The sequence below is a fragment of the Bombyx mandarina genome, chromosome 13, assembly GCF_030267445.1.
Source record: "Bombyx mandarina strain Sakado chromosome 13, ASM3026744v2".
NCBI classification, from domain to species: Eukaryota; Metazoa; Arthropoda; class Insecta; order Lepidoptera; family Bombycidae; genus Bombyx; species Bombyx mandarina.
In genome coordinates, this window is record NC_143220.1 from 13,047,442 (window position 1) to 13,191,620 (window position 144,179).

The 144,179-nt window shown below is 36.2% G+C and overlaps 6 protein-coding genes and 2 long non-coding RNA genes across 9 annotated transcripts; 6 read left to right on the forward strand and 2 right to left on the reverse strand.

Moving 5' to 3' along the window:
• The first annotated feature begins 7,419 nt into the window (after positions 1–7,419).
• On the forward strand, positions 7,420–12,663 carry LOC114241815 (lipopolysaccharide-induced tumor necrosis factor-alpha factor homolog). Its single transcript, XM_028172794.2, has 3 exons — positions 7,420–7,556; positions 10,190–10,454; positions 10,970–12,663. The coding sequence occupies exons 1-3, from the start codon at positions 7,541–7,543 to the stop codon at positions 11,070–11,072; spliced, it is 384 nt and encodes a 127-aa protein (XP_028028595.2). The 5' UTR covers positions 7,420–7,540; the 3' UTR covers positions 11,073–12,663.
• A 3,051-nt stretch (positions 12,664–15,714) lies between these two features.
• Positions 15,715–20,676, forward strand: LOC114241791 (lipopolysaccharide-induced tumor necrosis factor-alpha factor homolog). Its single transcript, XM_028172759.2, has 3 exons — positions 15,715–15,874; positions 16,704–16,962; positions 18,624–20,676. Exons 1-3 carry the CDS (start codon positions 15,853–15,855, stop codon positions 18,724–18,726), a joined length of 384 nt encoding a protein of 127 aa, XP_028028560.2. The 5' UTR covers positions 15,715–15,852; the 3' UTR covers positions 18,727–20,676.
• A 2,757-nt stretch (positions 20,677–23,433) lies between these two features.
• LOC149501661 (uncharacterized) lies at positions 23,434–25,268 on the reverse strand. The gene is made up of 2 exons (XR_016324049.1): positions 24,672–25,268; positions 23,434–24,309 (listed from the first exon to the last, which is right to left on the reverse strand). It is a non-coding gene; the product is annotated as an uncharacterized LOC149501661 (long non-coding RNA).
• A 38-nt stretch (positions 25,269–25,306) lies between these two features.
• LOC114241764 (lipopolysaccharide-induced tumor necrosis factor-alpha factor homolog) lies at positions 25,307–34,617 on the forward strand. Its single transcript, XM_028172721.2, has 3 exons — positions 25,307–25,463; positions 27,336–27,606; positions 28,866–34,617. The coding sequence occupies exons 1-3, from the start codon at positions 25,448–25,450 to the stop codon at positions 28,966–28,968; spliced, it is 390 nt and encodes a 129-aa protein (XP_028028522.2). The 5' UTR covers positions 25,307–25,447; the 3' UTR covers positions 28,969–34,617.
• LOC114241736 (lipopolysaccharide-induced tumor necrosis factor-alpha factor homolog) lies at positions 34,480–39,819 on the forward strand. Its single transcript, XM_028172671.2, has 3 exons — positions 34,480–34,617; positions 37,600–37,870; positions 39,288–39,819. The coding sequence occupies exons 1-3, from the start codon at positions 34,602–34,604 to the stop codon at positions 39,388–39,390; spliced, it is 390 nt and encodes a 129-aa protein (XP_028028472.2). The 5' UTR covers positions 34,480–34,601; the 3' UTR covers positions 39,391–39,819.
• A 5,215-nt stretch (positions 39,820–45,034) lies between these two features.
• Positions 45,035–50,188, forward strand: LOC149501662 (lipopolysaccharide-induced tumor necrosis factor-alpha factor homolog). 2 transcript variants are annotated; one of them, XM_089732209.1, is made up of 3 exons: positions 45,035–45,120; positions 46,224–46,369; positions 49,485–50,188. In XM_089732209.1, exons 2-3 carry the CDS (start codon positions 46,233–46,235, stop codon positions 49,585–49,587), a joined length of 240 nt encoding a protein of 79 aa, XP_089588335.1. In that variant the 5' UTR covers positions 45,035–45,120; positions 46,224–46,232; the 3' UTR covers positions 49,588–50,188. The 2 variants fall into 2 exon arrangements, with proteins under 2 accessions (XP_089588335.1, XP_089588336.1); XM_089732210.1 differs by lacking the exon at positions 45,035–45,120 and adding an exon at positions 45,147–45,491.
• A 12,898-nt stretch (positions 50,189–63,086) lies between these two features.
• Positions 63,087–74,645, forward strand: LOC114241739 (uncharacterized). Its single transcript, XM_028172675.2, has 3 exons — positions 63,087–63,279; positions 70,607–70,740; positions 73,643–74,645. The coding sequence occupies exons 2-3, from the start codon at positions 70,613–70,615 to the stop codon at positions 73,743–73,745; spliced, it is 231 nt and encodes a 76-aa protein (XP_028028476.1). The 5' UTR covers positions 63,087–63,279; positions 70,607–70,612; the 3' UTR covers positions 73,746–74,645.
• A 7,567-nt stretch (positions 74,646–82,212) lies between these two features.
• On the reverse strand, positions 82,213–85,864 carry LOC114241714 (uncharacterized). The gene is made up of 3 exons (XR_016324111.1): positions 85,525–85,864; positions 84,393–84,530; positions 82,213–83,543 (listed from the first exon to the last, which is right to left on the reverse strand). It is a non-coding gene; the product is annotated as an uncharacterized LOC114241714 (long non-coding RNA).
• Positions 85,865–144,179: the final 58,315 nt, after the last annotated feature.

A 144,179-nucleotide genomic window follows, 5' to 3' on the forward strand; every position in this document is an offset into this window, starting at 1 on the left:
ATCGCGTAGGATACCGGGTGTTTCGACGAGAATGAAGTCTGATTGTGTTGATTCATGAATTTTGCATTTCTACTATAAAATAATGACAGTCTTTTAATAATAACGGACTGCAAACTATATTTGATGAAGCAATTTCGAAAAGGGTACATGTCGCATATTTTGTTAAATACGTTTTTTCATATACATGTAGTTTTGCGGCTTATCTACACCCATTTTATAATAATTCCAGTAATTTTCAATTGCTAATTAACACTAAAATATATCTCAAAAGTTAATATTTTAAATTTTACACTGCTTTAGAAAATAATCAGTTTTTTTCATTTCCTGAACATTTTACATTTTCAGAGATGTGCCCTTTTCGAAATTGCATATTCATTTTAATATTTAAATTTTAAGAAAATAAAACATGGTTTCACTAAAATTAAAATCGCAGTAATATTCAGCATACTGATCTACGAATAAATAGATTTATTATTTATTCGTAGATACTGATAATGATATTGACAGTGAATATTTAAAAAGATTGTTAAATGTCCAATTTTTCACATATTTTCCTTAGCCAAGTCGTAAAATTAAGAACAGTACAAATCTTAATTTCAATATTGTCTTATGACAAAATTGATTTATTATTAAGTCAATTTTGTAATATTACGTAGGTACCTATGTAATCGATTTTTAAAGACGACGAAGACAATGCTTTTTTAAATGATATTAAAATGTTGACAACCGCATGGAGTTCGGACACGCATTTGCATAATGAAATTGAATTTCCGGCAATTAAGCAACTATTGAAGTACTGGGGTTAGGATACGTTTGATCAAAAAACGGGGTTTATACAGGACACTGATTATATATAATATATGCATACTCTTTTACTTTGTAAATAATCCGAAAATAATGAGGTAGCAATTTAACGAGACTTCGGAGACATGGACAGGGGCTTCGATCAAAGGAAGAGAGCACGTGTTTTAAATTATAAGTTCGTTTGGATAAGTATTTTACGTTTGTGTTACCTTCCTACTAATGTTGGACAATTACCATGGAAGTATTTTCAAAATATAAAATTTCATACATTTAGAAGAGATTTTCTGAGAGAAGAATCTAAGCTGTTGAGAATCTAATCTATCTAAGCTATTGAGATTTAAACTTTAAGTTTACTGCTATAAGTCAATTGTGACTGCCTTCTGAGATTTGAAACTGTGATGAAAACGTTAAGGTACTTCAGGTCTCAATACTATATACATTAGGCGTTTATGGGCTTTCCTAATCACCTCTTTTGGCGTAGTGGTCGTCTTTACTACAAATAAACGTGCCCGGCACAAGCTTAACCCATGTATTTAATTCAAAAGGATTTGTTCTGTTAACGGTACAAGAAATTCCACAAACCGTTTCAATGCAGGATTTCACAGAGCACGGATCACTAAGCTTACAAATCTACCGGTCGGTAACTGGCAGAACAATTACTTGCTTAGACACTTTAAAATCCCGCAACATTCGGGAAATGGAAACGTCTGGCCCGATCCGGCTCGGGACGGTGCCGGCGCCGTGATCTAGCTTGTTTTACTGCAACATAAACAAAAAGAATAAGGGACGTAACAATGACGTTCTTTCGCAAGGGTTCCGTGGGTCGGGTTATTTTTGAGACTCTTGAGAATATGTGTCGTGATTTTCAAAGGCAGCAACTAATGAATATAGAAGAGAAGAAAATTGGCAAAAAAATTTGAATCACGCTAACAATATTTTGTTTTTTAAGTATTTCACATCGGCGTAGATTGTTTTGCTTTCGCATAGGCCCAAATCCTGCCATAAGTCCCGGTCGTGGCAATTCCTCTTCCACGTAGAGCCTGCAACGGCCTTTCTGTCGTCTACTCACGCTTGGAACGGTCTTCCATTTAATCTTTAAAAATAAAAAAAACAAAATGTGTGCAATTCACACGTGGTAGAAGTGAAACCTTCCAAAATTAAAATACAATTATCCTAAACGTCTTAAGTATATGTAAAATTTTGTTATTAGTAAATAATTGTAAGGTAGCGCCCTCTGTGAATTGATATTTTAATTTCACGTATAATCCTAAATTAAAATTCACTACAAGAGCTTTCATATACACGTTTGTATTAAAAAATCACACAGATGGCGCTGTATTAAATAGTATGTATATTTATGTTTCATTCTTTGCTGGCTTCATCCTACACATTTTTGTATTTGTGTCTCTTACCTGTCGTTTTTTCCGTTGCATCCGATTTGAAATCACAACGATACTAAAGAAGTTTTCACTTCAAAAAAATCGGTTGTCTGTAAAGTCGGTTATAGTTGAACGTGACAACGTCATAAGAAAATACTGATGGAATGGTTTCATTTTTCAAAAGAAAATTTAAATTTTTTTTTTTTTTTTATTTTTTTTTATTGCGTAGATGGGTGGACGAGCTCACAGCCCACCTGATGTTAAGTGGTTACTGGAGCCCATAGACATCTACAACGTAGACGCGCCACCCACCTTGAGATACAAGTTCTAAAATCTCAGTATAGTTACAACGGCTACCCCACCCTTCAAACCGAAACGCATTACTGCTTCACGGCAGAAATAAGCAGGGCGGTGGTACCTATCCGCGCGGACTCACAAGAGGTCCTACCACCAGTAATTACGCAAATTATAATTTTGCGGGTTTGATTTTTATTACACGATGTTATTCCTTCACCGTGGAAGTCAATCGTGAACATTTGTTGAGTACATATTTCATTAGAAAAATTGGTACCCGCCTGCGGGATTCGAACACCGGTGCATCGCTTCAACACGAATGCACCGGACGTCTTATCCTTTAGGCCACGACGACTTCGACTTATTTGATAGATATTTTGTATGGACAATTGACACCACATTCACTTTTCACTGAACTTCATACTTGACGAAAACATGAAAATGTATTATTGTATAGCAGCTGTCCACGCGGATGCATCGCTCACTCAAGTAGGACAGAGACAGACGTCGAACGCTGCCGAACGCGGAGGCCGATTGTGCCTCTTTGTCTCTCGTTGCGCGCTCTCGCGTGCACTTCAAGCCTAAAATGGAACGCCTCAATGAGTCATGTTTTTTCGTGCGTGCCGGCTTCATCGAATTATAAGACGTTGTCACGTCAAAAGAAAAATTTATAGTATGTACCTAATTATAAATTAAAGTCGTTATTAAAGGCTTCTTTATCTTTATCTTTATAACAATATTTACAAGTAAAAGTTGCATGAAGAGAAATAAAAAAAATAACATTATGACCTTCGGCAAACGTCACTCCAAAGTATAATGATAATCCTTACATGGATGATTTAAGATGTGTACTAATAGGAAATATAGAGAATAAAGAACCATGCCCCTTTGTCTGTTAAGTCAATCGTTGTCTTATGCAATTCAAGTTGGGTGTTTCAACGTAGACGGCCAATAATACATTTCGATGCATGAAATGTAAAACTGATGTAGGTAACATTTTACGGAACCCAAATACGCCAGGTTGGTAATAGTGGACGATTTCTGCAAGGAAAGTAAAAATTTTAAGTCATATGTGGGTAATAATTCATATTTACGAGATAACGGTGCCAAGTTGCGAACTCTCTGTGCGGCTGTATAAGAAATACAGAGCTTTTACTGGACACCGCAAAATAAGTTATTTCCACGGTTTTTTGTATTCAAAGGATACAGTGAATTTTTCGTTGTTCTATTGTGGAGCATTTTAAATCGTAATGTGATGCTTAGTTTTGCATTTGTTTTAACAGCTGTAGATCTTTTTCAAGGCTTATCTGATGTTAAAGAGTTATCGTAGGTCAATGACCACAATATGAAGCTGTCCTTTAAATCGGAACACATGACAGAAATAGACCATTTAGGATCATAATGTACTCAAATGTCTCACTCACTACAGGGACTAGGACAAAATACAAAAAAAATCTCATATTAGTAAGGAAATCACCATCAATTTCACTTGAAGCGCTAATTGTTACCATACCATTCAACCATAGTGTTATGTCGGTACGGGCATCGCCATCTGTTGTCAAATAGCAAAAACGGATATCGAAATAATTGGAACATCTATTGCATGTTCTGGAACATTTCTTAAGCGTTATTCTTGTACGCGTAGGTGTAGGTGCTTAGTTTTCAATTTTCCTCCTTGCAAATCTGCAGACAATGAAAACTGAATTGGCACTTGGCCAGGAACTTTTCAACCATGTACCCCTAAGTCTTTCTGCACTTAGAATGAGACCTATGCTACGAACTACCAAGTCACTTAGTCTGTTAATAATAACTAGAGGTCCCGCGCAGTAGTCGAAATTCGACTATAATTAATTGGAATTGTAAGTTTGTACACTATTATGATTGTATTTTATACTTCTATAATCACAAATTTCGCCAAGACTACACTATAAAAATATTAACAAAGACAAACAATATTTAATCTTAATTTAACAACAGACGTCAAGAACAAAAGTTTGACAATAAAATAATATGCATGCGTGTGTGCGTCAAATACATGGTATGTAGTGTGTGTAATGTTTTCTTTATTGATTTAATGTATCTTTTATGCATTATTTTAAAAAAATATTAGCAATGTGCACTTCTTCTCTATATTCTCTATAAGTGTGGAAAATTTCATACTCCTCCGTCCACGCAGTTTTCGTAAAAAGGGATACAAAGTTTTTGCTTCACGTATTCATATATAGATTATCCAATCAACTGAGGCAAATCCGAATCCACTGAAGACAACTACAGTGGCGGCATCTACGTTGTAGATGTCTATGGGTTCCGGTAACTATTTAACACCGGGTGGGCCGTGACTTTGTCCACTCATCTAAGTTATAAAAAATATATTTTTAATAGTTTTGTTAATAAAAAAATGTCCTTATAGTGAACAAATGTCGCAAAATAGTGAATATAAGATCTAAACAACACACGTACACACACAAACACACATCACAGTGTTACTATCAGAGCCAATCAAGCTATTAATCTTTCCATTCGTTTATTGCAATTTATCTGCGACATGGTTAGTTATTGGAAGCATTTCATTTATTAGGAAAGTGCGCAAAACCGTTTCAATTATTTAAATTAGTACATGTGAACTTATTATCTATTCGTCTTTTATTTAAATCGTGTACAGCGAGCATACATCATTCGCCGATAAAATATTTATCATTGTCACTGAAAACCAGAGATAAAAATGTTTTCGATACGTGGCGTAAGTATGAGTCATGGGGCGGAAATTAAGAAGTTGTGGTCAAAGCCAGTTCATGGTCTAATTCTAATATGAATAATTTCAATGTGTATTTAATATTACTATAGGTCCCGCAGTAGTCGAAATCCGACTATAATTAATTGGAATTGTAAGTTTGTACACTATTATGATTGTATTTTATAATTCTATAATCACAAATTTCGCCAAGGCTACACTATAAAAAAATATTAATAAAGACAAACAATATTTAAATTATTCTCAATTTGACCACAGACATAAAGAATAAAATTTTGACAATAAATAAATAGTATGCATGCGTGTGTGCGTCAAATACATGGTATGTAATGTGTCGAATGTTTTCTTTACTGATTTAATGTATATTTTATGCATTGTTTTAAAAAAATATTAGCATTGTGCACTTCTTCTCCATATTCTCTATAAGTGTGGAAAATTTCATACTCCTCCGTCCGCGCAATTTACGTAAAAAGGGATACAAAGTTTTTGCTTCACGTATTAATATATAGATGCGTCGAGAACGTTTTTGATTACGTTTATTAGGTCTCAATATTTTGCGCGATTTCAAAGTGATCTAACTGCGGTTACAAATTAGGGTTCATGCCTATTTCTGTGCGAAGTGGTAGTATGTTTGACGGGAACAGCCGTTCGCACATTGTCTTTGGTCAAATCATCATCATGTCTAACGCTGAGAGGTGGCATGTACGCTGTGACGTCAATGTACTTCGTCTAGAAAAAAAAAATTGAGTTGTATGTTTTTTTTTTTTTTATTGCCTTTGTAGGCAGACGAGCATACGGCCCACCTGATGGTAAGTGGTTACCGTCGCCCATGGACTTCAGCAATGCCAAGGGCAGAGCCAAGCCGCTGCCTACCGCTTAATACTCTCCACAAGCCTCGTTTGAAGAAGGTGTCATTTGGGTGTGTGGTCTTTAGGTCGTGTTATAGTCCATTATCCGTCTCTAGTAGTATTTTTTTCTAACCTTATAATTGGCTAGTAGTGGTAGGACATTATGAGACCACACTAATACTGTGCCACCTTGCCTATTTTTAGGTCCAAGTTATCGTTCAAATTGTTGTAATTACTGCCAGTTGCTATCCAAGTAAATATGCCATTAATCTTCTTACGATTATTACTATTACATTCATTATTATTACATGATTATTATTACATTCAAAGAGAACGTAAGAGAAGATACCATACTTCGATAATGATATACGAGTATGTACACATACATAGACATAATTTACTCGTTAGGCTGCGAATGCTTCGGCCTAACTCTAAATCTGTTAATATATTCCGGGTATTCCACTTAAATGTTTTCTTGCTTTGAAATTCCCCATGTACCTATATATAAACCAGACGTGCGTCACAATTACAATTTGTCCTATCAACATCGAAAACGTTATCTAGATATTTTATCTGTGACATATGTTTAGCTCGCGACTTTATTTTCGTTTTTATTATTATTATCAGGAGATATTATTATGAGTATTAACTATGCTTTTGTAAGCCAATATAATCTCAAGCTCTCGTAATAGACTTTAAGATGTACAAAAATTCAAAGCACTATGCGTAATTTAATAGTTAAAAGACAATTTACTTATGTATCACAATATTCACACTTTAATTTATGGTTATTTTATTTTTATTACTTAGTTGGGTGGACGAGCTCACAGCCCACCTGGTGTTAAGTGGTTACTGGAGCCCATATACATCCACAGCGTAAATGCGCCACCCACCTTGAAATATAAGTTCTAAGGTCTCAGTATAGTTACAACGGCTGCCCCACCGTTCAAACCGAAACGCATTACTGCTTCACGGTGGAAATAGGCGGTATGGTGGTACCTACCCGCGCAGACTCACTATGCTCTCAAATTTGGAAGGTAAGCTTACCGTTGCCACAAGATAATTAGGAGTGCAATCTCATGTATAGCTGAGAAGTAGCAAACATCTAAGGGTACAGCGTGTTTAGTGCGAGTTTTTTAACTTCTCGATCACGTAACAGTTAACTCAAATTTGTGTGGACTTGAACTACGTTTGACGCTAGACGTTAAAAAAACTCGCACTAAGTAAAAAGAGCAAATAGCAAAAAAATCATCGTGATGACTACTGCGTACTATATTAACAAACAAACAAACATACCGGAACAGAGCGTAACTAGATAATTTGTTATCAGATAAAAAAATATCGTTATATTCAGCCGATACATTTTCTTTGCAGTAGATCATTTGAACAGACAGTCGATTGTGGTGTTCGTATAATCGTATAACTGGGAATTTAGTTCGTGATTTGTGTCTAACTAAACTAAAATGGCCAATGTTGAATGTGAGTAGACTTTTCTCAATCGTACTGTTGTAAATTTGTGTTCGATACATATCTATAGAATCGCAACATGTAATCCTCAAGGTTTATCGGAACGGTTCTTGGAAACAAAAATCCGTAGTAGAACGGTAATGGTGGTAGTAATAGTGGTAAAGTTTCTTAATTCGATAATACTACGGTTTGAAGGGTAGGGCAGCCGTTGTAACTGCACTGAGACCTTAGAACTTATATCTTAAGGTGGGTGGCGCATTTACGTTGTGGATGTCTATGGGCTCCAGTAACCACCTAACACTAGGTGGGCTGTGAGTTCGTCCACCCTTCTAAGCAATAATTTTTTTTTACTAAAAATCATGTTTAATTCTTTTCAATTGTTCTAATGAAAACCGGCTGAAGTACGAAATTAATAATACGCTCCTTCCTACGCGACTTCACGAATTATGAAACTGTCAATAAGATATTCCATTTATGTGTAGTATTTTAAAACAATATATTGATTCATTATGTATATATGTAATATGTTTGTTGTAATATCTATTCATTATGGTTGTGTATTTTTCAATGTAGTATCACTCTTGTCAGAGCGGTTGTGGTCGTCATTGAGTATCATTGGTGTGGGAAAATGTTATTCGCCTCCCGAGTAATCACCACTTGTACCGGTTTGTGGTGAGCCTGGTACACTCATTGACTTGGCCAGTCTTACTGGTGCTAGGACCTCTTATGAGTCCGCACGCGTAGGTACCACCACCCTGCCTCTTTCTGTCAGCAGTAATGCATTTCGGTTTGAAAGGTGGGGCAATCGTTGTAACTATACTGAGACCTTAGAACTCATATCTCAAGGTGGGTGGCGGTATTTACGTTGGCTATGGGTTCCGGTTGTCACTTCCAATGAAAAAAAAAACAAAATTATAAAATATGTCAAATGTAACCTTATTTAGTATTTTCTTCGGTCACCGCGAATGGTGGTCACAATTAAAACTGCTTTCAGTTTATTTAATCTCGTGTTTTTTTTGTTTTCATTGTATTATTTTCAACGCTTCGTGTGCTATTCACTTTTCGTGGTCACGAACGACTAACAAGGGCAAGATTAAACTAGTTATAACTATGAAAAATTATTATACCAAAGCTGTTTGTTTTATTGTCAGCCCATTGGTTACTTTGTGATCGGTACTAAAACAGTTCAAATTTTCTGTCTAAATTTATAGATGACTAGCGACCCGCTCCGGCTCCGCTCGGGTCCTTAACAAAAATTTCAACAATATTTGACATAAATAAAAGAACACTTATTGCGAGATTAACTATAATAGTTAGACATATGCTGTCGCGACACTTTTTGTAAATAATAACGTGTTCTACAAAGTCGTAGTACATTATTTTATTCTATCATCAATAGTTATCGCAGGGCACGTGATGTAAAGAATACTTTAGGTAATTTTTTTAAACCTCGGGTTACATTATTGGAGTTTTAGTAAGGATCCCTAATTTTTTTCAAAAAAAGGGAATCCTCACCCGGGAATAGTGTAGTTTCCAAACAGTGAAAGAATTTTTCAAATCGGTTCAGTAGTTTCGGAGCCTATTTAATACAAACAAATATTTCCTCTTTATAATATTATTATAGTACTAGCGACCCGCCCTCGCTTCGCTTCGGAAACATTAAAACACACATAAAACCAAAAATAAAATAAAATAAAAAGTAGCCTATGTTCATCAGGGACAATGTCGGCTTCTAATGGTAAAAGAATTTTTCAAATCGGTCCAGTAGTTTCGGAGCCTATTCGAAACAAACAAACAAACAAATCTTTCCTCTTTATAATATTAGTATAGATAGAAAACTTTACACAATATGGTTGATTTAGTGCTAAATGCGTATAGAAACACACAGCCACGTACATATGTACGTAGCCGCGTATTGATACTAAGTTCGCTGAATTGCCCTATCTCTTAACGTTATCAGAGCAACGAGTTATGAACACGTAAAAGCTCGAGAATTTAATTAGACTGACTAAAATAGCAATTTCGATCGATTTATCGTAAAGTATGTTGCCGCTGTTGAGCTATTTTTTATTTTAAACTAACCGTAATCGCCCGCTTTGCTGGACATTTAAAATTAACATCATTATTTATTGTGATTATCATTAGGCAGTCCAATACTCCTATAAATATTAGTCCTTCCATTAAGTGCATGTATTTTCTACATGGATACCAAGTTTCGAGTCAATCGGATGCATGGTTCAGTAGTTATAACGGAACATCCGTGAAAACCACTGTAGATTTATATATTAGAATAGATACACAAAGCAGCAAAATAAGAATCTTTTATAAGACCACATGTAAAATCACGTATTATTGCGTAATATTATTTCCATAAAATTGTTTAAATGATTATATCAGTTGTATAGTTTTGATTTCTAAGGATTCATAATTTTTTTATCTGATCTAGGAGCGTGACAGCTATTGAGGTTTTGCTGATTGTTTACTATGAATCTACGCTATGAGACAACTGTGCTATATTCTAAAGACAGTTTTGTAATGATAAAATCAATCAATGAAATCAATGAAGTCTGTGCTAGGCGCTCTCGTCTTTAACAGTTTTGAAGGCTTACCGCTCACCCAAGGTACTAATTTTACAATTTTTTTAGATAAATCAGATTTGTCTAGCACACACTTCGTACCGCCGCATCAGAACCCGCCACCGTACGTCACCCAACCACAGCCAGGAATATATCCTGCATATCCTGCCGTACCTCCTCAACAGGTCGTGGCAGTCGTACCAGTAGTAAGGCAAATGGGACCTGATCCTTCACATTATACATGTCCGTCTTGTAATACGGCCATCGTCACTAGAGTAGAACGTGTTTCCACGACAAAGACACATCTGTTTGCTGCTCTTCTTTGCTTAATAGGGTAAGCGATTTTTTCAATTAATAGAAATAATTAAAAAATATTCTTACAATACAAAGAAAAAATACATACATACATACATAGAACCTCTTGTGGAGTCCGCGCGGGTAGGTACCACCACCCTGCCTATTTCTGCCGTGAAGCAGTAATGCGTTTCGGTTTGAAGGGTGGGGCAGCCGTTGTAACTATACTTCAGACCTTAGAACTTATATCTCAAAGTAGGTGGCGCATTTACGTTGTAGATGTCAATGGGCTCCAGTAACCACTTAACACCAGCTCACAGCCAATCTAAGCAATAAAGAAAAAAAAAACAGCTTTTTTGTTTTAGAATTTCATTGTCATATGACATGTCAAACTTGAAACTAACTGTTTTGTTTTTTAAATAGTAAAATACTCTAGAATTGAGCTACCGAATACGTAATCTAGGCACATTTAGTTTCGCCAAACAAAAAGCTTGAATAAAAATCTTAATTTATCCGTTAATAGTAATAAATAAATTTATTATTTTTTTTTTTCAGTTGTTGGCCATGCGTTTGCATTCCTTACTGCACGAATAGCTGCCAAAATGCTGAGCATTATTGCCCGAACTGCAGCGCGTACATCGGAAACTACAGCAGTTAATGCTCTCAACAAAATAGTAAAAATGCGAACTGTGTTTAGTTCATACATAAATATATGCCTGTGTCTTCGTGGGATCATATGGTATTGTCGCCATGCTCTTAGTTTTTATATATTAACTAACAAAGTTTTATTTATGTAGCTTCCATAATTCGTAACCATTTTATATAAAATAAAAATATTCAAACAATTCTAGCTCTTAGAAAGAGAAACAGGAGAATATGGAATGATGAATTCGACTTTTTACAATGTTATTTTCACTGTAACTTGAGTTGTCAATTTGGCGGTTTTTTTTTGGGGCAGCCTACGGTAGCAAAAATCAATGGAATTTTGAAAAATCTACATTACAATTTTCTCGGCACCCGAATTTTCCCTTAATAATGTTTATAGTGTTTCGTGAATAAATCTTAAACTATTTTGAGCTATGGATTGAACATAGTACAAAAATAGTTGTTAATTTCATTCTTGGGAAGCGAAAAAATTTACACTGTGAAACTAAAAATAGATCGAGTTTTAATAGGTCTTTTGTATGTGTTTTAAATTTATTATATGCGTTTTATATAGTCCGGTAAACGACTAGAATGACACTTTCCTATAGTACATGTCGGGAGTTACGCCAAGATTTTCACACATAAGATCTATTATAATGAAAATACAATACAATTCTATAAGACGTTAACATTATTTGTTTATTATAAAAAGCCACATTTTAGTTTTTACAAAATTAGCCATTTTGTGATGGTTATAGCAACTATAACTTCTTTTATATAAACAAATGGAATTACTGTGAAACAATTCATAAAATATAGCTTAAAATTCACAATAAATATTTTAGTGATTTTTACATGACTCTATTAATTTATTTTACATAAATTATTTTTATCTAATATAAACTAACATTATTATTATCCAGCCTAATAATAGATGGCGCCAACAACGTGATTTGCATAACAATTGTGATACTTAATCAAATTATTAATAATCAAGTTAATTATAACATAATTTATTGTTAATATTTATGCTTTATTAATATTTGATTATTTTAACAATAATTTGTGTTTTTAAGCAATAAAATAAACATTAAAGTTATTCTGTACATTTTCACATCAAAACAAATGGTAGTATAGCAGTTTTATCTTACTAATAATAAGTAAATAATAACATAGAATAAACTAAACTATAAATCATGTTAATTATTGTAAATAGTGGCTTTTGCGCCCATATTCACATAGAGGTCAATAAATATACAGCTCAGTTTATATCTTAATCACCATGGCCAGTGTTTGATAATCTGTATATAAGTAATTCATTATTAGAGATTTACGTAAACTAATGAAAAATTATGAGTTTTTTTTGCATCATGAGATACATATGCCTAACGAAATATCAGTCTCATGGAATGCGATGTTTCGAAGCACAGTTATTTGTAAAAAAGCTCTTTTTTGTAATCTAAAACACATATTTTATCAGATTTTGTATAATTCGATTTAGATAAAGGTTCGTGTTTCAATAAAAAGTATTCGAATCGACAATACTGCGTTCGGTTCAATATTGTCGACGTTTTTATACTAAATTATATTTTTGAAGATTTAAATCTTTGTTTTTTATTTATCTTTGTTGGTGCTGGCTTAGGATAAACTGGACTCTGACAGACATTTTATCGCTTTTTCCTATTCTATGGCTATTCCAGCTACGTAGGGGGGTGTTCCGCTTTGGGGGTTATTGCAGACGGGTAGGTGAGCTCACAGCTCAACTTGAGAGTTTCATTACAGTGTGTATGCCACCACTCGTCTTGCTACATAAGCCAATAGTCTCAACTGTATTCTGTAATGGTTAACCCATCCTTCATACCGGAACAGCAGTGGCAGAAACAGGCAGTGTAGTGGTACCCAACAGTGGGAGTTCACCAGACACCGTATTATCAGTAAATTCTATTTGATAATCGCAGTACGGTGGTGAATTGTTCAGAGAGTATTGCGACCCATTCTCCGTTGGATTTCTTTATCTCCTTTAGGACACCTACGGAAGAAGGTCTTACTCTAGATCTAGAAATTTCGACCTCATATCTCATGAGACAAGCGACAAAGCACATATTGGCCTTTACTAACCACTTAATTTTAAGTGCGCCGGATGTTTCTTTTCCTGTCTACGTCATTTAAAAGAGGAATTGAACTAATTATTTTATCAAACTAGTTTTTAAATATGTCATCACACATTAAAAAATCAATCCATTTATCAACCCCTGAAAATAGCAAAGAAAAAATGCCAATATTAAATAAAGCGGTGGTCATATCATACAAAGACCGATAGATTAGATTATATTAGATTAGATAGCTGTAGATAATACGAATTGAAATATTAATTACGAATTGTAAAAACTATTTTTTTTGTATTCTATTGATTGGAAATTGTTGATCAATATATATTTTTTTTATATATTTTGATTATGCCTTTGCTCTTTAATATAAAAGAGATACTTTTTCCATAAAAAAATTTCATAAAAACAGCTTATGACAATGATTAAAATGTAGGCTTAATAGGAAAGTCAACGTGCAACGGGACATCAGCATTTTTCACTGATCTAGATCTGTAAAAAAATTTGCTTGTTGTATAACATGTATTAGTATTTTCATCCCTATTTGGTCCTTCAAACTAGATGAACGATAAAAAAATTATGTAACTACTCAGTTGCCTTCGCCAGTAACATTATCGTATGATTTTGTCGAATTAGCCAAGCGTAATAAACACAAATAATATACCATTTCAAATGTGACCGAAGTATGAATCACTGAAAGGAAACTACAATCAAAATCCGGTCAAAGGCATCACTGACGCGAATGCTATGAATTCATGTACCTAATGTTTTATTAAAAAATATTCATTTTATTAAGATAAAAGAGTTGCAAAATTTCAGTCTATGTATCATTTATGTATTATACTAATCATCTAAATTACAATTTTTTTGGGTTCGATTTTTATTAAATGATTCCTTTGTTTTGAAAATGAGATAAATACGTATTTAATAATTGAATAGTTGGTACCTGTCTGCGGGATATAAGCATATATATATATGGTCGTATCACTAGCTACGAATGCACTATGTTTCTTATCCTTTAAGACACGATGTGATTGTGATTTTGAAGGGCAAAGTAGAAGGAAAGAGACCCCGCGGCCGATTATCTAGCCCATGGTGTGATCAAATAACCACCCTAACTGGGCTGCCAGTTGCAACCGCCATTCGAGAATCTGAGGACCGGACGAGACAGGCCACGGTCAAGTTTCAAAGACACGACCTTCAGTAATGAAGAAAGCGACGAAGAAAAAGAAGGGCACGATGACTTTCATTTGGGCCATTGCCCGGGTGCTGAAGCAGGGCCTAACCAACATAACTACTACTTACAGTTTTATCAAAAAGAATCCATTTTTCAGCACAAGTGACAATGCTGTTCAAAATCCCTTCGTTATTATGCCTGTTAAGCAAGCTAAGGCGTACATCAACGTGTTGCATCAGATTTTCTTATCTTGCCTTTAATTTGACGCAAATGGATCTGTATTGATTTGATGCTGACGTTGAGAGCTTTTTCTAACTTAGCGGTAGATTGAGTATCGTCAGCTTCCATTACCGTCTTTAAATCGTCGTTATTGACTTTCGTTTTCAAGCGACCACGGGGTTCATATCTATATATATATATATATATAGATATGAACCCCGTGTATTTATATATATATATATATATATATAAATGAATTACTGTTCGTTAGTCTCGCTAAAACTCGAGAATGGCTGGACCGATTTGGCTAATTTTGGTCTGGAATTATTTGTGGATGTCCAGAGAAGGCTTCAAAGGTACATAAATATGAAAATGCTCGGAATTAAATAAAAATGACAACTTTGTTTTTCCTTTGATGTGTCCTCCCGTCGGACGAATTCCTTTTGTTTGTTTTAAGTCTATTTTATACAAAAGTTTAGGTCTTTTATTATAGATTGAGGTACTACGAAGTCTGCCGGGTCAGTTAGTTTTAAATAAAAAAATTCATATCGGAAGCGTGTATATTAATAATGATCGATTGTAATGTTCATTCCGTCCACGTCAATGATGTTTTTAGCTGTTTTCGTAATTTATGTACGGCTGGCAATTAATTGTAGTATCAAACGATTTTTTTAAAATATATGGGGTTTTATTTTTAAATTCAGTCATTGCTGCTTTATCTTGGACGGCGCGTATTGCAACATAAAATATGTATTGCGACAGTATTACTGGTACGAATTTGGTCAAACCTGTACATGAGAACGACTCCTCAAACTTTTGCGCTTGACTTTAAACCACCCTCCGACTCTTTACAAAACAATTCTATCTTACACTTCTAATAGGTCTGAACAAATTCTGCTTGGGATCAATTCGAAAAAAATATCATACGATATTAATGTTCAGAGCATTCAAGGTTCAGGATTCCTTAGGCAAGTCTTACGATTTACCTAGTTCCAAAATAGAATCGGAAACAGAAACCTAGAAATCGATATTATTCTCTTTTATGAAGCTGTCAAACTAATTTCACGATATTAACTTCAATTGACATTTGTGGTCCGTTGTATTTTATTAGGTGTCTTTGGTTTATGTATAAGCTATTGAAAAATACATTTTTTTTGTTTTTGAAATACATGTCTGTTCTACGTACTTCTTAAACAATGGTTAATTGTTTACGCATTCACATACAGTGAATCGTCTGAGACGGACGTGGTTACATATAGATAGTGTTCGGTAAAACAGTGTGGTAGAATAAAATGAAAATGCCTCTGGTGCAGCGTGAGTTTTTTTTATTACGTACTTATTTAAGTTTATCAGTATTACTAATACTTCGTAAATGCAACGGAGGTACTAAAAGTCTGAGCCCAAACGGGTCTGTACTGATATATTATTTATAATGACCTAATTCTTCCGAGAAGCAGCCATTAGTAAATCGAGACTTCATTTTAGTGTTTCAAGCTGGGTGTTGGCATTGTTGTGTCTATGGGATTCGGTAACCGTTTAAAATCATATGCGCTGTGAGCTCGTTTATGCGTATGCCGTAAAGATCTTATATAAAAAAATTGTCGAACCAAAAATAAATTAAAAAAAATGTCTTTTTTTATTGCTTCGATGATTGTATGAGCTTACCTACACTATTTTTAATTCAAACTTATTAAAATTTATTTTCTATCTTTTTAGTTGGATTTTCTATAAAAGCGTATTTTGTTAGTTTTTTTTAAACTATTATTTATTTTTCATTTTTTTGTTGACTTTCAATTTTTTCAATATGTTTTTAATATTGAATTGTCATCGGTTCTTAATAAGTATACCAAATTTCGAGTTAATCCGACGTTTTGAAGGGGGTCAAAATCATGTTCAAAGATTCCGTTACATACCATAACATTCATACGCCTGAAGCTAATAAAAGCGTATTCAAAATTGATGTCTGCCTGCGGGATTCGAACACCGTTGCTTCGCTAGATACGAATGCACCGGGCGTCTTATCCTTTAGGCCACGACGACGAATTGAAAAAAAAAAAAGATATTGTTCTGAACGATTTTGTAGATAATTTTAGATCAGTCCAACGGTTAACAGAATTCTCAAATTAAAAATGCTATATTTCAGATCAAGCCGATTTGTCTGGCGTAGACATAGCAGAAACTACTCAAAACCCGCCGCCATACAATAACCAGATGCAAACAGATTTATATCATGTCGTTCCCACTGTGCCGACTCAACAGTTCATCACAGTTCAAGCGCCGCAAATGGGCCCTAAGCCTGCACGCTATACCTGCCCAAGCTGCAAAGCGTCCATCACGACCAGAGTAGAATATGTATCGGCGACGAAAACCCACCTGTGTGCTTTACTGCTTTGCTGTCTATGGTATGTATTTTTTTCGAAGTTATAATAGAATAATTGAGACAGGTATTGCTTTATTATGCAAAAAACTTTACCATATTTCGTATTCCATATTTAAGGCATGATAATCTGTGGATTTTATTTTAATAAAAAATTTAAAAAAAAATGTTCTAAAAATATCAAGTGTGAAATTCAGTGAACTTAAATATTAGAAGAATGTCTAAGCTTTTTTTAAATTAAAATTTACAATTTGTTAACCAGAAACAAACCGAAATAGGAATTAATTCATACACGTACATTTTTTATAAGTAATAAATATTTATGCTCTATACATACAGCTACAATTTAGAGACTTCGAAAGATTAAGAGTAACATTGAATGTCTGAATTACGTACAATTGCATACAAACTTATGACTGAAATTAAGTTGGGCAGATGATCTCACTGCTCACGTGGTTTTAAACAGTCGCAGTTCGAAAATACTATACAGCATTAATGTCATTATCGACAACGAGTCATAAGATTGTAGTCTGCATTACAATTGGACGTTCAAATCGGACGTGAAGCAGTAATGCGTTTCGGTTTGAAGGGTGTGGCAGCCGTTGTAACTATACTTTTTTCTTCTTCTTTTTTTTTATTGCCCTTGTAGGCAGACGAGCATACGGCCCACCTGATGGTGAGTGGTTACCGTCGCCCATCGACTTCAGCAATGCCAGGGCAGAGCCAAGCCGCTGCCTACCTTGAGACCTTAGATATTATATCTCAAGGTGGGTTATTTGGTGGCTACAAGGTGGCGCATTTACGTCGTAGATGTCTATGGGCTCCACTTACCACTTAACACCAGGTGGGCTGTGAGCTAGTTCGCCCACCTAAGCAATAAAAAAAAAAAAAATCGTAACGCTTGATTGCTTCGCGGGTGAAATACTGAAGATGGATGTACCCGCCTATGCGAAATTGGGCATTAAGGAGTTGTGCAGGAAAATAGTGGTCAGGTTGCTGTTGTAAAACTAGATGCGGATTCTATTAAAAGTAGGTGATAATTTAAATTTTGTCTATTTTATTGGAAAAAATTCTAGCTTAAGATCGTTGGGTGTTTCACATTCAACGTTTCTTCTTATTAGGATCTTCTTATTATTTTATATACCTATATATAGGGAAGTCCCAGGATGTGCCTTATTATATGTATGATATTGGGGTTCGGGATAAATAAAAAGTTCCACGAAAGTACAACTAAAAACTGTATTCAACACTTAGAACACTTAAAATACTTCACAAACACTTTAAAATTCTCAATTCACTTCTTCCGCTTCGCTTCAGGTGATCCGTTCGCTGTTTCGGTTCGAGTAGTTCCGATTACTAACTGACTGCGTGCCATCTCTGCAACACTTTTATAGCCGATACCACATCCCTAGAATTATCGAGAATATTCCACACATTTCGAGTATAATTATTGTGTTTCCGCTATCTGACAATAGATGCCGTTGTACTTCTCGAGCGTTCTAGGTGCTACTAGATCCTTCGATATTCGTTCGACTATTCGGCGATAGATGGCATTACTCTTACCGGCGTAACAATATATACAGGGAAGTAGCAGAAGTGGCTTAAGGAGGCTGAGACCCGTTCCTTCTGCTAACAGGAAGGTCGGCTTGAGAAATAATTGAGATTTTTTTATTTCTTTTTTTTCAGTTGCTGGCCCTGTGCTTGCATTCCTTACTGCGGCAAAAGCTGCCGAAACGCCACACACTACTGTCCGAACTGCAGCGCGTATATCGGGAGCTACATCGGTTAATTAACTTAATTTTTGTACGTTTACGATTGTTCGTGGCAGCCTACATGGCGTTTTGTATTCTGACTAATCATTGTGGCTAAAAGTTACGTAGAGTAGGTATATGTTACTAAGTACCTACATACTGTGCGTTCATAAAATTAATAGAATTGACGTCATAATTATTATTGTCTTGATTCGAAATTTAAATGTTTCTAATGAATCATTATTTTTCAGTCATTGCGTAGGTACCTATTTAAAACACAAAAACAAATGTTTTTGTTTTTGATTTTTATGTTCTATTCAATTGATGAGCAGGTTCGTAAAATTTGTATTTCTACAAAACTTTTGTTTAAATCGTACTTCTAATGATATTTTGTTTTTGATTTTTATGTTCTCTTCAATTACTAAGCAGTTTCGTAAAAATTGTATTTCTTTAAAACTTTCATTTCAATCGTACTTTTAATGATCTAAAGTAATATATTTTGACGGTCAGAGGTTGGTTTATTATAATTTTAACGAGTAAACATTGATTGATAGTTTAATTATGTGTGGTATTTTTAAGCAGAATTTTTGAAATGTCCTGAACTTTGATTATATATACGTGTTTATAATCAAAGGTCCTGAACGCATATTACGTGATACATCCACGCTAGTCCTACTTATTAACACTCTATATTATATTATTTTATATTATTCTCTATATTACTATATAAAATTATTAACCGTGCAAAATTCAAACAGACTCAAATCTATATATATAAAAATGAATTGCTGTTCGTTAGTCTCGCTAAAACTCGAGAACGGCTGGACCGATTTGGCTAATTTTGGTCTTGAATTATTCGTGGAAGTCCATAGAAGGTTTAAAAGGTGAATAAATATGAAAATGCTTGGAGTTATATAAAAACAAACAATTTTGTTTTTCCTTTGATATGTCCCCCGTCGGACGGATTCGTTTTGTTTGTTTTAAACAAAAGTTTAAGTCTTTTATTTATCGATTGAGTCATTACGAAGTCTGCCGGGTCAGCTAGTTAAGAATAAAAACGACCTCATATTAGTCGAAAATTACCTACGGTTTTTGGGGTCTACTTCAAAGTATACCTGCAGAATGTTTTCCGAGACGGCTATTCGGGCGGATAAGTGCCTGTGAGTAATATAATTTCAAATTAAAGGGATGCTTGGTTCTATTGATTCTCGATTTTCATTGTTAAGTTTTCTTAATTATTTTAACATTACATATAGGTACCGTTTAAGTTATTTTATGATGCGTCATGAGAGTGATTTTTGTTTTTGTGCTTAACCAATAAACCAACCATGATATGTAGATTGTTTGTATTTGTTGTTTACTGGAAGTCTATAGACATCCTAAAGTAAATACCGGCGTCCTTTTCTTATTTTTATAACCCTTCAGAGGTGAACTGAAGGATGCTTTAGAAATAGGTAGAATATTAACACCTACTAGTTTTCTAATGCGAATAGTTAATATACGCTTCACTCCTCGTAAAGTTAGAGATGGGGGGCAGAAGGAACTCGGGAAGAAGAGTGTGATCGAGAAGAGGTAAATTGCGCATGCTTTCACGGAATACAGAAAACGTATCCTATAGTAAACTGAGCTAAAGATATTCGGGGTTCTGTACAAGTAAACGCAAACAAGTAATTATTAGAAACGAAAAAAAAAATACTATTGCGAACACTTATCCTTTATGTATTGTTTTTATGTCGTCAAAACTGAATCAGTTACGAGATAGAATTGATGTAGACGAAGACGATGTTTTGTTTGTACGTTAAGGCGCATTTAGCTTAAAATGAATTAAGTTTCAAGTAAAGTTCGCAATGGAAAGCTATTTTTTTTCGTTTAGCGATTCTTTTTTATATAGACATGAAAAAGAAATATGTTTAAATGCTTAAGTTCTGTTTAAAAAAATGTTAAATTTATGGATTAAATCCGAGATGTGTAGTAAAATTATAAAATAGCTTGTTTCATTTTATTAAAAAAAAAAACAATGTGTTTGCTGTCCTTACTCCCTTCACGAGTATGCATTTACATGAAACATTATTTTTCTAATTTGGCAACTGTACCGCGTTCGTTTGTGTTCGGTATTCAACTTTCAGAAATGCGGAACCTTTTTAATAAACTAGTTAAGTACTGTGTTATTAGAAATAATGAAAACCATGCGTATGGTTAAAATAATGGGTGTAAAAAACGAGTTTTATTCATTTACCGAGTGAATACTATACAGTCATACAAACTGCCAGACTTCAAGATACTGTAAGGCCGTTTTGTGTGAAATGAAACGTAAAAGTCTAGAAATATAGAAAAGATAGACGGACAGTACACAATATTAAAATCTCACTCCTTATTTCCTCCCGCATTAGAAGGAGAAATATCACACCCGTTCACCCTCTTCGGCCAACCTATACCCTGGGCCAGGAAGGTCAAGTACCTGGGAGTCTATGCCCTATGCCCTACAAGGGCAACAAAAAAAAAAAAAAGAAAGTCACCCTGGATGCATCCTGATCACGCAGGAGCCAGTCACCGTCGACGCTCTAGACACGTTCTTACGAATCCATCAGATCCAATAATCTTTGCATTAGACGTCTTCAGCTCTAACACTAGTAGTAGGCTTAGGAACCCCGGTAACCGTACTTGTCGAACTCGACAAAGAGGTCGACGTGCAACCTAACCCATGCATCAGCCCGCTGAGTTTCTGACCCACTGAGAAGATCCGGCGAGAAACTCAGTGGGCTGTGTTTATGGGTTAATTCGCTCGTCGAGCCCTTCGTCGCAAGCGACGGGTTCGACGAGGACCGTGACTGGTAGACAACGAAAGTACAGCATCAAAACAATGACTAAAAATTTAAAAATAACTTTAAAAGTAAACAACAATAAAGCAGTAATTCTTCGAACAGCAAAAACAAAACAACTTCTCTAATTAAATTACACATCACTTGATAATGTGTAAAACATGAATCTTATTTTGTTTTAAAGACTGAATTACAATCGCTTAGCATCTACACAACAAAACCCTACTTTGTATTTCTTCTTGATAAAGTGGCTCATAGACATTGGCAATGCCATGTCGTTATTCACCAAGTTCTTAATCTTTGAGCCTTATTTAATGAAGAATGTGTGCGTAGAATTGCAAAGAAAGTTTCTTTATCTTAGTTTAGTTAGTTCCTTTAGTTTGCGCCTGGTTAATAAAACCGAATCACGATTGTGTGACTTGAATGTGTGTATTTATGTAGCGGCTATTTCCTTAATCAGGAACTGTCTTTATTTAGGAGTTAAAAGATCTAAAACTAGGCATCTTGTCCCTGTACCCGAACACAATAACGATAAAGATCCGTTTTATTATTATTATTGCATAGATGCTTGAACGAGCTCACAGCCCTCCTGGTGCTAAGTGGTTACCAGATATCATAGACATCTACAACGTTAATGCGCCACTCACCTTGAGATATAAGTTCTAAGGTCTCAAGTATGTTACAACGGCTGTCCCACTCTTCAAGCCGAAACGCATTACTGCTTCACGGCAGAAATAGGCAGGGTGGTGGTACCTACCCGCGCGGACTCTAGAGGTCCTACCACCAGTAGGTAATTACGCAAATTATAATTTTGCGGGTTTCATTTTTATTACACGATGTTATTCCTTCACCGTGGAAGTCAATCGTGAACATTTTTGAGTATGTATTTCATTTAAGAAATTGGTACCCGCCTGGGATTCGAACACCGGTGCATCGCTCAACACGAATGCACCGGACCTCTTGTCCCTTAGGCCACGACGACTACAAATACTAACATAAAATTTCAATAGCCGAATTTATATGAAATGCAGGGCTACCAGAGCCCATGGATAGCAATGGCGCCCACCTTAAATGAAGAAACAGAAGTCTTGTTGAGGCCTTACTCTCAAAAAATTAACCCATGATTGCTTAACGACATAAATACATAGGTAGGATTGGGATACCCATCATGGCGGGCCTGCATTATTCTTAACTAGATAATGACCAAACTTTGCACGGATTTTTTTTTTGATAAATTGTGTTTTTTAGAAATTATATTTAAATACGAATTACATATTGAAAAAATGATGAAATATTAATAATATTTTTCGATCTTACCGACAGAATAATAAAAAATACGAACTGGTTATTTAAAGAAAAAATCAAAATTATCGATAAAGTTGATTATTGAAAACACGAATGAAACAACATTTTCTGAAAATAAATCGTAGTTAGATTCGTTTATCGCCCCCGAAATCCCCTGTATACTAAATTTTATGAAAATCGTTGGAGCCGTTTCCGAGATTCAGATTATATACTACTACTACTGAGTTGGCGCTATGACCCCGAAGTGGGTCTTGGCCTCGGACAATAAACTTTGCCATTCATCCCGCCGCTGCGCAACACCTTGCCAGTCCGACACTTGGAGCTCATGTAAATTTCCTTCCATAGCGTCAGACCAGCGGTACTTGGGCCTCCCTGCGGGGCGGCGTCCCTCCGGTACATCCGCGTACACCCGTTTCACAGCCCGATCCTAATCCATACGTACTACATGCCCGAGCCATCTGAGCCTCCGTGCCTTCATCTCCCCCAGAATATTTGGCTCACCAAAAAGCCTCTCCACATCCTTATTTTTCCGGACGTGCCAAGAACCGTCTTCTTTCTGAACTGGTCCTAGTATTTTTCTCAATACCTTTCGCTCCGTTATGAGAAGTTTTGCCTCTTCTTTCTGTGTAAGCGTCCATGCTTTGCATCCATACAATAAGATAGGTCTGACTACAGTCTTGTATATCCGAATCTTGGTGCGCCTGCTCAGTAGATTCGAAGAGAGAACCGGGTGTAGGGCTGCACTGCATCGTAGGGTATTTTGTACACGTATTTCGATCTCATCTTCCCCGTCATTGGTGTCTGTTACAGTGCAGCCAAGGTACCGGAATTTGGCCACTCCTTTGTACCTCGTATTTCCTACAACTAGGTCTTCTCGCTTCCGTCTTATGTTTTTGTATCGACGCATGTGAAGATACTATGTCTTCTCGTGGCTCACACGAAGGCCAATCCGAGAGGCTTCTTGTTGGAGGCAGTTGAGTGCGTCTATAACGTGCTGCTTTCTTTCTCCAAGTAGAGCGAGGTCATCGGCATAAACTATCACCCTATGCTGTCCATTGGTCCACACTCCGACATTAAGTATGTTCACTTTCCGTATGGCGTGTTCAAGTGCCAGTTTGAAGTACATTGGTGACAGAGCGTCCCCTTGCCTGAGTCCAGTCACAACGTCAAACTCATCAATGAGAGAAGCGCCAACTCGTACCGTCATTCTACTTTCCCTAGTAGTAGATTATATATATATAATTGTTATTTTACGGTAAAAGTAGATATTGCGGCAAATGTACACATTTTCCGGTAAATGTGCACATTTGCCTCCTCGTTTGGGTAATGTGCATTCAACTAACATTTACAATTTCAAAGAAGGAAAATGTACATTGAATGACCATGTGGTTTTGGACCATGAATTGAATGACCATGTCTTTTTGGTGAATGTGAGAATGGCATACAAAATACGAAATCGCAAGTGCTAGTAATGTGGTGCGCATGCGCCACTACAACCTAACCTTTTTTTTTTTTTTCTCGGGCCGGGGGCCGAACCTCCTACGAGGTCCCCGCGCCTAGGGGGCGCGCGGGGTATGTGAGACTCAACGATCTGCATGTGTTGAGAGCAGATCGCGGGCCCAAGGATTTTAGGGTCCACCCACTAAACGACTCCCCTGCACTCTTACACCCGACGTCCGATCTCCGTCCGGGGTCAGAACCTGTTCAGAGTAGGGGGGTTCCCGCGGTCAACACTACAACCAGACACGCGGCGCCACCCCGAGGACGCCCGACCGACGGGTCGTCGAGGCGATAGTCGACGACCAACGACGTCAGTCTCCGCGGTACGGCGGCCCTACCAGGCCGCCCGGGACTACAACCTAACCTAACTTAACCTACGACATATTATATAATATGCAAAGAAAAGTATGTTTTGTTTGTCATTTATATTTTTTAATTATAATAGTTTTCGTTATTAAAGCCTTTTGTATTATGTTTATTTAAATAAAAAAATGTTTACTGCAACAACATTATTAATTTATTTGTATTTACTGTAACTTTCCTTAAAACATAAAGGTAAGAGTATACATTTACCAAAACGCAAAGACAAGAAAAAGAAGACAAAGACAAAGAAGAGTACACATTTGCCGGGAAATGTACATATACATTATATGAGTCGTCTATTATCAAAGGCGGCAATCTGTACATTTGGACAAAAATTTTTTATTGATATGTCAATACAGATTTATTTGAATATAATCGTCTCCTTCAAAGAATACGGTTCAAAACCTGCATTAAATAAAGGTTAATAGTTAACCTGTTATTTATCTAAGATGTCGTTCCGAAGAGTTTTGTGACTGCCAAGGGAATACAAAGTCAATAATTCGTTTTTCTGATTTACCAATCATTGTCCAAAAGTCAGATTGCCGCCTTTGATAATAGTCGACTCATATACAAGAATTGCTCGTTTAAAGATATCAAAGATATCAATATTATCAATGCTTAAAAGAACGAATATGAATGAACGAAAAATGCTCTCGAGCTGCCAATCGAATGCACGATTACACATTCAAAAACAGCGGATCGTCGGACGCGGACGTACGGAATTGTGTTCGTGTCGACATTATATATTGCGTGTCGTGAAATAACAACTAAAATGGCCAACTTTGAACGTGAGTACATTATATGATTACTGTTAATTCATTGTGCGTGTTCTGTATAAGTTTAACTGTGTCGTTGCTGACATCCTGTGTGTAATCTATGGGCGAATATTTGGCGCTTGGCGCGTCGTAAACACAACGCGATGGAAATGATATACCTACATACCACGGATACTAAGGAGTTTTAAAGACGAAGTTCTCCTAAATTGAGTTAAGATACATTTTAGGACAGCGCCTGTAGAACTTCGACCAGCAAGTTCGTTCACCTTTGCCATCAATAACAAAATAAACATGTGAAATGTTTTCTTATTTAGGGCATATTTTCGCGAGCATTGTGCTTGACATATTTACATTTGAAATGAGCGAAAGCCCGTATTTTGGCATGTGATTTCACAAAACGAACACTAAATCACCTAAATCTAATACAACATTACTATAGCACACCTAAGCTATTGTGTTTAACGATATATACTTATATATATTTATTGTATGTATGTATTTTCTTTAATAATGTGTTGTTAATAGTACACCGCAACATATATACCTGCTGTATCTTTATCTGTCCAGAATTTCGGATAATTAAACGGCTGTCTGGAAGAAATCGCTTTTAGCGATAAGATCGCCTATTGTACAGATGTAACGTTTCTGCTTGTTGACTGTTTTCTGATGTTAATTATGTTTTGGTGTGCAATAAAGTATGTTCTCTCTCTTTCTCTCTCTTTCTCTCTCTCTCTCTAAGCTATGTACTATATATTATTATATATACGCCACGTGCACCTATCAATGTCTGCAGTAACCAGACCTATTCTTCTACGCAATTCCTTAATTCATTATCTTTAGTTTCTGCATAAGAACAACAAAGATAGTGCATGTTCCAAGGCCGCATGGCTTTGTCGTCGCTTTATTCTTTATTCGTAACGCTGAAAAACAATTAAACTACTACACACCACAAGTTTTCTATCAATAAAACCAGAATTTTACTTCATTGGGGGTGGCGATATCTGTGTTTTCGTTCATTATGGGCTCTCATCGCATAGGCAATGTGTTTAGCTATTACACAAATAATGTTATATAAACATAAATCTTATCGTATCAAATACTTTTACAATATTTCGGTAGCATTTTATTAAATTTAATATAAAGTCGTGCAAAACTGAAGTCACGTATGGTTTGAGATGATAGGTATCTAAATAATTTTGCATTTTTTCCTGTTCGAAAAAACGTGAGCGTCAATAAGGAAATTTCAATATATAAATCTTTGCATCGTGTAATAACAATCAAAACCGGAAAATAATTAATTTGCGTAAATACTGGTACGGCTATTGTACGACCAAATGGTTGGGCACCACCGTCCCGCCTATTTCGGCCTCAAACCAAACATGCATTCCAATTTGAAGGGTAAGACAGGAATTACGGAATATAAATGAGATTCGACCTCATGTCTCAAGGAGAGCGGCGGCACTCAGGTTGTGATGTCCATTCGTTCCAATAGCTATCATCAGGGGCTTTAGGTGGGCTTTAATGAGCTCTTCCACTCATCTGCACAAAACAACAACAATAATAATAATATTAGTTTGATTTGATAGAAAAAAATCACTGGTGGTAGGACCTCTTGCGAGTCCGCGCGGGTGGGTACCACCACCCTGCCTATTTCTGCCGTGAAGTAGTAATGCGTTTCGCTTTGAAGGGTGGGGCAGCCGTTGTAACTATACTTGAGAACTTGAACTTATATCTCAAGGTGGGTGGCGCATTTGTAAATATCTATAGGCCGCAGTAACCACTTAACATCAGGTGGGCTGTGAGTTCGTTCACCTATCAAAGCATAAGCAAAAAATATATTAATATCTTTTCCTTATTAAATGTAGGTACAAACTCATGTTTCAGATAAAGGAAATCTGTCTGGCGCGAACTATGGGCCTCCTCCACAAAATCCACCTCCTTACAACTATCAGCCCCAGCAAGTTCCATATGCTAATGTTCCTATCGTTCCCGTCGTGGCTCCTCAACAATTCGTGACGGTTGTGCAAGCGCGACCAATGGGCCCTGAACCATCAAGTTTAACATGCCCCTCCTGTCATGCGGTCATCGTAACTAGGGTTCAACACGATGCTTCGAGCAAGACTCATCTTTTTGCGTTACTCCTTTGTTTGATAGGGTAAGTAGATTTTTAATTTTTACTGGTGTTAGGACGGCTTGTGAGTCCGCGCGGGTAGGTACCACCGCCCTGTCTTTGTCCGCCGTGAAACAGTAATGCGTTTCGGCTTGAAGGGTGGGGTAGCCGTTGTAACTATACTTGAGACCTTAGAACTTATATCTCAATGTGAGCGGCGGCATTTACGCTGTAGATGTCTATGGGCTCCAGTAACCACTTAACACCAGGTGGGCTGTGAGCTCGTCCACCCATCTAAGCAATAAATAATAATTACAAAGAACAAAAGCGACATTTAACTATGACCCTATTGTGTTATTGGGTGTTTGTGGTCCGCTGTCTTTGCGACAACGTCAATGAATAATTACGGAGACAAAAAAAAAACGATGAATTAGATTATTTAGGATTTAAAGGAGACTCGATTATGATATCAAACACACAGAAAAAATACGCGTTAGAGCAATTAAAACACCTTAATTTCAAGTCAAATAAAGTGTTGTCCGATGACTTGAACATTCAGTAGAATAGGATTTATGATTCACTATAATTTACTATAAGCGAATATCTTTTTTTTTTAAGAACAAAAAGTATCAAGGTCTATAGATACTATTGCCTATTATTTGCACCAAACTACGCGTCTTTCCTTCTTTGTATGGATTACAGACCAAATAAATCTATATATATAAAAATGAATTGCTGTTTATTAGTCTTACTAAAACTCGAGAACGGCTGGACCGATTTGGCTAATGTTGGTCTTGAATTATTAGTGGAAGTCTAGAGAAGGTTTAAAAAGTGGATAAATATGAAAATGCTCGGAATTAAATAAAATAACAATTTTGTTTTTCCTTTGATGTGTCCCCCGTCGGACGGATACCTTTTGTTTTTTAGGTTTATTTTATACAAAAGTTTAGGTCTTTTATTTATCGATTGAGGCACTACGAAGTCTGCCGGGTCAGCTAGTTTAAAATAAAATCTGAAATCAAGAGTTTTTGATCAACACGACAGGAAATCACGTTATTTCCAGAGAAGGCAGTGAACGTCTAATATTTAAATAATTGTGAGCCTATGAAGTAAAATGTATAAAATATAACAGATAGAGTCTGAATAGTTAACACTAATTGATCAGCTTCAAAAGCGGCCCGTGATATGTAATACGTGTTATTATTATAGTCCCAATTGATTGATATGATAGTTCTAATTAATTGATTGATATGATTTCCTACTTGTGTCTTCTTAATTATCATTAATCAATCTTATATTTTCAGATGTTGGCCATGTGCTTGCATCCCTTACTGCATGGAAAGCTGTCAAAATGCTACTCATTACTGCCCGAATTGCAACGCCTACATTGGAACCTATACAAATTGATGAGTTTGTGATAAATGCAAATAAAAAAAACATTATTTCAGTTGGGCGCACATATATCTCTCTTCAACTGTTTATTCTCTTGTGAACTTTATATTAAATATGTCACAATATATCCTTCCCTAATTTGAAAAAAATCAATAGGTATTGTTGTCAAGAACATTTTATTTATGTTTTTACGGCCGTCTGGCCGTCTGGTGTAGTGGTAAGTGACATGGTCACTACACAAGGGGGTCGCGGGTTCGAATCCCGCCAAGGGAAGATATTTATATGATAAACATAAATGTCTTTTCCAAGGTTATGGATGTATATTAAATATATGTATGTGTATAATAAAAATCTTACATTTATTTCCGTTATCTGGTACCTGTAACACAAGCTCTTCACGAACTTATCACGGGACCAATTAACGTGGCGTGATTGTTAGTAAATATTTATTTATTTATTTATTTGTTATATTTATAATAAACTATTTTGCGACAAGTTTTCCAATACTGGGATGAGTTATTATAGCACAAATATGTATAAAAAAAGACCTATACGGTCATAATTAAATTGTAAAGATTTAATCTCGCTTTTTTTAAATTGTGTATATATTATTTGTGACGTTTTGAATACTTTACAGCCTTCCCGGTCACAGATGATTAAGGTGAATTATTCATCGACTGGAATATTGTTTTACTACTGGCCTACTGCCATTTATACTGCCTACCTATAGCTATACTACTAATGGTAGCTCAACTAATGGTGTCTCATATCATTTTGATTATTAAATAAATGATGCTAGGACATGTCCTTCTTCAAACGAGGCTTGTGGAGAGTAAAAAAGGCAGCGGCTTGGCTTTGGCCTTGAGGTTGCTGACGTCCATTAGCGACGGTAATCACTCACCATCAGACTTATGCTCGTCTGCCTACACGGGCAATAAAAAAGTTACAAAGTTATTTGAACTAGAGGTCCCGCAGTAGTCGAAATTCGACTACAAATAATTGGAATTGTAAGTTTGTACACTATTATTATGGTATTATGATTGTATTTTATACTTCTATAATCACAAATTTCGCCAAAACTACACTATAAAAAATATTTACTAAGACAAACAATATTTAATCTATTCTCAATTTGACAACAGACGTCAAGAACAAAAGTTTCACAATAAACATTATGCATGCGTGTGTGCGTCAAATACATGGTATGTAGTGTGTGTGATGTTTTCTTTATTGATTTAATGTATCTTATATGCATTATTTAAAAAAAAATATTAGCTTTGTGCACTTCTTCTCTATATTCTCTATAAGTGTGGAAAATTTCATACCCCCCGTCCGCGCAATTTTCGTAAAAAGGGATACAAAGTTTTTGCTTCACGTATTAATATATAGATATATTATTATCTCAATAGTGTGCTTTTCAAGATCACCAAGTGCGATTAAACGGTCGATAAGATAAAACGTCTTGTGCGAATCTATGTACATTTCTGGAAAACAGATAAGAGGGGTTACAACATGTTGCATGTGATTGTCGAACATCGGTTAATTCAGATTTCATGATCTTCACTTCTAATTGCGCGGAATTGAGCATTTCATGAAACATGTTGGAACCTTTCATTTAGTATTGTATGCATTTACAATAATATATTTAATATATAAATAAATAAATAAAATATTTTATTTATCAATAATGCATTTCATCCCATGTATCCATAGCTTGTTGGGTTCTTGGCATACTACTACCGGTGATCCGGCGCAGCCTTTTGCTGGACGAGATGATGAATTCTATGTTCTATCTTAAACCATATCTCATCGTCCCCTTAATGGTTTTTTATAAGCTCCTCGCTGCGCCTGGGCCGTGAACAGCGAAATACCCATCCCGTCCATTAATATCCCAAATTTTTATCTTGCTGAGATATACCCAAAAAGGAAGCTTAAGTTGGCGGGGATTGAAACCTTAGCGGCCTGGAGCTTGTTTATAGGAATCACATGCGTCTGCACAACTACGGAGCTGCTATACGGCTAGCAATGCCTAAGTTAGCGAATATATTGTCGCTAACATAGAACAACATAATATTCTTATATTTCGATGAAGTTGATTAACATTTTTTGAAGTACTTCTAAACCTTTAATCGTTTCAAGCTAACAGAGAAGCAATAGACAAAGTTGAGTGATGTTTTAATAGATTGATTTTATACAACATTTCTTACCTAATTCATTCAAACAGTTGAACACTCTTGTCTAGAGAAAGATAACCTTTTATGGCGCTTCGCGAGATGATAAGATACGTATTGTAGTTTCATTTGTAAGAACAGCGCTCTTCTTGTTAATTCATTTATATCATGTTTTATGGTATAATTCTAACGTAAAATTTAAGTCTAACGTTTCTGTGAAAAAAATTACGTACTTGCGTATATAATGGGAATATATTAGCGACTACCGGATTCGCTGGGTCCATCTTGTTGCTGACGGAGGAACTGAAGAATGTCAGCGGACTAGCGATCCTGGTGTAGGCTTAAGGGGTCCCTATCAATGCGCATTACATTCAACTCCATTCTCCGCATTCCTCTACCTGTCTAGCTAATTATGTCAGAATTCCCGACCCATAATTCCCAAAACTGGAATGCACGAAACTTTCAAAGTCGTGTTAAGCTTAACGTTACCGAAATTCTGGCACTTACCACTTCCGCAGATCGTATATGAAGTTAATGTAGAGATAATGCAATGCTTCGAGTTTTCAAAGATGAATATCAAAAGTAGACTTCTCAGTAATCAAAATGACGAAGGAGAAGCGTTGAAGTAAGTATATTATGTATGTACATTTTCGTGCCAAAAGATAGAGATTTACTTTCGAGATATAAAGAATCCTGCTGATATAATAAATAATCATAATAACTAAAAGCTGAGAGAAATGTGGAAAAGGACTGATATATTTAAGAATACAATGGAAAAATTAGTTAAAAAATCTGCGCAAATCCTTAAATAAAAAATCTGATACTAGTATTATACACAAAGCTATTGAAAAATTAGACGATAAATATATCCCCCCAAATCTGAAACAAAAAGACATAGAATACAAATTTGCAAAAGTTCTTGAAACAGAAAAAAAAGAGAGATGGCGTAAGAAGGAACTTCACGGTAGGCACATACATGATCTAGAACAAAATCACATTAAATTAGGATATTTATTTCCAGAAAAGGAGGGCTTTATGGCCGCGATTCAGGATCAAGTGATAAATACAAAAAAAAAAAATAGAAAATTCAATGTGTAATCAAAGACTCTCATTTACGAAATGATAAATGCAGAAGATGTAATCGTCAATCCGAAACCATACAACATATAACACGTGCTTGCCTGACACCCACACAAACCGATTACACACATAGGCACAATCAGGTATCTCACATAGTTCACCAAAAGTTAGCTCTGAAATAGCAGTTTCTAATACCCATAATATGCAGAAAACAATAACTGAAAAAACACATAAATATACAGAATTAAAGGAAGAAATTACTAGAGTTTGGAAATGAGTCATACCAAAGCACCTTCACCACTCCATCAAGCTATTAGATTTACCCAAAAATATATTTTTTATCTTGTATAAAGCCACAATTTTAAATACGTGCCGGATTGTTCGGAAGTTTTTGCAGGATGAAACATCAGACGAAATTAAAACTGCTCCACTTGGCTTCGGTCCGTGGTTTGCAGTATTTACCGAAATTCATCAAAATTCGAGAATAAAAACTTTGTACGTAATAATAATAACATTAACTTAATAAAAATTAATAGTCAACTAAAAAAAAGGATGACGTCCGATTGGACTGTGGTTTTTTATGTGTATCACCTAAAAACTTTTTTCTTGTAGATGAGCCGATTTTGTTTTTTTTAGTTATTTGAAGGATGGTGCTTATTTTGTGGTCCCTTATGAATTTTCTCAAGATCTGATCAGAACGTTTTGAGTTATCCTTCTAACTAATGGATAGTTTATTAACAACTAATACATTAATACTGTCACTTTATTTTGCTGAAGTCCGTTTTAATTTTTGATAAAATTTTGTTATGCGTTTTGTACATTCAATAGTACCTATCAAATTATGTCAAATTGTTTTGATTACTTCGAAATTCCCCTTAGTATAATTCAAACGAGAAAAATGTGTTAACTATTTATTTATTTTGTAGATAGGTAAACAAACGGGCACCTTAAGAAATGAGGTGGAAGTTTAAAATGTTTTATATATATATAGCGGCAGTCTCATCGGCAGAAATAGGGTGCTTCTAGGTACCACAAGCACCGGTCACCGTCCTCGTCGAACCCGTTGCGACGAAGGGCTCGACGAGTGAATTAACCCACAGACACGGCCCACTAAGTTTCTCGCCGGATTTTTTCAGTGGGTCGCGTTTCCGATCCGGTGGTAGATTCTGCAAAGCACTGCTCTTGTAAGGGCTAGTGTTAGCAACACTTCCGGTTTGAGCCCCGTGAGCTCACCTACATGTTAGGTTGAAGCTGAAATAGCCTCTCAAGGCTAATCAGCATAGGTAGGGAAAAAAGGCAGAAATAGGCAGGGTGATAGGTATCTCCCATGCGGAAGTACAAAAGGCTCTAGAACCATTAAATGTCAGTTGGCGATCGCAGTACGTACTTATAATACTCATAATTCACTGCCCATTTTCCTATGAATACATTTCCCCTTTTACGAAACCCACCAAAAGAGATAGGGTAGTACTATTGTGGGCCAACACTAGCGCTTTAGCAGTACCATAAAGCAACGTTATCGTTATAACGCTTGCTGCTAAATTAGTTTTCACAAGCTAATTATTAAGCATATGACTTTTTTTTTTCGTTTACCTAATTTCTTCAATGATATATAAACGGTCCATTATAACAGGTTCAAGTGCTCGCGATAACTTATTCAAAAATTTAATAATATCGGTAAGAGTTGAATTTAAGGTCAAGAAGATTCGTGTATTCGACCAAACCGCTCGACTAATTAAGATAAAAAATAAAAAATAAACTATCATATACCACAAAGCATACGATTCAAAAAGATATCCTTCTGTTACTATAGATTGCCATAAATAAATCTTTGATTTTTTTTTAATTACGTATAAAAATAAATTGTAATACCAGTTTAATTTTAGAACACAATTTCTAGACTATCTATATAAAATATATATAAAAATGAATTACTGTTCGTTATCTTGCTAAAACTCGAGAACGGCTAGACCGATTTGGCTAATTTTGGTCTTGAATTATTTGTAGAAGTCCAGAGAAGGTTTAAAAGGTAGATAAATATGAAAATTCCTTTTGTTTGTTTTAAGTTTATTTTATACAAAAGTTTAGGTCTTTTATTTATCGACTGAGGCACTACGAAGTCTGCCGGGTCAGTTAGTGTACAATAAATAAATAAAACTCGAATAGTGACTTTGATAAAATAATAATAATAGTACTTATTACTAGAAGAAAAGGAGCTATGTAGGCCTACGATTCGACTCAGTCAGCCGAAATGTTTTTTTTGTTTACAGTTCGACGTTCACATTACACATTCAGATACCGTGGATCGTCCGAGGCGGACGTGGACGCCATTCATTTTTATAGTTCGTTAAATAGCTCTGGTATAATACATTTTGTGATTCGTGAAACTAAATCGAAATGGCCCATAATGAACGTGAGTACTTGCAAATTTTTTTTAGGGACACGGTTCAAATGTTATTCCGTGAATTGGGCATCATCACTGTTATTTAATGCTCCGAGTTAGTGCCATGGTAAAAAAAACATTACAATGAGTCATTTTTGAAAGTTAAATGAAGATGAGTATCTATTAATGTTTTTTTCGCGTGTCATAATATGCTGTAGTAATAGTCGTTATAGTAAACACGTGCTTGTAAAATATTGTGATAAATAATCAAATTTATTCAACAACAGTTCACTGTGCGGTTCCAAGGGCGCGCTTGTCAGCTAGTTGTTTTTCTAAATTATCTCAAGACATAGTTTCGCGATTGCCGAGATATTATCATAGGGCGGGGTTAAAATTTAAAATAGTTTACACTAGAATCATGGTCACATACGCGATCATCACGTGTTCGTATGGAATTCTTAGTCTTATCCGGTGTGTATTATCTGAATAATAGTCGTTGGGTAAATTGTGACCCTCTCAAACCATGCCTAGCCAAAGGCCTTGCTGTCCAGTTTTGTTGTGAAACAATCGGTCAGTTGAAGAGTGGGGAGCTGTATTCCACATCTGAGGGCGGGCCGCGATATTTACGATATGGTGTGCCCACTTAATACCATATGGGCCGAGAACTCGTTCACTCACCTAGGGCAATAAAAAAGTCACCGTGAATAAGTTGTCAAAATATGCAAATTAAGTTTGTCGTGTCCTCTGGTCTTATTGATTAAACTAGAATCGATATCTACCACTATAATCGATTTCTCGCAAAATTTGTTTTCTTCAATTAGAATTCTTACTATCGAAAATCATGAGATCTTGAAGGTTTCGAAGTAAGTCATCGTGAAAGAACCTTATAGTTAAAAGAATCTATCAAATATCAATGATCTGTGGTAGTAAAATGGGTCACGTGATCAAAATCGATACCTATAGGTTAACTTTACTCTGCGGTGACGTCACAGTTTAATAAGCACACTTTGATTAATTACGATGTTGTTCCAATTGCATTAATCTTTTATGTCACGTTGTAATACTATAATATCAATAAGCCCAAGTGTCGTGATCTATAAATATATAAATATTGTAAACACACTTTTAAAGTCTTAAAAGTATGGACCGTACCGTACTATAATAATATTACGAATTGGGCGGGATGTAAAGTAGTTACGATAGTTAAAAAAAATTGTTGGGATACTGTGACATAATTATAAATGTGGCGGCCTGGCTGTCCAACTACTGATGTTACACCACTTGACATCAGATGGGCTTAAAGTGCACCTATATGGCCAATTAACACATCTCTACTTGACATCAGATGGGCTTAAAGTGCACCTATATGGCCAATTAACACATCTCTATAATAGCTTCTTCTTTGACTCCACCTTATCCCACTAGGTGGGCTCGGCACAGGGATTTTTTTCTATTCCATTCTCTTCTATCAGCCGTCATCTCAATACTCACTTCTCTCTCTCGCTCTCTCTCTCTCTCTCTCTCTCTCTCTCTGTCTCATATCGTCATTCACACATTCTATCCATGTCTTCTTCGGTCGACCTCTTCCCCCTCCACCTTGCACTACCATTTTCATACCACCATCTCTATAATAGCTTATCTGAAAGCAATCAATCGGCGCAGGTCAAGGTCGTAGCGCGACCACAGATAGGCAACTTTATAACTGGTGGTAGATTGTCTAATGACCCTGCCTATTTCTGCCACGAAGCAGTAATGGGTTCTGCTTTCAATGGGACTGTTATTATGCTATGCAATTGACACTTGGGCTTTATATCTCAAGGTGGGTGATAATGCATTGCCCGTCTTAGCCCAGTAATGAAAAGAAGATTCTTTTGTAAGTTCGAACGACGGCTGATTTCTAATAGGTTTTATATGAATTAAATTGATCACTCGTCAACGGCAGGGAGTGGCCGCACAAGTTTCTTTAGTCGGTTCGGCAAGACAATAAAATATTAGTAAGCTATATATCAGTCGAAGACGAGTACTTAGTTTTATATACCGAGCCATATAGGTAGTGCGAAGCGGAAGTTCCGCAATGTATTGTTAATGTGAACTGTCGTGCGTTATTGTTTTTTGGTACCAAAGTTAAATCAATGGACATTGCTCTGTGTCTATCTATGTAAAGGATGTTAAACACTAACAATCAAAACATTAGGTTCATTGTAACAAAATCTTCCATCCATCTTCAAGCCATTCTTGAAAGTATATTGAACGAGAACTTTTGAAATTTTGAATTTAGTATAAACTGTCCTTTTCGAACTAACTCGGTTTGAAGTAAAAGGTTTTATTTGTTTCTCACTCGCACGTTGGGATAGCTCATATGTGCTTTTCGCTCGCGCTCCCGATTTCAATATCAATTTCCCAATTTTCAATTTTCCATACTGGCACAATCACATATCGCGTTTAGTGCTGTATTTGTTTTTTCTTATAATGTTACGGATCCAGCGCTGAAGCGATGTTAATGATAAAATTAAAGTAACGTGATAGTGTCGTAAACGAATAATATTTCCTTTTTCTGTTTAGATTTAAAAAGTATTCATAAAATTCTAGTATTTAAATTATAAAACTTTATTTAAGCGGGTCATTTATTTAAAAGCCCAGAGAGCATTGATTTTTATGCGATTTGGGAAACTTTTAATACTTAGAAAAACATTCGGCTTAAAATAAAATAAAAAACCTAATTTTGTTTATTGCCCTTGTAGGCAGACGAGCATGCGGCCCGTCTGATGGTATGTGTGGTTACCGTCGCTCATGGATGTCAACAACGCCAGGAGCAAAGCAAAGCCGCTTTCTAAAAAAAAAAAATTATTTTATTTTAAAATTAATTTAATTTGATATTTATTTTAATATTTTAATTTTGTCTATAAATAATTCTATTATTAAATTGCCTTTAAAAAAAATAAGGAAATAACTTACCTTAGTGAAACGAATGCAAAATTTAACGAACCAAACTATGTATTTATTATATTTCAGAAAAAACCGATTTGTCTGGCGTGGGCTACGCACCGCCTCCACAAAATCCGCCTCCGTACAATAACCAGACACAGCCAGGTCTATACCCGGCCGTTCCTTCCGTCGCCCCCGCGCCCCCCCAGCAGTTCGTTACAGTTGTCCCGGCACAGCGAATGGGCCCTGAGCCCACGAACACAAGCTGCCCTTCATGCAGTGCGGCAATCGTCACCAGAGTTGATCACGTGCCAGTGACTAAAACCCACCTGTTTGCTTTGCTTCTTTGCCTAATAGGGTAAGTTATCAACACAATAAATTGACGTTTGATATCGTGGTCCGTGTTTCACTAGTATCAAGATTTCCGATCTTGAGTATTTGTCGGTGTAATAGAATGAAGCTCAGGCTGTTTGTTGCTCTTTAGCCCACTGAGTTTCTCACCGGATCTTCTGAGTGGGTCGCGTTTCCGATCCGGTGGTTGATTCTTCGAAGCACTGCTCTTGCTAGGGCTGGTGTTAGCAAATTCTTTCAGGTTAGAGCCCCGTGAGCTCTCAACTACTCGCTCTGTTACGCTGGCATAATCGCTAAAGGCTACCAGTTAGGTAGGAAAAAAAAAGTATGAAGTGATGCGACTATATCGCAAATCTCGCATGAAAGCATCAAATGTTCTAAGAAAACAACTTGACAGTCTTCACGGACGACTTCGACGATGTAGGGAATAGCATTGTGAAGTAATTAGGTACCATCAATTGCCTATTTCTGCCGCGATGCAGTCACGCGTTCCAGTATGAATCGTGGAGCAATACGTTATGCAATACTATGGGAGCTTCGACCTCATGTCTCAATGAGCGTGGCAGTTTGTGGTTCAGATCTACGCCGCGGGCTCCTGTAACCACTCAATACCAGATCCACCAGGTAAATGCAGTAAAATAAAAAAAACCGTAAAGTTATATTTTAATATTCACATAGTTTTGTCGCCACGTAATCATTCAAATTAATAAATTTACATCAAATGACCGCAATGATCGTTGCTTGTTGTGTTGCTGTTTCCAAAATAATCAACTTTACCTTGTTTACAAGATAAACAAGGAAATTAGCTGTACCCGTCCGCTTTGCTGGGCATTTAAAATTAACATTATTATTTCTCACCCCCACAAAGATTCTCATCATTAACGCCCCCGCAACTGGTGTAGGGAGTCCAACACTCATATAAATATTAGCCTATCCATTTAGTACATATACATGGATACCAAGTTTCAAGTCAATCGGATGAATGGTTCAGTAGTTATAACGGAACATCCGTATAAACCAGTGTAGATTTATATATAATATTAGTATAGATAACTTCGACTTTAATTGTAGTGTCGACCTGGTGAAGATCAAGAAAGTAGGGAGAATTCGTCAATACTTTTACAAGCATGCAAAATTTTTGATGAACGAGCTCACGCTCGCTTGATGTGAAATTGTTACTGAAGCCTTAAGGTCTATATTTCAATTGTTTAGTAACAAATTACAACTTTTGCGGGTCTGATTTTTATTACACGATGTCATTCCTTCATCGTAAAAACAATAGAAAAAATGGTATTTGCGGAATTTGAACATTCACACAGTCGCTTCGCTTGATACGAGTGCACCAGGCCTCTTATCCTATAGACCACGACGACATGCAAATATTATGTTTACTTTTGAATATGAATGTATTTAATTTTTTTCAGTTGTTGCCCATGTGCTTGTATCCCTTACTGCACGGACTCCTGCAAAGATGCAAACCATTACTGTCCGAATTGCAACGCGTACATTGGAAGCTACAATCGCTAAATATTTCAGTTGGTTCAATAGATCATTAACTGTAAAAATAACATGTTAGTTCTGTTATTTAATTCTATTTTGAGCTATGAACTGAGCATAGCACTAAATAGATATCGCTTTTTACCTTGAAGAACAAATAGGTCTAAATGTGTTTGAGGATACATATAAAAACAGAGTTTTATTTACAGTATAATGTATAAATTCAGTCATTAGTTGCCTAAGTGTTGGCTGCAACTATACGATTCTGAATGTTGGTATTTTCAAAACAAAACATTATCAGTGTTGATTGTCAATAAATTAAATATGTTAAAAAATCTACACTATTTTTGATGGAAAACAATTTTTGTTATATTTTTTAAAGAACAAACTTTAATGTACCTACCTTTTAGACCATACTTTGTAGTTTAAGATACTTAAATATTACGCCTGTAAGCTGCATTTTCGTGTATTTCTTGATCACATTTATTTAGTTAATGTATTTTATTACATTATGTAAAAGAATAAAAAAATTGTTTTATTTATGTTACCTAAAACCTTCGTCAAACAGAACGCGTACTTAGCGTCGCGTACTTAACGTCGCGCTCTTTTCATGTCACACAAATTGACTAGATGAGCCCAACGCTCCTTGACGCAACGCATTCGCCAAATCTTAGTGCCTTTTGATAGCAATGTGAACATTTAAAAGTATTAAGAAATCGAGTGATTCCGATGTGGCATTGTATAAGCGTGGATATTTTCTAACTATTTATATCATTTTTTCGGGTATTATCTAGTATTTTAATACACATTCACTCCGACGCTAAAATAAAATTTGTAAAAAATTACAACGCCTGACGTCAAAGCGTCCTAACGCCGCGACAGAGCGCTGCGTACTTATAGCGCTGGGGCTCTGTTTGACGGTATGTTATAGTAACCGGCAAACATCTTGAGCAAATGACCTTGACTGCGCAGAACCGAATTTTAGATCACTTTGGTGAGGGTGAGGCGCGACGGCAGGGGAAATCGTATCGAACGCGTTATTGGTAGATCAGTCGAACCTTGCGTCCCGCACCGCACCCTCTTTCCGCTTGCTCCCAAAAGTACGCTTGCGTTCAGTGATAAGTCTATCGTTATTAATCGTTAAGTTATTTGTTATAAATGCTTGTTGACTTTGTTGCCATTGCTATTTGTTGAGTGTTTGTTGATTTTTTATAAAAAATACACTATGCTGCGACAAACTGGTGTAGTATTCAAAAGAAAGGGTAGAAAAATTGTGTACGACGTATATTGCTTCATTACAAAACAGGGGAAGAATGATATGGAAAAAGTAAAACAGACTTCGGAAGCAACAAAAACATCAGTGAGTACTGTTAGGTGCATTATTAACGAAGCTAAAGGCTCTGGCTTGCTCGCCGTGTTTGGGACTCCGGGTAAGAAAAGATCAGGGAAGAAGAAAGTTACCGGAATGGATAGTTTCCTTCAATCTGTAATAAAAAGATGTAATCATAATAACTACATAACAAGCAGCGAAACTCCGTACCGTAGAAAGGCTTCGAAAAATTTAAAGAAGATATACATTTTAATGGCTCGGAATGAAGTTTACTACGAATTATGAAAGAGCTAGGCTTCAGATGGAAAAAAAACAGAATATAATCGGAAGCTGGTAATTGAAAAAAGTTACATTCGATTACTACGAATCGAATATCTTCAAAAAATAATTAATTATAGACAAAAAAGAAGATCGAACCGACCGAGTTGTAAACTACACCGATGAGCCCTATGTCGACTCATCACGATGATGGCGACTCGGGTGATGAAAACAGTGATGATGATGATGGTCAAGATTATGATAACGAAAAAAAATTACAAATACCAGCTTCGCTTCAACTGAACGAAGACCTGGCAACAGCTCTAGTTTTGACTTAATAGAAGGAATATCTATTTTACCCCAAGATTAAATTATTACAATTATTAACCTATATTTTTTGTTGATGTTCTAATAAATATATAAATAAATACATATGTTGATTTTAATAATTTAATTGCATTATGACGCAGAGTAAATAATGTTTTTGCACGTGAGTGTACCATGCGCAAACTTACCCCCACTACGTCAACAAATGCTCAAGAAGTTTGCCGGCTATTATACCATAGTAGTATAACACATCTCGGCGGCATAGCGCGGCGTTAGTTTAGCGCTCTGACGCGCGCTAATTACGCGTTCTGTTTGACAAAGCCTTTAATCTCTGGACCGGCATGAATAGTGTTGGATGAAACAAGGACGTAGGATTCGACAGACAATACTGAGACGTCGCGATTATCCTGAAATATTCTGATAACAATTTCGCTGGATTCGCTCTTCGTATTACTTGATAATATGTTCGTTTTTAAAAAAAAAAGAGTTCTAGAATTAAATGGCCCGACAGACATGCAGTCATTTGGTTTTAAATGATTACTGCCAACAGCGTTCTTTTCAGACCGTAATTCAGTAATGTCTCGAGGTTTATAGATAGCTTGTAGACACTGATGCGGGCTGGTGGTTCAATAGGAAAGGTAGTATTTTTCAAAAATCTATATCTCATTCGAATTCAAAAAAGTATTATGCAATACTGGTTAATTAGTAATTACTGGTGGTAGGACCTCTTGTGAGTGCGCACGGATCGGTACCACCACCCTGCTTATTTCTGCCGTGAAGCAGTAATGCGTTTCGGTTTGAAGGGTGGGGCAGCCGTCGTAACTATACTGAGACCTTAGAACTTATATCTCAAGGTGGGTGGCGCATTTACGTTGTAGATGTCTATAGGCTCCAGTAACCACTTAACACCAGGTGGGCTGTGAGCTCGCCCACCCATCTAAGCAATAAAAAAAAAGAAACAATAAAATATATTAGGTATGTTTAATTTCATTGCGTGATTACTGGGGCCCTTACCGTCCGGAGTCGCTGGATCTTCTCAGCTGGTCGCGATTCCGATCCGGTCGTAGATTCAGCGAAGCACTGCTTTTATTAGGGCAGATGTTAGCAAATTCTTATTGGCTAAGCCCCGTGAGCTCGCCCGTCAGTTAAGGTAAAGTCAGAAACCCCCGAGGCCACTGGTAGGTAAGTAGGAAAAATATATCACCATTCTATTTCTACTATAATCAATTGCTCCGATTTATTTAGAGATTCCTTTTTGAGTTGATAATCCTCAATGCTGAGCGTCGTGGCCTCTCTGAACGACTTCCTCGTTGACTATCTTGAGCTAGCTCAGTTTATCTGTAGCTGCGTGGATGGCATTGTGTGAAGTGTTGTGGGTAGAGCGTATCTAGTTCGACCAGCCCATTAGACTTCTGCCTCTGCTTTCTGCTTCTGCATTTATTGCTTAGATGGGTGGACGAGCTCACAGCCCACCTAGTGTTAGGTGGTTACTGGAGCCCATAGACATCTACAACGTAAATACGCCACTCACCTTGAGTTATAAGTTCTAAGGTCTCAGTATAGTTACAACGGCTGTCCGCCCTTCAAACCGAAATTACTGCTTCACGGCAGAAATAGGCAGGGTGCTGGTACCTACCCGTGCGGACTCACAAAAGGTCCTACCACCAGTAAACTTCTCACAGCTTCTCACAGAGCCCGTTACTAGCTATGACAGAGCCTAGACATATGAAATTAATCTTCTATTATTTCAAAATTTCACTTGTTTGGCATAGTGAGTGGCAAGCTGCAATCGTCCAACATAATTATGGTGTTTTGCTCTGTATATTAGAAGCTCAATTTTTCTGCTAGTTCGTTCCAGTTTACCCAGTAAGTTGCACTTTTTCACTACGTTGGACGCGAAAATTGTTGTATCGGTGGCATAACACTGATTTGTGGGCTTCGTCACACCAATGGAAATTCTACGATCTCACACACTCCTCGCTATAGTCCCCAAAGATGGGAAAGATAAAGATGAGATGAGACACATTTCACTGAAATTGAGTCTACGATCTCACGTTTTCAATTTAGTGTCGTCGTCATAGGTTATGATGCCCCTGGTCTTCGAAACTTCCTACATATAGTCTATTGTTTTCTGGACATACAATCAACTAACCTATCGTTTCTAGATATGTGAAAAATCATACACGGCTTTATGTTTTGTGCTAAAATGAAATTCTTTCAAACTCCATTCAGTGAATAAAATTTGAAGAGCCGTTCACGATAAGGATAACGTAATATTTTATCTATTTGTTTATCGAGTTATCGCGGTGAGGCATTAGTTAAGGATTCCTTCACACTGGATCTTAAATGAATTGAATAGCTTAAAATCTGAATTAGAAGTATTTTACCCAATAACATAATTCGACGCTTGAAAGGCAAACGTGACTAAGCGACAATAACTGCTTTGTACATAAACGATAGGCAATAACCATATTCGATGCGCAAAAAAATATATTTCTAGGTCTATTAAAATCATTTCAATCCTACAGCTAGATTCGTTAAAATAGAATTTTTTTCAGGTATTTCATCTTTAAATTAGTCTACTGTAAATTTCACGCATTGTCGCTTAGTCACGTTTGCCTTTCAAGCGTCGAATTATGCTACATAATATTAACAATAAGGAAAATCGACTTTGACAAAATAAAATGAAAATAACATCACTGCATTATTTAGGTTGACTAAAGAACTACATGAGCCACACCAGTCTTCAAATTATTAAAAAAATACAAATAAATAAACAAAAAAATCGGTTCACCTAAAAAAGTTTAAGTTTTTAAAAAAAGTTTCTACTTAACACACATAAAAGACAAATAAAGTCCAATTAAATATCTCTTCCTGTTTTGAAGTCGGTTAATTACTAGGGTGTGGAAGGTTGCAAATTAATTAGGTACATCCAGATCCCTACCACAGTAGAATGTTGATTGTTCTATAATCACGAGCCCAAGTTGTTTTCATTTGAGAATAAAGTACTTTTTCTTTTTTTTTATTACTTAGATTGGTGGATGAGCTCACAGTTAAGTAGTTACTAGAGCCCATAGACATGTACAACGAAAATGCGCCACCCATCTTGAGATAAGCTCTAAGAACTCAGTATAGTTACAACGGCTGCCCCACCCTTCAAGCCGAAACGCATTTTTGCTTCACGGCAGAAATAGGCAGGGTGGTGGTACCTACCTGTGCGGACTCCCAAGAGGTCCTACCACCAGTTAAAGTGAAGCGTTTGTTAGTTGTTAGCTGGCACTCTGTTAGTAATGTATTGTTAATGTCAATACCATAATTATTGACTCAGTTTTAATTGGTTGATTTGGCCATTGCTGCTTAAATTTAAATCAATTGATTCCAGCATTATCTATGAATGAGTTTAGAATACCGGTTTCCTCAAAGACAGATGTCACAGAAGCCCTAACACATCACTAGATAACGATATTTTATTTCATTGTCTTCGCTTTTCATTCCGGATTGACAGTTTAGTGAATTTAAATTTATGTTCAATACAGTTGAATACAGTTTTACATTTAAGTTGATGTACTTTGAAAACATATAAGCATATCTGCATTGGATGAAATGCCTAACATCTAGATAAATACAATTCGATATTTACACTCCATATGTTGCGTGGTGAATAGAACAATAAATCATTAATATTCATAATCTTAACCAAAAAATATTGACTCGTCTAGATGTACACGCCTTAACTTGTTTTCATTACAAAAGCAGTGTATTTTAAACATATAGCATTCTCCAGTGACATTCTGATCGAAGTTACGATAGCAATTTTTATTTAATTTCAAAGTGTGCTCTATCTAGTAAGTTATGAAATATACGTGAATTCTCTATTAAAATAAATATTCAACGTCAGTGGTTCTTTGAAATGTTGATATTTGGTTTTGTCATTAAACGTTGTATCAAAAATGAGACTTTTGTAGTGTTTGAGTTTAGCATCTGATTACCGGTTTTAAATAACGTAAAATTGAAAATCGGATACCATGTGTGATTTTAAATCTATTCGACGCCAGAGCTGGTATTTGTTTATAGGGTTTTTAATTTAAAAAGAAAAATGGTAAAACATGGATTTGATTTAAAAGCTCAGTAATCAAATCAGAAAAACAACCAAAATCTGGAGTACTCCGACGCTGAAGTAACCGAAGCATTCCGTTTTTTTCATCTACCTTTATTTGTGAGACTTTTTAATTTCAATTGTTTTTTGAAAGTATGTTTATTTTCGAAATAACATTTATTATCACATATGTATCTGTGAATTTAACATTATCCAGATGAATAACAATGTAGAGTATTATTAAAATGAAACATATACATTTATAGTACCTATTTACACGCGTTTTGTTTTTATAATGGCTGATGGGCACGCCCTGACTTTATGATTCGTTAGTTTTAATGCGTTTTCTATGTTGCCAAAAGACTCACTTCCAGCAACGTTTACTTTTCAAAATTGAATTCGAAATGGATTAGAATCCCAAAATAAATTGACAAAAAAATAGCTTATTTTAAATTCGATCTATAGGTTTCCGGCTTAAAAAAAACTTTTTGAAGTTATACTTCTTTAGGCGCGTTATGAAAAATTTATGAGAGTGAAATTTTACGATGCGCGCGCACCGTGACACAAAATTAACAGAAATGAAGTTGCCCACTAAATCGCTAAGTACACGCACCCTTTTTTCCATATTGTTACAATGAAAAAACTTCGACGTTTCTGTTTCGCTGCTAAAATAGAGGTAAATAAATGAATCCAATCCTGCTTCAAAGGGAGGACAAGCAATATATGTAATTTATTTAGGTTTTATTTTTATTACATATATGCTATAAATAGGCATCCGACTATTACAATATACAAGAAAACCCAATAGTATGGACATAAACGATCTGTGTTTGTTAAACTGTTACTTTACAGAATCAGAACATGAACGTCCATACAAATGTTGGACCCACACCGGTCTCCATGGTTTGTCCATCATGTAACATCGACATCCAGACCAGGATTGAGCGTAAAGCGACCACAAGGACTCATATAATTGCGATATTGCTATGCGTATTTTTGTAAGTATACCCACAATTTGATGAGATAATTGAATATAATTATGTGCTAGTTTTTTCTTGAGTAGACAGATCAATAGCCTCATGGCCCATATAGACACCACAACGTGAACGCCGCTACCTTGTCTTAGTCTTGTCTTGTCTTAGTCTCAACTACATTTGACATTGCATTATCATTATTCGTTAGTCTTAATTTAACGGCTCTCAAAGTATTCAAACCGGAACTAATTTAGTAATTTTTTGGGCAGTAATCGTCAAGACTGGTGGTATGTATCGAGCGGACGCATAGCACGTCCTACCATCAGTAATTAGACTAATCATAATATTCTTTAGACTATAAATCTCATGACACGATATTTTTCATTCGTCGTTGAAATAAATCGCGTACGTGTGCTAATTAAGTAGGTATTTAATAATAAAAAAGACGTGTGGCACTCGGGAACTGCCGCAGTAAAGCTATTGCAAAGAATTTTTTATCAACTTATTCAATTACAATTAGATAATAATAATTTAATATTAAAACAATAATAAAAATAAGACCACGCTATATTTATACACATTAACAAAAGCAAAACATTAACTGTCCCCTTCACACTCATAAGCTAGACCGCGTGAGAGAGAGATGGGCAGATTTTTCATGATGCTCATGCAGTGCGACGTCACGCCACGCGCTTATTCACAAACACTACACCAGCGCAACGTGTGAATGTGTTGAACGCGAGCTACATAGTAGGTGTAGTGCGGGTGTCAGGTTATTTTCGTTACGGAATTTCTTGATTCAGTCGCCGCGCTCAAGGTCTGCGATAGAAGCTATGCAATAGCTTAAAAATGGTAAATGCTCGTCGGATTTGAACACGACTGTACCAGAAAGTCATATCGCTCATAGAAGTACAGCGGGATTCTTATCCTTCAGGCCGCGACGTTTAGAATAGAGATTTTTTGAATCAATTTAAAATTGTACTTAAGCCTTGTTCTTGTTTGGAATGTGTGCCGGGCCGGTATCGGCGCGCAGGAGGATCGTAACTTGGGGCACGCATGAACGTCCAAACCGGTTTTACGAATTATAACATTATTTCGATGGTATTCTCACTACGTATGTGTATATTAGCATTCAAATACTTTACGTGTATTGTCGTGTCGGTCTTTCGTTTGTCTGGTTAAATTAAGTTAAAGTAATGATTTAATTTTTGTAGAATTTTAATACATTTAATGCATTAATTTTAATGAATTTTATCAATTGAATTAACGGCCAGATCAACACGATCTATTTGTTTATTATTTTAATTAGTTGACACTGATATGTTGTGAACTCTCATGTGTGTGAAATAGGGCTGCCACACTTTTCTGGAGCATTTGTTTATTGTTTAGTGGGTGGATGAGATCACGGCCCACCTGGTGTTAAGTGGTAACCGGAGCCCATCAACAATTTAAATCTTGACACTCATCATGAGACATGATTTCTAGGTTTCAGTTTTAAATTATTAGAGCATTAAATTATTGAGGTATAGTTACCACGGCTGCTCCACCCTTCCAACCGAAAAACATTCCTGCTTCACGGCAGAAATAGGCAGGGTGGTGGTACCTACCAGTGTAAATAGTATCTACCTATACTTTATTTGTTTGTTTTATTCAGAAAAAATACTATCGACTTAATCGAAGAAAGCCTTGATGTTAGACTGATTCTTTAAACTGGTAAAAAAATAAACAAAAAATAATAAGTCGCTTTAGTAAAATTGTGTTAGAAACAAGTGTAAATGGTAAGCTATTTTAAAACTTTGCCTAAATGAGTCGTCTATTATCAAAGGTGGCAATCTGTGCATTTGAACAAAAAAATGTTATTGATATGTCAATACAGATTGATTTGAATATAATCGTCTCCTTCAAAGAATACGGTTCAAGACCTGCATTAAATAAAGGTTAATACTTAACCTGTTATTTATCTAAGATGTCGTTCAGAAGAGTTTTGTGACTGCCAATGGAATACAAAGTCAATAATTCGTTTTTCTGATTTACCAATAATTGTCCAAAAGTCACATTGCCGGCTTTGATAATAGTCGACTCAAATATAACGTGAATTGAGAACAAAAAATTATAATAATCTGTGTAGGGCTGCCTCATGCTAAGTATGAGGCAGCCCTACACAGATTAGATATAAGTCTTAATAAAAATAAATTTTGTTGTTTTTCGCCACGAGGTACGAATTTAATATTTTAATAAAATGGGTTTACGAGCGAAGCTCCGATCCTATGAAACGGACAATTAGTTGAATTGATCCCAATTGACCGCAAAATATTTTTGGCGTGAAGTGTAACGTTTCGAGGTCATTACTGTGTTATATTAATCAGTGGATTGCGATTCCGATTTGGTAGTTGGTTCTACGAAGCAGTGCTATTGCTAGGGCTAGTGTTAGCAAATTCTCTCAGGTTGAGCCCGTGAACTCACCTACCCGTCCGCCCTTATCTGGAATTACTTATTACTAGTGGTAGGACCTCTTGTGAGTCCGCACGGGTAGGTACCACCACGCAGTAATGCGTTTCGGTTTGAAGAGTGGGGCAGCCGTTGTAACTGTACTTGAGACCTTAGAACTTATATCTCAAGGTGGGTGTCGCATTTACGTTGTAGATGTCTATGGGCTGCAGTAACCACTTAACACCATGTGGGCTGTGAGCTCGTCCACCCATCTAAGCAATAAAAAAAAGAATAACCGCTTAAGCTACCAGTGAATAGGTAGGAAAAAACCCCGAAAAAAAATGTGTCTATATGTAGCCTGCAGCCTGTAGCCTGTAGCCTGTAGCCTGTAGCCTGTAGCCTGTAGCCTGTAGCCTGTAGCCTGTAGCCTGTAGCCTGTAGCCTGTAGCCTGTAGCCTGTAGCCTGTAGCCTGTAGCCTGTAGCCTGTAGCCTGTAGCCTGTAGCCTGTAGCCTGTAGCCTGTAGCATGTAGCCTGTAGCCTGTAGCCTGTAGCCTGTAGCCTGTAGCCTGTAGCCTGTAGCCTGTAGCCTGTAGCCTGTAGCCTGTAGCCTGTAGTCTGTAGCCTGTAGTCTGTAGCCGCATAGTACTAGGTGATGGTTTTATTGAATGAATTATATGCCACCTACAGTATTGTTTTATTTATTTCAGTTGCTGGCCGTGTGTTTGCGTTCCCTACTGTATGAATTCTTGCAACAACGCTAATCATTATTGCCCTAATTGCAGCGCATTTTTAGGAACTTACATAAGATAATACATTTGATTTAGGAGGATTAAAATATAAACAATTTTTATTTACTTACCTTCTGTTTTCTTGTCGACTTGACAAAATATTTTTAAGTATGTAGCAATTAGCACTGGCATACATGTCTTAATGTCCCTTTGCATATTTTGATTTGAATAGATTATGTCACAAGTTATTCTATCTAAAAGTTGTGTAGTAACATTAACTCGTACGATCGTGATTGGGCTGTTAAGTTAAGTTGTTAATACTTATATCTAATGTCTAAATTTTATTCAATCACCGATTTGAGACCCTTTATAAGGAAACGACCAAAGTTACCTATATCCATTGCTGCTGTATTAAATTGACTCAGCCATAAGAGAAGCATCCTTAGTTACCTTCTCCTTACCAAGTTTTGTTGGTAGCTGACATAGCCGAAAGGATTGCGACGTTGAAGTGGCGGTGGATAGTGTACATTGCTGGGGCGGAAAAGGTCTCGACTGGTGACCACGTACCGGAAGACGTAGCGTCGATACTTCTCCCATTAGGTGGACCAACGACCTATTGAGATCGCAGGGTTCGGTTGGATCCTTGCAGCGCAGGACCGATCGATGTGGCGAGGCTTGAGGGAGGCTTGAGGGAGGCTTGGGGGAGGCTTGGGGTGATATTACTGGTGGTAGAACCTCTTGTGAGTCCGCACGGGTAGATACCACCACCCCGGCTATTTCTGCCGTGAAGCAGTAATGCGTTTCGGTTTGAAGGGTGGGGCAGCCGTTGTAACTATACTGAGACCTTAGAACATATCTCAAGGTAAGTGGCGCATTTACGTTGTAGATGTCTATGGGCTCTAGTAACCACTTAGCACCAGCTGAGCTCGTCCACCCATATAAGGAATAAAAAAAAGGCTTATGTCTGTCTTATGGCAGTAAATGTTTGTGTGCTGAAACATAGATACCAAGTTTCACTAGCGCATCACTCGTGTCTGTTTTATTATAATAACTCACATAGATCAGAAGTGTCGATCATCTTCATGTTTCGTTGTCTTTGATATTAACACCTACAGTATTGTACGTAATTATTCACTGTCAGTGATTTTCAATTGTTGCCAAAATCGAAGAAGCGTCTAGAACATCGTTAAATGCCGTAGGTCTGGCCTAAAGTGGAACTCGTCGTGGCCTAAAGGATAAGACGTCTGGTGCATTCGTGTTGAAGCGATGCACCGGTGTTCGAATCCCGCAGGCGGGTACCAATTTTTCTATTGAAATACGTGTTCACGATTGACTTCCACGGTGAAGGAATAACATGGTGTAATAAAAATCAAACCCGCAAAATTATAATTTGCGTAATTACTGGTGGTAGGACCACTTGTGAGTCCGCGCGGATAGGTACCACCGCCCTGCCTATTTCTGCCGTGAAGCACTAATGCGTTTCGGTTTGAAGGGTGGGGCAGCCGTTGTAACTATACTGAGACTTTAGAACTTGTACCTCAAGGTGGGTGGTGCATCTACGTTGTGGATGTCTATGGGCTCCAGTAACCACTTAACACCAGGTGGGCTGTGAGCTCGTCGACCCATCTAAGCAATAAAAAAAAAGTGTGTTTTAAGGGGATTATTATTATTTTTTCTGCATAAAATACCGTTTTTGAAAACGGTACCTATTCCAAAGGAAGGAGTTGACGCAGAAAATTGAAAATTATATAAAAGAAATTTGTATTCATTCCATGAATTATTGGATTCGTGTTATCTGTACTGACCATAATGTTATATTAACAGTATATTATGAAGTTGTCGAGCAGTTGTGTCTATATTGCTGTGTATTAACATTCCATGACGTCATAACAAGCAAGTAATATAATCCAAACAGATTTTTGTAGTAATGCGACCGTATGGTCACTACATATGGACATTTTTTTTTTAATACTCGTAGAAACTCAACTAATATTTTTGTTTCTACTAGCTGACCCGGCAGACTTCGTAGTGCCTCAATCGATAAATAAAAGACACATCAAGGGGACACATCTAAGGAAAAACAAAATTGTTTGTTTTTATAATAATATAATTCCAAGCATTTTCATATTTTTTCACCTTTTAAACCTTCTCTGGACTTCCACGAATAATTCAAGACCAAAATTAACCAAATCGGTTCAGCCGTTCTCGAGTTTTAGCAAGACTAATGAACAGCAATTTATTTTTATATATATAGATTAATAGTCGGTACATCTATGGACGCATTAGGTGGTTGCGAAAATTCTAGATAGAGAAAGATAAAGGACAATGCCCATTTTCTATGGGCGTTTGGGCCCCTAAAAAAAGTTGACGTGTCATGATGGTTTTAACTTAATTTGATAGACAAAGAAATATCGTTTCATATTCAAAAAACGATTTTTATATTCTCACCCAGGTTTAAGAAAAATATGTTTTTTTCTGTAGCTAAAATTAAGGTGTTAATTGTTTTCTGCGAAATCAATAATCGCTCTCATCATTATTTACAGTATTAAATAACTTAATTGTGGTTAATGTTGCCCTTACGTACATTTTATTATTATTATTATATCCTCATAACAATAATAAAATGAAATGAAAATCCGGAAGCCGGCAACGATATTGTTGTTGTTGTTTTTAAATTCGCCAATAATTAGGCAAAGAGCGTAGCCTATACAGCCTAGTCTGTCGTAGTTATATTTTAATGTCAATAAAGAGCCGGTGTCTCTCTTTTTATTGCTTTTTGGGAGTTTTGACGTCAACTCGATGAATAGCACATTGAGTGAGCGTGAATTTCCGCAGACCTTTTATCTTGAAAAAAAAACAGTCACTGCTATGTTAGCCACAGTTTTATTCCAATGCCTCAATAATCGTGAACAGCGATTATTGACGTTTAATACACAAAACAACACCCAATTTATATATTACTAGCGACCCGCCCTCGCTTCGCTTCGGAAACATTAAAACACACATGAAACCAAAAAATAAAAAATAAAAAAAAATAATAAAAAAAGTAGCCTATGTTCATCAGGGACAATGTCGGCTTCTAATGGAAAAAGAATTTTTCAAATCGGTCCAGTAGTTTCGGAGCCTATTCGAAACAAACAAACAAACGAATCTTTCCTCTTTATAATATTAGTATAGAAGTATAGATACATCACAATAAACTATTAAAAAAACATTGAAATAAAACTTCAAGTGACTTCACTCGGGTTGCTGCCAAAACTCTCTAATCATATATAATAAGAATAGAGCAATGGTAGGCCATTGAGATTTTTACTAATGGAATCATTAATATCTAAAAATATTAAATAATTCATGGTTTTAAGTAATAATTATTAATACAATATATAAATATTGAATTGGACAAAAATAAACTAAAAAGTCTGTGAATTACAACCATTATCTATTTTTTTTTATTTGTTGTTCAAGTCACAGACAACTCTTTCGTTTGGCAGCATATAGGTTTACTATAAGGCTGTATGGTCTCAGCCCTTTGCGTATTGGCGAATTTAAAAAGTATGGCACTCAGTTTTGGGATGTTATCAAATAAGTAATTTATTTTTCTGTAAAACAATGCCAGGGTGAAAGAAATGTTGATACAGAAACTAAACAACGTGAAAAAATAAGGCATAGTTTTTCAAGTACAAATAGTTTAGACATAGAGTTGGCCCACTTTTGGGCATTGTCCTTTATTATCTTCTTCATCTAATTATCTAGTTTTTGGACTGTGTTAAAAGCAAGCAAAATTTATAATCACGCTTTTTGTAAATAAGCGACATTAGTATTTTTATTAGATAAGGCTTACTATACTATGTCAGAATATTTAGACGATAACATTAGATAATTTAGATGATAAAGTAGAATAGAGTTAAATAATTATAATTTAAGTATAATATTTTTATGTAGATTATACTTACACCTAATATTTGTACGCTTTACTAGCAGGATACTATTGATACATTTATTAATATTAACCTATTCATCTTTGTTAACCTATGACCGCAAATAATAATAAAATAAATAAATGAATATGTTTCTTGCACTACACGCAATGGAGGGTAGATTGAAGCGAATCGAATCATTGGAAGAATCGGATCAAAGCTTCGATCAACAATAGTAATGTTGATTGAAGGATCAAAATAAGTAATCCTTAACTATTTAGGTGCGTTGAAATAGAATACAGGCGACTACCGTCTTATGCCTCTCTGCCATCCCGCACCTCCCAACATGAGATCGCCTCGGGCGCCAGCCCTATCGGGGCTATCCTGTCGGGGTTCTACCGAATGATTGCGCAGTTCAATGGCTAGCCAGGAGCTGCGCATCATTTATTGGAACCCCGACGGGATAAAGTCCCGAAAGAACGACCTGCTTGTTCTCGCCCGGGAGTACAACCCAGAGGTTGTGCTCCTGGGCGAGACCAAGCTACGTCCTCAGGATGCGTTCAGGATTCCTAACTACTTCATGTACCGACGTGACGAGCTTACCCCTGCCGGGCGGCCGTTCAGGGGCACTGCGGCCCTCGTCAGGCGGGACGTGGTGCATGATCAGTTGGATTTGCTGTCCTTCACATCGACACGATCGGTCGGTGTGAGGGTACACACCTCGGGGGGGGATATGCGGATTTATGCCGCGTATAGACCCCCGGGGCCTGAATTTCACCCTGAGGACATAAGACGGGCCCTGAATCACGACAGCCGCCCAGCTCTGCTGGTCGGGGACCTCAACGCGAAGCACGTCGCGTGGGGCTCCCGACTTAACTCAGCAGTGGGCAGGCGGCTGTTAGAAGATGCCGATAGGGGCGACTACTCTGTGGTCGGCCCCGACGAACCCACACACATCCCGACCGCCGCGCGCTATCAGCCCGATGTGCTGGATGTGTGTGTGCACAAGGGGCTACGGTGCCCCGTAACGATCGAGGCACTGTACGACCTGGGTACCCCACATCTCCCTGTCCTGGTGACACTGGGAATGGGGCTCACCCGGGTTGCGACCTCGCCCCTACGACCGAAGGTCGACTGGGAGCTCTTTAAGAGACGACTAGTCGACCTTCCCGTGATTCAGGACCCCAACACCCCTGATGGGGTCGACGATGCGGCAATCCGCCTTGTTGACTCCATCAGGGGAGCGATCGACCAGGCGACGACTCTTGTGCCCAGCGGCGGGCCCAGAGGTATACTCCCGGCCCATCTGAAGGCGATTATTCGCCGGAAGAGGGGCTTGAGGAGGCTCTGGGCGACAACTCGTTGTCCCAGGATAAAGCGCGAGCTTTATGAGCTGGAAGCGGAGCTGGCGACAAAGATTAGCACCTTCCGGGGCTATGCCTGGCAGGAGAGGATCGAGGAGGCCCGCGAGGACCCCTCCTCAGTATCCCTCCACCGGCTTTGTCGCCAGCTCTCAAATCGGCTTGCCCCGACTTGTCCACTCGTGGACGAGAGGGGCAACCGATGCTTCTCGGCTCAGGCCCGCGCCGATATCCTGGCCGAAATGCTGGAGCGGCAGTTCGCTCCAAATGACTCTGCACCCTCAGAGGCCGCATTCCACCAATCGGTGGAAGAGAGCGTAGCAAGCCTACTCTCCTCCCCGGTGCCACCTTTGGGAGATGGTGATCTCATCACTCCCAGCGAATTGCGCCTCATCATCAAGCGGATGAAGAGGCGCAAGGCGCCGGGCGAGGACGGTATTCCCTCCCTCGCTTTTTTCCACTTCCCTGAGACGGTCGTGTCATATATGACACGGCTGTTCGACTCCATTCTGTCCACAGGACACTTCCCGGGAATTTGGAAATTGGGCAAGGTTATCGCCTTGCCCAAACCCGGCAAGGACAGGAGAAATCCCTCCAGTTACCGTCCGATCACGCTGCTGTCGCACGTGGGCAAGTTGTTCGAGCGGCTGCTGCTGAGAAGGGTGTCGCCGCACATCCTTCTCAGACCCGAGCAATTCGGGTTTCGTAGCGGTCACTCGACAACGCTGCAATTGGGCCGCGTTATGCATCACTTGGCGGATCGGTCCAACGCGCGCCAGTACACGGCCGCAGTCTTTCTCGACATCGAGAAGGCCTTCGACCGTGTCTGGCATGCGGGACTGATCCACAAGCTGTTGCAGAACACGGACCTCCAGCACGCCTACGTGCGACTGCTGGGGTCGTACCTGGAGGGAAGATCCTTCCTCGTCGCGGTCGAGGGCGCCAAGTCGTCGGTGCGCCCAGTCACGGCCGGAGTTCCGCAGGGGAGCGTCCTGGCACCATTCCTCTACGCTCTCTATACCAACGATATTCCCACGCTCGAGGGCAACCTCGAAGCGTGGGAAGCCGACGTGAAGTTGGCGCTGTTTGCCGACGACAGCGCCTACTTCGCGTCATCCAACTTCCCCTCTGCGGCCATTTCGAGGATGCAGAGGTTATTGGACTTACTGCCCCAGTGGCTGGACCGATGGAGGGTCGCGGTCAACGTGGGGAAGACCGCGGCTATCCTCTTCGATCCGGTCCGCACAAGAGTCGTCCCGGGACAGCTCAGTCTCCGTGGCGCTAATGTCGAGTTTAGATCCAGCGTCCGGTACTTGGGGGTCGATATCGACCGGAGTTTGAGGATGACCGCCCACGCCAATAAGGCGTTGGCGGCCGCTCGCTACGCGAGATTCCTCCTCCGGCCGGTGTTGGCCTCCAGGTTGCCGGTCAGGACTAAGCTCGGCATTTATAAGACGTATGTCCGTTCCCGTATCACGTACGCAGCTGCGGCCTGGTATCACCTCATCCCGCAGGTCACGCGGGTGAAGTTACAGGCCCAGCAGAATCTGGCTCTTCGCACGATAGTCGGAGCAGGGCGTTACGTCAGTAATGCCGTAATCGCCCGGGATCTGGATGTGGAGTCGCTCGAGGAGTTCATCCGGAGGCTAGCTCGTAATCTTTACGAGCGGGCTGACGGTGGACCCCACGAGCATCTCCACAACTTAGCTCCCTTGCACGCTAGACCACCTGATGGTCTGGCGCTACCAAGGGAGCTACTGGAACCCCCGGCTATGGTAAGATAGTCGGCTTAATCGGAGTGATATGGGAATGCTCATAATGAGTGCCCCCATGGGACTGAGCTGTCCACACTCGTCATTTCCCCCCACATCGTTGGGGTGCCCCCTTATGGGGACCCATTTCCCACCCCCGTTGGGTGGACCACTCCCCCGTTTGGGGAGTGTCTAAATCGGTCCCTCCCCGCGATGGTCTTCCCCTTTTGGGGAGCCCGGAGCGGGTGAGCGCCTTACTAGTGCCGCGGCTCTCCCTCTGATTTGTAGAGGTGGGGCCGCGGCATGGGGCCGGTGGCGGGCCCCACGGTGCTGACTGTTGTTCCCGGCTTTGTAGATATTGTAAATAGTTAGTAGTTTATAGTTAGTATAGTAGTCTAGTTTTAGTTAGTTATAGTTAGTAGATAGGGAAAAAAAAAAAAAAAAAAAAAAATCCAAGCAGAGGACAGCAGCCGGCCAGCATCACTCCGCCCAAGAGAACCAAGCCCATCGTATTATGTATAAGTATATATGTTTTGTCGATGTAGTGCGGCCGTGCACGCTGCGAACAGCGTACCTTCCCCAAGTCCTCCCCGCATCTACTTCACCCCTGCCCTATGTGGTAGGGAGTTTCAGCCCGGGTAGTGGGGTTTGCCCCGAGGCCCGTTCCGTGCCCCCGAAAGGGGGTACGACGACCCCTTCTTCTTCTTCTTCTCCCAACATTGGTTGTTTTGATTAACTTAGTACATCATTGTGTCAGCGCTGTTCGCTTAAGCCAGGTATTTGTGTGCGTTATAATTTTCGCGCTCATCTAATGTTTTTTTTTTCGTACTTCCAAATTATTATTTTTTACTATTGGATTTCTATTAAAACTTTGAATTTTATAGCAAAAAGCGGCTCGCGTTACTTGGTGTGTCAGAACTCTCGAAAGATTCCACGCAGGATCCTCAAATGCTGTATACAACATTGTATCAGGTGACGAATCCTGGATATACGCGTACGAACCCGAAACAAAAAATCAGTCACGAGTTTGGGTGTTCGAAAATGAGTTAAAGCCAACAAAAATTGTTCGTTCACGGAGTGTTGCAAAAAAAATGGTGGCCACGTTTGTCTCCAAAACCGGCCATGTTACGACTATTCCTCTTGAGGGACAAAGAACTGCAACCGCCGCATCATCCTCCATAACGACAATGCGAGTTCTCACACCGCGCACAGAACAAAAGAGTTTTTAGAGCAAGAAAACATAGAATTATTAGACCATCCGCCGTACAACCCCGACCTAAGCCCTAATGATTTCTATACTTTCCCTAAAATAAAGAATAAATTCCGTGGACAGAGATTTTCATCACCTGAAGAAGCTGTGGACGCCTACAAAACGGCCATTTTGGAGACCCCAACTTCCGAATGGAATGGTTGCTTCAATGATTGGTTCCATCGTATGGAAAAATGTGTCAATGTGTTTCGCGGAGAATACTTCGAAAAGCAATAAATACATTTTTAAATAGTAATGTTGTGTCACTTCGTTAATTCCCGAAATGTTCAGTGCCGTCGTACTAGATTTAGACCTGCGCTGTGTCACGGTCGCTTCAGATTGCGAATTCAAAAATATGACCTATGCATATGATGTATTTTTTACTTTGGTTTAATAAATAAATATCTCTATTATTATTAAGTTCTATTACATACGTAGGTACATACGCACAGTATCTCCTTATTTGCTTCGTGAACTTTAGAGTTTATCAAATGTTGTGGTAATAATGATAATTTTTATGTAGGTATCTATTGCTAATGTATAATGTAATAATAATGTTTTGTATCTATAGGGTAAAGATTTTTTTTTACAATTATTTTATTATTGTTTTTCATGAGTTTCATGGATGATAATGAGGCAGTGTTGTGTCCAGTTAACAGTTTCAACAAATCATTGGCGATATACGACAATATTTATCACGTATGTACGTCCACATATTCGCTTATAAACAAATTAAAGACAATGGTTATATTTTCATAAGCTAAATTCCTATATCCGGTGAATTGGACTATGTATTGCATAACCTATAGAGTAGGTATTATGAATATAAAATAATATAGAAAAGATATGAGTATAAAGATAGATGAAGATTATGAAAAGCTTAAAATAATACATCTAATGCAGAACGTAACAAAGCCTAGATTTGCTTGTCCTTTTTCTACAATTAATTTTCCATGATATCTACGACGAACAAGATACGACTTTAACCTTGATGACATGTGTCTTGTATATGGGATTGAAAACTTAATAGTACGAATATCGTTTGTTTAATTAATTCTAAAAAAATTTGGACCGTACATTATTGGAGATTCCGAAGGTCACAGCTGCGTGTTTATTTTTACTAGTTACTATAACAGTTTCTTAATTGTTAAAATTTGTTAATTCTTTCCTTTTTTTTTTCAATTATTATTTACATATTTTTTTAAATAGCATCCAGGTTTGTTCGTCGACTTGTTACATCAAAGCTAACCACTATAGCAACTTCGCGTTTAGTTGTTTGTTTATATACAATCAAAACTATACTGAATATTGACGAAGACCGTGAACAGTCTAAAGATAAAACAAAAAGGAAATACAGGGACTCTGTCAGTATTGCTATTTTCGTACATACATCAATTAGCTCTATTCATGGACGCTCATTAAATTAAGCAATTGATAAACTGTTAAAAGGCTTTCGAATGATAAAATTTAAACACGTTATATGAGTATATTAATTTCCTGTCAGTTATTAATCATGACATTTACGGTGCGAAGTAAATAACAGTAGCTTGATGTGAACGATGATCTAAATTGTACAAAACAATACATAATTTATACATATCTATAACCACTATTTACGGTTTGATCTTGTGTTAGTTTACGGACAGTTAGCGTGGAATGGACATGTGATGCGTAGGGAGAAGATGTATGTGACTAGGAGATGGATGGAAATGGTAGTGCAAAGTAGAGGGGGAAGAGTCGACCTAATAAGACATGGATGGATTGTGTGAATGACGATATTAGAGAGGAGTTAGTGTTGAGCTGACGGCTGATAGAAGAGAATGGAAGAGAAAAATTCGCTGTGCTGACCCCACCAACTGGGATAACGTGTAGAAAAAAAAGAAGATAGTGACGGACGACTGAGATATTATTCTTCGCTGTTTAAATATTTTGCTGACTACCGTCCACGTCTCCACAAAAAACATTTCCAGACTTCTACGCTTACTTTATACCGTAATTAATTTATGTTTAAAATTGTTGAGAATACAAATTTTAACAAATTCTAGGTGTTGATTGACCCGTTACAAGCCCTCAGGGACGTGAACACACCCACACATATCTAAATTGCCTTTTTTGGCCACATCAATAGTTTCAACACTCGCATGCGGATTCTATTCATTTCGTTTATTTTTTGTCACAAATAAAAAATACTATGCTTCAAGAGACATTTGTTTAATAATTTCCGGATGATTAGTCTCGTGTTGAACATCACCAAAATAAACCTTGTGATGAGTTCAATAATAAAAACGTATGTATATTTTTAACGAAAAAATAATTTTAATCAGAATATGTTTCTAGGACTTAAGAGCTTAAGCTAAGGAATGTCTGATTCGAGTAGGTTTGCTGTAGAAATTATTGCGCTCTTAAACGTCTACGTCATTGTTCGAAACAGTACCTAGTAGTAAATCAATAATTAATTAACGAATTACCTTTGTTTTTGTTGATTGGCTATGTTTAAGGTTCCTTGTTTTAGGAGACACTAAAAAACTGACGTGACGTAAATCATTATGTTTAGTATGTACTCCGAGTTTACATGTATACATAAATTCATGATCACGTCTATATTTGTATGAGTCGTTTGTCATTGAAGTCGTTGAAGTCGTTGTGGCCTTAAGGATAAGACGTCTGGTGCATTCGTATGTAGCGATGCACCGGTGTTCGAATCCCGCAGGCGGGTACCAATTTTTCTAATGAAATACGTACTCAACAAATGTTCACGATTGACTTCCACGGTGAAGGAATAACATCGTGTAATAAAAATCAAACCCGCAAAATTATAATTTGCGTAATCACTGGTGGTAGGACCTCTTGGGAGTCCGCACGGGTAGGTACCACCACCACACCTATTTCCGCCGTGAAGCAGTAATGCGTTTCGGTTCGAAGGGTGGGGTAGCCGTTGTAACTATACTGAGATCTTAGAACTTATATCTCGAGGTGGGTGGCGCATTTACGTTGTAGATGTCTATGGGCTCCAGTAACCACTTAACACCAGGTGGGCTGTGAGCTCGTCAACCAAAACTAAGCAATAAAAAAAAAAAAAAAAAAAAGAGTTCGACGCCAATCACTTAAGACAAAATATTTATTATGTTTTTTTTCTTATTTACGTATGACTATTGCTCCTATATTTATTACTTACATTGACATTAAAATACATATATCAAGAGGTCCACCGATAAAGCATTGATACCGATGTTAATGAACAACAATAACATAAAGTCATATTTAAATATGACAATTCAAGTTTAAAGTTATTTACTGACAAAACAATAGTTTGTATTATGATAGTAATGTAATAAAAAATAATATTAAGCTGTGTTACCAGTCAGAGGATAGCTCGACGTTTGTGCGAGTTTTAACAGAATGATGTCATACATATTTTCGTTACACGTGCCCGGTATTGTGGTCACGTGTATCAGACACCAAAATTAAGTTCGGCTCGGAATGTTGTGACAATAAAACGTTTAAAAATTCTGTTTTTAGCGTATTGATTTTAATAATTCTCGAATTGATCAATCGAATTGGGGGCTGTGATTAATTTTACTATCAAGAATAAATAGGATGGTAAAAGTTTTATTTTTATTAGTTAGGATGGGCCAACGCCCTCGCGGCCTTCCTAGTTTGAGGCTAGGTCGGTGACGTGACAAGATGGCCGACAATCGCCATGATGTATTGTAATTAATACTCAGTAGTTAGCTATTGTATCCATATGGGATGGTTTTGCAATAGAAAAAGGATGACATTCCGCTCCCATATTATTATAAAGACGGTATACGCGACCGTGCCGCCTTCATTTTAGGACGTCTCTACCCGATGATATGAAGGCGAAGTAAAATGTCCCTTAGAAATAAGGTAACACTCTACAAAACTTGCATACGCCCCGTCATGACCTATGCAAGTGTAGTGTTAGCTCACGCGGCCCGCACTCACTAAAAATCATTCCAAATCATTCAATCCCGTTTTTGCAGGATAGCCGTCGGAGCCCCGTGGTTCGTCAGGAACGTCGACCTCCATGACGACCTGGACTTAGAGTCCATCAGTAAGTATCTGCAGTCGGCGTCGAAACGCCACTTCGATAAAGCGGCACGACACAAGAACCCTCTCATCGTGGCCGCCGGTAACTACATTCCCGATCCTGCGGAAAGAATGGAAAGCAGTCGACGTCGACCACGTCATCTCGGATCCCCCCGATCCACTAACGGTGCTTCTAGGTACTTCAAGCACCGGTCACCGTTCTCTTCGAACCCGTCGCTTGCGACGAAGGGCTCGACGAGTAAATTAACCCTCAGACACAGCCCACTGAGTTTCTCGCCGGATCTTCTCAGTGGGTCGCATTTCCGATCCGGTGGTAGATTCTGCGAAGCACGGCTCATGCTAGGGTTCGTGTTAGCAACGTCGTCAGGTTTGAGCCCCTTGAGCTCACCTACAAGTTAAGGTTACGCTGGAATAGTCTCTCAAGGCTACCAGCTTAGGTAGGGAAAAAAAAGCAATAGAAAAAGAAAGAATTGATGATCAACCTAGATATATTTATCGCACAATTTTTAAAGAAAGAAAAATATAGTTATTTGAATTTTTTTAAAGATTTATTTAACTGCCTAATCCTGTTAAAATTATGTATGTTTATTTACTTTCGAATTATATTATTGAATACTTCAACATATTCATATTTTTATACATATGTACTGTTTTCAATTTTAACTTTACTCCTAAAGAAAGAAATATGTATAATCAGTACAAAATATATTTTCATAATTTGCCGACAAACAACAGTGCGGCGGCACACTCTTTCAGAATCATTGTTCTAGATTATATATAGACGACGTTGAATTGACTTACAAAATTACAAAGACTAGTTTAGTATCTATCGGTTATGTGAATCTAGTTTTTTTTATACAAATGTCGATGCCTGTTACAAGCATTTTTCAAATTATGTCACCGCGATATAATTGAATGAATGTGATTTTTTAATTATTTAAGTTCATTGAGCTTGCTGCATGAAAATGCGACGTAATCGGTAAATCTCTTACAATTTTCACCATAAATACAGCTAATCTAAGAGAAAAAAAATGTTTATCGCCGACCATTCGCAGTCAATTAATTGATAATTAAGATTGCTTGCGTTCATTTCCGTCACAAATCTGACTGTTTTTTCTTTCGAAATTGGCTTTTACATATAAAAGAACAAGTGGATATCGATTTTTTGCGAATTTAAGTCGTTGTTTATGATGTCAGTAACGCAATGGATTCTGCTTTAATCCATTGAGGTGTATATAGGCGTGGTTGCAATATGAAAGCGGTCGCGGGCCAACTAGTTTACTCGTGAATTAGTTGATATAACGACTCAACTGGCGTCAGTCGTCTGCACACAACACGCATGCGTAGTAGCGTTATTTGAAAAAAAAATAAAAAAAATATATTCATCTTTAGCCTCTCGTATTGTGTAGTGGAGAGTTTTGATCGGTAAGTGTCCATATTTTATTTGTATTTCTAGGAAGCTATCTATGTTTAATGTAATACAATAAAGGATGTAATGTGATCGTAATTTAAAGTTGTAATAAACAATTTTCGTGAAAGTGAAACGACGGCGAATGATAATTAATTATTGTGGAATGACTTTTTTTTTTTACTTCAATTACGCGAGTTTCTTATATTTCTTACAGAAAATATTCGATTATTTGTGGTAGACTTAGCGTCTTGACATGTTCTAATAATGCTGGTAGTTTTGAAAAGGATCATCGCAAAATAAGCAAAATAAATTATTAATACGTGTTAAGTGATGTTAATATGTATTAAAATAATAATTTCCGGATAAAGTTTCTTTACAAGGCAGTTGATATTTCGTGCATATTATTCCGGTCACCGTCCTCGTCGAATTAACCCACAGACGCAGCCCACTGAGTTTCTCGCCGGATCTTCTCAGGGGGTCGCGTTTCCGATCCGGTGGTAGATTCTGCGAAGCACTGCTCTTGCTAGGGTCAGTGTTAGCAACTCTCCGGTTTGAGCCCCGTGAGCTCACCTACAAACGTTAGGGTGAAACTGAAAGTCAAGGCTATCAGCATAGTTGGAAAAAAAAAAGTTTTCCTTGTTTCTATGATTGCGCTCTGTTTGATGTGTAGGTTGAATTCCATCAAAATCTAAACGAAATCCCAATTTTCTTACACATTAAACACTAAACTGTGAAATCAGTTTATTTTTCGCATCGAGCGGATTGTGTTCCTCTAAAGCCACGTCATTAACAAAATTTTTGGCACGCATCAAATCAAATTGTTTTTAGATCATCGAATGTGTAAAATATTTTGACAAAACTTTTGCACCCTTGTTGAGCTTATTATCCGCTATCTATGTAAAATATTTATTCATGGATCTTTTTTTTTATTCTATTTTTTTATTTATTTAAGCGCTAAGTGCTAACACATACCGGTACGCGTTCTATTTTAATATATTATTTCGAAGTAGCACGTGACACAGAATGGGTTAGTTAAACTCGGTACATTGCTTTAATACAAACAAACGTTACACAAACATCCCTCAGCCATGGTTTCATTGGCGGCCGCCTGAGCGTCGCCACAAAACCATACAAGGACACAGGGAAGCAGCCATTAGCGAAACTGGGTTGGTCTGACCTTAATTTGCGAGGGAGTTTTTGTTGTGTCGAACGACGACCGTGACCCGTATCATCGAAGCTTATAATCCGAATTACATTTTATTGCCGACTGAACCTTTTTAATAAATTCGCGTTACGAGTAGGTACTCTCTCAAAACCAAATTAAATTATTTCGTATTAATTAAAAATATAAACGGAAGGAGGCATTGAAGGGGCGGTGAACTTTACGCGCGTTCGAAAACGAATTAATTTTTTCTCTTGTTGTTGTTGGGTCTTTTTTTTTTTATAAATCAGGAAGTTCTGTTACGCAGTTCAATACATCGTTAAGTACGCGCCGCTACTACTCATAATACAAACAGATTTTTTATGTTTTTCATTCAATATTGTTAAACAGACATTTAATACGTGGGTGGTTTTGTTTACGGTATAACAAAAAAAAAAAACTTGTATCAAAATTCAAGTTTGTATTTTCTATATCGTATTTTCTATAGGTCTGTTACTTTAGATATACAGTAAGAATGAATGAATAAAAATACGGTAGATTTTTTTTATTTTTATTTTTTACATTTCTAGATAGATGAGCATACTGCCCAACTGATGGTAAGCTGTCGTCGTCGCTCATGGATTAATGTACAGTCAAGCCGCTGAATGATGAAAATTGTTTTTGACTTTGATTCTACAAACACGTCGTTATGTTAATGAATTCTGTGAGTTCGTTCGTCTATCCGTCTAGAGAAATTAAAAATAGTAGCTGTTATTCTAAAAGACGAGCTCTCGGCCTATTTGATGTTGAGACGTTTCCGAAGCTCAAAGACGTCACAAGCTGAATGCCTTTGAAACATTGACTTTGAGGCATGAGGTTCTAGTATATTGTAACTGTATATCCGCTTTCTTATCAGATGCTACTAGTATTTCTTATCTTATAGGCAATGACGACTCCAATATGACGAGTCTGCATGTCCAAGTATTAAATCTACAGAGTCTAGCCATAAACAATTCAATCTGGAATCAGTCATTCTCGTATAACAAATAAGGGCAGTCACAGCTTAAAGAATTACATATTTGGTCCGTATACTATCAGAATCTATACTAGTACTATACTTTCCTTGTAATTAAAGCTTCGTGTTCACAGAACGACTTTACGATGATGAATAACAGTGCTATCATAAAAGATATTTACAAAAATGATAATTTAAGTAATTACTGCTGGTGGGGGCCTAGTGAAAGCTCGCACGGGTAGGTAGGAGTATTGACACCATATGACATCTACGGTCTCAGCAATCACTTAGCAACAAATGGGATGTCAGTTCGTTCACTCATCTACGCCATAAATATAAAATAAAAATACAGTCTTAATTTTGTTTTGTTTTCTCATTTGCCTGCTGATGTTTTTATTTCTGTGTTATTAAAATGAAATGGGACGATAAAGAGAAGCAAATTGCTATGATCGCATTACAAAAACTAGGTAATGAGCCAAACGCTTCATCCGCTCGGTATTATTAGTCGAATGCGAAGTGCCCCTCCTCTGATCTAAAATGCGTCTCATTTCTTTTAACAAGTACTTTCTTACTCACTCTTTGACAAGCCGTATATTATAAACGTATGTACTATAGTTTACCACCCAATTTTGATACCTAAGACCTTCGAAAGTCATTAGTTAGAAGGTTCATTTTATGCTACATTTTGTAGACCGAAGACATTATAATAATGTTTAATTAAGTTAACCGTTTTAGCGGCTCACTACTTCCGCCATTGCAAGTATAATATAATTTTCATGTACCCCAATCAGACCTGGCGTACCCTCCGGGGTATGCGTACCGCAGGTTGGGAATCGCTATACTACTATATAAACTATGTATTATATGAATCCCTGCTATAATAAATAAATGTTTCATGCAAGGATGTTTTTTTTTCTGTAACAATGCTTATGGAAAGACTAAGTAATTAAGGGCTACCTCACGCCATTCTTTTATTGTTCATAAACACGGACGTACGCATTTACTTTGAACTATTTTATTTGTCGCATTAAATATTATGTCACTGCGGTTATTGACATGGCAAATATATTACTATTACGTTTATAATTATTAATACATATACCGTATGTCTACGAATCCTCGGCCTACCATGGCTTGCCGTTTGAGAGCTCTGGTTTATGCGTTCCATACGCCTCCCTAATTTTTGGTGTCAAGAGTGTCGATACGTTTTCCAGTCGTACTATTCATTGAAATTAAGTTTATTTATTATTTTCGTTTCTAATTATCATTTTGTATGTACATAATTATATTTTTAGAAAAAAAAACAGTCAGCGAAAACACTTATCACCGCTCTAGGTCACACGGTAGTTTGGTCATTGTAATAATATTATGTGATTACTTTCTTTGAAGCTATAATAATATATTATGATAAGTATTACTATCTATGATGAATTTATCATTAAATACTACCATTGTAGTATCGTATAATTTGATTTTTATTTCATTATTTACTGGTGTATTATAAATCTTTTTATTTTTTTATTGCTTAGTTGGAAGGATGAGCTCACGACCCACCTCATGTTAAGTGTTTACCGGAGACCATATACATCTACAAAGTAAATGCCGTCACCTACCTTGAGACATGAGTTCTAAGGTCTCAGTTTTTACAGTCAACGGCTGCCCGGCCCTTCAAACCGAAACGCATTACTGCTTCACGGCAGAAATAGGCAAGGTTGTGGAACCTACACGTGCGGACACAGAAGACGTCCTACCACCAGTAAATCGCACAGATATGTACTACCATCATAGTTAATTCTACCGTAAACCAGGATGGGACACAGAAACCATTCGGCTGTGAAGCAGTTATAAATCAGGCTCGTAGGGTAGGTTAACAGTCACCCCTGTGCAACGCGCCTTCGATCTTAATTCTCTTGGTGAGCGGTCGACTGTGATCGTGGCGATCCTGTAGACCGAATGGTAAACAGTCCACGTCGCCCTAAGCACGTCCTCCCGATCCATTAACGGTGCTTTTAGGTATCATAAGCACCGGTCAACGTCCTCGCCGAACCCGTCGCTTGCGACGAAGGGCTCGACGAGCGATTAACCCATAGACACAGCCCACTGAGTTTCTCGTCGGATCTACTCAGTGGGTCGCGTTTCCGATCCGGTGGTAGATTCTGCGAAGCACTGCTCTTGCTAGGACCAGTGCTAGCAACGCACCCGGTTTGAGCCCCGTGAGCTCACCTATACGTCAAAGAGAAGCTGATGTAGCCTCTCAAGGCTATCAGCATAGGTAGGAGAAAAAAAAGGGACTAAGCGATACTTGCAAAATTTGTTATGCTGTAATAAACACTAAAGGACGAGTATCATAACATTCTTTTTGACTTGCTTGAGCGTGGGCACAAGCGTGGATAGGAATTTTTAATAGCGTAGGTTCGCTCGCATACTTCGAATTATTGAATGACTTTAAAACTTTTTTGTAATAATTGGCAGTTTTCATGAACATACTGTTAGATGTTAAACAGCGGTTAGTGTTTATGTTTGGATTACGAGGTGGCGTAATTAGTTGCGTTGATAATGAGTCACCTTTAATGTGTTATACATGTTAGAAGGTCAAAGAAGTGTAGGTGCGCGTAACGTTCTCGTTTCACGTGAAATGAAAGTTATTATGACAATTTATTGGTAATGTTAATTAGCTGTATCGGGTGTATTAATTACAGGTAATTTAATATTGGTTCCACTACAATTGCAAGCTCATTAATATGTTTGTGTTTCCCCAGCCGGGCCCCACATAAGCGCGTTACGCATCGACATTCGGCAGCGACTATTCAAAAACTACTAGGATAGGATTATTAGAGACAAAGCATCACTGAATGAATAAAAAAAAACGTGACATGCTTCAGTAATAATACTGGCCAGTTAAATAACACAAACAAATTATGTGGGCCTATTATGAACGACTGATTTAATTTACAGTTAAATTCGTTATCATAAACAATAGATTATTATATTATGCTTAGCGAAAAATGCAAATAATTATTTTGTGGGTTTCATTTTTATTACACGATGCTATCCCTTCGCCGCGGAAGTCAATCCTGAACATTTGTTAAGTACATATTTCATTAGAAAAATTGGTACCCGCCTGCGGGATTCGAACACCGGTGCATCGCTCAACACGAATGCACCGAACGTCTCTTATCCTTTAGGCCACGACGACTTCTAAGACTTCTATTTCAACGCGTCTAAATATTTAAGGATTTCTTATTTTGATCCGATTCACGCAATGATCCGATTCGCCACGATCTAGGTACCCTCCATTGCGTGTAGTGCAAGAATAACATACTGTCGCTTAGTTAAAAGAACCGTGTATATAAATTTTGCTTGGTTTTAACACAGTCCCAGAACCAGATAAATAGACGGAGAAGATAATGAATTTATCTTTCTCGATCTAGAATTTTCGCAGCCATCTGATGCGTCTATAGGTGTACGGACGATTAATAGAAACATAAATATTAGTTGCGTTTCTACAAGTATTTAGATGTAGAACGTCTTTACGCCACGACGACTTCAGTGTGAAACTTTTGTCGTAGTTTATGTAGCAACAGACAATGAGAAACTAAGAAAATTATATGAAACTAGCGACCCGCCCTCGCTTCGCTTCGGAAACTGTAATTTATTATTGATTTCTTGACTATTTAATGGATATTATAATACATATAAACGTTCCTCTTCAATCACTTTATCTATTAAAAAAAAACCACATCAAAATCCGTTGCGTAATTTTAAAGATTTAAGCATACATAGGGACAGACAGATATAGGGACAGAGAAAGCGACTTTGTTTTATACTATGTAGTGATGCTAAGAGAACCGATTTTAAAACTGAATAGTGCGTGTGCGTATTCAATAATGGATTCTAAATTTGTAATCCAGTGAACACTAAACAGTAAACAGCGTTGTTACTACGCTGTGGTTCGGTCCGCTCAACTTCAAGGTTAGGGGCCCGTTGTTTATTTTATGTTATTTCTAACTTCGGAAGTCGGAATTTAACGATTAAGGCACGTTTTGGAATTTAGTGAGATTAGATCTTAACGTAACGAAGTGTGCAATGTGGTTCAACTGTTCTATATCATATTAGGTACGTACAGGAGGCTGCAAAAGTGTATGGATGCCGCGGTAAAAAACCTATTATACTAAAAACAACACCATCTGTGAGATATATTAGTTATATGGTATCAACATTATGACCATATTCAGTGAGGTTAGGCTGGCTGCTAGTTCAGAATGAAATCGTATTAATGATTTTTTTACTGAATCGGTGAATAACAATTTCAAAGAACCATCCATCATAGGAATTTGATTATTTAAAAGATATTAAATATAGCATGGTTAGGTATTTAGCCATTATTTAAAATGAAAATGTTATTAGTTAAAACTGCAAATAAGCTCACGCTGGCTCTTTATCTAGTATGTACATATGTAGTGAATATAGCAAACAGCGCCAACTAGTTTAGTTTTGCTAGCTTGGATTCAAGTGTTCATAAAAGGGTAGAAAGTAAGGTAAGCTTTCCATAAAATTTTGCAGCTTTTATTTATTTATTTTTATTGCCTAGATGGGTACACGAGCTCACAGCCCACCTGGTGATAAGTGGCTACTGGAGCCCATACACATCCACAACGTAAATGCGCCACCCACCTTGAGATACAAGTTCTAAGGTCTCAAGTATAGTTACTCAAGTATAGCAGCTGATTGTACTCACATGTATGAGACATTGGAACAAAATTGTTTGGATAGAGGGCATCCTAATGTCGTAAAGGATCGTAAAATATGCTTTATTATTCTTATTCTTATTTATTATTCTTGTTCTTGAAAATTCAAAACTCTGAGAATGTAAAAACTTAAAACAAATATGCGACTAGTAGTGAGATATTCGAATTTATCGTCAATATATTTATGGCCTATCCCAAAATTCGAAGCAAACCATGATTTTTTTTTTTATTTTTTTTTTTCTACAATGATTTTCATTTAACAATATTTGCATATTTCTTCATTTATCCAATATTATATGGAAATTCAAATGCTAGCAAACGATAGAAGAATTACGAAGCGAAATCGAATGTTTTTATCAAGCCGAAGAGGCGCACATATCAGAAACGAAGTGGTCAATCCAGGATTATTTTAGTAATATCTGCGTTTTTTTTTCAAGATCAAGATGGTCACAGTCGGTCCAGATCCAGCACAGGTAACCTGTCCATCGTGCCACGCGTCGGTCATGACCAAAATCACGACCAAAGCCAGCACGAAGACTCACATCATCGCACTGATCCTGTGTTTGTGCATGTGAGTAAATACATCACATAAATTTAATGCATCACATAAATGTAATGCATCACTGAAAATCTACAAGTGTTTTCATTACAGAGAAACATGATTAATTGACATTGGCTAAGTTCTCGGTCACACTCGTTCTGAGGCAAATTTATTTTTATTTTTGGAACGAAGTTCTTTATGGGACGATGCGGTAGGGTACCCGAACCGGGAAAAACGTCCGTAACGTAAGATTTTTATTAGTAATGCACATAGTGTACAACTTAACTTTGTAATAACATACAAAAAATAACATATTTTTTTATCATTCATTAACCACGATCTCAGAGCGTTCGTTTGCGCAATACACTAACTCTTATGCAAATAACCGTGAATGAAGTGTACCACAATAAGTTCGCACGTTACCGAATGTTGCGAAACCTCCAGTTTTATTTCCTTTATACCTCGAATAGAACTTAAAATTAATATTTTTATAATAAGGAACTTCGTTCCTATCCGGTGTCCCACGACACCACACATAATTTTTTTATTGCTTAGATGGGTGGACGTGCTCACAGCCCACCTGGTGTTATGTGGTTACTGGATCCCATAGACATCTACAACGTAAATGCGCCACCCACCTTGAGATATAAGTTCTGGGACTAAAGTCTGGGACGCTTGCAACCCCTGCATTCTAAAAAAGCAATATTGAGATTAATAATAAATTAATGAAGGAATGCTTGTACGACATTGTACGGTACATGATGAAGTAAACAATTATTTACAACATTTCGTGGGAAGAGCTCGTTTTCGTCCTATTTTTCTATTTTAATTATGTAATATTCCTTCTGTTTTGTACCTGCTGTTTCGTTTTGGTGATTTAAAATCATTAGTTTTTAGCCTCATGACTGAAGTTCGCCTACTATGCGATAAATCTTCTCTTGTTTTGTTATTGTTATGTTTGTGAACGGCTGACAAACAACGCAGAAAAGGCACTGAATGATTTATATGTATTTATTTCAATAATTATACATAATATACATATTTATTCTAATTTACAACCAAAAGCCCGTACTCTAGAACGAATAGTAGAGTAAAAAAACACAGCTACATATCAAACACTTATTTTTGGATTAATGATTCAAATAAACATTCGAATTGGAAGACTTGAAAAAATCTTGTCGAGCAGTTGGCGCACTGCCTTGTTTTATTCTGGATACCAGAATTATATCATACATAACATAAATCATTTTCAATTTAAAACGCACTGATAATACATGAACCAGTATTTTTTTTATGCGAATCTATTACCTTTCCAGCTATTGGGTATATTTTTGGCTAGCCGCGCAACATTATTGAGACATTTTATCTTTTAAATAAATTATGGTTGACGATGGACTCCATCTCTATAATCTCTGGTAACATCAGCGCTGAGCTCGGCAAAATATTTATTCATTTCATTAAGAAGGAGTAAAATTTTCATTTCGTATTTTTTTTATTGCTTACTTGGATGGACGAGCTCACAACCCACCTGGTGTTAAGTGGTTACTGGAACCCATAGACACCTATGACGTAAATGCGCCACCTACCTTGAGATATAAGTTCTAAGGTCTCAAGTATAGTTACAACGGCTGCCCACCCTTCAAACCAAAAAGCATTACTGCTTCACGGCAGAAATAGCCAGGGTGGTGGTACCTACCCGCGCGGACTCACAAGAGGTACTACCATCAGTAATCGTATTCACTATTTCTTTAATTTTTATATCACGATCAGAATATATCATTTTCCTTGAATAGAATATAACTGCTTAATAATGCATTGTTATCCAGTCCTATAAGTTTTAAATTATTCTTTTCTCATGGCTATTATAGTTTAATCACGTATCCTAGTGAAGCTCTTTTTGATATAAAAGTCATGTCTAAATAATAAGCCATTATCTATGATCAAAAATACTATTGTTCATCGAAGGCCGTTGTAGGTTTTTTTTACTTATTATTTGAGTGAACGCATTGAAATTTAAACAATGTGGTTGATTGACAGCCTTACGTTTAAAATTGAATTGTCTTTATGGCGGTTAAGCTTCTCTAATTATATCGATTCGACTCCCTATTTTTTTTGTATTTGACAACCGATACGTTCCATCTAATGGTTATATTGGTAACTGTTGATGATTAATTTTAATCAAATTATATATTAATACGTGAAGCAAAAACTTTGTACCCCTTTTTACGAAAATTGCGCGGACGAAGGAATATGAAATTTCCCACACTTATAGAGAATATAGAGAAGGAGTGCAGAATGCTAATATTTTATTTACATTAATAATACATTAAATCAATAAGAAAAACATTACACATACTACCATGTATTTGACCCACACACACACACACATATAAATACTCTTTTTTTACTGTCAAATTTTTGTTATTGCTTAGTCTGTGTGTTAAATTGAGAATAGGTTATTATAGTTTATCTTTAATGTTATTTGTCTATCGTGTAGTCTAGGCGAAATTTGTGATTATAGAAGTAAAGTCTTTGACAAAAGAACAATAATAATGTTAAAAACTATAATTTCAATTAATTATTGTCGAATTTCGACTACTGCGGGACCACTAGTTAAATTAATTTTATTTCAATTTTTTTTTTGCTTAGATGTGTGGACGAGCTCACAGCCCACCTGATGTTAAGTGGTTACTGGAGCCCATAGACATCTACAACGTAAATGCGCCATCCATCTTGAGATATAAGTTCTAAGGTCTCAGTATAGTTACAACGGCTACCCCGCCCTTCGAACCGAAACGCATTACTGCTTCACGGCGGAAATAGGCGGGGTGGTGGTACCTACCCGCGCGGACTCCCAAGAGTTCCTACCACCAGTGATGAAATCTTTATCAGTGATGAAATCTATATTAAATCTAAATGACTTTTGTTTCAGGTGCTTGCCTTGCGTATGTCTGCCATACTGCATGGACTCGTGCATGAATTCGGACCATTACTGTCCAAACTGCAACGCCTACATCGGAACCTATACAAGATAATTTCATGAATGTGAACGTATTGCGTATTCCTGTATGCCATTCGATGATTTGCACTTATATAGTTTCGTTTTTAAATTTCATATTCACATGATCAATCTTAAGTTCGGCTTAATGTTTTATATAGCTTTGTGGAGTATTATATTTTGTAGCTTCATCTAAAAGCATTGGCGGTGGTGAATGTGCTTTACCTCCTCATTAGCCAAGTCATCTAGTCAGGTGCTGAGTGTAGATGATTATTTTCAGAAAATCCTAAAAGGTTTTTTTAACATCATGCATTTATCTATGATTTTTGATTTTTAAATCACTCGAGATATTTTAAATTCTTCCAGTAAATCTTCCAAAATTTAAAGCCTTGTAATCAAATTTTTTCTGACTTTTACAATTTTTTATATATTATAACATATTTTTACAATCCTTCCTTAGATATTCACTAAGAAAACAAGAATAAATTTATTATATTTTATTAATTGTATTGTTTTTTTTTTCGTTCAAATATTAAAGTAGTTTAGGTGAACGTTTTAAAATATGAATTGTTTCACGAATTCAACCACAATTCCGTAACAGATTCAATTTTTAGAATTTAGTTTAGTTAAGTTTTAAGTTTTTATTGTGAATTTTTATAAGAAAACAACGTATTTTTGTGGCATGCTATTTACAATTCTTAAGTGTAATGTAACTTTTCGATCATTCCTAAAGATGTTTACAATCGTGACGAAGTTTCTGATCTGTCAAATTTTATGTGCGGAATTTGTTTAGAATCAGAAGAACGTTGTTTGATCGAAAATGGACCTTGTACAAGGTTCAGGATTGGCACCGAAGCTGAAATGTTGTTTTAGGCACAGAATTTCGCATGCACGTAAAATTTAACGGACAAAAATAAAATATTGAAAAAGTACACAACGCGACTTTTATTTATTCTGATTCAATGATGTAAATGATGTTGTTAACTTATTGTCTATACTAATATTATAAAGAGGAAAGATTTGTTTGTTTGTTTGTATTGAATAGGCTCCGAAACTAGTGAACCGATTTAAAAAATTATTTCACTGTTTGGAAGCTGCACTATCCCTCAGTGACACAGGCTATATATATATTTTTTTAAATTAGGGATCCTTGCTAAAACTCCAATAATGTAACGCAAGGTTTAAAAAAAATACCGAAAATATTCTTTACATCGCGTGCGCTACGACAACTATTGACGATAGAATAAAGTAATCTATACTAATATTATAAAGAGGAAAGATTTGTTTGTTTGTTATTTAACAAACACTGTAAGAAAACTGCCGCGATGTCTAATAATGAGTTTTAGACAAAAAAAAAGTATGAACGTAGCTTAGATATGTACTAAAAAAAATTATAACGCATAGAGCTAAAAATCCAAATGTTGTTTATTACAGTCTTGTTTACATAAAGCATTTTAGCCTATTGATTAAGTCTTTTTTTTTTGTTCTCTTTCTGTATTCTTTTTACAATATCGTCCAATTCTGAACTATATTTAAAAGTCTCGAACCTCTGAAGAAGTTGGCTATAATTAAAAACCCAAACAAAGATACAAGAAAATTGGTTAACAAAACACGTAGTAATCAATATACAAGGTGTTGCATATTTTAAAGTCGAAATTCGAAGTTTGGTTACTTAAAAAAAAAAGTAAGGTTTACTGTTTTTTTTTATTATACACGGTGTATTCAAACGAAAACAGTTATATTGTAAATTAAAAATTATAAATTTCCGAATGAAGTTTGATCGCCATACTGAAGAAAAAAAAAAAAGTTATAAATAATAATTAGTTATCGAAAGCGATGAAAAAGTTCGTCGTGTCTTATAGAGTAGGTCGCCTGAAATCGCATCAATCGTCGCGGCTATGTCGGTGCTTAAAACAAAGTACGTACCGACTTTTTTGTTCACGGTTGAACCTATAAATGAATAATAAATATATCATGTGGTCAAAATCTAACTCGAAAAAATTAGAAGTATACATTCATAATTTCTAATAGTAAGACTGTTTGCGAGTCTGTACGGGTAAGAAGTATTCGTAGTACAGCTACATGAAACGCGGCAGAAACATGAACATGTACATTTCTGCCGCGAAGCAGTAATGCATTCCAGCTTGAAAGGTGGGACAACCGTTATACAATTGAAACATCGACCTCATGACTCAGAGGTTTTCGCTATAATGACAATGGAATCCGGTAACCACTTAATAGGTTAGTCCACCACATACACTATTAAAACATTCTGATTGATTGATGACTAGATAAATATGGCTCACAAATCCTTAAAAATATTAAGTTTATTTCCTGCTTCGTGTAAGTTCTGCATAATAATTTAATGCTCCGTCGGCGTCTGGAGCCCTCTATGTGACTACACTACGATGTTAGGAACTTAAAATTAGTCTATAATTATAATTAAGAATTAAATATTACGTTTGAAACGATCCTTGCCCAATACATTCACAATGCTTAATCTTACAGTAAGTAAATCAGTACGATTCTTATGTTTACATCACGTGATATATGCTTCTAGAAATTTAAAGGTTAGTTAGTGGTAAGTACCGAAATTCGAAAATGATATAATCACGTAGGAAAAGTGTGGTACTGTTGAGCTTAAGCGTATAAACAGGCCATTTTTTGCTTATAAATGAATATGGGATGCGAAACATCAAATCATATAATGAGATTCATATTTGTTTATTGATTGGTACGATTCGACGTGGAATAAGTTTGCGGCAATCAGTGTTCGGTTATTTTAACCAGCATTCTTCTTGTTGTTTGGACGATTGCCAGAACGTATGGTGTGAACCGCGAAGGGCGCGGAAGCTGATCTATTTACGGAATGATCTCGGCCTAAAACTGGGAGACGAATGATGTCACTTTTAAACAAACGCCTGGTAATTGCGACTTGACTCTTAATTAGAGTTTTTATCACGCGACCGGTTGATTACAGCAATATTCATTTATATTGTACTGAAATTGGTGAGGACTTTACATTCAGGTCCAATTTTGTTACGTGAACTCGATACGGAATCGATAGGAGCTGTTTCATGTTCTTCTCCATTGCTCTTTCATTGCTGTTTAAGTAACTGATAATAATAGAGAACGTCTTAAAATTGTCATATTGCTGTTATTTTTATTCATATGTCAGTGGTGCCGACCAGAGAGGACCGCAGTGTTACTGAATGAAACCTACGAACTTCTTGGGCGGATGGAGGAGATAACTACGAATCCAAATCATCGATTATAGGTCACGTGTAAATTGAACAAAAAATAAATACGTGTCCTACGAAGCAATGGTGATACTACTTATACGGCTTAAGCTGGCGTTCTATTATTTTCTTTTAATTATTATTCACATTTCAAACAAAAAAATACGTTACAATATGTTTAGAATGGTATGGACACGTGATGAGACGAAATGAAAATTATGTTGGTAAGAGAGTGTTAACTATGAATGTGGAAGGATATAGAGGAAGAGGTAGACCTAAGAAGAAATGGAGGGATTGCGTGAATGATGATTTGTGTAAGAGGGGAGTGAGCGAAGAAATGGTATATGATAGAAGAGTATGGAAGGAGAAAACATGTTGCGCCAACCCCAGGTGACTGGGAGAACGGCAGGAGAATGATGATTTCAGACACAAATACGTACAGCCTATTTACTAAGCCAATCGCTCTGTTACTAGGTGTTTCCTCTGTCCTTCGATGACACTTTACATCAAGTTCCTTACCAAAAATTTGCTAGAGTCATGAGTCCGTTATCGTGATCACTTCTTACCTGATTGACATAATCTATTTCACACTGAGGAGTATTCTAGCAATAGACAGTGGTTTGGCTATGTCCCTTGCTTATATCCATGAACGACAGTGAAGGAGAGAAGCCTTAACCTCGTCTGCTTGCATAAGTAAAAAAAAAACTCATTTCCAAAAATATTACAAAAAAATCAACGGTAATTCCCACAGAGGAAAATATAAAGTTATTATCGCATCTAGTTCTAGATATGATAATATGATAAATGACAAAGATAATAACTAATTTAATTGAATATTAAAACAATAAAGTATATAAATAAAACGATATTTATCAAATCCAACAGAATTCTGTTTCAAATACCCCAAAAGACTTGGAACCTCTTATCAGAAATACTACTGTTTGATGAATTTGGCTCAAAATTTTGCTCTCGTGCAAAGTTTTCCAGAGGTGACCATAGCCTGTTTCTAACGCAATCAATCTTATTGCAAAAAAAATATCTAGACTCAGACTTAGAACTGGTTCTGTAACAAAAAACCACACAAAGAACAAAATAAAAACCGGTGCAAAAAAGCCTAAACTTGTTTCGACGTCTGCGAGAATTTTATTATTTTTTTATGCGTATTATTAATTTTTTAAACGAGTATACCACTGTGTCGTTGGTGTTATATTGATTACAAACGAAGGCAGAGAAGAGTTTACGGCGTATTGAATTCCTAAAAAGAAAGAAGTGATCATAATTCGCAATGCAATTCCTTTTCTAAATCTATATCTTACTTTTTAGCTTATCTGTGTTTAAATAGTGCTGGTAGTACGTTTTGGTAACCTATAACATTATATTTAAAAAAAAAAACTCACTCTGCTCAACAACAAACAAAAACTCACAAACTGGCCATGAGGTTCTTTTTTTGAATTTAAACTTTACGTTTTACCTTATTTGTAGTGTTGATACATTTTGTAAGTCAGCACGGGTTGGTAGCATATTTATGGTGTTTTAACAATCGTTTGAAGGTCAGTTAGGTTAGAAGTAGTTAGGTTGTTTCTTTTTAAATATTAAATCAAAAGGTGGGCAGGGCAATTTGCGTCAATCATTGACGATTACTGTACAAGAGTCGCACTGTACATGTATTGGGCATAGCGTTTAACATCGGGCGGATCGGGAATCCCTTAAAAAGCTGTTACCCCTAAGCCGATGTGTATACAAACTTATGTTTATTCTATAATGCAAATATATTTAATGTCCATAAATTGCAGTGCTCAACAGCTGGCAAGTACTCTATAAAACGTTTATAAAATTTGTCATAATTGTGTACGCGCGTTATGTGGCTAATTAATCTCGAAGCGCATATTTATAGTCAATTCTTATTAACCAAACAAAACGTATGCGATCGTGGCTTATACAAAAACAGGGTAGACCCTATTCAATAGAATATCAAGAGTTGTTTATTCATTTTATCGATCGGCCGGCTCCCTGGCTGCGAGCTAGTAGCCTTGATCGGCGACGACGTGGCGGTCAGGAAGCGCCCTGTTGTTTTGGGCTTACGTCACCATCCTGCTTATTACCGCAGGAGCACTCATGCGTTCCAAGGACACACGTAATGACCTACAATTGATGCTTCGACTTTGTCTCATGCTGAGCTTGTGGCGTTCATGTGGTTTTTATTGCCTCATTTTGAACAGATGAAACGACCTATGTAGGTACCTCTAGTACTAATTTACTAGTTACTAAGTTCAATTCTAAATTTAAATAGTTTATTTTTGTTTAGAAAACAAAGCGCATTTTTTACAGTTATTACAATTACATAATATGTACCTACATGATTTTTTTTATTTTTTATTGGTTAGATGTGTGGACGAGCTCACAGCCCACCTGGCGTTAAGTGGTTACTGCAGCCCATAGACATCTACAAAGTAAATGCGCCAACCACCTTGAGATATAAGTCATAAGGTCTCGGTATAGTTACAACGGCTGCCCCACCATTCAAACCGAAACGCATTACTGCTTCACGGCAGAAATAGGCAGGGTGGTGGTACCTATCCGTCCGGACTCACAAGAGGTCCTACCACCAGTAAAAAGCTATTGAATTAACTTAGCTATTGTATCAAAAAAGTTATGTTACGAAAAACAAATTATTGACGGAATTTGAAAGCATTTGAGTGACTCGTCGGTGCGGTAGTTATCGACCATGACTATTGCGGCGAGGGTCGTGGGTGCCATTCCCACATCGGGCAAACATTGTGTGATGAGCAGGTTTGTTTTGTTCTTCATCTGGGTGTTTATTATTTATAAATATACGTATTTAAAGGTATATGAGTATATTTGTCAGTCTCTGGTACCCATAACTAAGTTGCCTTAGTCAATTGAGTTGATCTTTCAGCCTAACTAACAGCATTGCAGAGTTAGCGCGTCGATGCTGGACTTGCTAAAATGATTTCCATAGTTGATGCTATTCGAGCATTATGCAATATTATGCATACTGCCTTTGAATTGAATAGAGCAGTATTGGAAGCTGTCTGAGCCTCAGAATGAAGTTCAGGTGGTACGCCACGTAAAGTTATTTAGGGTTGCGAAGCGTTTGTAAGTTTTTACTATAATTGAAATAATAAGAATCCTGGACAATTTATAGACGTTCATCTGGCCCAAAGCTAGTTTTCTGTTTTACAACGGCTACGCCACCCTTCAAACCGAAACGCATTGCTGCTTCACGGCAGAACTAGGCAGGGTGGTGGTACCTATCCGTGCGGACTCATAACACGTCCTACCACCAGTAATTACCGTAGTTTATCATTTTGCGGGTTACATTTTTGTTACACGATGTTATTCCTTTAGCGTGAAAGTCGTGAACATTTGTTAAGTGCGTATTTCATTAGATAAATTGGTACTTGGCTGCAGGATTCGAACACCGATGCATCGCTACATACAAATGCACCGAACGTTTTATCCTTTAGGCCACGACGACTTCTTAAAGGATTCTGTGTAGGAATCCCTATGGGAGCCTCAGACTGATATACATATTACTTATATACTTTATAAATACTATTTGGCTTATATATATAGTAAGCACATTAATGACATTCCGGTAATTTCTTTAAAAAATCCGCGGACTGGTACAGTTTTTCTAAGGAAATACATACTAACAATATGTAAAGAAAGTGGACTTTTTTAACGTTCACTTTTGTTCCGAGCTTGTGTTCTTTGAAAAGCAGCTCGAATTAATGGGGAATGTCAATAAAACAGCGGCGATAGAGATGAAGAAATATGATGTTATAAAATTAAATTCTATGTTGAATTGTGAACAAAGGACAATGCCCAAAAGTGGGCCAACTTCATGACAAAACTATTTGTACTTGAAAAACTATGCCTTATTTTTCATGTTGTTTAGTTTATGTATCAACATTTCTTTCACCCTGGCATTGTTTTACAAAAAAATAAATTACTTATTTGATAACATTCCAAAACTGAGTGCCGTAGTTTTTAAATTCGCCAATAGACAAAGGGCAAGTTAGCCCATACAGCCTTATAGTAAACCTATATGCTGACAAACGAAAGAGTTGTCTGGGACTTGAACAACAAATAAAAAAAAATAGCTAATGGTTATAATTCACAGACTTTTAGTTTATTGTTGTTCAATTCAATATTTATGTATTGTAATAATAATTATGACTTAAAACCATGAACTATTTAATATTTTTAGAAATTAATGATTCCATTAGTAAAAATCTCGATGGCCTACCATTACTCTATTCTGATTATATATGATCAGAGAGTTTTGGCAGCAACCCGAGTAAAGCGTCACTTGAAGTTATATTTTAATGTTTTTTTAATAGTTTATTGTGATGTATAATATACAAATTGGGTGTTGTTTTGTGTATTAAACGTCAATAATCGTTGTTCAGGATTATTGAGGCATTGGAATAAAGCTGTGGCTCACATAGCAGTGACTGTTTTTTTTTTTTCAAGATAAACGGTCTGCGGAAATTCACGCTCACTCAATGTGCTATTCATCGAGTTGACGTCAAAACTCCCAAAAAGCAATAAAACGGGGCACACCGACTTTTTATTAACATAAAAAAATATATTACTACGACAGACTAGGCTGTATAGGCTACGCTCTTTGCCTGCTTGTTGGCGAATTTAAAAACAACAACAACAATATCGTTGTCGGCTTCCGGATTTCATTTCATTTTATTATTATTATGAGGATATAATAATAATAAAATGTACGTAAGGGCTTATTTCTAGCAACATTAACCACAATTAACTTATTTAATACTGTAAATAATGATGAGAGCGATTATTGATTTCCAAGAAAACAATTAACAACTTAATTTTAGCTGCAGAAAAAACAGATTTCTCTTAAACCTGGGTGAGAATATAAAAATCGTTTTCTGAATATGAAACGATATTTATTTGTCTATCAAATTAAGTTAAAATCATCATCACCCGACAACTTTTTTTAGGGGCCCAAACGTCCATAGAAAATGGGCATTGTCCTTTACAATAAAATAGACTTTATTGCCTTTAGTTTTTACAGAGCAACAAATTGAAGTCTTATTTTAAGATAAGTACGATTAGAATTTCATAGATCTTATACACCGATAACCCTTCGCTATCACGTAGACAAAGGGAACATTTATTCGATAAAAATGTTTGATAAATATGATTCAAAAACATTTTAATGTGATTGTAATTTCAGTGAATCAGTGTTCGTGAATAAAAACATGATTGATTGTATATAAAACAAATTTTTATTCAATAATTTAAAACGATTATTAAAACAAGTATTACATTCGAAACTAACATTGATTATAAACGAAACTTTCTCTGTGATATTTTATATCCTTACAAATATAAGACAACACAGGAATACGACATTGTACAAAATCACACACACTAATTAAGTTACTTTCGTAAATGAAAAAAGTAATTTTCAATTAGTGAAAAATAGCTAAAGAAAATATATCAAGAATTATTTAAATAATGAGAAAAGACACGACTTCTATTTTCATATAATAATTAAAATAAACATTTTATTTACATTCATATTGTATGAGTTATTTTTATTTGTAAACGATTTTAAATTAATGTCAATATACAAACAGATAAGATAAAAATATCATTAAAATTTATTGTGACTTTTATTTTATTTTGAATCAACAACTCACTAAATTGTTATTTGATAAACACTATACTATGTTTAAATGTATTTAATGAACAGAATTAAATTAAATAAAGTTCTGGAAAATTTTACCAAAGCTATGTAAGACAGAAAAGAACAAATACATTTAGGTTTTTAATTAAATCAAAGCAATACATATTCTATTAAAAGAACAATTAGTTTAATTTAAAATTCATCATAAAATTCTAGGTTCTGATATAGAAAACATTTTTTTACAATCCATTCGAATTTACAAGCATAATGTCAAAAATTTTAATTATTATCACACAAAAATCAACTTATATATTTAATGACAAGGTACATTTTATTTAAATCTAATTCAAATATCAATTTTTATTAGTTAAATTATTTATATTCTTCTTCTTCGTACGATTCAAATAAGTCACGTATCATTTTCACACACATGTTTTGTTTATTATATTTGAGTCGTCTATTATCAAAGGCGGCAATCTGTACATTTGGACAAAAAAAATTTATTGATATGTCAATACAGATTTATTTGAATATAATCGTCTCCTTCAAAGAATACGGTTCAAAACCTGCATTAAATAAAGGTTAATAGTTAACCTGTTATTTATCTAAGATGTCGTTCCGAAGAGTTTTGTGACTGCCAAAGGAATACAAAGTCAATAATTCGTTTTTCTGATTTACCAATCATTGTCCAAAAGTCAGATTGCCGCCTTTGATAATAGTCGACTCATTTATAAGACATTCATAATACAGCTTAGAGTAATGATGTGTTTGATGCGACTATCATCTCTTCAGTGATATCCAATAATATTTGTATGAAATAAAGAACGCCTTAGAATTTGGGCAGTAATGATCAACGTGCTTGCACGACGACAGGCTAATAGGTAATTGTAAGCATGATAGAAGCCTGAAAATACAATTTCTATTCAGCATTCGATAGGCAATTAAAAAGGAAGGCAAGCGCAATCAATTCTTTAGAAGTCGTCATGGCCTAAAATATTAGTACATTGTGCACCAAGGGAGAAAAGTTGGACATTTCCTCCCGCGTGAAAAATTGTCACCCAAGCCGATTTGAAAAAATAATTATTTTGATGCGACTATGGCCGTGTTCAAATCTTGGGAGTAGGTATTAATTTTTCTAAGGAAATACGGACGTGAACACACGATTCAAAGAATGAGACAGCCGTTATAGAGTACAATTGTGACTTTGGCCGTATGTGAAAATTATTATTATACATTAGGGAAATCGTCGTCGTGGCCTAGAGGATAAGACGTCCGGTGCATTAGTGTTGAAGCGATGCACCGGTGTTCGAATCCCAGGCGGGTACCAATTTTTCTAATGAAATACGTACTCAACAAATGTTCACGATTGACTTCCACGGTGAAGGAATAACATCGTGTAATAAAAATCAAACCCGCAAAATTATAATTTGCGTAATTACTGGTGGTAGAACCTCTTGTGAGTCCGCGCGGGTGGGTACCACCACCCTGCCTATTTCTGCCGTAAAGCAGTAATGCGTTTCGGTTTGAAGGGTAAGGTAGCCGTTGTAACTATGATGAGATCTTAGAACTCATATCTCAAGGTGGGTGGCGCATTTACGTTGTAGATGTCTATGGGCTCCAGTAACCATTTAACACCAGGTGGGCTGGACGAGCTTAAAAAACATTTTTTTTTAACGAAGACGGGGTCGTATTCCAATATGTTATGTTTGATAGCCTATAGAAGCACCAGAATCCTCTAGCCTAAAATACTTACATGGATAGTAATAGAATAACAATAAGATTAAATTCAATAGCAGTCACTGTTTCTACATTTACTTCTAAGACTGTACGGCATGACGGACACGCATCTTTAGTTCTTCTAGTATATATTGGAACGACGTTCATGACTGCCCTGTGAATGGTTTTGTAAAATTAAGAATCTATGCATAAATAGGCAATCTCAAAACGCCAAATGCCATTCTGAGTGTTCTGTGTTCGTTAACCGATTATCTTATTTTTTTGACTAGTAGATATTGGTAAGCATTAGTGTTCATATATTTATTTTTAATTGGGAATTACACTATAGACAAAAACAGATCAATATCATTTTCTTCTCTGTTTTTTTGGGCGATTTTTTTTTGTTTAATAGCTATTGGAAAATTTCAATTACCTGTGAATAAATATTGGAATGACATTTTTTTCTTCAAGATGTCACTAGAAAATCAAATGTGTAAGCGTAATACATAAATCGAATAGAAAACTTGAGGTGTGATTTTGATCGAGTTTCGTAAGTTGGTTGGACACTAGTACATAGAATTTTTCATTAGAGTATTATTAATTAATGGTTTTATTGTATAAAATATATGTAGACATTTATAAATGGTTTTATTGTATATACAACTTATAATTTTCATCGCTTATACTTTGACCCTTGTATGCATTTTTTTATATATTTTTGCCACAAGACCTTGATGCATCCTTATGCCTCCATATTTGAAGATTTGAATCGCCGTCATTACACTAAGAGTTTGACCTTATGTATTAAAAGGGTATTCAACTAACTTCCATAACAACTTAACACAGGTTGATCATTAGCTTGTTTATCCATTTACTATACTAAAATAAATAATAGTTTAAAAAAACTAACAAAATACGCTTTTATAGAAAATCCAACAAAAAAATAGAGAATAAACTTTAATAAATTTGAATTAAAAATAGTGCAAGAAAAAATGATTTTATTGTAAAAAAAAGCGTGGGGTGCTTTTCAGGATATTATCAAAATAACCCTTCTACTCATATTTGTTCATAAAATATTTATAACTACTGATACCATGCACACCACGCTTTTTTTGTGTGTATGTGTATTCTAATGACAAGAGTTATTTTGTAACAAAGAAATGACTTACCTGTTTTTTGTATTCACAATTCCCTTTAACATTCAAGTATACGACCTCCGTTTTAATTGGATAAAAATTAATGAAGGATCTCAAATTAACCGCCGAAAAAACGCTTAATTAGTCCAATACTATTTGAATGTTAATTACATAGAAGCCATTTTCTATGGTTTTTATGTTCCGAGAAAGGTTTTGAAAGATTTTTGAGTGAAATGTTTAGATGAAAAATAAACTCATTATAGGTTGCAACCTTTTGATGATTATTAATACTATTTAAAAAGATATTTAGAACAGAATACAAGAACGTGAATGCTTTAGAACGTAGGTAGTGAAATATTTTCATTCTAAAGGTGGGTATTTCATTCTACAAAACATGCATAATCTGTGACAGAATTGACTTAATTTGAAAAACGAACTTAATATATTTTATTAGTTTTTAGTGATTAGAATTTAGCAATTTGCATTTAATTGCGTAATAAAACAAATAATTAATTGTCTTGTAATATTCACAGATTTTCCTCAATTAGCTTTTTAATTTCGTTTTAAACATATTACTCGATCTTGACTGTTGTTTACGCTTGACGCTAATCGCAAAGCTTCATTAAACGGTGCATAGATGGAGCTACTAGGAGGTAAATTGTAGGATTTGTTAAATTTTAAGGACAGTAATTAGTCTACTAATCACGAGTAGTACGGATAAGTAATTTTCTAGGGTCGAGAAGGAATTAATAAATTACTTTATCATAGTGGAAAACCACATTCTTTTGTCAAGTATAAAAAAAATTCATATAACATTCATAGCAAATAGGAGTTGCAAGAGAGAAGGTATTTATTGACACAACGAGCAATCATTAATATATTATGGAGTCTCAAAAATATATAGGCATGCCTAAATAGTAAACTGAACTTTAATTAATTTCATCTTTTTTAATCCTGTTAATACTGGTCAGAATATTGGAGTGAAGTTATAAAATTATTGTATAGGTATGTTCATTGGTCCTTGATGCGTGTGCAAATTTTCAAGTTAATCGGACATCTTGAGGTCTGTGAAAATGAGGTACAATGATTCCATTACATTCAAATAAAGCAATCCAATAAAAGCATGTTAAAGATAAAAATAAAAAGACCCAATATTTCGAAAATGTTAAATCAAAATAAACACACACAACGTTTATTTTATGTCTAGTATGATAATCCCTATCAAGCGTTGGCATTGGAGGTTTGTTAATAGCATGGGCGGCGATTCCTACCGGTGTAATTACAACTACATCTACTTAATAGGTTTACGCAGGGCTTTCAGCTAAACGCAAGTCATTAGTGCATGACTCTATACAGTTGATTACCCGGTATTTGCATCAATTGGTTATGGGACAAAGCGCGCTATAGTTGCTTACTTCACTTGATAGGTAGATATGTTTTGCACAATGCTGTTGAAATTATGGTAGATTGAGCGAAATATTCAATCAATTTATACAATAAATGACTTGAGGGCAATTATGTATTGGATATTCAGTGGTCACTATCGCTTAGGCCCTTCAGTAATACCAGAGATACGTCAACCTCGAAAACTCTTTTTAAACCTTCATAAATAGCTAAGCGTTGACATAACGATTGAGGTGTTCCTCGTTAAGGCGAGTTTAATTTTCTAGGAACCAGGGATACGATCTGTGGACGGTTCTTTGGTTTAATTGACATGTACACAATATATAAAAACTACTTTTTTATTTATATGAGTATTGTATTAATATTACGATTTTCACGTTCAATAAGCTCCCGGGCTGTTGCAAGCGTCATGATTGCCGAGAAAGTTTAAAATAATTCGTGGCATCTACAGACGCGTCTTCTAATAGTCGGACAGAACACTTATTATTATATGCTGCATAGAAGAAATATAAAATTCTATTTACACAGGTCTCTGTTAGAGGGCTTACACAGAAACTAATCAATTAGTAATAGAAGCCGTATTGAATAGAATATGTTGTAGAGCAATGTTCTGGTATTATAATGAGCGCGTTCAACATTAATTGGTTTGCAAATCCAATTATGTTGGCGTCTATACGCATTAGGCACGTACGGTCATTATCGAGTCGTAATGAGGGCTTGGCTTTCTGTAATTTAGCATTAGATTTCAGAGAACGTTCATTAAATTAGCAGCTAATAAATCGCAAAATTCTATTTTGCAAAAATGAAATTAATCGTATTCCAGTTTGAAGATAAAACTATCTGACTGTTATAAAAAATAATAAAGATCGCGAGAATCCACTGAATGCGGGTTACGGAGGATCAGTTTTGTGGTGAACCTGTATGGTGGTGTGAAGGTTATTATGCGTCTTTGGCCTAAAATTGCACCGATAACTACCTAGTCTTTATGGCTCGTATGGGGTCAGCCCACTGAGTTTCTCGCCGTATCTTCTCAGTGGGTCACGTTTCCGATCCGGTGGTATATTCTGCGAAGCACTGCTCTTGTTAGGGCCGTTGTTAGCAACACATCCGGTTTGAGCCCCGTGTGCTCACCTACACGTCAAGGAGAAACTGATATAGCCTCTCAAGGCTATCAGCAGAGGTACGAGAAAAAAAAAGAGAAAAAAAAATGGCACGGGGTAAGACCATGGTATGAATAATTTCGAAGGACAAGATAGCTGTACTACATACTAATAAATCCTCAAAATCAATAGATGAATCGTTACACAATTACTAGTCGTTGGTTGATAAAAAATCAATGATGAATGACTATAAATTGGGATCCCTAAAACATTAATAAACATTAAATAGTTATTATTGTAATAAACTATACAACATAAAACCAACAGACTGTAATAACGGTGAACAAGTTGTACGTACAAAAGTAAAGCTTGTAACAGCCAACGTCTAACACTAGAAGCAGGCTTAGGGACCTCGGTAACCGTACTCGTCGAACTCGACAAAGAGATCGACGTTTAACCTAACCCATGCATCAGCCCGCTGAGTTTCTTGCCGCATCTTCTCAGCGGGTCGCGATTCCGATCCGGTAGTAGATTCATTCGCGAAGCAGATGCTCTTGAGTTGTTAGGTCTCCTTCGGAGGCGCTCGGGCAGCTGTTAGCAAATTCCACCCCTCCTGGCTGAGCCTTTGCTCGCCCACCTGTCCTGGTGAAACTGGAAAGATTCCCGGGCCACCAGCAATCCTTCAATCATAAAAAAACAGCCAGCGATGAATTAGAAGTGACAGTAAACTTGACTATTTCGATGGTCGCCCTTGCTTATAGTTGAGCTTGAGTGAAGACGTTCTAATAACACTAGTCTTGACTATTTGTTCTCGTACTACTTTTGTATTGTTATACTCATGGTACATGGCAAAACTTCTGCCTATAGTCATCTTAATGTAATTGTGGCGATCTTTAGACATGAGGACTATCTAAGACTATCCAAGTTTAAATTTTATATGACGGTGATACGCCAGGGTTTTCACACGTAAGATCTATTACAACGAAAATACAATACAATTCTATGAAACATTAACATTGGGTGAATAATACAAAAAACAGTGCCTACTAAATATTAAATATGGTAAAATTAACAAATAAATAATAACTTAGTATTAACTGAACTGTTTCTCTTCTGTTTCCTTCAACATTAAACTATAAATCATGTTAATTATTGTCAATAATGGCGGTTTGCGCCCATTTAAACTCTAACGACTGTCTCACCTTTCAAACCATTGTTTTTAGTGACAGTTTTTTAACGTTTTCAGTGCCTCTAGCGGCACATGTAGGCAAACGTTCCAACTCCATACCAATTTGAGTTAACTTTTATGCTATCGAGAAAGTTAAAAAACACGCACTAAGCATACAAAGCGCAACACTACGTTCGCGCCAAACTTGGATTTCGCTACCCGTTTTCAAATACTAAATACTATTGTACTAGGCTTTGCATTCATAACTCGATTCAAATTCAAATTCAAATTCAAAATCATTTATTTCAACTTAGATGTCAGTATAACACATTGTTGAATGTCAAAATATAAATAACAATGTTAACTCTACCACCGGTTCCAAAAAAAGCCACAGTCCTGAGAAGAACCGGCGAAACAAACTCAGCGGCCTTTTTTTTCTGTAGATCTGTAGCCAATTATGGGATTGACGTATTAGTTACATTCAAGAGTTTGATCTCAATGGGTTAGGTGATTTGGGTCTTCATAGCCTCTATTTTCCTAGTATGATTCTTAATTTGCCATGCGGAATGGGCCCTATCTGGATCTTCTTCTGTGATATGCAAGCCACTAAAATATATTTACAATACAACATTAAGTGCTCCCTGTTATGCTAAATTTCAATAATTATAGAATATTTCCGAACGTAATGCGAACCGGGATCCGCGCACTGCAGTCAGATCCATAAACAATAAATCGACCAGGTTGACTTCAATGTGCGTTATTGTTTTATACAATAATTTGCAATTTTCTCATAATTATTTCGAATGCAAAAACGGCGTAAGGCCTAAATGATAAAACATGTTATGCGTTTAATCGTTAATTAATTATTTATAATAGTAAGTTGCAGCCGCCGTGAAGCAGTAATGCGTTTCGGTTCGAAGGGTGGGGCAGCCGTTGTAACTATACTAAGACCTTAGAACTTATATCTCGAGGTGGATGTCGCATTTACGTTGTAGATGTCTATGGGCTCCAGTAACCACTTAAAATCAGGCGGGCTGTGAGCTTGTCTATCCATCTATGCAAAAAAAAAAACTTTTTTAAAATAATTTGAACAATATCGTTTAAAGTATAAAAATAACAATTGCAAACTTTTTTTTTTTCTGTCGGTACAACTTTAGCGTTTTCATATTCACGAACCACAACACTTGATGTACCTACCTAAGTCATCGATGTTAGAAAATTGTACAAACTGCCGTCTAATTTCTTAAATCTATTTGTTGAGATTTCCTTTTCCTTGCACGCAAGAACCACTACTATCTCGAGATCTATCTTTGAATAGAGGCTTCATTTAATTAAAAAATAATTAGTAGTAAAAAATTCGAAAGTTTACTATGTAATTTTCCTGTTTAAAAATCGTAACAAGACAAATGAAAGTGCCTTAAACAAATCGGTAATTAATTTTTGTTCAAACGCTGTAAAGACATTGTTTTACTTCTCGTTTTCCTAGTCAAAATATAAAAGGTAAACTTAGGACTGATGATTTTGAAGTGATGTATTCACTACTATACAACTACTCGTACCTATGCCAATCATAATGTTGGTATACGATTTTAAAATAAAAGTTTGGTAACTCTACAGGAACGGGGGAGGGGGGGTGGCTCAGGGATTCGACGATATGCAGTCTGTGACGCGGGATGACACGGGTTGTGTGGTGACCCTGCACTCTCTAATGAAAATTCTTTTTCACGACATTTGACATTTCGGACGCTCGGTCGCGGACGATTTCGGGTAGACCGTTTGTTCGACTTCTCTAACTTTGAATTCACTGTATTAAGGACAAAGCCGCATAAATAATTTTTATGCTATCATAACTTGTTTGGGCTATTCATCATGAGAATTACTTACTTTATTAGTAAAAGAGGCGACGCAATGAACCAGTGTGCTTAGTGCGAGTTTTTTAACGTTCTCGGTAGCGTAATGGATGGACGAGTTCACATCCCACCTGATGTTAAGTGGTTACTGGAGCCCATAGACATCTACAGCGTAAACGCGCCACCCACCTTGAGATATAAGTTCTGAGGTCTCAGTATAGCTACAACGGCTACCCCACCCTTCGAACCGAAACGCATTACTGCTTCACGGTGGAAATAGGCGGTGGTAGGTCACCACCAGTGATTACGCAAATTATAATTTTGCGGGTTTGATTTTTATTACACGATGTTATTCCTTCACCGTGGAAGACAATCGTGAACATTTGTTGAGTACGCATTTCATTAGAAAAATTGGTACCCGCCTGCGGGATTCGAACACCGGTGCATCGCTACATACGAATGCATCGGACGTTTTATCCTTTAGGCCACGACGACTTCGATATATTCGATATTTGTATGGAATTGATTCGATATTTGTATGGAATGGGATCGTTTGCCTACGTTTGCTGCTAAGGGCGCTGTTCCAACTGCATACAAAATTGGGCTAACTTTTACGCTATCGAGAACGTTAAAAAACTCGCACTAAGAGCATTGTTAAACGTAGCTCACGGACGGAATTGATAATTGCTTGGTGGCAGAAACTAGACGATTGGTAGTATCAACTAATTTGCACTTTAATTAAAGTACACAAAATAATTCGATAAAACTTAAAATAATGCCCAATAACATACGAAAGTAATTAACTCCAACACAGACGCAACGTAGACAATCGAAGCGCCTGTTTATTTACGAATAGCAATTATCTTAAGCGACCTATTATCCATACACAGTAGAAGTTGCTTTCATAAAAACCATTACTTAATAAATAAAAATTATAGCCCCACTGATTTGAAGGATTTTTTGAAACTTTTAATACATTGTAGAGTTCCAATGTAAGGTAAACTAAATCTTAAGTTAACCCATATATTCGCTGTGTAAACGTTATGAAAACGGGCTCACTAAAACGTTTGTCCCTTCGACTGGCGGTGACAGATAAAAACGGCAAATTCTCTCAGCTGTGAGGTGTACCGGTGTCTTCGTCAGCGTATTTACTTACCCTGAAGCTGTTTGCTCCTTTACCCTTAACCTAACCTTTTGTGTGCGGACCAAAGTCACGGGAGGACGACTGCGTTTTATTTACATTGAAAATTTAGGTTGTTTTATAATAATAAAGATAAATTTAAATTATGGATACCGTGAACGTAAAAGTTTAAATTATTTAGTGCATGAATACGGAATGACAATTTAAAAAAATTGTTAACAAAGTAATCATTGAAATTTTTTAGAAATGTTTTAGTTATAATAGTTGTTTCACATATAAAAATATTATAACTTGAACTTTTGACCGTGAGAAGCGATTTATCGTTCTACATCAGAAAATATTAGAACTAGAAGAGTTGCTGGCTTGCAATACAACTACGACCTTTTCATAATTCCTTTAATAGTTAACGTTGTTTCACCATATTTTACTAATAATGTTACGCCGGTAAGAGTAACGCTATCTATCGCCGAATAGTCCAACGAATATCGAAGGATCTAGTAGCGTCTAGAACGCTTGAGAAGTACAACGCCATCAATTGTCAGATAGCGGAAACAAGATAATCGAGTTGTGTGGAATATTCTCCATAATTCTAGGGATGTGGTATCGATTATAAAAGCGTTGCAGTGATGGCACGCAGTCAGTCAGTAATCGGAACTACTCGAAGAGAAACAGCGAACGGATCACGGAAGAAGTTAATTGATAATTTTAAAGTGTTTGTTGAGTGTTTTAAGTGTTCTAAGCGCTAATACAGTGTTAACTTGTACTTCGGTAGAATTTTTATTTATCCCGAACCCTAGCGCGTAACTATAAATTTTCATAACTTTTGTCCTTTAGTTTCCATCTTTCCATCATCTCGGCAAATCCAAACTTTGACTAATTTAATTGGAAGCTTTGACATTTTGTGCTCTTTCCTACTATGACTATTTTTCTATAGAATATTTTATTATTATTATGAATACGCTAGTTACCCGTCGTTATCTTTATATTCAAATGGCTCGCTGGTCGTCACCTCTATGGACCGCAGCCGATCGGTTCCCCATTCCTTAACCAACACTTTACATATTGCTTATTTAGCATTATTTCATTTTGGCGTGCCGCTATTTGTCTTTCGTGTTTTGCTGATATTGTTATCGTTACTACTCGAATTCGAGAACTCGGCTCAGGCTGATTTTATAGACAGATAAAGTCGCTTTCGTATGATATCGTGTTAAGTCAAATACCATTTATTATTTCACCTTCTATTTCTCCTAGATGATCCTTCGAAGTGAAATCGATTCGATTGCAGTTTTTTTTGTTATGGAAAAAACAAAGTATTGAGATAGTATCTTCTTCAGTTTCCACAAGTCGTAGAATTATTTGGAGCTACTTTTTAATCGACTTCAAAAAAGGAGGAGCTTACCAATTCGACTGATTTTTATGTGTTATGTGATTTTTTTAAATAATTGAACTGATTTTGATATTTCTTATTGCCTATTTGAAGGCTGATGCTTCTCATATAGTCTCAGTTCAATTTTATCAAGATCTGATCAATAGTTTTTGAATTATCCTCAATAAAGGATTTTTATTTGATTTTATAGTAATTATTCTGGCTTAAGTGAGATGTTTACCTTGTTTATGAGATGAGCGACGGAATTCACGTATACCGCAAACAACTTAACGAACAAATTAAAAGTCTTATAAAAGCTACAGCATTTAAATTACTGTTAGCAAAATATATTTACCACTCAACTATTATAGCTTTTCATTGATTTAAGTACTCTATTGTTGTGACAAAACAACTTTTCTTTCTATTTCTCTCCCTATAAAGCGCTCCTTTGACTTGTTATCTTTGTATTTCTTGCCCTGCGGCTTATTCGGTGTATTCACCGCCTCCCTGGCCTTCAGAAATACTGGAGATAATACTACACTATTCTTCTGTACAGTTTATTGTTAAAAAAAAACAATAATCTAATAAAATTTAACACAGTAATAAAGGTTTGAGATATTCTTGCCAATGATTTTGTGTTGACACAACTGGCGACGAAAAAAATAAGGTTCTTTGTAAGCAGGCTTAGGAAAATAATCCTATCACGTTTAGTGCTTCGTTTACTAGTTTATTAAGCTCTAGTATTCAGAAACAGCATATTGTAACTGCTTGTTAGTGGACAGGTACCTAACTACTTTCATTCATAAATAACTGTTGGAAATGAGTGGGAGTAATAGGAACCTGATTAACGTGGACAAGAGGCAATATTTTATTTATATGTGATCTTACCTATCTCTGTTGCGATATAGTTTCAAGGATAGGACTTATCATTGTTAAGTTTGTGTTTCTCAACTCGCTTTCCAAGATGGATTGGGGAATTACGTTGTCATCTACGAGCTCTAGTATCAACTTGATATCAGATTTTCGATTTTAGTGAGTTTGATGAGGTTTTATTTGGGTATAGGTCATATTGAATCTGCGGGACTATTGTGTCACTCCCTTGTCCCCTACTCATTTTGGAATACCAATCACCTAAATCTCAGTATAGTGTTTGGAGCCAAGACTTGGACTATAGACTCGGTCTGGGTAATCATTGCCCAAGATGTTCCTTCTCGTCTGCTATTCCTTACCAACTGGCACATTCGTAAAGTATGTGATGCACTGCTTCCAAATCTTTCAGGTTTATCGTGCGTAGTTACTTTCCAGTGTAGAAATATCCGTTAACTTAACCATTATTATACCTGTAATATATGTATTTATTTATACAAATTTTATATTAATATTGTATTTTATTAATATTATAATTTTATATTATTCGATAAGATGATATTTTCGCAAAAAATTTTTTTTTACGTATTTCAAGATAGCCCCGTTCTCATAAGCACCGTAACATTACGAATTACATTAATTTTCTGTTATAAAACTTTATTTTTATAATATCATTGAATTGAATGAAAAATTATTGTCATTAAAATAAGCCGGTGATTTTCTAAACGAAACAAAAAAAAACGTTCACAAACAAATCATAAAGTATATTTATATAATAAGTACTGAATGAAATCCTTTGTTTTAATCTATTCATACGTACATAATCACTAACAACAAGCTTTCTCGCTATAAGCGCCCGATGGAAGGGAAAAGGCCCGTGGGATTCGCGGCTACGTCGAGAAAAGCCGTACCCGTTTTTCACGACGGATTTCACCTGTCATAATTTAAAACGACGAAAAAGGTCTAAAGATTTTAAGTAATGCGCGCTTCGAAATTCGTTTTCTAAAAGTCCATCCGTGTTTTAGGATAACTTAAAGAGAAGTTCGTGTTTGCTTGAAGAACGAACTAGATGTTTTATGGACCGCGGACGGAAAGTCAAGGTAAATGGTTACCGTCGTTTTTTAATGTTGAACTCTCTTGAAAATTCATAAAAGGTTGGGCATATAGTGCTCAGAAAACACAATGAGAGTGTAAGCACGAATTTAGGTATTATAATGCCCTCTGCTTCTGTCTACATTGATTTAAACGAATTCAGTTCTAACTTATTACTAAAGGTGTTTGGCACGCGTCTATGTTTTTATTTTTTTATTAGCTGACCCGGCAGACTTCGTAGTGCCTCAATTGACAAATAAAAGAAAGATTTTCAAATTTATCTACCTTTTAAACCTTCTCTGGACTTCCACAAATAATTCAAGACGAAAATTAGCCAAATCGGTCCAGCCGTTCTAGAGTTTTAGCGAGACTAACGAACAGTAATTCATTTTTATATATATAGATTGTTTAGATGGTTGGATGAGCTCACAGCCCACCTGGTGTTAAGTGGCTACTGGAGTTCATAGAAATCTACGACGTAAATGCGCCACCCACCTTGAGATATCAGTTCTAAAGTCTTAAGTATAGTTACAACGGTTGCCACACCCTTCAAACCGAAACGCATTACTGCTTCACTGCAGAAATAGGCAGGGTGGTGGTACCTACCCGCGCGGACTCACAAGAGGTCCTACCACCAGTGTGTTTAGTAGTTTATTAATAATTACGTCTCAAAACCATATTTTCGGGAAATATCGAGCCGATCCATTTATTTACTCAGTAACTGGTCATGTGCGGGACGTTCACAGACACTATGAATTTGAAACTTCGATCTACTGATAACGGTATTTATTGTTTATGGTAGTTTAGCAGTTTAAGTAGTTAGATAGTTTAGCAGGACGCAGCCCACGAGATGGTCGGACCAAATTCGGTCTTGTCTGGACATTAAGCTCCACGATGTCCTCCACGAGGACTATCACAGCGGATGGAGAACATTCGTACAAGAGAGATTGATGCAGCGAGGAAGTCGCAATCCTCAGTAAAGAGGAGAACGACGTAAGAAGGAGGAGTTTAGGTGTTCTTTTTAAAGTAAAATAAATATGCATAATATGCCATGAAGTTACTATTAATAAAAAAAGCTCATTACATATAAAAAATGTAACTAAATTTAAATTGCCGCAAATATTTGCAACAATATTAAGATTTGTACACAATTTTATACTTAATTCTATTTTGCTTCCATTGAATTACGTGTAAATATTATTATTTAATTGCTACTTTAATTATTTTATTACATACCAATTTGTAAGCAAAAACCCTTTAGTTTCGAACTATTTGGATTCCTTCAATTAGTTGCGTAATTATTGTTGTAATTCTAGATGGTTTCAGTTGAAAATTAGTGTCAGTACTAATTACTCTTGTTTAACTAGGAGTGCATTTTAATGTTTTTGTTAACAATAGAAAATAGTTTTTTTTTGTAATATCTTCTGTAGTAATAAAAAATGAACTTTGTGTATATTATTGAAAATTGAACTTTAAAAAATAAAATTTTCATATAATTAAGTTTTTTTTACACAGATTTATTGTAAAGTCACCGCAAAAATCATTTCAAAAAGTAAGTATATACATAGTACTTACAGAATAGCAGTAAAACATATTAATCATACATTAATGTGCAAATTTGATAGCATACTTTGATTTACAAAGAAATTAAGAGGAAAAAAAGGCACATAACTTAAAAAAGCTAACTGCGACTAAAAAAAGCTACATATCTTGAAAAAACAATTGCGTTTATTCACTCTCTAAAAAAAAACAGCAAAAATTACAATTGAATCCAAGATATGTTTCGTTCGATGCATACATTTTATTTGTAAACTGAGAAAAAAGCGTGTTGGCAACCTCTATAGACATACGTCGAACGTGAATTGACGTTTCGGAAAATTCGTTTGACAGTAAGATACAGGCTTTCAGTACAACTGTTTAAGGTTACTGAGAGCTGCTCACGCGAACATGATGAATTTTCGTATTTTTACTGCGAAGGGGCTATGCGTTCGATTTGAAACGACAATAAGTAACTGTTTGGCTGTGTCTTTAGCCTTGTTATGCCGCAATGGCAGACGCGCACACGACCTGACCCTGACCGACCCTGAGTTTTTGACGTCACTGGTGGTAGGACACTCTTGTGAGTCCGCACGGGTAGGTACCACCGTCCCGCCTATTTCCGCCGTGAAGCAGTAATGCGTTTCGGTTTGAAGGGTGAGGCAGCCGCTGTGACAATACTGAGACCTTAGAACTATATCTCAAGGTGTGTGGCGCATTTACGTTGTAGATGTCTATGGGCTCCAGTAACCACTTAACACCAGGTGGGCTGTGAGCTCATCCAAACATCTAAGCAAAAAAAAAAAGGTAGACCATACGCTCGTCTGGTTTCAACAACAAAAAACTCGCTCAAATACCACTTTATATTGACCTTTTTTTTTTAACGCTGAGGGGAATCCATTTACGGATACCCGGTCGAGGGGGGTAAGAGACCGGGTTATGTCGGACTCCGGCGCCTCCAGAGAAGAACAGGGAGAAGAAGAAGACAGGGGTCCTCCTCTTCTCCCAATTTCTGCCGGGAGACTACGCCTTGAGAAATGTCCAAATAAATTACACTACTACTACACGCTATTGTTCAAATAGTTTAACTACATTTACATATCTTTTTCCTAATAACGATCTTTCTATCCGATTAATAAAAATCTTCATGAGCTGTAATGTTTTTGTATTCAAACCTCGTCGTGTTCCTGGCACAAATTAGTATCTGACAAACCCGGACAAAGTCGTGCATACATTATGCTTAAATGCAGACCGCGTTCAGCGTGGAATCTCCCGGACAGACAGACCCTTTTATTTTGTTGTTTTAAAAACGTATATAGCGAACGGTCCCTGTATGTATGTATGTGATCGAGTTAAAGAAATGAAACATTTTTTAGTGCAATATCCACTACAGACCTTTCAAAACAACTGGACTGTTCAGCTGTGGAAAACATATTTACAGCTTAGTTCAGTTGTAGGGTAGTGACCGATAAGACTATGTCTACACCTTATGTGTTTCGTATACACGATAAAAGCAATTTACGATAAATCTCTCATTTACATTTATTCACTTCGTATTTTGCGAACAGTGTTCCCGCGGGTTTACCCGCTTAACCTATTGAGTGGGAACCGTCCATAGATCGACTCTCTATTCCTGCTTAAGTATAAAGTGCGGAGCGTCGGAATACCGACTATTTCGTAGTTTAATTATAAGTATTAGGTCTCGAGATGTACGGACTTTTTTTTAGCGTGCGCATGTATAACGTTTTTTAATAAGTTAATAGCATTTATAATTGATCATTAAAATGATTTTGCTGTGAATTTGGCATTTTTTTTTGGTTTATTATTTTTATAAGGTGCTTTGTTAATAAAATTCTTTAGCAGTTTCTGCAAAATATGTAAAAATAAGTTCAGCGCTAAAAGGGTTAAACATATTTCGGCACCTAACCGCCGTAGCCTAGGTCAAGATAGCACTGAGCAGCAGCTAAAATGTCTGTTGGTTGAGTTTTTGGAATAGCAATTATTTCTGTCCGAACAACTTATACTGGAGGTTTAGATTAGACATGTTTTCTTAGAGTCGTTCTTCTGTTTCAATAAGCAACTATAGTGACTTCCTATCATGACTTCTCGTTATTTTAGTGCCAACAAAGAAACGTGATCATGCACCGCTAAAGACTAATAGATTGTGTTGTCATATTTGACACGGTACTTAATTACAGTTCTTTCAACCATTTGTACTATACACCTTAGTTTTATGGAGGTAGGTACCAATGAGTCGGAATATGACCACTACGTACGGATGACCAAAAAACCGTCACAATCTATCAAGGTCGGTCCCCCTGGTCAACTCTGCAAATATTGAAGATCCATAACTAAGTATACAATCTCGAATCATATAAATTTGCAAATAAACGAATGCACGAGCGGAATCATTAAAAATTCAAATATAAAGTTTTTTGTTTGCATATTTCTTCAACTAACAAAGCGTCTACAAACTTTCGAAAGAGTTGCGGTTTCATTGTGTAACTTGAGTTTATTTTCATAGTAGTTGGACAATCGCGCTGGATAATTACATTTTTATTGGCAGTTTGCAGACATTTTATTTTTCCGACGAAGACCTTGTAACTATCCTTTTATTTGGGATCTACATAGTTATCACACTTAAAAATCCTTATTTAGGACCCTTATTAGATATACTTTATTTTCTAAAGTACTGAAAATTAATGCATCGCTAATTTTAAAATGTTATAATAATATGTTATGTTATAATTAGTTTTATGTCGTACATATACTTAATTCTAAGATCAAGAATACGTTGACGTTTCAAATGTAATGTGACAATATAAAAAAAAAACCGATTTATTTGCTTACATCTTTTTCGGAATAGAAATAATACAAATGCAAATAAAATTTGTTTTTACACACTAAATTGGCTTTATAGTTGTCACTCAAAGTAATCGCAATAGTTATCAATAGCAATACTTATATAAAAATAAGGTTACTTTCAGATAATTACCTCTGAACAATATGTAACGCACTTAATGCATCATATCGAATCCTGCATGGATTTAAGTAAATATAAAATCTCACACAAATGATAATCTTATAGAGACAACTAGAAAGGTCTTTCAGAATTTCTCGTGTCCACTATCTATTAAAAGTAGATTAAAAACTCATTTAGAAAATTTTATGTTATCCATTTTGTGTCTTTAATCTTTCTATCTCCACTTTTTTCATTGCGAAAATCCATACCTAATTAATATCACGTGTGTTTGACGATGCAATGTACCTGCCATTGTCTACATCTATATATTTCGGGTGACAATCGATGTGATATACAAACAGACAGAGGAACAGCGACTATTCTTGAATTCCAATTACATTATGTTTCGGGAGACTTGTAATTTTTGAAGCCCAGACCCAAATTGGCCTAGTATGTATAGTTTATTCTGTTATTGGATTTAGGTCGCCAGAGACAAAACAAAATGGAAATCGTTGGAGCAGGCCTTCACCTGAGAGAGGTCCATGCATATATTAATTTAAATAATAACATGAATATCTTAAAAAAATATGTATAAAAATGCAATGTATGGAATAAAGAGCTTTTTTATTTTATTTATTTATTTATTTATTATTTTTTTATTGGATTCTAATATTTTTCTTATACTACTATGCGCAGTGAAAAAAGAAAAACAAAACATAATTGTTGTTGACGAATATCAAAGTCCCTACGGGTTGTTAGTGCTTGTCAGTGCAATTGATGGAGTGCTGAATCGAGGGCCTTGGGGTAATTTTGCTTTCAAGCTTGTTTCGTAGGTGGAATTTGAAAAATCCGGAACTTGCCACTCATTAGTCTTCATTACTTTTTTAATAAATAAACAATAATGATTCAAAAATATTCATCATAATACAAATCGATGAGTGAGAAAGATCTGATTTGAGATTTAAAGTTAAGTGAGAATAATGATTTCGTACTAGCAAATCTTTTATAGCCAATTTTCCATGTTCACTATGGTAATTTACATACCTATTTAATTTTGGAGAAATTCGTAGGAAGCGTTATCGAAAACTAATTAATGTTATTAATATGATTTCGAAAACGACCAGCACGACGAGACCGCTACTCTCTGCACTTACTAATTGAAAACAGAGCTTATTGAACTGCTGGGTATATCGTTAGAGGTCTTATTGAAATGGTCGAATAAATAGGTGACATGATGTGATTTAGGTGCAGGCTGTAAATTGAAAACGTTAATTAATTATTCCTAATCGGTATATTGATAAACGCTTTCGGGCTTCAGGATATTTAAATTTAATTGCTTGTTAAAATTCATTTCTTTTGTTTTGATTGCTTTATTTTTAGTAAATGTCGCTAAATTTTGAATTTTGGGCGAATATAAAAAGCAATTTTTTTTATGAACTAATTATTCGCTACTAGTCATCTGTACGGCTATTTATCAACAATAATAGTGTTCACTTATAATTAAAATTCAACCATAATTACTGATACTTTAAGATTTAGTTTCATTTTACACATTATTTTCTCTTTAATTTGTTATCGTCATATTTAAAATGAAAGTACTCAAACTGGTTTGGTTGTTAAAGCTTATCTGAATGCAAACAAAAAAGGATCGATCGACAAACAGAAGAGAAAATGTTAATGTTTTGCAATAATGCATTCTGGTTTGTAGTAGTATTTTCATTATCCTAATACAATACAATTGAAACTGCGACCTACTACAAGGTAGAAAGAGTTTCTCTGCTCCACATATAATATTCACATAATCCTTAGATCTTCTGTTTAGGTTTCGGTATTAAGATTTGAAAATTTATACTAGTCTCAAAATTTATACAAAATAGAGCATTTTATGCAGACGACTTCATATAAAAAAAGGATAATTTTTTTTCCGTCGTACCGCAATTCCTTCGCCTAAAAATGTTAACTTAAAACAGATACAAGCGGTAATAAAAACAAAACAATTCAAACATTGTTTGGATAACTTTTGTACAAGAGCCAAAACCGCATGAAAGAGCGTAAGTTAAAATGCAAAGTAATTTTTCGCGTTTTGAAATATCACAGACTGCCACATCATCACGTAGCGGAGGGTAGGGGAAATTGCACTCGGCCGTGCTTACGTTTTACTCTCACAACGTTTACGTACGAAATTTTGATGTGGTGGTATTTGTTACTGCTTAGGTTTATTCGATTTATGTACATATAATCTGTTCTCATACTTAGTATAGGTAGCACTTCTAGAACTACTTGTGGTCCCCTGGTAGTCGAAGTTCGACTATAAGTAATGGAAATTATAAGTTTGTACACTATTATAATTCTATTGTCAAGGACTATTATACTTATTTAACCACAGATTTTGTCAAAACTACACTTTAGACAAACATTAATAAAGAGAAAATAATATTTAATCTATTCTCAATTTAACAGACTATAACTGACAGACTGCAAAGAAAAGTTAGACAATAAACAAATAGTATGCATGCTTGTGTGTGTCAAATACATGGTAGTGTGTGTAATGTCTTCTTTATTGATTTAATGTATCTTTTATGCATTATTTTAAGAAAGTATTAGCATTGTGAACTTCTTCTCTGTATTCTCTATAAGTGTGGAAATTTTCATACTCCTCCGTCCGCGCAATTTTCGTAAAAAGGGATACAAAGTTTTTGCTTCTCGTATTAATATATAAACACGTGCTTAACAAACCGACAAATACAGAGTAGGGGTAATTTCCAAATTTTAACTATATTAATTGTATTTTCGTTCCATATAATTTCTTTACAAATAATAATACTCCATCTACTTTTATGTTTAACTTTAGTTTTATTTTTTAATTTACTTTGTACAGCTTTATTTTATTACTGATTGTGTATTTGGATGACTTAATGATTAAAATTGTATAATTCTCCTCACCTTTTAAATTTTATTAGGGATATTTAATTATCACAGGAAATATTAAATTTACATTCGACGATGACTTGAAGACTCCACGATGTTATAATTTCGCATGGCACCACTAGAAATGTGTTTTTCGTTTGAAATGTGAATAAAATTATTTTAACCTTCCGTATCTAGTGACTCCGATAGAGAATTATCTTTTAAATGTTACTCTTCTTGTAAAGTATTCTTTGATGCCATGCTTATCATGAATAATTCTTAAAGGCTGACAAAGTCTGTTTGATGACATCTTACCATCTGCTTCCATTTTCCATCAATCTGTGAACTGAAGCTGCCGTAGAAGACTCGATGCATCTCATTGATGACTGACTGTCCTTGGACCTTCATCTCATCATGGATCTGATTTTATATAAGATTTTGTATTCAGTGAGGCATTCTTCTGCAAATCGAGTCGCTTGCGTTGAACAAATAAACGTAAACAAAGATAAAGAATCGTAAAAAAAATCATAAATTTTTGTGTTCTGGTCTCATTTGTAAAAAAATAAAGTTGTAATAAAAACAAAAAGGAACGTTTGAAATTTACTAGATGAAAGTTCGTCTTACGGGCAGCAGGTGCCGCGGGAACTTAAGGGACCCCTAAATAAGGGGATGTAGACACTTGCGCCTGGATTTTTTGTCGATTTAGACATAAACACCGCTTACGATCTGCCTTCAGTGTTATGAGTATGAATGTGTAGTCTCAGAGAGGACTTGTTATATAAAAGGATTTGTTCCTGAAGGTGTTTGTTTGTCTATACTAATCTATACTAATATTATAAAGAGGAAAGATTTGTTTGTTTGTTTGTTTCGAATAGGCTCCGAAACTACTGGACCGATTTGAAAAATTATTTTACCATTAGAAGCCGACATTGTCCCTGATGAACATAGGCTACTTTTTTTATTTATTTATTTATTTTTGGTTTCATGAGTGTTTTAATGTTTCCGAAGCGAAGCGAGGGCGGGTCGCTAGTAATAATATTATAAAGAGGAAAGATTTGTTTGTTTGTTTGTTTCGAATAGGCTCCGAAACTACTGGACCGATTTGAAAAATTCTTTTTCCATTAGAAGCCGACATTGTCTCTGATGAACATAGGCTACTTTTTTTTTTTTTTTTTGGTTTCATGTGTGTTTTAATGTTTCCGAAGCGAAGCGAGGGCGGGTCGCTAGTCGTAGATAAAATTAAATGAAATTAAGGCGAGCCGTTTAATATAAAGGCTTAGAATTTATTTTGTCATTGCAGTTCTGGGATCGGATTAATAGATATAAATTGGGAGTTCAATCTGATCAGTTTTTTAAATGAATGTTGAACAAGTTAATCCAATATAATACTATATTATAAGTAACACGAGTATCAGTAATAATGTGTTTCAAGTTTATGTATTCGGAAATTCAACACTCGATGACATCATATTTTTATAACTGCCTACAGTAAAACTGTGTCTCTTATATAACGTGTTAGTGATTTGATTTATTTACATTGTGGTATAAAATTAGTTTTCAATAAAAGTCGTTTTGAACAAGATAAATGCCGTTGTCTAAGAGATATGCTATATTTTCCGCGACACGCTATTAATTTCGTATTATCATTTATTATTATTATTATTATAAATTTTTTTTAAATTATATTTTTAATAGTTTCTCACAAATGTATAAAATCTGCACACATAAACATTGAACTTATTTACATAAAATAATACATTATAGAAATCACCCTTTTGGGTGTGAACACATCTTGCTTAAGAGCGTTTGTGCTTAAGATAAAAATATCGTTAACTAATATTAAATTAAGACAAAGAAAACAAAAAAAAACAAAAAACTGTATATACAAAAAAAAAACAATAAAAATAAAAAATAAAAAGAGGGAAATTAATGTTCAATAGAAATCAAAATAAATGTGGTTGGTCTACAGCTGGGTGTGGATCACGGAACTTAAATTTATTTTAAGTGAGGCATGGCAAACAAATATGTCAATTTCATCACGTCATTAATACATTATAAGCATTTTAAGCGTGCTAATTAAGAATTCATTTCGACTATGTAATAAAATTAAGAACGAAATATATTAAGTGGTTTGAGAATTGCTTGTACAAATTCATTGTTTGACAGTCTGCAAACAGTTTAACAGAGTGTATTGTCATGTACAAACAAACGGGACCAGAACGGGAACATCGATGTAAATTGACTAGATTTGACTGTTCTAATTAACAATTAGTATTTTACCAGTTTCTAATTGGACTGTTAAGTGATGCTTTACTTATTGCCAATACAAACATTACTATTCATATCATATCAAATTGAATCCTTGAAACAAACTAATCAGCATCACATCAAGAGCACGTCACAAGTTCGGATCCGGTTCACTAAGTTTCCACGTGCCCTAAAATCTAATTAATGTTAGGTATTTTAAGTATTTGTAGACTGTTTACGAATGCTCTTGAATGCAATTGACTTATCGCTGGTGGTAGGACCTCTTGTGAGTCCGCACGGGTAGGTACCACCACCCCGCCTATTTCTGCCGTGAAGCAGTAATGCGTTTCGGTTTGAAGGGTGGGGTAGCCGTTGTAACTATACTGAGACCTTAGAACTTATATCTCAAGGTGGGTGGCGCATTTACATTGTAGATGTCTATGGGCTCCAGTAACCACTTAACACCAGGTGGGCTGTGAGCTCGTCCACCCATATAAGCAATAAAAAAAAAAAAAAAACTTCAATGCTAAGAGACATGGAAAAAATCCAGATGATAATTAAAATTCATGATTTTGTATTAGCTTTGATGTCAATTACCAAAAATAAAAAGGAAGTTAAACGAATCGAAATAAAAACAGAATTTCAAATTTATAAAAAAAAATAATAATTTAAAGGTAATAAATAATTAATTGTGAATTGAATTCACATTCAATTCAATTTGAATTATTTCATTTTCACAAATGAAATAATACAAATACCTTTCTATGGTTTTTTTGTTTTCGCATTGAAGGTTCACTGAACCTTCCTACTACACTATCGTCATGAATAAAAAGATTTACGCTCACGTTTGAATTGCTACGATTCCGTCAGCGTGCGAGCGTACTACCTATAAATCACGCGACCTGGGCCTGTCTCATTTACCCCGGTAAAGCCTCACTGGGCGGTACGTGACGGTAACAGTTTTAACGCCCTAAGGTTGTTTTGTCATTTTGATTCTACTTTTCGTACATAAATTAAAGAAAATTCCAAAAAAATATTTTAAATTATTTGTTTGTATTTATTTTGTATTTCATATTCTATAATTAATATTTGAATGTATTTTATTGTTAAGTACTAGCAATCGCTTTGTCAGAAGTCAGTTAGAATATACGATACCCAATAAATCGAAGCACCCACCCGTTTCTTATCCATAAATGTTGCCATTCAGGTCGTCGCTCCCATAACCCATTGATTTAAAAAACAGCAATAAATTTAACAGCAAATATAATAACATACATATATTTATACCTATAATGTAAGTTTAGATAAATTTCGGCACCTACGTTGGTTTACAGGCAAATCCCTTAAAGCTATCTCAGGACGTGACAGTGTTATTCGAATACCTTCTCCTTTGTTATTCCCTCTTTATTCGATAGTAAATCGTTTAGTTTTGTTTAGGTTCTTCATAAATAGACAATGTTATAAAAAAAACAATAGTTTTATCGGTTCCCGCAAAAAAAATACTTGTAAAAAATAATAGGTGGGTGGATATGAATACGCATATAAATACATTAATTTAAAACACATTTTCTTATTCATACCACATTGCTCCAATTTTTAGGTAGAAAAATCAATATTCCATCATTATCTTGTATACCACAACGGTTTACCTACTTGCCGCAGGCTTACGGCAGCTACGGGTACGGTACCTGTCTTTAGGGGGGCTTATACCATACTACTATCTACTAGCTATATTCATTCTTAGTATTATATGAAACAACAAAATAATCCAGTCAACACGCGAATGTTAAGTATTATAATTCTAACGTACTTAGGTCTGTGAAACTAGCGGCAACTTTCCCTGGTGGTCCGCCATTTAGTACCGAGTTCAAATTAATCCGACGTCGTGTCCGGCTCGAAATTATTTACTCCAGCCGACGGCCGTAGATAAAGGATTAAAAAGGAGAATCCGTATATTCGAAAACGTTCCAATGCCGTAAATTCGGCTGGATCCCTTTTATTTGCGCATGTAGACGTCTGGTCGGGATACAAAGAGGTATGTACGTATTTAGCAACAATAAAACGCGGCTGATTAAACAACACAATGTTTGCAGACAGGGAAGTTTCGTTAACGCAGAGAAATGTCAAGGTCGGTGACCTCTCAAGGATCGGAAAGGGGAAATGATTCAGCTTTTTCCCACCTTGCCCTTCGATTCGATAGCTGATCAATGTTTTCGGTAATAGTAAGATTGTTTCATACGAATATACGTTAGAGGAAGTTTCAAAGTGGCAGCTGTGATAGAGAAGCTGTGAAGTGCGCTTTTGGGATGATATGGACATGTGATGAGGCGAAATGAAAATGAGGTTGGTAAGATAATGTTAACTATGAATATGGAAGGATATAGAGGAAGAGGTAGACTTAAGAAGAAATGTATGGGTTGCGTGAAAGACGATATGGGTAAGAGGGGAGTGTGCGAAGAAATGGTATATGATAGAAGAGTAGGTATGGTAGAAGAAAACACGTTGCATAGACCCCAGATGACTGGGAGAAAAGCAGGATATTGATGATGTTATCTTTTATTGCTTCATTAAATTTCTTAATGTCATTTTAAAATGAAGTTGTACTTAAGGGTTGCTTAAAAGTGTATGTGATATTCGTAGTAGATTTAACACGGTAGATTTTAAGTATTCTCCGGTTTCTCATTATGCGAATGTTATAATATGTATCATCAAATGTTTGAAGTTAAAGCTAAACAATGAAATACTATCGAGGCTACCGAAACGAGTAAAAAATCGACCAAAATTTTTTAATTTGCGTTATAAATGTTGTAGGCATCAAATATTAGTTGATTCAATAGTAAAGTACCTACTTTTTGCATGTAACATGAAAACTTTTGTCTAGTTATGTTTAGGATAAGGATAATAGAAATAAAATTAAAATGCTTCAAATACGAATAGCTACTTTTATAATTTCATTAAATTAATTTCTGTTTTTTATCAAAATGTGTCAGATTTCTTAATAAAAAAATAGTAAGCATCTTTTTTGTTACAAAACTATATAGATCAGTGTATCTTGTAGGTAAATCTGCAGGTGAGCTCTTATAGTTTACCGCCACGCGTCTAATTTTAGCCAATTTGCTTGATATAAAATTAGCCACTTAATTTACTAAATCGTTAAATGTTGAATGATTATGATAATGACTAACATTGCATCATTGCATATACATCTAAACATTATATGCCTTAATAAGTGTACGTAGATATGTTTGCAAAACATTTACATAAACATAAAGTATACATTCAAAGCAATGGGAGCTCACGTAGGGACTACCGGATCCCAAAAAACAGCCGAGTGATGGATAAGTCAAATCAAGATGTTTATACCTTCTCTCTCGTACTGCATGGTGACATCAATTCAGACAGGCCAACATTCGTCATCTCGAGATGGCACAATGTCGAAGGGAACCAAACACCAGAGGCGCAAGAAGATTTGGTTCCGCCGTGAATGGAATAGACCCTTAAATCCTTTGAGCTTCAGAATGATAAATGATGTTATTCGCTACCTACCGTCATATTTATGGAACTGTGACCGCTGAAAGCATTTTACTTTTTATGACGTTTCAGTTATATTGTTGGTTATGTAGATATGGCTTAAGGACGATGATGCCAAATTATTAAAATTGGAATTTGTTTTATTCTACTTTTCCAGTCATTTTTTTTCTGAGTTGGGTGGACGAGCTCACAGCCCACCTGGTGCTAAGTGGTCACCGGAGCCCATTGACATTTACAAAGTAAATGCGCCACCCACCTTGAGATATAAGTTCTAAGGTCTCAGTATAGTTACAACAGCTACCCCACTCTTCAAACTGAAACGCATTGCTACTTCACGGCAGAAATAGGCGAGGTGGTGGTACCTACCCGTGCGGACTCACAAGAGGTCCTACCACCAATAATTACGCAAATTATAATTTTGCTAGTTTCATTTTTATTACGATAAGTACCACCACCCTGCCTATTTCTGCCGTGAAGCAGTAATGCGTTTCGGTTTGAAGGGCGGGGCAGCCGTTGTAACTATACTGAGACCTTAGAACTTATATCTCAAGGTGGGTGGCGCATTTACGTTGTAGGTGTCCATGGGCTCCAGTAAAAAAGCAGTTGAAGGGCAAGAAAGAGCATAATTATAATATAATTATATAATTTAAATGCTGTCTTTGATAAAGGACGTTGTGATGAAAATGAAAAACCTATCCTATCTACATATTAGACATATCTTAATTATTTTGAGTTAAAGTTTTTCGACATATGGCGAAATTTATTGTAGATCTATAAAAATCTAACGTTCATATTAAAAGGACACGTGGAAATTGCGTTCTATATTTGCATGATTAGAAAAAACGTTCGTATAAACATCGCAGCGTGAAGCCTCCCCTGCCTGGAGGGAAGAAGCATCGATTGTACATAATTACATTATACTACCCCAAGTGCCTGTGACTGTTAATCTGCAAGGGATGCTTTTGTGGTGTACAAATTAGATTTCTTACAGATATGTCCGTTTTTTTCTTTTCTTTCGTCACTGAAATGAAGATTGATTAAAGAAAATTCAAAAGTGTTTTGTTGGTAAAATTTCCTACATATTTTTCTATGATTATCATTATTTTAAATAGATTTATATTCATACTACCTAGTGTAAGTGGTTTGTGTTTAGACATAGATCAAATTCGCCTAAATGACGAGACCGCTCCCATCTTTGAGGGGGAACAAATAAAACCACATTTGTACAAGCGAGCGGTGAGAATTTGAGCCGCAACTTTTATTGTACTATAAGTATTAGTTATATGATTTTGTTTTCCTTCAAAATTTCAAGTCTGGAAACCATTTGATTCGCTCATACAGTAAAATCGATGATATTCAAAATAAAAACAAAAATAAGCAGATTGAAAACAAGATACGCCTATTTTGAAGCATTTCGAAAAACCATTAAATAATTAATCGCCCCGATTCGATCGCGAACATAATTAATTCAATGTGCACAAAAACAAAGTTGTATAATCCTTGGGAGGCTACGTCCCATCCCGGGGTTATTTAGTCTGCACTACCACACGTACACCGGGATCATTCGGAATTAGCAGGGTTTCACAATGAACTATATACGTTCTAATGCACTAGAACAGACACGAATATTATTGAACACGACAGAGAAAAAATTTAAATACGTTTACTATGAAAAAAAAACTATGACGGGCAGAGGAAGGAAGGAGAGGAACAAACGGTTTGTTGATCTAGACTTGATCTTGAACTAGTTACTGCAGTCATAGATACTAATTACACCGTAAATCCTGTTGTTTACTTTGGAACATAAAATTGGAGACACAACTATATTGGTACAATGGCTTGTCTACGTATTAAACATTAATAGAAGATTGCATTGGCATTAATAAATGGCATAGGCGATCGTAAATAAGGACAGGATAAGGATAGAGAAATCGTTCGAATAATCATTTTTTATAGGCATATTATTATTTATCATAAGCAAGGTTCATATATTGCTGTCGTCTAGGTCTGGATAAGATGTGTAATGCTTATTATGTCCTTCATACTTTAAACCATTATGGCTGATAAAAATAAGTGATATGGAGTAGCTTACTGGTTGTAGGGCGTATTGAAACCCCGAACTGGTTGGTACAGCAACGTAGCTTATTTCCGCTGCGAAGCAGTCTTGCATTCCAGTTTGAAGGGAGGGATAGCCGCTCAACACTAATACATATAGATAATCCAACTTACTTACGTTATTACAAATACGACTTTGAACTTTGAATTCACATTTCAATGTGTGTGGTATTTATGTTGTGTTTCTAGATTCCGTTAACCCCAGGTGACCGTCAACCCATTCAATATACAAATTTAATATAAAAAAAAATAAAAAAATAAAAATATTAAAGTATTTGTATGTCAATTCCAGCTTATTACAGTTTATATCTCTGTGTAGTCCACTCTAGGACCGATACAGACACATTAATATTCTAATTTTGTCGCACGTGTTTTGTTTTCAGTTGTACACTGTTTTGTTTTTGTTTTAATCAGTTCAGGCCTTAGTTTTGTCATTACGCTAATAGAATTTACAATGGCATTGCTTATTTAATATATATTTTTAAATAGTTCTCAATGGACCGACTATCTAACCTAATTTTCTGTTGCTATTGGAGCGTTTAGATATACTGAATAATGAAATAGCCAACTTAAGAAATTAAGTAAGCGTCCATATAACGATTTACCTCTCGTTAATATTGGAATGCGAAATTAGGCGAAACAAATAGTACTATATTATTGTATATTACTATAAATTTTAAAGCAACTTTAAGTATATATTTTTTTGTATTGGCACAGATAAAACTCAATCGTTAACACATTAATGGAATAATTTTAACTAGATCTCGTCATAGAAACACTTGTTGAATATTGAGATATTAATTGTTACTGTACCTACCAGTGGTTCCAAATAATATAGACTTTAGCCGAACCAGCGAAACAAACTTGGCGAGCTTATATTTTGATTCGTTCATTAATAATTAAAAATGCATTTTTTTTAAATAGTCCTATTTTGTGGTATCCATCAAATATTTTGTTGACTTTTAAGTACTATTAAGCAATGCAAGCTTATTCCAAAAGCATACATTAACTGTGACTAAGGAATTTGCGGGGAATGGGTAACAGAGTTTTCAGAGTATTATACCAGGATACTGTTATCGCCAAGCGGATTTACTTATGAGAGAGGGTATATATAAGCCCGCACGGGTTGGTACCAGCATCCTATCAATTTCTCTCATGAAGCAGTCACGCTTCCGAGCTTTAAGTGTGAAACAGACGTGTACAATAATCACATTTCTCAAGGTGAGCGGACTGCTTTACCACAGATGGGCCGTGGGCTCGTTCATCTATCTAAGCATTAGGTTTTGTTTATTTATTGCTTAGATAGTTGAACGAGCTCAAAGCCCACCTGGTGTTAAGTGGTTACTTAAGCCCATAGACATCTACAACGTAAATGCGCCCCCCACCTTGAGATATAAGTTCTAAGGTCTCTCAGTATAGTTACAACGGCTGCCCCACCCTTCAAACTGAAATGTATTACTAACTCACAGGAGGTCCTAAGCAGTTCAAGGTTATAATACCCTCACATATATTCCTTTTTCTCACAATATCAAGCAGCAGAAAATTGCAATAAGAGCTGTTCGGCTTACGCGCCTACCGCAAACGTTATACAAACAAACGCTTCACTACAAAAAAAAAACACCTTTTCATTAGAGTTTTTGCGAAATTAAATTTTTTCGCATTTATTTCAGCATTTTTTTAGTGAACACAACCGAAATCTCGTAATTACGGAGCTAGAAAAGCGGCAGTCGCGATAAACATGAATAATGTCGGCCGATGTCCGAGTCCGGTGCCAACTTTATTTTCTTACTTTGTCACCTGCTTTCACGAGATAAAGCTCGCTACGGTTTCGTCTACAATGACAGAAAAATATTTACATCGTGTCCTTTCTTTTTTTAAATTTAGTTCTTGTTTTCTTTCGTTGTAGTGGTACGGTTCATTCAATGTCTTTCTTCTTCTTGCCGTTGTTCAACTAGGTGGAGTTGATATAATCTCTTATGCAAGTTTTTTATAGTCCACTAGCTGACCCGGCAGACTTCGTAGTGCCTCAATTGATAAATAAAATACCTAAACTTTTGTATAAAATAAACTTAAAACAAACAAAAGGAATCCGTCCGACAGGGGACACATCAAAGAAAAAACAAAATTGTCATTTGTATTTAATTCCAGGCATTTTCATATTTATTTACCTTTTAAACCTTCTCTGGACTGCCACAAATAATTCAAGACCAAAATTAGCCAAATCGGTTTAGCCGTTCTCGAGTTTTAGCGAGACTAACGAACAGCAATTCATTTTTATATATAAAGATACATATAGATTGTGTGGTAATATAATAAGTTATTTGAGGATTTGATCTAATATGGGTTCAGTAGTGGCTTGTCTAGCAAAAGTACGCCTGATTCGCAAACTAGTGTTATCGGATCTATAATCGATTCGTAAATTTTGATTTAAATCCGTTTATTTCGTTTAACTATTTCAAAACAATGCCACACGAAATAGAGTAATTTATTGTAGACTAAAACAAAATTAACATTATAAATATTTCTTATTTTATGAGGTATTATTTCTTCAACATAAAATAGAAAAAAATAACTTATATTTTCCATTGACAATCTGTAGAAATTTTTTTTATTACAATAATCTATCGATCCATCGCATTCACATATTTATTTATATTGGTGCGAACAAATGTGAAGTAATCTTTATAGAAACATTTTTGGAAGGTTTTCTCCCGTCTCCGCCACGGCCTAACTTCTAAGACATTTTGATTCATTGTGATTAATACGACTTTCTTAATGTTGGGTAATTTTGTACAAATTGTGGTCATTGTGCTCTACATAATTACTCTTGATTGATTAGGGCTGTTCAGTGACAATTCACTTGTATTTATGAGCGATCTTGCAACAAGTGGATTGTTGGATTGTATTTGCTAATACGTTGTAAATGTATCTTTCTGTCTTAATCTTTGTAAGATAGAATCAAATTTAATTCAGTTCTATTAATGACGTCGTGGCTATTTCCAGAAAGTTTAAGGTAGTATTTAAAATAGGTTATTAAAATTAATCAAACTGGATTTGAAATAATAATAAAAAAATCGGACATCGTATTAATAAAAAACGAATTAAGAAAAAGGGGTTAAAGTTTTTACATATTCCGACATTTTAATGAATTTACGACTTTTGATGCAGATTTTTAGTGATCACGATCAGCGACTTACAGAACAACGACTTTTCCAAAATTTTACAAACCAAATATACACTGTGTTTCTGTATCAATGTTTACTAAGATTTCTCGAAACAAAACTATCGTTTCTTATTTAACGTAGTAAATACATTTTGAAAATCTCTAATACGTTTTTTTGTATTGTAGTGAGAGTGCGAAATCACACCTGCTTTAACAAAAAGCGGAAGGAGGCTCCCAACGCCAATTTAATGGGCACCCGACGCGACTTCCGACGAAATAATCCCTGTAATTGTTCGCCAGCCTTCTGCATACAGAGCAGGCGCAGATGTTACGAAATTAGCATTGTTTAGTAACTCACAGGAACTAATTTGATATAATTACACCGGCTGGTTACGGTTTTACATAGATGATTCTGTGTGAGTCAATGTTTGGCAGGAAACGGACAAGAAATTAGAATATATGCATTACTTACGTACGTGTTGCTTTTATGCATTGGTTTTGGACTAATAGACTTTCAACTGTTTTTTTTTAAATAAAAAAATGAAACTTCCGAAAACGAATTCAATACACTAAAAGCTAAATAGAAAACGTTTTTTTGTCATGCCATTAATTAGAATTTGGTTGCCGATTTGTAGTCATGTAATATGTGATAAGTAATGAATAAATTACCAGGTAACGTTCATTACCTTTGAAATAAAAACCTGAATCGTCTTAAATTGGAAATTGTACTACATAAAGAGGAAGAAAATGATTGCGGTAGCCGAAAGTGGATACGCTTAGCATAGGAATGTGGAGGATTTCGTGAGTCTAGAACCTAAGGCTAAGTGCTTGAATATTATATCTTAGAAATTGTCCACTCACAACCCATATAAGAAACGATGTAAATACATAATATCTCAAATGTAAACATTGAATTTAATGTCAACTACTACAGTAAATGGGATTGATAATTTATTTTTTGGTTAGGTTCTTTCGCGTTTCCGATCGACAACTTCATCAACTAAACAGGCACGAGGTCTGCAGAACTCCCGGTTAATAATCCAAAATTAATGAGCCTGTAATTAAACGGGTGCGTTTAGACAAACATGGGGCTCGTTCACATCAAAGGCAAGGGACGGAGATTAAGCGTAGCTGCGTCTGCGCCACGCGACAGCATTAGAACACTGTAAATACAAACACAGCGAAAATGTCTTTAGAAATGCTTACTGTACCTTGAGTCGATAGCATAGAGTCTAAATTTCAGCGTCACTGCACACGGGAGACGGTAAAGTGTTTCTCGTTTATAATGAAAGTTGACAATGCAACTAGTCTCAACTATCATGGGATTTGCCGTGTAATAGGGTATCGCTTGGCGGTAAGCATTTAAAAGCGGAGATAAGGCTTGCCAAAGTCATGTACTAAATTGGGTTTTATAACCTTAGCTGAGATTTTGCTTTGATAGGAAGATTTGTTCGCTGAACGTAAAGAATTAGCAACTTCTGTATTGGCTCAGTTATATTTGGGAATATTCAGGTCTTAACTAATATAATACTAGTTCTGCACTACCTTTGGTTGACAGGTAGAAAAGTCTTAGGTTATTACCTAGATCGCAAAAATAAATATTACATGAAGTGTAATAAATAGATAAAAATTGCGTTACCACTACCATTAATGAACTAGTATAAAATTATTTATCGCGCCTCCCGACATCGGAGCAGAGTTCATCCATATTATCTGGAACCGCTGCGTTCATCGACAGTGCGTTTCCAGAGGTCTTTTTTGCCACGTACCATCCGGCTATGGAATGAGCTCCCCTCCACGGTGTTTCCCGAGCGCTATGACATGTCCTTCAAAAGAGGCTTGTGGAGAGTATTAAGCGGTAGGCAGCGGCTTGGCCCTGCCCCTGGCATTGCTGAAGTCCATGGGTGACGGTAACCACTCACCATCAGGTGGGCCGTATGCTCGTCTGCCTACAAGGACAAAAAAAAAGTTTTAGTGTAGTACATGGAATTCTCGCTTGGTTTCAATTTGTAATATTTATACGTATTAAAAAAGTCAATTTTTCGAATTGACATGTTGCTTAATTTATATAGTCACAATCTATATTTTTGTTGAATCATTTTACTGGCGATAAAGAGTATTAGTATCGAGAAGGCTATAAAAAAAAAAACAAAATAACAAGTACATTCTAGTAATCATGATATACAGCAAAATTCACACAGGCCGTAGGGTAGTTTGTAATATTCTATTGGTTTTTTTGTTGATAATTATTATATTCTTGTATGATTATAATAATGAATATTTAATACGCGCTGAGAATCAATCACCAACAAAATTATATGTTTAGCATGAAAGGAGAACGTTTTGGCACCTTTTTTTTCTATTCGAATGAAAGCAGATTTCCATTTACGCAATCTGCGGTAAAAGCCAACGATATTCGATATCGTATGTCAGCTTATCTATTTCAATACTGTTATAGCACAATAACCTAGATGCGTAGCACTTAGGGATATGGATCCGAAGTAGGTCATTCCCCAAGAGGTTGTCTTGGATAATGCTCCAAAGACATGCGAACAATAGGGATGCATCCGTATTTAGAGCGGTCTTTTCAGTACACACCTTGATCGCGTAGTAGTCTCTCGAGTGCCTATTTATTCCTCTTTTACTTTGCTCTCGATTTTTTTGTTTCTTAATATTTGGAAAATGCTATCGCTTTTTTATTTACATATCGGACGGTTTCACAGCTTATTTGTGGTCAAGGCTTCAAAACATGCCCAAATTGAGATGTTAAATTAGCCAATTGAAATGACGCCCATCTTATAGTTGAAGTTGGAATGTACGATGGCTTAGCAACAAAATTAGACCGGGCAGTCTTAGAAGCGATTAGACTTACATATTAATATAAAATAGAGATAGCGGTACAACGCTAATCAAATAGGCTACCTTTGAATGAAGTTTCAAAAGAATCTTTAAGCAAAGTGCAAGTTTAGCGGTAGACAGTGGTATTGTTGGTCAGTTTAAAAAAAAAAAACTACAGTTTGTATAAATACTCTTATCCTTTTAATTAACTAATTATTATTTTTTATTTTTACAAATTTTACATTATCATAAGGTTTGATGTTGCTGTCAATATTTTAATGTTTGATTTTAACAAGAGACCGGAAAGTACACATGAGTTTGTTAGCTTAGTATGCAGCACGTGTCATCAATGCGAGTCCGTCTGACCGAACGATTATATTAATCTGACGTGAGTTTTGTACGACACAACCCAAAATCGTTACTGCGGTCCGCGGCTCATTTGAATGCCGTGTGTTTTGTCGTGATTGGACGGGATTTCACGTGTACTACATAATTGGAAAGATAACAGTGGATTTGGTATTGAATACGGATATCGGACTAATGATTTTATTGTGTCGTGTAGTTAATGAGTAGTGGATAGGTGGATTGTGAGGACGACAGTTACAACTAGCTTGCCTATTTTTGCCGATTTGAAATGTTGGTAGTATACTTACATTCGCGTCTTTTGTACGCTGGTTTACGCGTCCAGTGCTTTATTTATTTATTTTTTGTTGCTTAGATGGGTGAACGAGCACACAGCCCACTTAGTGTTAAGTGGTTACTGGAGCCCATAGACATCTACAACGTAAATGCGCCACCCACCCTGAGATATCAGTTCTAAGGTCTCAGTGTAGTTACAACGCCTGCGCCACTCTTCAAACCGAAACGCATTACTGCTTCACGGCAGAAATAGGCAGAGTGGTACCTACCCGATATATTGCAGTTGACCCAAGAGCCGTTGCTATTTTAATTATGAATTCAAAACGAAATTCAAAAACCGCTTATGGCTTGTTCTGATTTATTGAAAAGCACTCAATGGTACGGCGAAGATAAGTACTTACGGCGAATTCCATTGAAACTAGAAAAGCCGTACTGAAAGTTGAACGCACAGCACAGATGAATGGGTGCTTTTCGAATGGCCCGATAGCTACTGGACCGGCCATTGCTCGTTAGTTTAATTGCTGTAATGGATTCTATGAAAACCGTTCCGTCCTAAATGGAGATACTTTCTGAAATAGGTTTTTTAAGTTATCCAGTTTATACGTCTGATAAGATGTTAAGAAATCATTCCTATTAGTCCCTACCGGAGAACCGAACGCAACGAGCAAAAAACAAATTTTGAGATATGACGTCTTTTTTTTTTTTTTTTTTTTTTTTTTTTTTTTTTTTTTTTTTTTTTTTTTTTTTTTTTTTTTTTTTTTTTTTTTTATTGTTTAGATTGGTGGACGAGCTCACAGCCCACCTGGTGTTAAGTGGTTACTGGAGCCCATAGACATCCACAACGTAAATGCGCCACCCACCTTGAGATATAAGTTCTAAGGTCTCAAGTATAGTTACAACGGCTGCCCCACCCTTCAAACCGAAACGCATTACTGCTTCACGGCAGAAATAGGCAGGGTGGTGGTACCCACCCGCGCGGACTCACAAGAGGTCCTACCACCAGTATTTACGCAAATTATAATTTTGCGGGTATGATTTTTATTACACGATGTTATTCCTTCATCGTGGAAGTCAATCGTGAACATTTGTTGAGTACGTATTTCATTAGAAAAATTGGTACCCGCCTGCGGGATTCGAACACCGGTGCATCGCTTCAACACGAATGCACCGGACATCTTATCCGTTAGGCCACGACGACCACAAAAGTCTCTACTAATTTAGGATTTTAACCATATTCCGCTAAGTTAGGGCTATGACTGCTTTTTGTACTCACTGTTTTTATTTTATTTTTATTGTTTGGTACCATGTATTGCAATGGAATTAATTTAGTGAAATCTGAAAAAAAATAGTTACGAACTAGTGAATTTGTAAAATTTATAAATTTTTATCACCTTATCATTTCAGTGTGTAGGACGTTCGTGATTTTCTATTGCAACAGAATGCCAAGTTAGATCACGTTTCGATTAATGCTCGGTGTCATGGACATCGAAATCCCGCCGCCAATCTTAACTTGAAAGTCCTAACATCAATACCGCCATCTTTATCTTTCAGAGTGCAATGTTAAACTTTGGCACTTTTGCGCGGTTTTATTAATACTCCATAGTCAGCAAATTCCAAATTAGAGGCAAACGAATTTGGAAGGAAGACAGCAATTGAACTGTACATACTAATATCCACTAATGAATAGCCAGTCAGATTATGGCGAACGCATCGGATTCATGAAAATTTTGAGGATTTAATAATTATTTAAAACTAGTTGACCCCGTAGTCTTCGTAGTGCTTCAATCTATACTAATATATAATATTATAAAGAGGAAAGATTTGTTTGTTTGTTTGTATTGATTAGGCTCCGAAACTACTGAGCCGATTTCAAAAATTCTTTCACTGTTTGGAAGCTACACTATTCCCGAGTGACATAGGCTATTTGAAAAAAATTAGGGATCCTTACTAAAACTTCCAAAAATGTAACCCAAGGTGTAAAGAAATTACACAAAATATTCTTTACGTCGCGTGCCCTGCGAAAACTATTGATGATAGAAAAAATAAAGCACTACGACTTATCGTTGAAATTTTTGTTAAAGACCCGAGCGGAGCCGGAGCGGGCCGCTATTGATAAATACCTAACTTTTGTAAAAAATAAACTTAAAGCAAACAATATATCCGACAGGGTACACATCAAAGGAAAAACAAAATTGTTATTTTTATTTAATTCCGAGCATTTTCATATTTATCTACCTTTTAAACCTTCCCTGGACGTCCACGAATAATTCAAGACCAAAATTAGCCAAATCGGTCCAGCCGTTCTCGAGTTTTAGCGACACTAACGAACAGAAATTCATTTTTATATATATAGGTAGACATAGATTTAACTGTGATCTATCCTATATTACTTTGAAAGCATGCTGTAGCTATTTATGGGCTCCGTTAACAGCTTATTGAGGTAGGCACTACTGAATCTGTTGCAGTATATATAAGTGAAATAGTCCTCGTTATCAGAATTAAGCGGGTTACCTGTGTAACAAATATTTTTAATGGCATAGATTATCAGAATGAACGTGGACGATTTAAAATGTATTTAAGGGTCGATTCTATCATGATAAATATTCAGTTCCGCAGAGCGGCGTTGATTTATATGGGATACGTTTTAAATCGATAGACTTCAGTGTGGTTCTGAATATAAATTGGCTACACGCGAAACCTGAAGGATGAATACGTTTGCTATTCGACTCACTATAGAACGAAGTGGGATAATTAATCGAAAATTTCGTTTAATGATTGAACAACGTAACACAAATAGATATTATTCAGAGCATGTTCGAGCTCAGAAACCGTGATTTTGAGTTAAAAGGTCACAGGTTTTGAGAGGGTATTTATTACCTACCGTTCTTAAGTTTCGAAAAGCTACACATGCCTTTGTGGAATCTTAGGAGCTCTTCACTGGTGACAGGACCTCTTGGGAGCCCGCACGGGTAGGTACCACCACCCCGCCTATTTCCGCCGTAAAGCAGTAATGCGTTTCGGTTCGAAGGGTGGGGTAGCCGTTGTATCTATACTGAACCTATATCTCGATTTACGTTCGAGATACCTTAGAACTTATATCTCGATTTACGTTCGAGATACCTTAGAACTTATATCTCGATTTACGTTCTAGATGTCTATGGGCTTCAGTAACCACTTAACACCAGGTGGGCTGTAAGCTCGTCCATCTATCTAAGCAATAAAAAAATAAAAAGTTTCCATTGGATGGCCGATAGATGATCGCTGAATATTTCAATAAAGAGACACTTGAATTAAACAAGTGCCATGTAGTTCCAAGTACCGAGAGGGCTAGTGGTCGTGGCGCCGACGACCGCCAGTCCGGCGTCCCGAGGGGGAGGGTGATGGGAGAGATGTGCTCCGCACTAAACACTTCGCTTTCCCCCCTTTGCCTTGTCATGAGTTCTGTCTCATGTGAGGTTTGGACGTTGGTTGTTGAGCGACAGGAGGTTTTAGTCGGTTCGACTCCGACATGCGCCGCCCGCCGTCCCCGGTGGAGGGCGGAAGTCCGGCGATTTCATCCTGACCAAAAAAAAAAAAAAAATGTAGTTCCAAGTATTAAATAGTGTAAAGATCAATGTATTATTGGTAGGGTGTAATGTGCAGTAGATACTTATCTTGTCGTTTATTTTATTTATTTAGTGTGAAGCAGTTGCTCGTTTGAATGGCGGATAGTTACAATAGACCTCGAAGTTTTAACTTATTTTATTGCTTCGATAGATGAACAAGCTCAAGGCTCATTTGGTGTTAAAGATTTACCGGAGTCCATAGACATCAACTATCGAAACACTTGAGTTCTAAGTTTCAGTTTTATAGCACAACGGATGCCCTACTTTTCAAGCTGAAACTCATTACTGCTTCACGACAGAAATCGGTAGAGCGGTGGTACCTACACGTATGGGATCACAAGATGCCCTACCACTACTAATTATGCAAAACATAATTTTGGTCGATTTGATTTATATTAGCAAATTTTCAGTCAGCGAAGGCAGTCAGTCTCGAAGAAATTCGAAGCGAATATTTTTAGTTTCTTTGAATTCTTATTATTTTTCGAATGCTACAAAACGGTACTCAAAAAATTATTAAGATTCAGCTATCTCAGTATTAATAACCATGTTGTCGGAGTTTTGTGAGTGTGAGTGTAAAAAATTATTAGCGAGTATTCTGTACAAGTTTCTCGGATGAACCAATAAACGGCTCCACAAAGTTCCGCAGTGTAGACATGATATTATGCATACAACGAGTCAGGTAATGCGAAACGTCTGCTACGTTTTGAGGAAAACATAATAAAGATTTACTAGTTTTTCGTTTCTCGTTCAGAAACACAACGGTTTGTTTGGGTTGTTTTATTTTGTTTATTTATTTAACAAAATTCTGAAACTCTACCGTTTGTGTGTTTTATCGCTTTTTCGGGGTGATCGCTCAAACGAAAACATCTCTACCACTCGCAAATAGCTTCATTTTCAAGATGAGCTTTTAAAAAAATAGAACTCGTTTTCTAATTCAACCTTACACTAACAAGCCATTTCACGAAACCTCGTTAACATTTAAAAACATTTAAATTCACCGATCATTGCTTTGCCGAACGTAATATTTTTCAACTAAACTTTGCACAGGCGAAGGCATAAGCTTAAGTAAGATTAACAGCAAACGGCAGGGCAGTAATTACTGGCATTATTGGCAATCGATGGGTCCCGCAGATTTACTGCTACCTCCGGGGAGGTTCGGTGAATTAACCAGTAAGTCTTAATAGGTGATCCGCTCATTTCAAAATGTTGAATAATTTATTACTTTGATTGTTTAGTTGAACCATAATATATTTATATTAGCTGTTTGTTCTTTTAGATGTACTAAAAGTCCCGCAGTAGTCGAAATTCGACTAAAATCAATTGGAATTGTAAGTTTGTACACTATTATGATTGTATTTTATACTTCTATAATCACAAATTTCGCCAAGACTACACTATAAAAAAATATTAATAAATACAAACAATATTTAATCTATTCTCAATTTGACCACAGACGCCAAGAACAAAAGTTTGACAATAAATAGTATGCATGCGTGTGTGCGTCAAAAACATGGTATGTAGTGTGTGTACTGTTTTCTTTAATGATTTAATGTATCTTTTATGCATTATTTTAAAAAAAATATTAGCATTGTGCACTTCTTCTCTATATTCTCTATAAGTGTGAAAAATTTCATACTCCTCCGCCCGCGCAATTTTCGTAAAAAAGGATACAAAGTTTTTGCTTTACGTATTAATATATAGATAAAATTACTGTAAAAAACAATTTAAGTTTTGTTGATATTTATAACATATTTATTGCCATTCTACTGAAATATATTAAATACGTCAGTTCGTATTTTCAATAAAAGATGAGTCAGAAAGCAGAAAAGTACTATCTGGCAGCTTTTCCGATCCATTGGATATGAGAAGGGCCGTTATCGAAGGGAACGATGACATGTGAAAAGTGGCCCTTGTATTCTAAATACAGGTGGATATTGATTTTTTTGGTTAACATTTTTCCCCTGAAGTTTATAATTACTAATCATAGAAGACTATTTGACAAAACCACATCGCGATTAAAGTTACTGGTAGGTAGTTAAAATAATAAAATGAAATTAAATGTTGTTGTTACTTTAAAAACCTAGATCAAAGAATGCTTACGTTTTGTTATCTCAGCAAATTGTTTCAACTATGTAGCAACAGTACAACAAAACGCAATTTTAAGGCGCTCATTGGTTTTTTAACCTTAAAATCATAAAAAACCCGAATCCTTACATAACAAAACGTAGTCTGAAATTCTAACCACAAAATGTAGGTATCGAAAGCTAAAACGGAAAACCCTTGGCTATATATCAAATACACTTTAGTCACAAAATACTAGAGCAATTGTTCCAAACTCGTCTGCCGTATTCATAAAAAACCTTTTAGCTATTTTCTCGTCTTTAGTAACCTTAAGGTTCATATTGTTGGAAGGAAGCCAATTCCTTGAAAGCCTTTTGAATTTTTAGCGACTGCTGCGTAGTATTGCATCTTAATTGAGAGAAACAAAAAAAGATACGCTCCAATCGCGGGGTGTTTATTTATGTTTGGTAAATAAGATTAAAATTGAGATACAGTTTTAATACTTCGGTATGTAGATGAGACATTTACTTCTTATGGCCAAATCTAGAGAATCGAAAGCAAATCCTTACGTGATATATATTATTAGGGGTCGACTACATTCCCATGGCGTGAGGTTTTATTACTGGGTAAAGTTGCGATGCAAAGTTTACGTAGAACACAACTGTCACTCTACAGGTTTCAGAGTGTAATATACACTCTGAGAGAGAGTAGAGAACTGTCATTCTACAGGTTTCAGAGTGTAACATTAGATCAGAACTAGACACAACACGGTGATACAAAGTGTTTACGTACGTGATCTTAAAACTTGTAATAACTAAGATGCATTAAAACTTAGAACTGAAGAGACTAGACCAAATAAATAAATAAAAACATCCATGCAAAAAAAAAAAAAAAAAAAACAATACTAATTTGTCAAATTTCCAATTTACATTATAATTCTGGAATTTATGAAACAAAGTTGCTTTTGAAATCACTCACTTCACCATTTTATTTCAATGATGAAACGCATTAAAGCCGTCGTATCTAATTGAATATTAATTACGTTAAAATGGCGCGTTTAAACAACGTCAATATTTACTATTTCGAGAGACTTTACACAAAAGCCTGTCGGATATCGCTTGGGGCAAATTACGTATGACAAACGCTGGTTCGTGTTGTTAATGGAAAACAGTTGTGTGTCAATCACCTGCTTTGAGGTCCGTAGCGTGCGCACTAGCATCCTCTGATATGTTAATAATTATCATTCAACTTAATTCGATCTCTCTTAATTGTGAAATTTTCGTTTAGTTTAATGCGCAAAATTGTGTTAATTTTTATATAAAACTAGCTGACCCGGCAGAATTCGTAGTGCCTCAATCCATAAATAAAAGACGTAAACTTTTGTATAAAATAAACATAAAATACACAAAAGGAATCCGTCCGACGGAGGACAGATCAAAGGAAAAACAAAATTAGTTATTTTTTATTTAATTCCGAGCATTTTCATATTTATCTATCTTTTAAACCTTCTCTGGACTTCCACAAACAATTCAAGACTAAAGTTAGCCAAATCTGTCCAGCTGTTCTTTTCAGTTTTAGCGAGACTAACGAACAGCAATTCGTTTATATATATTGCTAGAAAAAAAAACTATTTTATGAGTTAAATTTGCTCTTTTTTGGCATGTCACGTTTCAGAATTAAACTAAAACACTATTAGAGTATTTAAACAAAATTTTCGCGCTTATTACGTTTATTACTGTCATTAATTACTTTATATTCGGCGTTTCGTCTTGGACCGTAAAAACTGAGAATGCATCGGATTAATTGCATTTGCAATTTAAAAAAAAAAACGCAAAATTAAGCCGTAAAAGTTTTAAATAAATTTAATAGTTTTAAAGAATGTTTGAAATATGGATACAATTCACGAAAATTTAAGAAAACACTATTGGTGTTTCTGTATACACAAAAGTGTGACGACCGACTTAATGTTGATGATAATAATGATTCCACGTATGATCCGGCTTTCGAATGAGCTGTGACATGTCCGTCTTCAAACGAGGCTTGTGGAGAGTACGCACTGCCCCTGGCATTGCTGACGTCCATGAGGGATGGTAACCACTCACCATTAGGTGAGCCGTATGCGCGCCTACAAGGGCTATTAAAAAAACAAACAATGGTTTTGGTTAGATAAACAACACGTGAGGGCTGGCTTGACGTTTAACGAATTGAGGTTGCGCTAAATCCAAACAAAAAAGTGAAATCGTTAATGTTGATAAACAAAAGCGGTGTGTTGTTACTACGTGTAATTTTCTCATACTTCATAAAACTAGTATGAAGTATAAGTAGCAGTGAAATCATGAAACCGAAGCCGAACTGTTTTCTCTTCTCTAAATTCTAAGAGTCCACTCACGTTGGAGCGCTCAGTTACCCCACTCGGACTGCGGTTGGGAACATTTACTCAATTCAAACGCTAGACAGTGGCTTTACTTATTGTAAATTGTATGTTAGCGTTTTGTTTCAATAGGAAACTATTTAGCAAAGAACGTATCTTTGTTACCTTATTTACTGACTTCTGTATGGGGTTCCATTAAAATTAGTATAAAGTATAGTTTAAAACATTGAAATACGTATTACAAATCCGTGATTACATCGCTTATTTCGTCTTGTGATGAACATGTTTGTTCACTCAGTGTCTCAATATCTATATATGTAGATATTTAAACGTTCTATAATTATGTACCAGTCTGGGGTTCCCATATAGAGAATTTTAGTTATGGCCCAAATGATCGTGTGTGGCTTGTCGTCTTAATTTATAGTACTTAAACTTAATTTATCTAGTAAATAAATGCATTAATAATAATTAATAATTGGGAACTAATCACGCACGGCTATCTGGCCTCGAATTAGGTTTCCCTGTGTTATGGTTATCAGAGACTGATATACATACTTCCTCCTCCCCCCGTCGTTTCCTCCCTGCTGAGGGTCGTGACCACCATGTTTCAACAGGATTTTACTTTTTGTATTGTCCCTATAGCGCTTCCGATCATTGGCCGCGGGAAGGGCTTCGTGGAATGGGATTTCTAGTGTGGTGCGGATATGATCGAACCACCTTGTTAGACTGCGTCCGCGCGGTCTCTTTCCCTCGATCTTTCCTGTCACGAATAGTCTCTCTAAGCTATCAGGTGTTTTCCGAGCAATATGACTCGAGTGTTTGGCGAAGGCAGTGTGGGCAGTCTTGTCTTGATCTGCAGTTGTTTTAAGATAGACAAATTCGTACATTCTCCTTACATACATACCGATCTACCCGATGTGGGAATGGAACCTACGACCCTCGGCGCAACAGCCAGGGACGCTAACTACTGTACCACCGAGTCAGTCATCAAGGTCACAAACTACTCGGACAATAAAAATGACATACAGTAAAGCAATATAGCATACAATTTTTCTAAAGACGTTCGTAATAAAGTAAACGATGAAGATTTAAGTCTTGTCCAGAGTCTCTCATTAGTAGTCTACAGCACCGACGCCGTCAAGACTCGCTTGGAGGCGACGAACGTTTGTATCTTAAGCTATTTCATTTAGTAGTATTTGCGGTGAAATATCTTAGTTTGTGACGAATGTGGATTTTACATCAAAGATTTTTAAGCATTGTCGAATGAGTTAATCATTGACCTGTAGTCAAATATTGAACGTTAATTACTTTGATATAGGAAATATTTTAGAATAGACGGAAGAAACGATTGATATCGTTCATATTGTTCTTCGTAAAGTACTTCGTAAAGCGTAAATTAGTAGACGTTTAATAAATTGATGTTAAGAAAAGCCTATCATGCTCATTGAAGCTTTATCTGATTGAATTAAGTATTTTGATATAGATTTAATTATTCTAGGAACTTTTAAATAAAATTTGGCATCATATTTTCATATTTTTTAAAACATACAATATAATTGTGCATATGGATGGTTCATATTGACAACAGTCAATTTTTAATACTGTGCTTCAATTTAATGTATTGTCTGCATTAAATTGAATTACTTTTAAATCACTGCAACTACAGTCGTTTCCAATGAAATAAAAATGTCCTTCGACGATATCCGCACAAGTCCGTTCTGGTGTCAATTACGATAAATATTGGCATTCATGTACCCTAATAGACATGAGACGTTCAATGTGACATGACCCTACTGTTTCCACCCTCATCGAATCAAATAAAAACATTACGGCGTGGACATTTATCTGCTGCTCAGAATGTTTAGCCAGAGATAATAGGGAAGAGAATTGTCCAACATTAGGCGCAGATAGATTAGGAGAGAGAGAGAGAGAAAATATAAAAGTAGTCCCAGATATTGATATAGAAAAGTGAAATAAAAAATTGTCTTAATTTATTGAAAATATTAATTTTGTCCATTCAATTTGTTACAGATTCCCCCTATTCACTAAATACGTTTATTAGGTGTCTAGAGCTCTAACATTAGGAACACGCATAGGCACTCTGGTAAACGAACTCATTGAACTTGTTGATGAGTTCAACGTGAAACCTAACCCATCAGCCCGCTAAGTTTCTCGTTTTTTGTACTCAGTGTGTCGTGATTCCGTTCCGGTAGTAGATTCGCGAAGCAGCTGTTCTTCAGCTATTAGGTCTCTTTTGGTGGCGCTCGCGCTCCTAATCTAGTGAAGCTGGTAAGTGGTCGGTACAGACCAGCAGTAATCAATTCATACCAAAAGTATCCGTGCCCGTATATAACACGCCCTATGCTTTTTTTCTCCCTACCTATGCTGATATAACCTTGAGAGGCTATTTCGGCTTCGCCTTGACGTGTAGGTGAGCTCACGGGGTTCAGACCGGCGTGTTGCTAACACTGCCCCTAGCAAGAGCAGTGCTTCGCAGAATCTACCACCGGATCGGAAACGCGACCCCCTGAGAAGATCCGGCTGATCCCCCTGAGAAACTCAGTGGGCTGTGTCTGTTGGTTAATTTGCTCGTCGAGCCCTTCGTCGCAAGCGACAGGTTCGGCGAAGACGGTGACCGGTGCTTGAGGTATCGATATAAAGCATAGCATAGTCGATATATTTTTTTTTATTGCCTTTGTAGGCAGACAAGCATACGGCCCTCCTGATGGAAAGTGGTTACCGTCGCTCATGAACGTCAGCAATGCCAGGTGCAGAGCCAAGCCGCTGCCTAAAAATATATTCAAATGCAACTGCAAACTCAAGGACACATAATCGTGATACTTAGCAGTTCCTATGAGTGCCTAATAGTAAATAAATCATTATCTTAATAGTTAAAATTTATTATTTTAAATAATGAAATACCGAAACTATTTTAATGGTATACAGCAAACATTCCCAACAGCTCCGATTCATTGTAGATTTTATCGATCCCTAAAAGTTACATCAAAGAGTTTGCAACATGGGGTGATGGATTTGTCTCATATCGCGACACGTGTCCGTAGATAAGGACTGCGGTGCGCATTGTAAAGGACAGAACGACTCTGGGGGCATATCCTGTTCTCATGACGCAATCGTAGATCTCGGTTTTAGATTAGATGTACATACATATTCCTACGATGTTTATTTTATGTATGAGTAACATAATTTTATGGGCATCTTAAACGTTGTAGTTCTATGGATGATTTAAATGAGAAAGATAGTGCAAGTATATCTGAATAACGGGAATAGGAATTATCATAATAGGTCGGGTTTGTGGTTTATTTTTATATTGGTTTGACCTTTGTGCATTTTAAGCAAGTGCATGTTATTTTTTTATTGTTAGATGGTTGGACGAGCTCACAGCCCACCTGGTGTTAAGTGGTTACTGGAGCCCATAGACATCTACGACGTAAACGCGCCATCCATTTTGAGATATAAGTTCTAAGGTCTCAAGTATAGTTACAACGGCTGCCCCACCCTTCAAACCGAAACGCATTACTGCTAAGTAAGTAAGTTTAAGTTTAAGTAATTTTGTTTGAAGATGGTAGATCTTGAAATTAAATTCAGATACTCCTAATTATTGTATTGCCATTAATTACAACATCGCGGTGTTCTTTTACACTTCGAATTTGTGAATAGTGTTCGTTTAAATGAATGAATACTGTTTTTTCGTTTATGTCAAGGTATATTTTTATCTTTATTCTGGCGTAAATATTAGATTTTAACATAGCATTAAGAGACAAATTGGTCATGAGATGTTGTTGTTCAAATGTGCTATGTTTTTTTTATTTGTTTTTTATTTGACGTCTTTTCGGTATCTTAGATCATAGTTTTTGTTGCAGGTTGAAATGCTTATTATGGGCTGATAAGTGTGAAACAATACATAAATACATTGATTCCTGATCTAAGCCCCTCACCTGTAGAATAATTAGAAAAAACATATACCTACGAGATAAGAACAAGTTCATGTAGACTTCAAATTCCAAACATATTCAACAAAGCTGCAAATTCCGACCGGGTACCGAGGCCATTTTTCGTGTTACAGTGGTTATGGAGATTCACCACTGCATAAACGAGGAGACCTTTATTTTTTTACCGACATTTAAAAATAATGAGAAGGTGAGAATGAGAATGATAATGAAAACAATTAATAACAAAAACAATTTTGCGTTATCTTATTGTTTGTTCAAACACAATTCTGCTGAAACAGTAAAGAAACACATTTTCAGTTCAAAGCGTTAATATAATGTTAATCAACTTTAAGTCAGGTCAAACTAAAAGCCCACGATAAATCTGCAGTTTTGTTTTATTGTTTAAATATTCTTTTTTATCGTAATGCGTATACAATCTAATGAATGCCAAAACTGCTCAAATTTCACAAGTCATTAATGCACCTATCGATTGTTGCCCACAAATTAATTCAATTTTTTAGGGGAAACAGAATCAAACCGAGGGTCGGGTACGAACGTTTATCATATTACCGATTGCGTCTTACAACGGGTAGGTTTATGTTAATAGCATTCTGGGCTATATTACCGAATTATAAATATAAATTGGGTCGTTTCTGGGCAAAGTAAAGCCTTGAAATTAATTTTGTTTATAAAGGTAATATCGTAAAAGTGAATTTAGTGGATTGAAGGATTCTTAAGGTTTCGTTGGGCAATAAGCGAGGTCATTTTTGTTTGCTGCTCTTCTGGTTTATAGGCTTTTGTACTGAATTTTAGTCAATACCATAACAAAGTAATTAAGACAATTATGTTGTGTTTTTTTTTCGTGACGATTTAGTCATCTGTGGCCATGTAATGTAGTAACGCTGAGTAAATTATCATAACTTTGAAAATTATTTTAACCAAAGCGACAATACATTATCTAGGATATAAGTATAAATAGTTGGTTATCGTGAAACTGCTACTTCGGCAAAGACTGCCGAAGGACTACAGTAGCCTGCGCGCGCAAACATCGCGACATCATTGCTCGGCGTCACATCGTTTGACTTTTAATTGTGTTCCATTGCGTGAATTAAAAAAATACACTTCATTGCGTACTTTTTGCCCTAATCGTATAAGGTGTATTCGATATAGCCTATTATATATACAAAATATTATATTCGAGTAATTTCAAAGTATTACAAAATATAAATTATGAAATAATAGTGTTATTCGACAGCATGGCTTCGTTTGAAGTCGTCATTGCCTAAAGGATAAGAAGCCCGGTGCAATCGTATCAAGCGATGCATTAGTGTTCGAATCCCGCAGGCAATTACCAATTTTTCTAATGAAATACGTACTTAGCAATTATTCACGATTGACTTCAACAGTGAACGAATAACATCGTGTAGTAAAAATCAAACCCACAAAATTATAATTTGCGTAATTACTGGTGGTAAGACCTCTTGTGAGTCCGCACGGGTAGGTACCATCACCCTGCTTATTTCTACCTAGAAGCAGTAACGCGTTTCGGTTTGAAGGGTAGGGCAGCCGTTGTACTGCTAAAACGAAGACTTACAATTTATGTCTTGAGGTAATTGGCGGCATTTACGTCATAGGTGTCTATGGGCTCCGGTAACCACTTAATATCAGGCGGGTCGTGAGCTTGTCCACCGACCTACGCAATAAAAATAAAAAATAAAAATATGCAAAGCGGAACATCCAAAACAACAAAAACCACTTAACATTAAAATTATGAAGCTGTGACTTCCTAATCAAAATGCTCGTAATTATAACAGCTTAATAGGAAAGTTGTCTTGAATCTTTCAAAAAAAGGGCCAACTTTTTTGCTCTAATAAAATGTAAAACAATATTTTCGTCTGATCTACAGATTTTTATTATAATTTGCTTACATCGCAATGTGAGTCCTGCTACCTTGAAGTTGAAGTCTCAATTTTATTGTATAGCTTCTTTTATAGTACCACCAGAAAATGCGGATTGAGGAACTCAAAACGCTGGTATAATAAATACTCAGAAAAAGTTGATGTCCATTTGGTTTTGAATTACACCTATGAGGAGAGATGAGGGGTGATGATATCTTAGGAGCCTGGTCGATTAGAGCTGGTCTTTTTTTTCTAGCTTAGATGGGTGGACGAGCTTACAGCCCACCTGGAGTCAAGTGGAGCCCATAGACATCTACGACGTAAATGCGCCACCCACCTCGAGATATAAGTTCTGAGGTCTTAGTATAGTTACAACGGCTGCCCCACCCTTCAAACCGAAACGCATTACTGCTTCACGGCAGAAATAGGCAGGGTGGTGGTACCTACCCGCGCGGACTCACAAGAGGACCTACCACCAGTAAAGTCTGAATTATATATTCTTTGTAATAATTAAAGTTCCGACAATTTAATACTTAACTAGGCGAACTTGTAAACGCGTCATTGCTTAATACGGGGCAAATAAAAATAGTGAGTTCGGGTGAACTTTCTTGGTTTCTTTTTTCGCAAACCAATATCGTTGAGTGGCAACTTGCGGTTTTCTGCTATTTAATATTGCTGAAAGGGTTCGCTGTTTGCCGGTGTGACTGATGTTTTCATAGCTCCGATCAATTTCTTTGTTTTGTATTCAAATAGTGTTTGATAGTAGTGTGAAGATTACGTATTGTTTTATTGACTTCGTAGGTAGCAGAGCATGCGGCTCATTTGATGGTGAGTAATCGCCATCAATGATGAACATTAGAAGTGCTTGGGTTATTGAAAACAAAACTGTTCTTATGCGATAAAATTCATGAATGGGATTTTCTTTTAATTATAACGAAATACGATTTTTTTTTATTAACGTAGGCAAAACTGCATAATAATATAAATCATCTTGTAAGTAGTCACCGTGATATATACCTGTCAACAATCTTACGTGACACAGTCGAGCTGCTGACAAAACACACAATAGGTCATCTAACTATAAAACAAACTAAAATAAATAATAAAATAAAAAATAACGCACATCTAAATTATCAAAATAACAGAACCCCCAACTTAACTAAACGTACTAAGAAAATCTATAGCGAAATTTCGCTCCAACACCCACCTCCGTAATACGGTTATCCGGGAAATTGTCCTCCGGTATTAGGAAATAATCTCATTAAAACAGTGCTTACGAGAGATGTGATTGATGCGAGTTCATTTGGATGGCATTTCGCACGCTTGCAAGATCGAATATTGGGAACGTTGTTAGAAACTTCAATTATTTGAAGGCAGTTTTGCGTGGTAATTTAAAAGATGATTATGTCTCAATAAGATTACGCAATCATACAATTGCACATTAATATTTCTTTAGGGGCTTAATAAGAAGATAAGTATGAGGATTACGTCAGCAGAAACCGGTCAATGCAACTATGGACATTTTTTGTTTTGTTTTTTATTACTAAAATAGATGGCTTAACTCGCCTCCCACCTGGTGTTAAGTGGTCAAAGGTACCCAAAGATATCTACCATGTTAAAACTACCTTCCATCTTGAGACACGAGTTCTAATAGCAAAAATAGGCAGGGTGGTGATACCCCCCAAGCGGGCTATTGCGCACCAGTACGCCCTACCACCAGTAAGAAGCTCTACGGTCCTTAATATCAGATACACAATCTGTCCTCTAAAGAAGATTCTCTCTTTATGTTGGCCGGAACTAAAGGTAAGGTCACAAATCTTAATGGCCATTCGACACCAACATCCTTGAGCTGCTATTGATTGGGATATATGGGTTACATTCTTCGCAAAAGCAGTAACCTTACGAAATTTCCTATTATAATAATGTATCTTAAAGTAAATTTTGGCTTTGAAGTACTGAAAATATAATATTGATGTACTTGAAAAATAATAATATAGCTACAGCGAGATTATAACGTATTCTCTTTGAATTTTAGTTTCCCTAATATTTGAAAGACGAGACTTTACGCAACTATGTTTTTCATTGAGTGTTCATTAGGAAAACACAAAAGGCCATGGAATTAGTATGTTTACAACCTAGTAGATTCACAAATTATGTATGCTTGTACAAGAAAGATGTATGTCTTAATAATAATAATAATAACCTTCAAACGTCTTGCACGAAACACAAGTACAAGCAAAAACATCATTCATACTTAAGAATATGATAAATGATTCACAACGAATTTCCCCTTCCCGAGAAACACGAAATTACTCGCTTACATCGCCAGAAACACTCAAATTAACAAACCACTCGTAAATGCGTCGGGTGCAACGAAAACAACATCAAAATTGGCCGCGTCTTCATTTCATTAAGGAGCTTGCAGCGTCTTAAATCACCCCTGAGCTAAAACCGGGGAAATGGCATAAGTTGTGAGTTTGTTGTTTTAGAGGTCGGTTTTATGTGTTTATAACTAGCGTTACTTGTACTAAGGCACATCTATACTAATACTAACAATATAATATAATATTATAAAGAGGAAAGATTTATTAGTTTGTTTGTATTGAATAGGCTCCGATACTAATGAACCGATTGGAAAAATTCTTTCGCTATTTTGAAGCTACACTATTCCCGAGTGACATAGGCTATCATCTTTTTTTTTAAAAATTAGGGATCCTTACTAAAACTCCAATAATGTAACCCATGGTGTAAAGAAATTACCTAAAAAATTATTTACATCACGTGTCCTGCGAAAAGTATTGATGATAGAATAAAATTATATACAACGAATTTGTAGAACACATTATTATTTACAAAAAGTGTCGCGACAGCATATTATGTCTATTATAGTTATGCCGCAATAAGTGTTCTTTTATTTAAAAAAAATAAACAACGAAATTTTTGTTAAAGACCTGAGCGGAGCCGGAGCGGGCTCCTAGTATCTTATACCTATATATTAAGTGAAATATATACTATTACGAGAGTATCGCAAACCAACATGAGTATGTGCAACCATTCTGCCACTGTATACTACGAAACAGTTGTGGATATCTTTTAAAATAGCCTGATGTCTTTCTTCTTCTTCTTACTCTTATTCTACTTCAAGTAGGGTCGGTACAGCATGTCCTTTTTCTTCATTACTATCATATCTTGTTACATAAGAATTTGTATGAGTTTCACGACCGGTCATTTGTCTGACGGGAAACCTCCCTGGGAATCGTCGAACTGTCGTTGGCCTGAAATGGTAGCCAGAAGAATTCCCTTGTTCGCCTTTTACGACACATACAGCAAGACAGGGGTCTGTTCAATTCTAAGCCATGAACTGCGCGACTAATGTTGGTACGTCTGTTCCATAATTGATATGGAAACATCTTCCTCAAGTCTCAAGGGTGGCAGCAACGTTTTTGTTACAATGTTTATAAAATATGTTACACTAAGTAATACCAGGATAAACCTTAACCCAGTTTCCTCATTTGAGTTTGATAAAGGTAACGGTTTACATAATTATCATACTTAGTGGCTATCTTTCTAGTTGATATTATACACTATTTGATTAAAAATAGGTTCGATATCCTCAAATGTTCCAACTTAGGTTTTTTTTATATGCCATTTATTATAGAAAACCCTTTAGTTAGCAGTTATCAACAGAATTATTTGAACTCCTTTTGAATTTTCAGTAAATGTTCTTTTGTGAACTGCACTGTAAAATTACTTCTTATTTGTGTATAAAATATGTTTATAGAATTAACATAAAAATATATGCATAAACTTCGATATACTAACACTAAAATTGTGAATGAAATTATTCAAAAGTTAGTGTAACTTATTTGCACTTATTTTACTGGTAGCTTATTTACTTATTTTACTGGTGTTTTACTGGTTACTGGTTTACACCTCTTGTGAGTCCGCGCGGGTAGGTACCACCACCCTGCCTATTTCTGCCGTGAAGCAGTAATGCGTTTCGGTTTGAAGTGTGGGGCAGCCGTTGTAACTATACTGAGATATTAGAACTTATATCTCAAGATGGGTGGCGCATTTACGTTGTAGATGTCCATGGGCTCCAGTAACCACTTAACACCAGGTGGGCTATGAGCTAGTCCACCCATTAATGCAATAAATAAAAAAAACTTCGATCTATTAACACTAAAATTGTGAATGAAATTATTTAACAATTAGTGTAACTTATTTACAGTAGTTTTCAGTACATTAGGTTTTTTGTTAGAGAATTGGGATGCGCGTCACTTTCGCTAAGACCTTATTCCGTGTTCATCAAGCGGCTTACGTTGGTTCGTACATCGCATTAGGACCCTCATCGCTTCGGAACATTCTCTTCACGATCCGTTGTTTCTACGTAATGTAATTTGTTGCACCCTAAAGAAAGACGTAGAGATTTTAAAAAGCTCTTTTAGAAAATGCGTTTGAAACAAGTTTTATATAAAACGAATTCCTCAGTAACAAAATTTCAATATTTATTTCTCTAAATTATATGATAAATAATTTATCAATAGATCCATTTTGGACACAGTTGTGCCTTAGTGTTCTTTGGAGTTTTGACACAACGTGGTGCTGTAACTCGCTTCGTCACGAGCAAATTGATTAAATATCAAATAAAGGTGTATGGGACAATAGAAATAAAAAATGTTTAATTCAAAAGATAGAAATTAAAACAGATGAAATCACAAGGTGATCAAACTAGTAAAGTTTAAGAGTGTTGCTTTTTTCGTGGACAAAGATAAATATAGAAAAGTGTAATAAATGTTGTAAGGAAGTATAGTGCTTTCTCCTGTTTTTGAAAGGAGCCTGTACTAATTTCCGGTCTAAAGTTCCAAGTAGCCAGTGATGTTCATCGTTGTGTATCTTGTAAATCCAACACGTTACAGCCGGAGTCCCGCAAGGCTCCGCCCTCTCCCCGTTACTATTTAGTTTGTATATCAATGATATACCCCGGTCTCCGGAGTCCCATCTGGCGCTCTTCGCCGATGACACCGCCATCTACTACTCGTGTAGGAAGAAGGCGTTGCTTCATCGACGACTTCAGACCGCAGCTACTACCATGGGACAGTGGTTCCTGAAGTGGCGCATCGACATCAACCCCACGAAAAGCACAGCGGTGCTCTTCAGAAGGGATCGCCCTCCGAACATCACTTCGAGCATCCCTCTCCCGTCTAGGCGCGTCGACACCTCCGCCTCCACCATTCGCCCAATCACGATGTTCGACCAGCCCATACCGTGGGCCCCGAAGGTCAAATATTTAGGCGTCACCCTCGACAGAAGGATGACATTCCGCCCTCACATCAAGACGGTACGCGACCGTGCCGCCTTCATTCTAGGACGTCTCTACCCGATGATATGTAGGCGAAGTAAAATGTCAAATTATTCAATCCCGTTTTTGCAGGATAGCCGTCGGAGCCCCGTGGTTCGTCAGGAACGGCGACCTCCATGACGACCTGGACTTAGAGTCCATCAGTAAGTATCTTCAGTCGGCGTCGATGCGCCACTTCGATAAAGCGGCACGACACGAGAACCCTCTCATCGTGGCCGCCGGTAACTACATTCCCGATCCTGCGGACAGAATGGAAAGCAGTCGACGTCGCCCAAAACACGTCATCTCGGATCCTCCCGATCCACTAACGGTGCTTCTAGGTACTTCAAGCACCGGTCACCGTTCTCGTCGAACCCGTCGCTTGCGACGAAGGGCTCGACGAGTAAATTAACTCCCAGACTCAGCCCACTGAGTTTCTCGCCGGATCTTCTCAGTGGGTCGCGTTTCCGATCCGGTGGTAGATTCTGCGAAGCACGGCTCTTGCTAGGGTTCGTGTTAGCAGCGTCATCAGGTTTGAGCCCCGTGAGCTCACCTACAAACGTTAGGGTTACGCTGAAATAGGCCCTAAGGCTATCAGCTTAGGTAGGAAAAAAAAAAAAAAAAGTAAATCCAAGTTTTCCAATCAAGTTCAAGTGAGCTCATTATACAGTACACCTACTATAAATTCATTATAAACTATACAGCAAAGCATACACCAAAATTGAACCTTGATCTTCTTGTATCGTTAAAATAGTTTAGTAATCGAACTGAGAACGCTTATTAAAATACTAGATCATATTAAACTCACATAATATGTATTAAGTTACTAATCATCATCATCATCTTAGGCTTTACAGGGTGGGCCTTAGCCTGGTCCAGTATGACTTTCCAGACGTCTCTGCTCAGGGCTTTCTCCTTCCAGTTCCTGACACCGATGACTTTGAGGTCATGTTCTACGCCATCTAACCATCGGAGTTTGGGTCTGCCACGACTTCTGCGGCCCTATGGTTTCCCATAGAGTAGTTGTCTTGGCATTCTGGTCTCCTCCATTACAAACTACATGTCCTGCCCATCGTAGGCGTCAATTTTTTATAGTTTTTCTGATATTAGCATCCTTGTAAATATCATACAGCTCGTGGTTATAGGTTATTATTATCGTATTAAGCTACCAATACAAGTAAATAATAAATAAATAATAAATAAATAAATATTTACTAACAATCACGCCACGTTAACTGGTCCCGTGGTGAGTTCGTAAAGAACTTGTGTTACAGGGGTACCAAATAACGGAAATAAATGCAATATTTTTATTATACACATACATATATTTAATATACATCCATAACCCTGGAAAAGACATTTTTATATTTATCATACAAATATCTTCACTTGGCGGGATTCGAACCCGCGACCCCTCGTGTAGTGACCATGTCACTTACCACTACACCAGACGGCCGTTATATATAAGTATATAAAATCAAAGCATAGCACACCATATAAATATTCGAAATCTTAACTGCTAAAAGCGATTATACAGGTTTAAACGTATTAAATACAAAAGGGTGTTATTTAATATTCATTACCGCACAGCAAATTCACGTTCGTAAGTTAACATACATAACGAGCAAGCGGTAAACCTGTACATTAGTTAGTATGTTTTACTAACTAAACATTACTCCAAGAATTAATTAACTTCATTACTCCGCATACATCGCGGGCGTTTCGAACACATACGCTCCTGTTACACCTGTATCACGAAACTCTGAGCAATTCAGGACGCTATAAATTAGTGCCAAGTGTTATCATTGATATACTTAATAATGTTCCGGGATTCGTTCGATCAAATCTTTTACACTACTAGTGGTAGGACCTCTAATGATTCCGGATGGGTAGTTTTCACTATCCCGCCTATTTCTGCCGTGAAACAGTAATGCGTTTCGGTTTGAAGAGTGGGGCAGCCGTTGTAACTATACTGAGATCTTAGAACTCATGTCTCAAGGTGGGTGGCGGCATTTACGTTGTAGATGTCTATGTGCTCCAGTAACCACTTAAAACCAGGTGAGCTGTGAGCTCGTCCACCCATCTAAGCAATAAAAAAAACTCTTAATAATGTTCCGGGATTCGTTCGATCACATCTTTTACACTTCAGTTTTTTCAGCGTCTACGAAGGCTCTACGTCGTAGCCGTAGAGCTCCTTCTACGACTCGGTAGTTTTAACGATGTTAAACCGATTTTATAGCTGTGCTTAACGAACTTAATAAGGCACAGATCTCAATTATCAAGTGATTCCGCTTGTGATATTCCAGGTATTAAGCGAATTAGTTGAAGCGTTAATTATTTTAACGTATTTTAATCTATCTTCATTTCTTTTTTGGTTGCCTGTATTTTTTATTTATAGTTCCACGTAGATTGATTTTATTATTCAACCACTAAAATGCGAGTAAGCCGTAAATGTTTTTTTTCTTGCGTTTACTGTATTAATTTCAATTGCAACATTTCGAACGCAGCAAAATAAAAAAAAGGTAGGCAGCGGCTTGGTTCTGCCCCTGGCATTGCTGAAGTCCATGGGCAACGGTAACCACTCACCATCAGGTGGGCCGTATGCTCGTCTGCCTACAAGAGCAATAAAAAAAAAAAAAAAAGGAATTTTATTACGAACTAGCTAACTCGGCAGACTTCGTAGTGCCTCAACTGATAAATAAAATACCTAAACTTTTGTATAAAATAAACTTAAAACAGACGAAGGAAAAACAAAATTGTTATTTTTATTTAATTCCGAGAATTTTCATATTTATCTACCTTTTAAACCTTCAAGACCACCAATTCAAGACCAAAATTAGCGGCCCAACCGTTCTCGGGTTTTAGCGAGACTAACGAACAGCAATTCATTTTTATATATATAGATTAAAATAGGAAACGTAATATTAATACGTAAAAGTACTTTTAAATACGGCCACGATTCGTGAAAACCGAAAAAAAACTAGTTTGATTTTAATTAAATTTTAGTTTAGAGAAAAAGTTAAAGATTTTTTTAAACCGCATTAATTTTGTACCTGGGTTGATTAATGATCTATCTGAAAAAATCTTAATCAGTTTGTGTTCTAATTGTATTTAGTTACTCTGTTTTGTTTTTAACAATTACCTACTTATTATTTTCAATGTTATCAGTTTAAATGATTACAAAAAGCCGAATTCATTAAGATCGTAACTGTTATGTCAGTAAAATTCATGTACAAAAACGCTGTGACACATTGGCTGTGGGTAAAAGCCGCAGGGCATCGCAGCGGACGGTCGAGACAAAAAGTTTAATTGAAACATCCGATGGTTTGAGAACGGCAACCATGACTAAAGAGGACGAGGAATTTGAGGTTTTTTCTCTGGTGCTAGGACCTCCTGTGAGTCCGCACGGGTAGATACCACCACCCTGCCTATTTCTGACGTGAAGCTCTAATGCGTTTCGGTTTGAAGGGTGGGGCAGCCGTTGTAACTATACTTGAGACCTTAGAACTTATATCTCAAGGTGGGTGGCACATTTACATTGTATATGTCTATGGGCTCCAGTAACCACTTAACATCAGGTGGGCTGTGAGCTCGTCCACCGGTCTAAGCAATAAAAAAAGGTATCCAATGAATCGCGTTAATTTCGAATTATTCGTGCCAACTATTATCAATTAAGTCAAGGTGCTTTTTTTCTTCAGAAGGAATGAATCTTATCGCATTTTTCCGGGATGATCAGTTGCTTTCTTAACTCCCTGGTCCTTAAACTACAAGTGAGTTTGTAGTTCCATTGATACGTAAAGACACGAAACATATATACGCGGGATAATTCCTCAGGAAAATTCTACTGGATGTCCACAAATTGTAGAAATTTAAATTGGATTAGAATCATCACTAATAACTCAAGATTTAGATTTAGAATACACTATAATTATTTTCATTTTTGTTTACTTAGTTAACATTTTGTATTAATAATATTTACTACTTCCAGTTCTTTTTATATCACTAAAACTTGCTTTTAGTAGCTAAAAGTGTTAGTGATACCGTCTGGCTGAGATGTGGTAAAAGATTTTTGCTTCGCACTAGTCAGTCATCATTGTCTTCAACTAAATTTAGCGCCACTAAATATTTGTAGCTAGATGTGGTTATTAAGGAAAATTAAACAAAGCCGTAGTGAACCTCTTATAGAGTTAATTACGTTTCAAAGTATGTTTAAACATTAAGAAGGCTTTCATGTTTTCGTGTCGTTTAAGAAGGAATTATTTCAATTATGTAAAATTACTTAAAAAATCTATGAACACTTAATCAGTGATTAATAATTAAATTAATCATTGAAATATTTACAAAAATCTTTAAAGCATACTGCGACATTTATTTTTAGCGATGTCGTACAAAAAAAAAAGCTGTTTCAATAAAATTCGCGATTGCTAATAACTTCAAGAAAAAAATACGTCGGAAAAGTTGGAAAACTTTTAAGTTTTAAAGTAACGAGATCGGGAAATAATTAAAGTTTGTTGTTTTGAGGTCAGAGCGATTCTTAAAGTGCTCCCCGGAATTTGTTTGAGTTTCTCAATTGAGATGTTTGAGTTTCGTAACATAAAAGTTCGATTGAAAAGAATCAAGAATGTTAAACAATGTGTACAAGTTAATCATGAATTTGGTTTGGATTTGCGAGCTCTTTTGGCGGAATGGTAGATTGTTTGATTAAATATAATTTTTTAGCAATCGCGTTAAGTTTAACGTATTTTACATTACATTTTGCCTCTTTTTACATCATTTTGGATGGTCTGGCCTTTTGGTGTATAGTTCAAGGCAAATTTATCTATCTTCTCTATATATAAAAATTTATTGCTGTTCGTTAGTCTCGCTAAAACTCGAGAATGGCTGAACCGATTTGGCTAATTTTGGTCTTGAATTATTTGTGGAAGTCCAGAAAAGGTTTAAAAGGTAGACAAATATGAAAATGCTCGGAGTTAAATAAAAATAACAATTTTGTTTTCCCTTTGATGTCCCCCCGTCAGACGGATTCCTTTTGTTTGTGTCTTTTATTTATCGATTAAGGCACTACGAAGTCTGTCGGGTCAGCTAGTGTGATTATAAAAACTAATTTACGGTTTATTGAATATATAATTTTCCAACCGGAAATTGCTGCTAACCGGCCGCTTCTGCGGACTCGAATTACTGATTCAAGTTTGTATATATGAAGAAGGTGTGATGTTGTTGTATATTTTTTTCAAATAGAAATAAACCCAGAGTGCATTTAAGAAGCGACATGCATGTTGTAAAAAATTAATGGACTATTGTTTAGGTATTTGTGGTAAATAAAGTTTTTAGGGTAAAAAAAACATCGGAATTGGTTGAAATGTGATGCAGCATGTAATATTTTAAGGCAACAAGAGTGGGGCGTGATGGAAAATTCACCAATAAGTGCTACTTTAAAACTAATTCAAATAAAAAAAACAGTGGATGTTTTCAGTTCAGGCAATAGCATTTCCTTAACTTATAGAATCTTGACACCTCACTTAATCACTTGACAACCAAACACTGGTGGTAGGACCTCTTATGAGTCCGCGCGGGTGGGTACCACCACCCTGCCTATTTCTGCCGTGAAGCAGTAATGCGTTTCAGTTTGAAGGGTGGGGCAGCCGTTGTAACTATACTTGAGACTTTACCACTTATATCTCGAGGTGGGTGGCGCATTTACGTTGTGGATGTCTATGGGCTCCAGTAACCACTTAACACCACGTAGGCTGTGAGCTCGTCCATCCAACTAAGCAATAAAAAAAAACACTAAATCGAGTACCTAAACAAGTATTTATTTTTATGTTTCGCCATTACAACGATTAGGGTTAACAAATTTGCGTAATTGTCGAAAATGAGCCGGAGCAGCTTTAGGCACTCGTTGCCGAGATCTCGTATTTCAACTTCAAATTTCCAAAAGCGTTCGTCTCTATAAATTAAAGTGATTTATAGGAGGCTCGGTAAAGTTTTGTCGTTTGTGAGAAAAAAACAGATTTCGCTTGGGAGTAATGAAAGAGGCTTTTTGTGCCACTTTACACTTATCCTTTATTTACGTTCTCACCAACTGGAGGACGATAAAAGGAACTGTAGCTAGTGATTTTTTGTTTTTTTTTGTTTTTATGCTTCACATTAAATTTCATAAATACTCTATTTATGAAATTTAAACCGACTCCAATAATTTAGGAGACGGATAAGTTACGAGGGCGGCACTGAAAATTTCGGGAATTAACGAAGTGACACAACATTACTGTTTAAAAATGTATTTATTGCTTTTCGAAGTATTCTCCGCGAAATTTGACACATTTTTCCATACGATGGAACCAATCATTGAAGCAACCATTCCATTCGGAAGTTGGGGTCTCCAAAATGGCCGTTTTGTAGGCGTCCACAGCTTCTTCAGGTGATGAAAATCTCTGTCCACGCAATTTATTCTTTATTTTAGGGAAAGTATAGAAATCATTAGGGCTTAGGTCGGGGCTGTACGGCGGATGGTCTAATAATTCTATGTTTTCTTGCTCTAAAAACTCTTTTGTTCTGTGCGCGGTGTGAGAACTCGCATTGTCGTGATGGAGGATGATGCGGCGGTTGCAGTTCTCTTTACGGAGTTCAGAAACGACCTGTGGCAAACAAATGCTAGCATACCATTCTGCATTAACCGTTCTTTGTCCCTCAAGAGGAATAGTCGCAACATGGCCGGTTTTGGAGACAAACGTGGCCACCATTTTTTTTGCAACACTCCGTGAACGAACAATTTTTGTTAGCTTTAACTCATTTTCGAACACCCAAACTCGTGACTGGTTTTTTGTTTCGGGTTCGTACGCGTATATCCAGGATTCGTCACCTAATACAATGTTGTATACAGCATTTGAGGATCCTGCGTGGAATCTTTCGAGAGTTCTGACGCACCAAGTAACGCGAGCCGCTTTTTGCTCTTCACACAGCGAATGCGGTATCCATCGGGAAAACAACTTTTTTACACCTAATTGTTCATGCAAGATTATTTGTATTTGACTCATGCCAATGTCTAAAGTTGCCTGAATTTCGCGGTATGTCACATGTCGATCTTCCTCAATCAGCTTACGCACAGCATTCACGTTTTCTTGGGTGACTGCAGTTTTTGGACGACCTTGACGGGGATCATCACTGAGCTTGACACGTCCACGTTGAAACTCAGCAAACCAGCGATAAATTGTGGTTTTGGATGGGGCTTGATCACTAAATGCAGAAATCATCCGGTCAGCACACTGTTTTTGTGTTAAACCACTTCGAAAGTCATAATAAATCATCGCTCTTGAATTTTCTCGAGTCAATTCCATTTTCTCAACGACTAAACAAGTTTGACAAAACCTCGTGACAAGACCGAGAATCTTTTTTTAAATAAATAAATGGTATTCGATTTTTAAAACCAAGGAGTTTTCAATTAAAAAGATTTTAATATGACAGGAACAGTGGAAATATTCCATTCCCGATACTTTTAGTGCAGCCTAGTACATGAATGTTGCATTTTGTTCGTTGTTC

Bases quoted from the DNA above. Each gene is read 5' to 3' on its own strand.
- LOC149501662 (XM_089732209.1), top strand. From the start codon at position 46,233: ATGAACGTCCATACAAATGTTGGACCCACACCGGTCTCCATGGTTTGT. The intron at 46,370-49,484 runs GTAAGTATACCC...TATTTATTTCAG, and splicing joins ATATTGCTATGCGTATTTTT to TTGCTGGCCGTGTGTTTGCG.
- LOC114241791 (XM_028172759.2), top strand. From the start codon at position 15,853: ATGAAAATGCCTCTGGTGCAGC. The intron at 15,875-16,703 runs GTGAGTTTTTTT...GCTATATTTCAG, and splicing joins GAAAATGCCTCTGGTGCAGC to ATCAAGCCGATTTGTCTGGC. The intron at 16,963-18,623 runs GTATGTATTTTT...CTTTTTTTTCAG, and splicing joins TTACTGCTTTGCTGTCTATG to TTGCTGGCCCTGTGCTTGCA.
- LOC114241815 (XM_028172794.2), top strand. The intron at 10,455-10,969 runs GTAAGCGATTTT...TTTTTTTTTCAG, and splicing joins GCTCTTCTTTGCTTAATAGG to TTGTTGGCCATGCGTTTGCA.
- LOC114241739 (XM_028172675.2), top strand. From the start codon at position 70,613: ATGGTCACAGTCGGTCCAGATCCAGCACAGGTAACCTGTCCATCGTGC. The intron at 70,741-73,642 runs GTGAGTAAATAC...CTTTTGTTTCAG, and splicing joins CTGATCCTGTGTTTGTGCAT to GTGCTTGCCTTGCGTATGTC.
- LOC114241764 (XM_028172721.2), top strand. The intron at 27,607-28,865 runs GTAAGTAGATTT...TTATATTTTCAG, and splicing joins TTACTCCTTTGTTTGATAGG to ATGTTGGCCATGTGCTTGCA.
- LOC114241736 (XM_028172671.2), top strand. The intron at 37,871-39,287 runs GTAAGTTATCAA...AATTTTTTTCAG, and splicing joins TTGCTTCTTTGCCTAATAGG to TTGTTGCCCATGTGCTTGTA.